Source organism: Lepisosteus platostomus, chromosome 5 (genome assembly GCF_059453375.1).
Source record: "Lepisosteus platostomus isolate fLepPlt1 chromosome 5, fLepPlt1.hap1, whole genome shotgun sequence".
NCBI lineage: Eukaryota > Metazoa > Chordata > Actinopteri > Semionotiformes > Lepisosteidae > Lepisosteus > Lepisosteus platostomus.
Genome location: NC_142615.1, coordinates 61,877,887 through 61,988,097, shown reverse-complemented (window position 1 = coordinate 61,988,097; position 110,211 = coordinate 61,877,887). Strand labels below are relative to the sequence as shown.

Sequence of the window (110,211 nt, the reverse complement as noted above, 5' to 3'; positions counted from 1 at the left end):
CAAAACTCCCTAACTTTCAGGTTTCCTTGAACCTGTGATAAAAAAGGGGTCTGAAACTTCCATTCTGTTATGTAACTGTCTCTAAAGTCGGACGTGGTGTTTCACGGATGTGCAGTGTGCCTTTTCTCTTGTCGTGTTCAAGATGATTCGCTCCTGACTGCATGTTCTGTACTGCTCTGTTATTTAGTTCAGATTACCTATGTGGTGTACAGATAAAACTCAACGGCCTGGTGTATTTTCCTGGTTCAGCACCAACAGAACCAGAAAACACATCAGGTGACTTTGACAGGATTTGAACATACAACCTTCTGAAGGGGAGTCAGAGACATTACCATTGTGCCACAAGGTCACTCCTGCTGAGTGATTTTAATTCCCCCAAGGAGAAAAATCCGCATCCCTGAATTTTTTTTTATTCTCTCCTGTGAGGAGCAGCGCTCTTCCGAAGGGGTTCTCTTCTTCCCAGATCACAGATTATTCTTCCTGCACATCTCTTACACATAGACCAGACACACCATCTCCACTAACATCTTCACTATATCTATAGATCTGACCCGCTACAGCCCCGATATTCCTGGACAGGATATTTACCACCAGCCTCATGAAATTTCCTTACGAGGATATGGACATAAGAATATTTGTGTTTGGTTAAAAAAATGGTGTAAATGGCTGTGAAAACATTCACAGTGTATTTTATACACTAAGTGTTTTCGTAACTGTAAGATGTTTCGTGAAAATGTTACTGGCATGCCAAAATCGTTTTCAAACTTCAAGCTAACTTCACCGCGGTGTAGGGCAATTGGTCAGTGTGTGGCGCTTATACAGCAGTGTACTGGAGAGGTTGTGAGTTTGATCATCACCTGGAGCAGTCTCCGTTATCAGCTGCAGAAACTTAATGTTGAATTTAAGTTGGTTCTTGTATTACTTTTTCCGCTCGATGGAGCTGTATTAATGCAGGCACACCTGCTTCCACGTCAAGTTATTTTATCGTTGCTCACAAACCAACACACTGCAGACATCTCTGATATTATCACTGCTTTTGGGCCACATGTTCCTGCTGTCAGCCTACCATGATCATACACCTATAGAAATATTACTGCTGTAGTATAGGAGCAAACGAACGAAACGAAAGCACACCAAGTTTAAAAAGGTCTTCATGAAATTCCTCGTATTTGAGCCAGCACTAAAATATTTCATTCGGGTTCGCCCAATACATCATGGAAACAGTATTTGCAGGGGAATGCTGTCACACACGAAATCTTATTCGGTTCTGAAGTTTGAGAGGTATATTACAAAACGAGTGGGTGAATAGAAAATGAAACAGTTGTCACTTCGTAGACTTCGTAGAAATCCAAGCAGCATAAAAACCTGTGAATTTTAACAATGTAGAACACTCAAAAATTGCTTTGTGCTGCACCTTTCTGCTGCTGCTTTTATAATTCAGTCTTTCACATTTTAATGCCCATCTTACCGAACATCTTTTCTCAATTACAGAAAGCCCAAATAGTTCTTAAGGCAGAAATCGAAGGCTGTCTAATTTTTCCTTTCTGCTAAAGACAGAGTTTTTGGGAAGCATTTTTCTGTCCATTATGTTCTTGCTAAGCAATTTCTCCGTTTTCCTCTTATTGTTCTTATTTTCCTCTTATCAGGGCTCAATACTGGGCCCCTTGCTCTTCAGCATTTACATGTTCCCACTTGGTCAGCTTTTAAGATCACATGGCCTCAGCTTTCATTTTTACGCTGACGATACTCAAATATACATCCATACCAAACCCGACACTGATGTGGCTGTCTCTATTCTATCTAATTGCATCTCTGACATAAAAAATTTGGATGACTCAAAACTTCCTTCATCTTAACTGTGACAAGACTGAAGTCATGCTTATTGGTACCCCCCATCAACTTCGTAAAGCCAGTCCTGTAACCCTGTCTGTAGATGGCTCTGTACTTGAGCTCCAATCAAAATTGAAAAACCTTGGGGTTATATTCGATTCTGGCTTAACATTCGACCCACATGTACAGCATACTGTCAAAACATCTTTTTTTCACCTTAGAAATATCGCAAGACTACGCCCTATGCTATCATTAACTGTGGCTGAAAAGCTGATCAACATATTTGTATTCTCTCGAATTGACTACTGCAATGCTCTGCTCCCTGGGGTATCTAAATCTACTCTGAACAAGCTGCAGTATGTCCAAAATTCAGCAGCCAGAATCCTGACCAGATCTAGTGCAAGTGTTCACATTACTCCTATCCTGGAGTCCTTGCACTGGCTTCTGGTCAAATTCCGCGTAGACTTTAAAATCCTCATGCTCACCTACAAGGCTTTACTTGGCTTGGCACCTCAATACCTGTCTGAACTTTTATCGCCCTACTCCCCACCTCGCAACCTCCGCTCTTCAAATTCTGCCCTCCTTACTGTCCCCCAAGCCCGTCTACATTGTATGGGCGACAGGGCCTTCTCCTGCTATGCCCCCAAGCTCTGGAACTCCTTGCCCAAGGATATTAGAGAGTCACCTTCTCTAAACTCCTTCAAATCCAGACTCAAAACCCTCCTTTTCAGAAAAGCCTTTACTTAACTGGTTCCATTCTTCACCCCTCTGCTCTTCTTAATACCATCTTCCACGGTCTCCTCTATTGTTATTGTTGTATTGTTATAATTATAATTGTGTCCTGTCTTGTGAAATTTTCTTATTTATTGTTGTAGTCTTCTTATTTATTGTTATTGTCATCCTGTAAAGCGCTTTGAGAAGCCACCTTTAAAGGCGCTATATAAAATAAAGTTTATTATTATTATTATTATTATTATTGTGATTGTCAGTGGGTACTGGAATAATGCTAGACAGGAAAAGCTTAGCTATTGGGAGTGACCGACGCCTCCGCTCAAAGACCAGAGCACATAAGCAACATGAAAAGACAAGAGTCCTTGTGGCTGGCACCTAAGACCACCCAGCCATCCTGACAAGCAACAGAGGTTGGTGTTTTGAATGCACCCGTTGCTTTGTCAACTCAAAATCAGGGCAGATTATGCTAGAACAACAGAAGGATTATTTACCACTACCGATAATTCTTTTCCTCTTATTACAGAGATTTCTACATTACAAGACAATCGATGACTTAGATAAAGGAATGTCATAGTAAACACAACAGGCAAGGAGAGGGTTCAAACCCGCACTCTTCACTTTACAAGAGCAACATCTTACTGCTTGGACACCACACTCCATGTTATTTCCCATCAAGGCTATCACGTTTTTAAAATAAAAGAAAATAAATCTGTGTGTACAAATTGTAATGAGGGAATAAAACAAATATAATTATTATATGATTGTTTAAATTAATTCTACTGAAAGTTTAATAAATCGCATGGAAGCAACAAAAACAATACCGTGATTCTTAACAAGGAGATTTGGGGCAGCAGTGGGATTCCAGCTCACGCCCATGAAGAGACTGGAGCTTTAATCCAGCCAATTACCAGTTACCATTCATAGCGGCTTTTCAGCACTCATAGTCTGACTCTGTGGTGCTATGACGCTTCAACCTCCTTTTTCAGAGATGCTTCCTCTCACTTGGTGCAATATTCACTTCTTTGGCCCTCTGAATACAATTCTTCTGCGGAACAGGCTCAAGATTCTGCTTATAGTGCTCGTGTAGATATTTTATTTTTACAGGAAGACGCATTTCGAAACCTCTCCTGTTTTGGAAAAGTTTGAACAGCATATTTTATACAACGCACAAACAGTATTCTAATTGCAGACTGCAGATCTGTGCAGCAATCAGACTAGATTTCACTGTGATTCTGAAATATTTTTAGCAAAGATATATAGGTTTCCTTGAACCTTTAATGGAAAACAACCTTGCTTCCAATCTCTGATGTCATTGTTAACCTGTTAGTACCAGTGACATATTTAGCCAATGTCCGCCTGGAATTTCCCCCCCTTAAACATTTGTTATATCTCTGCAGCAGAACATAGCAGGAGCCTGGTTCAGGTCTTAAAATTGAAGCTAACCCCCTTGGCTTTAAGTTTCTTATATTTCTTAATGTGTCCACTCAGCAGACAAACATGAATAAAACCCAAAAAAACAGCTGGCGAACATTTTTTTTGGTCTTCAGAGGTCAGATTTTTCAACTATATGCATGTCAAGGGCCTGGGAATGATTTGAAAACCTTGTTCTAGGTGGCTACTAGCTTGGATAAAAATTTGGGACAAATTGATCAATTAGAAAAAATTCTACATCATGTTTTGTGAAGACTGGACCTGGAATGAAATTTCACGCCTATAATAAAAAAAATCATAAAAATATTGAAAATAATAAGAATTAAAACCATTGCAATTGCTATAAAAACCTTAAGACACTGCTAGAGAGCCTTTATCTGCTGTTATGCAATGAAAAAAAACCTAAAAAAAACTAAAACATAGTTGCCTTCTGGTGTGAAAAAAAGGAGCACTGATAAGAAACTGATAAAAAACTGATTGATTATCCCTTCTGAGTCAATGATTGACAGCTAAAAATGCAGCCTGAAGCTTCTAGAGGAAGTCTCACCTCCTAAGGGCTCTGAATGGCTGAAAATACAAAGAATGACAGCGGTTTTTACCAATCAAATCGCCTTATTTCTGGCACTCGTTCCTCAAACATTTACTATGTAATCAGTAACGTTTACTAGTCTCTAGCTCTTGAGATAAAATAGTCTGGGTTATTTTGGATATATATCATGCTCCAGAATAAGGTAAAAATGGGATATATATATATATATTTGCTGGTTTTTGCTTTTGCGGTTTTGTTGGTAAAAATGTATGATATTGACATGCTGTGCTTGACGGGTTGCCGTGTGTTTTTATTGGGATTCTGCTAGTTAATTAATTTATTGGTTTATTGCATAATAGTGTCATGTCAGTGGAAACAAACTTTATAGTTTTGTTGTGGTGATATTTGAGAATACATGCATGTGAAAAAATTTGTGGAGCGGTTTCAAACAAACGTTGTTTATCTCGCGTTTATCTTAAAAATAAAAAGTGTCATCTGGGGAGACAAGAGTGGTCCTCGGTGACCGCGATCCGGACTAAGTTAACAAGTGTGTAATTTAAAAAAAATAAAACAAGTTAAAAATAAATGCTAAATGGGTTTAACATTCAGGAATGTAATTGGTCAGATGCTTACGATAAGTGATGCTGGTGTTTCGTGTGATTTAGCGAATTCAAAAAAATATTCATTTTAAAAACGGCAAGAGCTCGTATGAAAAAAAAGTTCGTAAGTATCTTTGTTACAACAGCCGCGCCAGAACTATTCAGAAGCTGTACATCAGAAAAGTACCTGAACTTGACTGGTTTATATTCAGTTATGTGCATTGGGAACGAAAGGGAAACTTAGATGGATTTTATTAGGGTTTTAGGAATCAGAAAATCTATTTTTACACGTTTATGCCTACGAGCAGAAATAACTTTCTGCTTTCAGCACTTTTTTTGTTTCTGCTTGTAACCTCAAACAGAGAAACCCAGTACTGACTCACAGAAACACCCCGGAGTTTCTGTGTTTCTGGGATTTAAGAGGGATGTACAGTATGCAGCAGTGTTACGAGTCTGGAAGGAGGAGACGTGCATTCCGCACGGGGAGCGTAGAGCAATGAGCCGCACCTGCTGCGCGCTGAGTCCTGTCCTATATAACCACTGAGCACGGACACAGAGCCTCCAGCCAGTGTTGGAGATTTATGATTTCAATGTTTTTTTTTTCCTTTTGAGCAGAAGCTGGGTTTCTTCCTCTAGTTAAAGTTATTGGAGTTGTGGTTACTGTGCTAGACTGTCGGGAATAGCGCTTTTATTTATTTTTTTTGTCAAGCAGTCTGCTGTATACTGTACGTGAAATAAAGATAAGAGTGCTTTCTTGATATTTCACAAGAGTATACATAATTTTTGAGCTGTTTTAAAAAAATGAACTGGAAGAAAAGCAATAGGGCTGGAGTTTATAGACTGTGATGCAAATACGAGAGTAGGAGAGGAGGGGACTAGTTCAGGAGCACAACCGGCCCTCTCCTGCCCATTCTCCCACCAGGGTCTGTTGTAACCCAGTGTGAAATTCAGCTCCTTGCAGTTCAGCTTTCGATCACTCAGCTGCTTTGCCCTGGGAATATAGGGCAAATAAACAAGATAGCAACCAGACTAGAGGGAGAGTTTTCATTCCTAAGGGATGACTTGTTTTACAACAGCAGACAACTTAAAGAAACAAAAACCTCTGTTCTGCTGCTCCAGGTTGGTTCCACTGGGAACAAGTGTGGCCAGGAGCTCATGAACAGTAATTAGGGGTTGTTTCCACAAGGGGGGCTGGAGTAAGTTAGATGTCAAGGGCAATAAAACTCATTAGACCTAATTGACCAGTTAAAGTGAGTTGTTCTGCTTTCTGCACAGAAACCAGTGCTCTCTTCTCAATGTGTGGGTGAGTCTGTCAGTGATATAACAGCTAGGCAGGACTGCCACTGTGGTCTATTTCATCACCTGTGACCCCATCTTCCAAACACAACAGTCCAATCTAGCATAGAGTGTCCCGGACTGCTCCGTCAGTGACAGTGGGAGGTTTATCTTGTCTCTTGTTCCGCCAGAATGTAACAAATAGTGACCCCTTAATGGAGGAAACTTTAGCTTTTGTAGGTAATTATACCACTTGACAATGTTACAGGTGTTGGGGGGGGGGGGGAACCCCTAGTGATCCCACAGTCTCACATAGACAATGGCCAGTCTACAAAAACCTCCAGTCAACACAGCCCTGACCCCTGTTATGTCACCCAGGTCTTCTCTGTGAGACAATGATTATTTAGGAAAATTGTAAGGAATGCATTCCAAAGCAGTCAATGGAAGTATGGAATTAAAATAGTCAAGTCTTGATAAATAGAGTATATTATCTATTTATTATACCTTTACATTGTGACAAAAACAAATTTCAAGTCCATCATGAGCACACACAGCATATTGAAAACAGGTCTCTGCACTGCAAAGGAATCTGTTCACTTATAAAAACTTTAGCTAATAAACCTGAAATGTCATTTCTTTTACTGCTTGTTCTTTAAGGTACTAACTCATTGACATTATGTACATTAAAATAAGACTATTCACAAAGAAAAAGCATTTATCACAAATGTATCATGCCAAATAAACTCTAGTAATCAAGAGCAATTAAGAAAAGGAAACAAAACCATCTTTTGAGGATGCCAGATAGAAATGTAAACACACTCACACGTGGGGCCAATCTTACCAGAAATCAATTAACCCACCAATAATCTTGGACTGATGTCTGAAAACCAGAGCAAACAGTACAATATTGAGGTACTAAAGCTATTAGTAGAACAGATCTAGCTTCTCAACATAATACTTATGTCTGAACTTCATTGAATAGTGACACTTCAATCTTTCATATTCAATATTTTTCACAAAATCAACAGCTGAGAACAGACCGCCATGTACCTTTATCCAGTGGTTTTCAGAGCAGAGACATCCGTGTGGGCAAGAGTTCTTTCCCTGAGGTCCACTGCACGTCAGCTAGCCACGTTCTGGCTGGTTCGTGTGTACTCCTGGGAACGTCGCCTGTAATGAATATTGGAGACTTTGTACAAATTAATAATGTGAGCATATTAATATGATTTGTGTTGAAGCCAAACAGAGAATCACTGTTAAAACTTGAATTCAACCTCCAGTGTCTGCTTTTGAAGTGCTGATCATCACCCATCTTCTGGCTTCCAGATGCAGGTGTTAATGGATATTTCTTGTCTTCTTTTTTTTCCCCCCATATGCTCTTCTCTGTATCATTAAGTACTTCTGGGTCATTTCATGTACCTCGTGGCATCCTGGCTGGTGGTGAATGGCAGGCGGCTGCTATAAAAATAACATGCCTATTAGTATGATGTTGAAGACAAAACCAAAACAATACAACTTTGTTTTGCACTTTAAAATTTATCACAAGCTTGTCATATTTACAGTCATCAACTGATTTAGGCTGCTGTTCCTGTGAAAAAAGTCCTTTGTTTAAGAAAGATTCAATTTAAAATCTTTAGGTTTTAAATATAAACCACTGGCAATATGGTAATCACTTTTAAAACTTTTAAGAAGTTGCAAGATAGCTCTACAACTATGTTGTCCTTAACCTATTCAGAAACTACCACTAATATTGTAAGAAATTGTTCTCTAGACTCTAGATCTTGTGGGCTCTGTTCTCGATGAATTGGAAAGGTGTTGTTCATGAAGTCCAGTACTCTGTCGATCTCTCTCTTACCAAGAAACTACCCATCTAACGCTGCAGGAAACTCCAGTGCCTGGTCTGGGAATGCTGTGCTATTCAGATTCTGTCAATAAATTTCAAGAATGGTTCACCTTTTTGTTTACACTGTGGCATTTCTTTGCAGTAACAATTGAGTGGGATAGTTATCTGCCTTCTATACTCTCCTGAAAATCATGTATCTTTTTAGCAGTCCCATATCCCTTCCTTATATCCTTGCTGATGAGAATGAGAAATGCTATTTTCAAGACATTAACACGAATATAATTTTTACATTAATTCCAAGGTACAAGAAAATGAATATCTTCAAAATATGCACTTTAATATACTTACTTAGTTTCTTTTTTGGAAATGGTCAGTGAATCAACCACTCCAGAGCTTGTCCTTCACAGAGGAGCTCTTCTCCCCTCAACAATGTCCCTTTTTGTCACAGACAGAATTATGACAGGCTGTTCGTTGATTATAAATGACTTTCTTACAGCCCTTACATTGTCTTTTCTCTTTGATGGATTTATCCATCTTCCGATTTGCCTCCTTATCCAGGAGGCAGGCTCAGTGTTTTTCACGAGCATCAATGCAGTTTTTGTGCAGGTTCATCTGAAAAGAAAAGACATCTCATCTCTCCCTGTGAGCTTCAGCAGTTGTCTTTGTGATGACCTTGCCATTGTTATCACACACCACCTCTCCCTTCTGGAAACACCTGGAAGTCACAAACTTCTTCCCCTTCACAGGATCGTCAGTGATGCTCAGGCCTTCCCAGATTTGATACTTTATCAACTTTTTAATTTGCATGTCATTTGGTGGCAGTCCTGTGTTGGGCTTCCAATTCTCTAGCACTTCGACACTGTTGATACATTGGCTGACCAGTCCATCTTCTTCGTCTCCTTTCACAGCTGCTGACCTGGGCATTACAGCGTAGTTTAGTGAAGTAAAGATGAAACGGCTGATAAAACACAAATAAAATGCAATTAAGGTACATTCCAGATTTTCTTAAATACTGTACATGATTGGAGCTATGCAGGTGGAGGTCTTTTGTTCGGTATTAACATGGATTTTAATTGGCTTCTATGAAAATTGGCCATGGTGTGAGTGAGTCCTGTGATGGACTGGTGTCACATTATGGGTGATACAGTACTTTGCATCCACTGCTTGCCAGGATGGTTCCAGTTCTACCACAACCCTGAATTGAGTGGATGGGTATATCAATGTAGCCATCAACTTGCATGTTCCCCTTCTTCACTAAATGTAAAGGAAGCCAGCTGCTGTTTTAGGTTTTGTGCTCTTTAACAGGAATTATGACCATTTTTGTGCCCACAACACTTTCTTTGCACCCATTTCTCGAACTGTAATAGCGAGAAAATAAAAATGAATACACCAAACTGTAAAAATCCCATATATGTAATTTATTACTTTTGTTGTATGAAAGTATCCTTACTCTCATGTTCTTTACCACCCCTGGGTGCTGCAGGTGCTTCAGGTGGAGAAAGGCCTGCAGGTAATACAGTACAAGAAGCTGCTCAGGCAAGGTGATGTCTTGCCCAGTCTGTGCAACACATCTCTCTTTGCAACCATCAACACCTTCCAGCAATCCTTCGTACTTGGTTCTGGACTCTGCAACTGTCTATATCTGTGGGAGAAATTCGTACTCATCAACTTTTTTTGTATTCAAATTAAAAGTACAACTGAAAGAAGTTTTATAATGAAAATGACCTAATTTTAGTAATCTCTTGGCAACATTCTTACTGTTCTTCTTCTGAATATCCTTTAGGATACTTTGGAAGTTGATGATGAGGTTAGCCAGGCTGGGATCCTCTACTTTCACACTGATATCATTTAGGATGTAGCCCGGAAAATGGTTTATGTTCTTAATATAATTAGCAATGATTTGGTGAGACAGTCCAGTGGTCTTCATTTGGTTACAATAATTGTTGTTTTGGATAGGCCCTTTACAAAGTTTAAGGAAGATGCAGATGGATCCATAAAAACAGGAATCTGGAAACATTTTCTACCTGATAAATGTAGAGTCACTATGTTTATGGCTGAGATTTCACATGGGTGAATTTTAAGCTAAGGAGTAAAAACATGTGCTATGGAAATATCACTGCTCAATTTTAAATGCCTTTAAAAAATAAATACCTCCTGAGAGCAATCTGCCACTCCAAGATCCTTGGTAAGGTCCTGTTTAAACCCAGCCAGGTGAGGAGCATCCAGGGAGTGCGTTCTGTCCAGTCCTGCCTGGGTCACCATCTTCCTGAAAGCCTGCTGATGGCTTTTAAGAACTGGGGGGACAGAAGGAATACAAAATACACATTTAAACATTTTTACTTCTAAGACAAACTAGAATACAAGTATAAAACAAAAGATACATTTGGAAAAAATAGAAAGTTCTCCAGAACTCACATCTTCCCCTTCCTCTTCCACTTCAGTCTCTGGCATCTCTTCCTCCTGGACAGCAGCCTCTTGCTCAGGGCATCTGGACCACTGGTATATCATTTTAACATACCCTTACATAAAGGTAAAGGTTAGAAATGAAACAGAAGAACCCTTATAAATTCTAAATATCTTACCTTGCTGATGTGTCTTCAAGATTCCACATAAAACAGTCCATGGACTCCGCCAGTCTCACATTCTCACCACACATGAGCCCTATGCTCTTGCAATCCCCGACCTGCCGATTCCTCAAGTAATTCAACAAGTCCTTCTTGGCCTGGAGTGAGACCTCACTGATCTCCTCTGCTGAGGCTCATTTCATACACACCCTCTTTAGGTGAAGAGGAAACTGGTCAAATGTCTTCAGGCAGGTCTTGCACACCAGAGGAATCCTCATGGGTCTCTTTTGAAAATAAATAACTTTTGTGTAAAGGAACAAGTCAAGACTGTTTCAGTTTCTTAACCGAGCCTTAATTTTCTCTCCAATAGCTTCACCATATTGTTTATTGTATTTTTATCAGAATTATACCTTGCTCTAAAATAATGACTTTATAAAACAACTTAACTCTTACTTGGTCTTGTTCGCAGTCTTTCCAGTAGAAGTCGTTGTAGAATTTAAAAACTGCTGTGATAATTTGATCTGCCCGAGTGTCCTTCCCTAACCCAGTATTGATAGTTTGTGTACTGTAGGGTCCAAAGGTGGTGTTCTGCAATTTCCTCCCATAATGTTTCTTTGATCAGTTGGAAGCAAGTGTGAAAGCTTCCTCCCAGTGGGGAAGCTCAAGATCCTCTAGTTGTATGACAGATTTTCGTCGTAGTGCTCTTCGAGGATCTGCAGTGTGGTGTGAAGCCAATTTTTGGCATTGCTTACCAGCTTCAGATATGTGAGTTTAGATGGCTTGGCAGGTTTTATGAGTTCCTCGGTCTTCCGTCGTAGGCTGGCGGGTGCTCGGTTCTCCCGTCCAATAAAACTGCTGTGTTTTGTAAATGGTGGACTGTTTGGATCATTTTGTAGATGATCCTGGTTCCTTGGTGGAAGGTATCCTGTCTGACATGTTTGTTGTGTAGGCAGTGTGGAGGGTGACCATACGGTTGCGTGCATTGTCAACTCTGGATTGATCCATACTTACCATTTAAATGCCTAAAGCTTCGTTGACACCGTTAGGTTTCCACTGTTAGGCAGCTTTAACTCTGTAGAATCTGTGGCTCCATAGGAAGACTATCTTGCCTTTCTGTGTGTCGCTATGTTTCTGCCTGGGTCTTCTTCAGGCATTGTTCTGGAACACTGTGTCCATGCTGGCTTGTTTTTATCCTGTTTTGTAAGGGGCAGTGTGTTGTAGTTCCTCCTAGGGGGCTAGTTTGTATCCTATGGTCTGTGTTCCTTCTGTACGTTTCTGTTTGAGTAGGTGCAGTTTCAGTTGGTGAATGGGTTTCTGCTTTCCCTGGTGGGGATTATGCATGGACCATTAACATCTCAATAGGCAATCAGGGTCTTTTGTTTTCCTCCCTAGTAGGACTGTGCAAGCTGTGTGAGTTTCCATAGCTGATTGGTTTCAGTTATTCTTCTGTTTGTTGCGTGTTAGTATGGTGAAGAGTTCCAGTCCCTGTAGGATCTGGCTAGTTAGGAGAGGGGAACAAAGCTCCTTCTCCCAGACTTTATCCGAGAGGGGACCATCTGGGACAAGGAGAGGACTCTCCTTCCAACGACTAAAACCCTCCCGGTTTTTCTGATGTACAGGTCTTGTGTAAAGATAGTATTAAGTCTTTTGATCCACTCCCTTTCCTTTTTCTTTCTTTCTGTCTCTGTCCAGTTGGGGTTGCTTTCCAGTCCCGTGGTTCCTGATGTACCTGTGTTGTGTCAGCTGGGTTCGGATGGAGTTACCCGTTCCCCCCACATAGGTCACCCCGCACTTTTTGCACTGGATGCTGTAGATGGTGTTATTGATGTTTTCTGAGAGTGCCCTTTGCAACTGGAAGATTTCTTTAGTTTCTTTGTTTTGGATAGTTGTTTTCTGTTATGAAATGTTTGGCTCTTGGTGTATATGATCTGTTGTGTACAGGTTTTAGCTTGCTTTGGTCTAATTAATGCTAAAGGTTTTTGTTTTTTTCTGTGTGCAGATATGATTTTGTGCTCCCTCAGTATGTTTGTGTTTTCTAATATCATGGTTTTTGGTTGGTTTTTATGCTGAGTTGAAAATATGATGTGTTGAGGGGTATTTTTCTGTCATCTGGAGTTTTTCTATTTAGAAATGTTTGTGCCACATTTTTGAGGAAACTTTGTGTGTATCTTCTCTGGCATAAAGCTTGGAAGAGTGTTTATTTGGCTTCCTCAAAGTCTTGTTGTTGTGTACAGATTTTGTGGAAGTGTAGGAGTTGTGATTTTACCAGTCCTTTGAAAGTATGTTTTGGGTGGAAGCTATCCTTGTGCAGTAAGCCGTGTGAATGTGTCTTTGAAAAATACCTTGATGTCCAGTTTGTCTGTGTTGTTGAAGGAAGAAACTTTGTATGTGGTGGTGTCTAGGAAGTCTATCAGGCTACCATGCTTGGTGTATTTGAGTTTAATGGACCTGTGGTGTGTGTTGAGGGTGTTAATGATTTCTTGTAAAGCTTGATATGTGCTGCCTATATGTTTATTTTTTATATCTTTGCCCTGTGATGGACTGGTGTCCTTTCCAGGGTGTAGCCTGCCATGTGTCTATTTCTTGCCACATTTTAAAGTGGAGTTATAATCTTACTATTTTTACAGTTTTAAATTGACATTTACAAATGTATATTAAAGCAGCTACCCACCTGAACTAAACTATGTCAGCATGTGTAGTCTGCAAAGGAACAAGTAATAGGTTTATTCCATACTGAAAAGAGAATAGAGAAAACTCAACGTTTCGTCTGTGAAGCCTTCAGGTGTGAGAAAGACAGGGCAGGTTACAAAGATTAAATAGCACAGAAGAACAAAAGCTGGGAGAGGGGAGGAGGCAGGAGCGGCAGAGAGGCCACTCAGGAAGTGCAAAGTGGAGAGAGGTGAAGAAAGGTATGAAGTCAAGACCTGCAAGAGAATAGAGAAGATTACATTAAAATAAGTCAGTCATTGAGAGATCCTGGCCATTTGAGGTGAAAAGAAAAACTATGGGCTTGGAGAAATCTTTAACCTTCCCAGCCCTAATATGTTCTCTGAAGCGTTCTCCTAGACTCCTTTCGGTTTCCCAAATGTAGATAGCTGGGCATTTTTTGCAAGCGATACAGTAAATGAGATACAGGATGTTGTCAGGGTTATCCGGAATTGTCCTGTGATGCCCTGAATGTCGTTAGATATGTATTTGCAAGTGATGCAGCGAGTGCTGTTGCAGGGGAAGGTGCCAAGTGCGAGGGAGCTGTGAACAAGAAGCTTATGTGGTGGTCAGCGATAAGAGATGATTGGGCGGTCGGGAAAAAAGAGTACCGATGGAAGGATCGTCCTGTAAAATGGAGTCATTGTTAATGATGGTCCTGGGGATAAAAATTGGGTTTGGGTGGTAGGAAAGCACCGAGGGAATGCGGTTGTGAGACCAGGAGTTCCAGATTGAGTTGATGAGCCGAGGGCTGTTTTTGGCCTGGGAGTAGAATAAAGTGACACCTTTCGTCAAACTTTTTGACAGGTACCACGCCCCCTTTTTCAGGCAATTGGAGGCCACCATGGGCAGATGTCCTGCCCCCTTTTTGGCTAATGGTGCATCATTACGAGTGGATGTCCCGCCCCCTCCAGAGCCAATGGTGTGTCATTATGAGTGTTGTTGTCCCGCCTTCCACTCCCTGGGCCTCAGGGTCCAAATACCCACCATTGCATCCCCCTCAATTTATAAAGTGTATGAAAGTGTATGAAAGCACGTATTAGCGATGAGGGTTGGAAGGTGATCAAGTCTGCCGTAGGTTTCAGCGCGCTCTATTATAACCCTAAGGAATCGGGGCGTTACGGCGGTGTGTGGGGAGTCTGGTGAGGGCCGCGAGTTCCCGGGGTGTAAGCGGCACCAGCCGCAGCCAGGTGTCAGACTGGTTGACCCTGATAGCATGTCTCAAAAAACATCAAGCGCGCGCGCGCGCACACACACACACACACACACACACACACTGAGTAAAGTGGGCCGCGAGATCCCGGGGTGTGGGCTGTTGCAGCCAGGGTCCGGTGACAGTGTGGTTGACCCTGACAGCAAGTCTCAAAATACAGCAAGGGCGTGTAAACACACACACACACATACACACACAAAGTCTCACGGAAAGAACTCGCAGGACAAATAACATGTGAAATGTGAACCACTTTACTTCATCAGTAGGTTTTCAAACACAGAAACATCAAAGGAAACATCCCAGTATACACTTTTGAACTTTTCACACACGTTACAGACTACTGCTTGCAATCACCAATTAAATGTTGGTGCAGAAAATCAGTTGTAGCTATCACCCCAACATTGTTCAGAAACTCAGCAGCATCTGAAAAAGCATTCATAAGGCCCTTTCCCTCGCCATTTCTATAGCCATGAACACCAAACTGGGCAACTCTGTCTAACAGATCAAATAAATTTGCCTGAGTGATCAGAGGGACGGTGTAACCACAGGTTCTATATAAAATACGTTGTATTTTGGAATACACACCGCTGAATCCGCCAGGCTTCAGTTTCTAATCTGAAAACATCAGAATCACAGTAATTTCACTCATGTTCTTTACATACACATCTATCTCTTTAACAAATTCAAGGACATGAGCATTCTGTTTATTGATTTTAATTTCAAGCTTTGCAGAAAGAAGGGTGTAAAGAACTCTTTGTAAGAATTCTAACGTATATATTCGGAATTCTTCATTCTTTAGACGATGGCTCACCCGTCTCTAAAACACAGCCATGGTTTTACATAGATCTTTTTTTCTCTTGTGTAAAAATAAGTATAATGTTTCTTTTGCAATGCACCAAAAGTCACGTCTAGTATTTTTCCATCTACCTTTTCAAGTAAGGAGCGTACACACCCATATGGCGATCGGTTGTCAATTATGTTTCTCAGCAAGTGTTTTATACTCCGCTCAGTATGATTTGTAATGGTATAGGCACCCAGGCCCCTGGCGATGTACAGAACAGCCGATAAAATTTGGGCTAAACTGAGAGACGTATAAATTTCTAACGCAGCAAACGACACATCTTCGTACCCATCCGCGCACCCGTCAACCAGGCATGTGTGACCCCGTTGACCTGGATGATAAATCAAACAGGCCTCGCATTCATCAATCAGAACCCCCTTTAAACAATGGCTGAAGATGCAACATTCCACCGACTTTACAATCTGATCCATAGCATCAGGCTCATTAGAGCCATCATTAGCTAAACTAAGTTGAACATCATCATTATTAACATTTTGGCGAATACATATGCACAGACACGAAACATTCAAGCTCGATGGTAGTTAGAAGATTGATGCGTCGACCTCTTCGTTATTCTATTAAAGGAAAAAAGAAAAGGAAGGCTTAACAAAATAAATAGGCATGCTTTTTACCTAAACTATTTACCATTTTAATGCCTCTTTTGTGTTAGAGTTTTTCGTTTCCTCCAAACTGCCGCGGTTTAATATTGACTACTTGTAGCGACTCTTTATCATCAGTCGTTGACGGTTCACCAACACCAGATTCCCCGTAAGTGCTCACATGACAGCCACTGTCACACACCACTGAGTGCGGGGTCAGCTTTTGCTAAAAAGAAGACGAAGTGTTGAAAATGATATACGCTAAGCGCAGATTGAAACAACAATTCCATTATCAGAAAAAATATTTTAGCAACTTACCTCTTCAGTTTGCATAGCAGAGGAATCCGATGATTCACTACTCAAAGAAGCCATCTTCGCAGCAGTCAATATCGGGGCCTGACAGCTAAGGTGTCACACTTCAAAACCAGCAAGTCGGCTCATTTAAGCATAAACTCCAAATCCGTAACCATGCCTACATAGCTCAAGACAGTTTTCAAATGGTTGTGATGTTTTAGAATGCCCCACCATATCCCCCTGCCCCAAAATCACACGTGTTTTATCGAGAGCGAAAAGTAATCACGTTGAATTAAAATACGTAAGCTTAATTTTATTGAGAAATTCTCAACAGCTTTACAAAAGTTTGAAATACTTTTCCACATACCGTGAATGTAAAGTCTTTAAACCTTAAAAATATTCACATGCAACCCAAACCTCAAATGATGTGTGTTTGCCTAGAAAAGAAATTACATTGAATCAAAAAATGTAACTTATTTTATTTTTTGAGAAGAGCATTGTGGGGCTGGTCTTTATATTTTAGTGGATAGGTCATAAAAGTGTTAAAATAATTGAATAAGACACATTTAGCAGTGATAACTTTTAAGCACAAGCAAAAAATTGATATTTATAATGCTTATAGATTTTAACAATATAACGGACTTTACTAAAATGTTTACTTTTAAAATAAATCCTCACCCAGGCATCTGCCGTTAAAGGTTATGGGATGTAGACCCACGGTATCCAAAGAGGAACAGCTCTTTCCAGGGCACCCCGTCAAGAACAGCTCCTCGGACAGCGCGAAACAGGCCATCCAGCAGATCCGTCAAGCACGCCCTCAAATCCTTCAATCCATCACAACTGAAAAAAAAGAGGTGCAGCAGCCCCTCCGTCCACTTCCTGCACACAGGGCAGAGGGAGTCCTCCTCAGCATGGAAGCGCTGCAGTACCATCTTGGTGAAAACGCAGTTGTGACGGATGAATTCCAGCTGCTTGCATCTCTAGGGCAGGAAAGGCAGCCTCAGACATAACCAGATTCATGTCGGCTCGAGGTGGCAGAAGATCTTACCACAGAACTCCTCAGAGATTGGCACACTGAACCGTTTCGCCACCATCAGCCTGTAGAATATACTGGTGGTGCACTCCAGGAGGTCCACCCCACGGTCCCCCCATTTCACCCTCAGCTCCGGCCAGGCCGGGCCTGCTGCCCCGTCTTGTGGACGGAGCTTCTCCAGCCAACTGTCCGGGAGACCGAGTTTGAGCTGCTCATAATCCTGATGGATCTTACTGACAGGCAGCTTGTTGTCGACTTCTCGGACAGCGTCGACAATAGCCTGGGTGGGCAGAAAACTGTCCTTTACTTCATAAAGAAGATCCTTGACCTTGGATATGCCAGCCTCGTAGAGCCGCCTGTTCCATCGAGACCCCAGCAGGGGGTTGAGGAACAGAGGCTGCTCCAGAAGCTGGGCCCGGGTCTCCGGCGTGTAGGAGACATGCTGGGACATGAACTCCCCCCACGCCAGCAGGACCTCCCTGTAAAAGGGGGGCAGATGTTTTACCAGCCCCGGAGTCAGCCTCATCAGGAGGGTCTCCTGCCCCAAGCCCCCACAAGTCATCGAGGTAGCGTACCATTAAAAATCTTCCAAATGTCGACATTATCCAGGTCAAGGAATTTCTTCACTACTTTCAGCCTAAAGCTTTTCAGCTTCAGGCCTACATCACACAGCTTCAGCCCACCCCTGGAGATTTCCCCAATGAGGGTGTCATGAGCAACCCGTGGAGGCTTCCCCTCCCACACGAATCCCACCACAAGTTGCCTAATCTCGTTCTCTACCCATTCAGGAAGAGGCATTACAGACACTGGGTACCACAAGAGGCACAGGCACAGTGTGTTAACGAGCAGGACCCTTCCCTTTAGGGTCAGGGACCTGTGTCTCCACTGATTTAGCCTGGCCCTCATCTTAATGAGCTTCTCCTTCCACAGGAGAAGCCCAGTGGCCTGCTCATCAGCGCTAATGTAGACGCCAAGGACCTTCAGGTGACCCGTCTCCACCCTGAAAGGGTAGCCGAGGAGCGGGGCAGGGTCTGCCCTCCCCACTGGCATGACCTCAGACTTCTCCAAGTTTACCTTGGCGCCCGAGGCAGCGCAGGAGGCCTGCACCACCTCCAAAATGGCCGAGATCTCCGCCACCTCTGCCAACGTCAGTGTGGTGTCGTCAGCATATTGGTATATCAACGAGGTGGCGGTGCCCCCAGGCAAGGTGACACCGCACACCCCCTCCTTACTGGGGATCGCCAGACCCAGGGGCTAAGGAGTAGAGCAGAGCTGACAGAGGGCAGCCCTGCTGCACTGACCTGGTCACTGGAAAGAAGCTCGTGAGGGAACCGTTCACCTTGACACAGCTCATGATCCCCTTGTACACGAGCCTCACCCAGGAGATGAAGGCCTCGCCAAAGCCGAAGCTCTTCAAGACCTCAAACAGGAAGGAATGCTCCACACTGTCGAAGGCCATCTCCTGGTCCAGTTTCAGGACGTATCCGCCCTTCGGCTGCTCCCGCTTAAGGTCCACGACATCTCTGATGGAGCACACCGTGTCCGCGATGTCTCTCCCCTTGACGCAGTAGGTCTGCGAAGGCGACAGGATCCTGGGCAGAACCTTCCTGAGCCTGAGGGAGAGAACACGAGTTAGGATCTTATAGTCCGAGTTCAACAGGCTGATCGGGCGAAAGTTTTTCAAAAGGGAGGGATCCCCCTGCTTTTTGTAGACGAGAGATCACCCCCCTTCTCATAGATGGGGTCAGAGCGCCGGTCCTGGCAATCTCCTGGAACACCTCCAGAAGGAGGGGCCCCTGGGACTGCTGAAAGTGTCTGTGGAGCTCGGAGGAGAGCCCGTCCCACCCTGGGCTCTTGTTAGGAGACGAGCCCCGAAGTGCCTCAAGCACTTCCTCCAAGTTCAGCGCATTGTCACAGAGCTCACGATCGCTCTGTGACAGGCGGGTACTCACCCACCCCTTCGGACCAGAACAAGGCGCTATAAAAAGAAAACACCTCATTCCTAATGGCCTCGGGGGCAGAGAGCCGCACACCGTCTTCTCCCACCAGCTCCTCGATGCACCGCGACACGGAGGGCCTCTCCTGCTCCAGGCCGAAGAAGAACCTCGTGCTCTTCTCGCCCTTGGCAAGATACTGGGCTCTGCTGCGCACCCTGGCTCCTCTCCACTCCTCCTCCAGGGCTTGCAGCTCACCCCTCAGCTCCAGCAAGAGTTCGCAGCCCCCGCCGTGATCTGCCAGGAGCCCGAGCTCTGAGGCGATCCGAGCCCGAAGCTCTCTCTCCCGCCTGGCCTTCTCCCGCCCCTGGGACAGGCCATACGAGATACTGAACTCTTTGATGCCGTACTTGAGATTATCCCACCTGACCAGCTTTTCTGACCTTATTAAAGCACCAGAGGCCGGGGCCCCGGTCCTCCTATGCCCCTGCTAGAGAGAAGTGAAGCACAGCATGGTCGCTCAGGGTCGTGAACACATAGTGCATCCGGCTCAGGCACGGGAAGAGACTCATGTGCCCCTGCAACAGGTCGATCCGGCTCTGTCTCAAGACACCTTTGACGACCTGCCGTCTAGAAAAGTCCCTCCGCGCACCATAAGCCTGACGCCACGCATCCACGAACCAGTGAGCTTCCGCACTGCGCTCCAGGAAGCTGCGAGCAGCGCTGCTCTTAAAGGTCATCCCAACCGCGACATCGAGCGCACTCAGTGCACAGTTAAAATCTCCGACGACCAGCCCTGGCTGCTGAAAGCAGCTCGCCTCCAGCTGCTTGAAGAAGGCGAGCCGCTCAGCTTCCCCATTGTGGGCGTAGATGTTGCTCAGCAGCACGGACTGTCCAGGAAACCCAAGACAGACCTGCAGGAGCCGGCCCTCCGTGTCGCGGTGCAGGAGCCTTACGCTCTCGTACACTCCCCTCCTCACCAGCACAGCCACCCCCCTCCTGCACAGGCTGGAGGCGTTGCTGTAAAACAGCTCCCAGTCCCACTGTGCTCGCACCTTCCGGACACACTCCTCGTCCCAGAAGGTCTCCTGGAGGCAGACAACATCCGTCTGCCCCAGCAGAGCTAACACTGCCCCCAGCTTTGCTCAGTCCCTCAGCCCGTTGGCGTTTAAAGAGGCGAAAGTTGCCATCACGCATATTAGAGTGAAATTAATTCTCCGTCCCGCGCGACAGCCCTTTCTGCCACATTCTCATTGCCAACACTTGCCGCTTCCTCCCCACCTCCTGTCTCCGCCACCGCAGAGACATCAGGGATGAGTCTGCGGACAACTCTTGAACTGGGCTTCAGGTTGGGCTGAGGCCTGACGTGGTGCCACTGGATCCCAGCCTTCGAGGGCCCAGGCGGTTGTACCCCGGCTTGCCCACTCCCCTCCCCCTCCTCCCTGTCCTCCCTCTCCACCCCATCCATCTCCACCACCTCCCCTTCCCCCTCCATCTTCATGCCCTGTAATACCCCTCCTCCATCCCTGCCCCATCCATCTCCAGACACCCATCCTCCATTCCTACTTCCACCACTTCCCCTACCTCTCCTCCCACGACCATATCCAACTCCCCTTCCTCAGTCTCTGCCAACGGTGCCTGACCGAGTATTGAAGAGGCTCCCTCACCTGGCAGGCCGGTGTCTTGTGGCCGCTGCAGGGCAACCGGGCGCTTCCCCTCAGGCTCCTCTGGGTCCTCGGGCGTCTTTTCGTCTGGGCCTATGTCCACCTTGCCAGGGTCTTTTCGCCGTTGCCGCTGCCGCTTGGTCACACGCCTCGCAGCAGCGCCTTTGCTGACCCCAGCAGGCTTCTCATGCCTGGACCCAGAAGAGGGCCTTGCTGGCTCACTGGTAAGCTGGGGAACCGCTGACGGTGATGGTGGTGGTGGTGGTGGTGCCGTCGCCTCCTCCCTCTGCCTCTCTCCCTGCACAGGCTGGGGTGTCAAAAGCCCACTGGTACGCTGAGGGGCCGCCTCTGGTGGTGGTGGTGTCCGTAGGATCTCAGCTGCACCACGCTGCACCGCCGCATGTTGTGGAGCAACCTCCCTCTGCTTCTCTTGCGGCACAGAGGTGCCACAGAGGGACGCAGCAGGATTGTTAGGGCAACGGGGCGCCTCTGCTGGTGGAGATGCTGGCTGGTCCCTGGCTCCTTTCTGCTGCGCTGTACCCAGGATTGGAGGGGCCTCCTCTGCCTCTCCCCCATCACCGGCTGGGGCGTTGCTGGCTCACTGGGGTCCTGGGGCGCCGCTGCTGGCAACTCTCCATGCTCAGCTGCAGCGGCCACTCGTAGTCCATCTTCAACCCCCTCAGCGTTGCGGGCAGCTGCTCCTGCGGCGGCTGGATCTTCCGGCTCCGGTTGCAGTTGCAGCTCATGAGCGCATGGAGTCAGTCCGGGCACTTGGCAGCGGTGCAGCACGGTGGCCTGGCTGTCTGCACTCATAGCAGAGGAACTCAGGGCAGTCCTTGGCGATGTGCCTTTGTTGCTGGTCGTGGAGGACCCTGAAGTACTGCTCCCCTTCTGCCGTGGCGAAGCGGGTGCTGTATGGCAACGAGGCTACATGCTCGGGAAAGCGAATCCGAACAAACCTCGTGCCATCAGCAATGGTGGTCCCGGGGTAGTGGCGCATCCTGATGTCCGAAATCACTCTCACCCCCCAGCTACTCAGCTTCTCCTTGATAGTCTCGTCTGAGATATATGCCGGGAGGTGGAGGAAGGACACCACTACCTCCTTCCGCTCCAGCCAGCGGCAGTAGCAGGGTGTGCCCTGCACATCCAGCCCCACAGCCACCGCGTCCGCATGTTCTTTTGAGTCCAGAGTCAGTTCAAACTCTTTTGGTGTTCGGGGGTGGCAGGCAAAAAGAGAGCCCTCCCCACAGACGCCGTGCACAGCTGCGATAATAGCACCCGCAGACGGTTTCTCCACGCCACGGTTTCTCCACACCGCTCACATCCACCACAACAGTATGCGCCCTTGCAAAAACCCGCCGGGGGAGTCGGTCCGAATTCCTCATCCTTCTCTTTCCTACACCACTCTCCTCCTCCACTACAATAACATTCTCTGCCTCCATGTTTTTTCCTTCCATTAAAACACAAACAGGACTCAGAAAGCAACAAAAAAGCAACAAAAAAAAACAAAAAAAACAGAGCTAGGCTGAAGGGGAGGGCTTCAAAAATCAACCAAAAACACCAAAAAACCACAAAAATCAAAGTCTTACTTAAGACAAATCCTCTGTTCCTCTTCTTCTTCTCCTTCTTATAGAGAGGACAGCTCCGTCACCTCTTTTACGACGCTGCTTTTTTCCCTTGCGTTTTTCTCTTCTTCCCACGTTCTCTCTCTTCACTGCCTTCGTCCCCGCTCTATTTCACTTCAGCCTTTCACTCTTGCCTCCTTCCAATGAGGACGGAGCTGCGGGAGAAAGGGCGCTATAGAGGATCGCTGTGGAGAGCTGCTGCTGTGCTTTGACATCTGAGCTCTGTGGAAAACGATCTCAATACAATTCTGAAAAACGCGACTCCCAGAACGCCAGCCGAACAAGTCTCCACAGCCGAAGCACTGTGTCTCTTTTCAGCTGGCGATAAACCTTTCCTCGATCCCTTGCGGACTTGTAAAACTGTTCATGATCAGAATAAAAAAACGCTCACGCTAATACACAAGTACCCGTGTCTCGCCAAAGCTGACAAACAGACGGACAAGCCACACTGCACGTGTGAACAGGGGAATGAGCGAGCGGGGATAGGGCGCCTCCTGCGCTTAAAAGCTTACAGCACCTGGTATTCCCAGGCGGTCTCCCATCCAAGTACTAACCAGGCCCATCCCTGTTTAGCTTCCGAGATCAGACAAGATCAGGCGTGCTCAAGGGGGTGTGGCCGTAAGCAAGAGCAAGGCTCGCTGGCACCCTTCTTATAGAGAGGACAGCTCCGTCACCTCATTTACGACACTGCTTTTTTTCCCTTGCGTTTTTCTCTTCTTCCCACGTCCTCTCTCTTCACTGCCTTCGTCCCCGCTCTATTTCACTTCAGCCTTTCACTCTTGCTTCCTTCCAATGAGGACGGAGCTGCGGGAGAAAGGGCGCTATAGAGGATCGCTGTGGAGAGCTGCTGCTGTGCTTTGACATCTGAGCTCTGTGGAAAACGATCTCAATACAATTCTGAAAAACGCGACTCCCCGAACGCCAGCCGAACAAGTCTTGAAGTGGAAATCTAATAAGTAAATTGATTCTTAAAATGTAGAGAGCTTTGCAAAAAAATATATTGGGGCTTTTAGATAATATATTTCAAGGATGTAATTGCTGTGCTACAGTACGTGCAGAATTTTAGAAAACAGTGCGTCAACAAAGTACACTGTTTAGGTTACTTTAGAAGAGAATGTACCAAAACAATATATGCTGTCTGGGTCGTTAGAATTAGCTGAAAGTAACTGATAAGCTTTGAATAACATATCTAGTGCTTCTTCTTTCGCTTTTTGATGTAATCTGTTTTCTCTTAGGGAAAGGGGAAGTTTTAGAAGGGACAAAGCGCTGAGCTTTTTTACAGCGCAACGTCTAATAAAAACCCTGTACTGCTTGTAACAAATTGATATATATAGTATATAATAAAACTATATAATATAGTTTATGGTGGTGTATCGTGGTTGTAGAGGTTTGATGGGTTTACTGTGACAATTATTAATTGTAGCAGTAATCACGAGGTTGTTCGCTGTGGCTTTTAGAAAATCAATCGTCAGATCAACTAACAACGCACACACACGGGTTCAATACACGAGATACATTTATTCATATAAATTGTGCACCAAACATATACTAGTCTGCCTGGATACGAGCGGCAGACCTTACTGTGAGGGTTATCAATATACAAGGTATATAATCTCGAAGAGATGCCAACACAAAGAGATACACAACAGAGAATATATGTCAATATATATCGTTCGTTTACCAAATCGCTAATCAGTGTTATTACCCACTGTTACTCTAAACTCGGAAGTAAATACATTACTCATGAATTAAATTGATAACAACTTGTGTTGAGGTACAATTGAATTCTCGAGACACAATGTAGAACATGGGGTTTACTTATCCACTGTGTATGGATTTGGAATCTCCCGGCACGAACACCAAGTCACTCTTTTGCCTGGGAAGAAGCTGGTTCGTTCCTGGTCCAGCGCTGCTTCTGAATAAGCTATTCAGGTTGTCGACGAGGGTCCAACTGTAGGCTGCCGTTGATCAAGCGGAGCATTCACGTTGGTAGAATTCTGAGTACGTACGGGATCCTCGGCCTTGCGCTTAGAACAAAGTCCAAGTCCCTTTGCAGACAACAGCAGTTGTCACATGATTGTCTCTGAGGATGCGCGAAAATGGCCAAGGAGAGCCCCGATCTGAGCTTGCGCTCCCTTTTTGACCAAGACACAGATGTGTGCTGATTGGTTGAGAGTTTGGCGGGAATTGGAGACCCACGTGGTATTACCACGCCCTGCCAGTCCCTGATTGGTTGATCAAGGTGAGATATGAGTCACTTACTCTTGACACTTAGGAATGCAGTCCAGATGTCCATTTGGCACTCCCTAGACAGATAGGCGCCAATGGATGACCATTGATCATGATAGCCAGGCTTAGCTAAGTGCATCCCCATCTGGGAGCTGTCCCTTATCAAAAGAAAACATCTTAAATCAGCCTGCATGAATACTTTCTCTGTGGCTGCACCACAAAGATGGAGGGTGAGATGGGGCCTCATTTAGGACAGAATACCACCGCCTAATTCTGTCTTATTAACAAGCATTGCCGCTACAACGGCATCTCTCCTGTCAAACTTCCTCATGACGTGTTTGACAGGATCTGGGCCGTGGTGAACAGTGGGAAAGACGCCCTGTGGAGAGTGAGGAACATGGGGCTGTTCAAAGGCATCGAGGTCCCAGTCAAGGCAGCAGGTAGCCTGGCCCTGTTCATCACCCAAGAGAACTATTACCTCAGAGATCTGTGGAGAGAAAGGAGGGAGGAAGCAGAAAATCTGTGGGAAATAGAGAGCATAGGTCAATATCTCAAGAAACTGTGAAAAACATTATCATGTTTAAGTAAAGAATGTGATTTACACGAGAAAAAAAGAAATTGTTGCTATGTAACTGGTACCGTGTCAAAATGTAATGAGATGTGATCATATATACTGTTTTAAGTATGTATATTAATGTAAAGCTTTCTAATTTGTGATGTCCTGTATTTTTTTGTGAAAAGAAAATAAAGTTCTTAAAAAATCGATTCACCCAGGGCGAGGCTCGGCCATTGCACTCTGGCTGTGCTGACCCCTGCGAATTCCCCAAATGTGGGAATCTCGACTGCATAATTTCTGGTAGTGGGGGACTGCGTTCGCGCTCTCCCCTGATGTGCTTGGTCCAATATCGGATACGGAAGAGTTACGACACCACGAGCTGCGATAGGATCCCAGTTCGAAAGCCACTGCTGGGTCCCGGTTTCTTTTAGTTAGAGGTCCGGAGAAGCATTTCAAGCTGGTTACACTACTCCTTCCGGACATTCATTCCCTTTTCAAAGTCAGTCGTTTTGCTGTAGTCTGCATTATTAAAGCCAATTTATTTGGCCATGGGGGCCTCGGTACTGTATGCTAATTCTCAAGACAGTTTCACCCGTTTTCTGATTGCTAGGTTCTGTACCAGTGCAGACATGTCAAACAGTGAATGGCTGTACCTCTATTGTATCTGTGCTCAATGAATGAAATCAGTAATAAATTAATATATGTATAGTTATACGAAAAACAAGTGGTTTATCGACTCATCTTCATTTGCAGATTTAGAGGCAGCTTCGATATTCGTTTTACAAACTGTTTTTTTTTTCATATGGGTCACACACATGCCATAGCAACAAAACATCTCTAGAGATGAGGCTATAGATCACCTTTCCATCCTCCAGGTTTTCCTCCAAAAGCCTAAGGCACCAACGGTGACCCCTGCTGGCCGAGAGAGCAAAAGCTTGCAGCACCTGGTATTCCCAGGAAGTCTCCCATCCAAGTACTAACCAGGCCCAACCCTGCTTAGCGTCTAAGATCAGACGAGATCGGCCACATTCAGGGAGGTGTGGCCGCAAGCGAAAGCCATGGCGCCTAACTCGCTACTTGAAGCTGTGTATGGCTGGGGCTCTGTGCCACCCAAGCGGGACTGAAGGATCGTTCGTGTGCAACTCTTTGGAAAGGAGCCTCTTTCCAAATCGCATTGCATACCTGGATGTTGGCGAATGTGCTCCCTTGTGTTGGCTTGTCCCGCACTGGAGGAGAACAAACAAACTGCACGGAGGAGCACAAGGCAAGTCTTCACAAGACAAAAACCTTCAGTGCACAGCACTCTGAAAAAATTTCTGGGCTGTCGCGTGTTTATTTCAGCACATAAAGCGCACCAGTCCAACACGTCGGCCGGGCGCGCGGCGCCTCCACCCTCTTGTGGCCTTGCCGCATCAGAGCAAGAGGCTCCTTCTCGCTGCCTTTCCGCTGTGTTGCAGAGCCCTGAGAGGGAACCTGGAGCGCACACTTTGTGGGGGGCGGGGGACCGCGTTCGCGCTCTGCCCCCGGTCTCTTGCGCGAGTACTAAATTTCACAGCGCCAGCCAGCGGCCAGGAGACAAGTACAATATCGCGGGACAGGGGGGCCTCGTCATTGATTGTTACATAAGAGACGGGGATTAGGAGGAGACCCCGACTGATTGGTAAAGGGGAACACTAACACCAGAGTGACACCCGCGGCGTCTCTTTTTGAGAGACGCCCTGGGATTTCTTAATGGCCAAGGAGGGTCGGGACCTCGGTTTTATGCCTCCCCCGAAGGACGGCGCCTGTTTGTGCAGCAGAGTGTCGCCATCAGGATGCTGGGGCATAAGAAAGCCACACAGACCGCAGGGTGAGCACTCCCTACTGGTCCCAGTCACACCTCTTGCAGGAGCAGCAGCAACCTGAGCTTTTCCAGGGGGAATCTCCCATCCAGGTGCCGGCTAGGCTCACACCTGCCGGGCTGCCATGGGTGAGCCCAGTCGAGAGTCGCAGGGTGAGATCTAGTCACCGGGGAGAAACGATACAAGCGAAGGATTACTCGGCTCCCAGCACTTGAGAAGACCGACAAATGACTCGTTCCCGCAGGAGCTGAATGTACCTGCATGTGTCGTGTTGTCTTCTTCCCCCGCCCCGCTGTGTTTGCTGTATTGTCTTTGAAGCCGGCCCCCGAGACGAGACGGGCTGTTCCTGTGCCCCAATTAACACTTTACAGGTGCCATTTCCCGGCATTGTGGCCATTGTCGGTGGTCACACGCGATAAGATAAGGTGGAGGAGAGCGGGGCATGCCCAGCACCAGACATTCAAGGAGGGGGCTGTGCGAGGTGAAGTGAGGTGCGACACACCGGAGCCCCGACGCTGCTAATGCGGAGCACTTGTTGAACTGGCATTGAAAGGACGTGTGCACACGGAGCGAGCCTTCCCTGCGGCGGAGCGTGGAAACTTTCTCCCCGCGCTGCAGGAGTTGTGTGCGCTGCAGCGGTGCCGAGAGAACAGCACAAAAGGCAGCAGGCTCTGGAGAGCGGGTAAGAGACGGAGCCTTGTTGGCAGGCGAGCAGGCCCGTTTTTTGGAAATTGCTGAAAAGGCTCCGGTGTTTGTTCGGTGTGTGGCAGGTGCACGACACGAGCTTGCGTAGCGATCTGCCGGTCTGGTGTTATGCAAATGAGGCCGAATTGCATCCCGGGACATGCTGCGAATGCGCAATGGCGACTGCAGATGTGTAGGAAACGGCGCGCTCGTTTTCTCGTTTTGCCCACCCTTTTGAGTGTTAGTGTGGCGTGTGAGTGTGCGAAAGAGTGGGCCCAGCAGGAGGCGGTGGTGTGCGGGGCGAGGAGCTGGCATAGGCTGCGCGATTTGTGCTGTGATTTGTGCCCCTGTCGGCTCAACATCGGAGTCGACAGGGGGTACCTTCACTACCCCAGGATAGGCCACAAGGAGAACACGTGTGACATTGTCAGATGACACAACTGTAACAAAGAGGGGCACCTGGCAAAAACCTGCCGGGCAGCCAAAAAGTGCAATGGATGCTGCGCCGAGGGACACCTCCTTCACTAATGCAAGGTAAGCAAACCTTCATCTGCGCAGGTGGTGGAAGCCGGCCGGCAGAAACCGGTCTCAAGACAAAGGGAGAGAGGTGAGAACAAAGAACCAGCACCTCCCCCGCAGAGAACCGAAACTGCCGAGGCCACACCCCCAGCTGCACCAGTGCCACAAGATGGCCGCCAGGACAACGGACAAAATGGCTGACCGGAGGAAGGGCCCTGGATAAAATCCCAGCAAGAAGGGAAAGAGGATCCACTTTCAGAAGGACAAAAGAAAAGAGTGGTAAGGGAGAATCATTTCCTCGTCCTAGAGGAAACGGAACTTTCTTCCCCCGAGGCCCAGGAACAACCGGAGGAGGCAGCCCAGGAAATGAAAACCCTCCCCCCTGAGGCCCAAAGATGACAGGAAGTGACAGCCCAGTAAACGGAACCCCCCTCCCCCGAGTCCCACGGACAACAGGAGGAGGCAGCCCAGGAAGAGGTTACCCCCTCCCCCGAGGCCCAGGGGCAACAGGAAGAGGCAGCCCAGGAAGTCGGAACCCCCTCCCCTGAGGCCCAGGAACAACAGGAAGAAGCAGCCCAGGAAGTGGAGCCCCCCTCCCCCAAGGCCCAGGAGCAAATGGAGGTCCCCAAAACTCCTGGAGAAAGGGAAGAAAAAAGCCTTCCCGAAGCGGTGGCGGAGAGTATCCTCGAGGAAGACGAGGATTACTTTGAAGCTGCCCTGGAGCCGGGACTGATGGTAGGGCTGGACCTGTCCAGCATGTTTACCTTTCAGTCCCCAGCAAGACCTGGAGGGAGCCCAGCATATTCCCCCCAGGACCCAAACGAGAGGAGTTACATCTAGGCTAAACAGTGCGCAGATGTAGACTCCCAAGTTTTCCACTGTAAGCACAAAGAGAGGAGGTTCAACTTTCACTTGTTTAATCATGACTGTGAAACTTATCTTTCTAACAACTAACGTGAGAGGGCTAAGAGACCCGGTGAAAAGACGGCGAGTCTTTCATGATCTGGCCTCAAAGTCTTTCTCAGTTTGTTTCTTACAGGAGGTCCACCTGAAGGATGAACGCGACAAGCTGACATTCACCAGGGAATGGACGAAGGGAGAATCATGCTGGAGCGTAGGAGGGGTCCACACTTCCGGAGTGGGAATCCTCCTCGGACGACTTCAAGGCACTGTTCCGTAAAGACTACGCGAGCTGGGTCGATCCGAGAGACGGCTACAGCTCCATGGTGGAATGGTGGGAGTCGGTGAAGGACAGGACCCGAACCCTGGTGCAGATGTACTGCAGACGGAATGCGGCCAGGAAGAGGAAGGAAGCTGCATGACTCCAGAGACAACTAGAGGAGGAGTACAGCTCGGCTAACGGGGGAGGAGCCTTCAATTCAGCCCGGGTACGGGACCTGAAGGAGAGGCTCCGCAAACTCAATCAGGTCCGAGGAGCCCAGAAAAAGAGGTTGATCCACGGCCTGAGACGGGGAGATGGAGAGGAACTGCTGGGCGAGAGCGACAAGGTAGAAGCGGCCACCGCTTTCTACATGGAGCTCTTTTCAGAAAAGCAGACGGAGGTGGAGGCAGGCGATGCTTTTCTGGAGGAGCTGAAGGCACGAGTACCGGAGGAGCTGAAGGCGGCGCTCTTGTCCATGGAGAATGGCAAGGTGCCGGGGCCGGACGGACTCCCCAAGGAATTCTACACCTGCTTCTGGGACACACTGGCGGCAGATCTGGTGGAAGTGGCGCAGGAGATCTTCTGCCGGGGGAAACTCGGAGACACCATGAGGGAGGGCATCATCTCCCTGCTCTTCAAGAGCCCTTAGCAGAGATGGTGAGATGGGACCCTGTCATCGACGGCCTGGAGATACCGGGAGGCGCGGGGGAAACCCTGAAGATCTCCCAGTACGCCGACGACACAACGCTGTTCCTGAGGTCGGACAGGGGGTTGAGGAGGGCCCTGCAGGTCATGGAGCAATACTCCAGAGCCTCGGGGTCGAAACTCAACCACCGAAAGAGCAAACTGAAGTTCTTCGGGCCCTGGAAGCACAGGACGACGGCGCCGGAGGGTCTCGAGCTCTGCACGGCTTCGGCTTCGTCTGGGGCGGCAAGTACGAGTACATCACGAGAAACTGGATGTGTCAACCGGTCGAGGAAGGGGGTCGAGATGTCCCACATTTTCCCCTGAAACTCAACTGCATCTTCTACTGCAACCTCTGTCGGGCGCTCGGGAGCCCATCGGCCCTCAGGAGGAGGACGAAGCGCCTAGTCGCCAAATGGGGTTTCCCCACAGCGAGGGAGCGCTGGAAAGGACTTTGGGCCCTATACAGGGATTAAAGGACAATAGCGAGTGGTAGGTTTGGAGGGACTCTCTTAATTGCGCAAATCCGCCCCCACTTGCAAAGATTGATAACGGACAATCAATCGCCGTTGTTTTTTATTACATGGAGTGTTAATATGTGTGAGATGTTCCTTTTGAGATGTTTTTTTTTGCGGAATAAAGTATATTTTGTAGAACAAAAAAAATCTTATGACAAGGTTTACAAGTTATCTGTTGAACTACATTCTAATAGGTATGGTCACAGTCCAGGTCATTTGTTTACGTTTTTGTTTCTGGAGCAACTGTTAGATGAAATGTGCTAATATGTAACCTAACTCCAGTGTGAATAACTAGAAGAGGGGAGCAGCTCCATTCCAGACCAAGGGAGCTTTGAGATTGGCTGGGCCAGATCTCTCATTTGCATATCTGATTTGGAAATACAACACTAAACCCCCTTCTTGCATGGATTTAACTTGCAACCAAGAGTCCCCTACTGTGTATTGCTACTTATTTTTTTATGATAAGTTGTGATTAGCAGTTGACAGGTTTTATTTGTTGAATTATAAATGGTTCTGTATTATCACCCTGAATGGCCTGTACTCAAGGTTTGGTAGGGTATGTGTTTTCATTTCATTTACCAAATGGAATTTTTGCTCTTTTAGTATTTGTCTAGAAGGCTTTCTGAAGTCAGGAAGCCCATTTATTTGGTGAAAAAAGATTCTGTATTAATATTAATATTTCTCATACAACATAAATAGGGTCTTTTAGGAATAAAATGATCTTGCACTTGGAAATCTTAATAAAGCTCTGTGCTTCCATACACTCGAGCAGTTTTGATTCGTAATATTTGACCTTAGGTGTGGGAACGGGTCTTTTTTGCCATTTGATTTCCAATTGATCAGCACAGTATAGAAAATAGACCCATAAAGCAACCTCAGCAGTGACAAATGTGCAAAAAGTGATCACTTGTTTTCGCCCGCTTTCAAACTGAAACCCTTTGGTGTGTTAAGAGAATATGATAACCACTACACTGCGCAAGGTGGGAATGGGTGACTTGCAGAGAGTGTTGAAATTCGAGAAAGGACTTCTCTCAGGAATATATTTCCACATTCTGAAGAGGAGATTTACTCCATTTCTGTAGTCTGACTTCCTCTTTTGCTAGAGAGCTGTAGAATGTGGAGTCACCTATCCAGCTCTGGGAGCAGTGTGTAGATAACAGGTTTGTTACAGCCAGATGAGCACAGTAAATTAATACAGCAGAATAAACACACTGAGTATTTGAAGGGAATTAACAATCTTTTACGTCTCGCCATGTTCAATGCTGCTGTCATTTCTGTAATATTGTGATTATCACGTTCATCACACATGCGCAAGATCCCCTGTTTGAAATTGGGCAGAAACAGGTGTCTTTTTATCTTCTCACATTTTGCACTCCTGCCAGTGTTTTATGGATCTTGTTTTGTCTTATTGCAAGAATTCGAATTTCCTGTGTCATTCATCACATCACATCAAACAGCCAGCAGATCATGTCACCTTTCAGATAGTCATTCTTCTGCTTCCTAAATTTCCTAGAGACGGGTCTTTTCAGCAGAACTGACAAACGTGGCAAAGCAACCTGATAAGACCAGGTCCTAGAAGTCACTACTCAGTCAGTTACTACTGCCGAAATGCAAGCCCTTCCTCCAGCCTGAAGAAGTTGATCCTACATTACTCAGGAAGAAGATGTATCTACCAAACCTCAGAGAGCTGAGTTGGATCACTCCCCTTCTGAATGACGTAACACTCTACCACTCCTCTTCATGCACTCATGCTGGAACTTTGGGAGGCTACTGCAGACAGCAGAGGTTGGATCATACACAGAGGTTGAAATAGCTCAGCTGAGAAAGCCTTAGGATGATGCTCTAAAGGTCCCTGGTTCAATCTGGGGTTTTGGCATTTTGTTTCGTTGCGCCATTTGTTCCTCTCTGCAATGCCCTGTGTCCAAAGTCACACTTCCCTTTCTCAGCCTGAATCCCAAACTAGAGTCTTTGTGTCCTTGAGTCCCTCTTTTACCGACACTGATGAAGTACAGAAATAACTTAACATGTTTTGCACTCCTTATGGTGTTTTATGGTGGGACCTGTATTTCTCTATGAATTTCCTTAGTGACAGCCCATTTGTTTTCAATATATTTCTGGTGAAGTTATTACATCGGTCTCCCCTGGTGGCTTGTTTTCATATCCCACTTCTGACAATGACTTTTCTTATGTCACTTTGATGGGAGTACAATTGGAAAAAAAAACTAAAATGTGTGTAGTTGTTTCCATATCAAACCTGTCTTCCATTTTATACAGTATTCCACAGGAGTGAATCAATTCCTTGTTTAATTTTGCAAATGATCCTGCTGTCAAAAAAACTAAATTCCCATGTAGCCAAGGAGTTGCTGAAAAGCAACTTCACTTTGATGTTTTGTGTTGTTATAACTAATTCATCTCCTTTTTAAAAAATAGATTTCTGTAGAAGAAAGGTGTCTCACACTACAGTTTAAATTGTAAACAGGTCATAGAAAAAGCTCCTTAGCTCCCTGTCAGGAATCAAACCCCACTCTCCTGTATGACAGGCAGGGATTCTCACCATGGTTAAATTGCAACCGTAATAATATTGACAACATTAATAAATGCATATATAATTGAAATTGAAAACACATCTAACACAGCATCTTTTCTGGTTATATACCACAATGCATTGCTGATATTTGTTGTTTGCCATTTAGGTTAAATACTGTCATGTTTTTCTCAGCAATCGTCTTTTGATGCGTAAGTATAAATAATGATAATACTATTTGAATACATACAGGTCTTAATATTATTTTGATTAAAAATAGTACGTTAATAAGCAATAAATGGCATATAAAATAGTGTGAAGGTGAAGATCACACAAAATCAACTACAAATGTGGGAATTTTACATTTTTAGGATTATAAATTGCATGTAGCACATTAGCAACACTACAGTAATGCTAATATAACAATAGTGTAAAAAAAATCCTGACCTAATTCCTTACAAATGCTGATACAAAATGTGAATGATTTCAGAGTTTCGGGGATTGGGTCTCCTGATAGAGATCAGAGATGAACTGAGGCATGTGGGAAAGTGTACAGAACTGGTGAACTCACAATTCTACTTCAAGAAGCTGAGCACAATGGAAGAGTCCTGTACACACAAGTGAGTCCTTGACAACATGGACAATCAAAACCTACTGGTATGATATTATATTCTCTCTGTGGTGTGGAAAATATTCACTACTAGCATTCTAGGTTACAGATAGGTCATTATATGACAGCTTACATCTGATTAATAGGATCCATCTCTGGCATACATTCTTATTTTTAGTTTATAATGTATAATCTTGCTAATGTTTTAATGCCAAAATAAAGTGTTTTATAAAAAGCTTCATGTTCTAAGAAATTACTACAACTTTTGAACTTTTAAATATTGCCACTTTGTATTCTAGGACTTAGCAAATACTGCAGAAAAGTGGAGTTAAAATGTGAAAATGTGTAATGGGTATGTCTGATTAGTTGATTAGTGAAGATCCAGTAGTAAAAATAGCTTCTAATATTATTTCTAATATAGTATTATTTCCAGATCAACCAACTTTGGAGAGTAGGCAACAGTGATTTCAAAGAAAGTGTGTTCACAGTGTTGTTAAGGTATTGCTTATAGATTTTTTAAATGTTTTTACATTACATTTTTACTTTGATCAAGTTAAAATATCCACAAAATTTAGCTTAAAGATACCTTGGTAACCACTGAATTTGCAAGGTGTAAAACTGCTAAATTGTCTTTTAAAATATAAGGATTACAGTAGTACATTTGATACTAAATATTTGAGTAAATAAACATTGAGTGAAAACTCGCTTGAGAAATGTCTAAGCTCAGGCATAATTTGGTTTTCAGACTTAAGACAAATTAACTGATGATGGAATTCAACTTCGCTGGCACAAACCAGAAAGATCAAAGACAAAAGAGGTGCCTGGGAGACACAAATCTTTTTAGAGCAATTAAAGTTAAGAACTTTAATTAAGAACTCTTATTCTATGTTGTACTTTCAAACTTTGGGTACTCTTTAATTAGGACAGACTTTATTGCTCAATTACTATGATGCAAGCTAAACTTAATACACTGATTAAGCTTTGATCTTAGTAAACCTTAATGGTTCTTTTTGAGATTATATTCAAGAAGAGATTAATCATCATTTGTCGATCATTTGTTCATTTGTTGGAGAACTTGACAATCTTTGACAATTATTATTAAATGAGCATTATACAAATGTGCGTTGATATTTTTAATATGTACCTTAATTGTAATATATATAAACACAATTGGTTTGATATGGATGTTCATTTGAAGGATTTGAGGAAACTATCAAGGATCGCAGAACAACCAAAGATACATTTGGGTCTCTGCTATTGGTAAAGATGAAAGAGTACCGTAAGTGTGAAGCTTGCATACACACGAGAGAAAAAACAGTTTTAATGCACTTCATTAAACTGATGGTGTGCTTATCAATCGTGCATAAAAAAATACATAGCAGAGGATGGTTTCGCTCCATCGACCTCTGGGTTATGGGCCCAGCACGCTTCCGCTGCGCCACTCTGCTGACAGCTGTCACAGTGTGACTCAACACAACTGCTCTATCTTTGCTTTCTAAAAGTGCGCCCGAGATGAAAAGTTTCAACGGCAAACGCAGACGTCACTTTGAGCACTTGGTCTTTTATAGTACAAATATCACACGCTGCACTACATGGGCGTGTCTTCAAGATCGTTGAGAACCAAACCTTCTGCTTTCCGAGGGAACTGATTCTTTCCTTGTTAATTCACAAATCTTCAATGAGAATCAGTGAAACGAAAACCAAACACATGTACACACTCGCGTCTTAGCCTGAAAGAAAAATGATGGAAGCATTTGAGGAATAACAAGAGTAGTCTGAACAGCTCCAGTCTTATCAACTGCTCTACAAAGTGATCGCTACTTCCACACCCAGTTTATAACACTGAAAATGATTCAGGAAGCACAGCACAGTTCTAAAAGCAGTGGTTACAAAGCGTCTAGATACATAAAATGACAATTTCTCAAAAGTAAAATCTCCAGCTTTTAAATATTGTCATCCATATATTTTCGTTTTTCTCTTTTTTACATAACACGCTTTCGAGAAATAGACTGTCTTGTAATGAAGGCTGCATTAGAACGTGTATCTACATTAAAATCGGGTTTATGACTTTTGCGTTATTCAGCTTTCTTAGCGCTTGGGTCTCGATTCAGATATCGCAATAAAAGCAACAGGGGAGTAAGTTTTCCTTTTCTAAATCAAAGGTGATCTGCTCACAAGGAAGTATAAAAACTTCAGCGTTTACTTTTTGAAGACCGCAAATTGTCGAAACACTATTGCTTCATAAGCTAATAAGTAAGGTTTCTGAGCACGCATTGTATTACTAATGCTGTTATTAATTAAAAAAAGCTTAAATTCACATAATGGAATTTGGACGGCTCAAAGTAGTCTATTCTTTGGACAACTTTACTTGCCCGCTGAGTAGAGTTTAAAGCAACGACAGCAGTAGCAGTAGCAGTAATAGCAACAACGTGGTTAGAGTGTCACAATACACTCTATGAAATTATTGCGGCTTCAGATCGTTTTGTTCTGTTGAAGCTGCCTACAGGCTCTGAATTGCTGACATTGGCTGTGATCTTTTTTCAGGTTTCATGAAATTCTTCACATATTTGAAATTTTTAATTCGGGTTCGCCTAATACACGGTACCTGCAGCAGAATGCTGTGGCACATGAAGCCGTTTTGTTTATCGGTTGTAAGGATTTAGGAGCGTACTACAAATCGAGCAAGCGAAAAGAAAATTTAACAGGAGTCACTTTTTGGATTGCTAATTCATTGTGCTCTGCTCGTCTAGGTTCAAATCCCATCCTTGTCATGGTTAAGGCCTGAGACGTGTGTGTTTTTTCTTAACGGTGTTTGCATTTGTTTCCTCTTTTACTCCTGTAAACTCAGGATTTTTTTTCCTTGGTGGCAACAATACGCTTCTGCAATACAGTAAATGGTAGACTCTGCTTTCAAATTAGCTGCACCGGGATTTAAAATTCAGGAATATGAATGGCCAATTGCTTACAGCTAGGGTTTTTACGTTTTCTTATTTAGCGATTTGTGTATCAATCTTTTAACAATTCATTAAAATGCTAACAATATGTAAAATCAAAACAACAGCACCGTTAAATGCTGGGGAGACAGGTAGTTGTTTTTTTCATCAGATGCCAATCTCTAATGCTGTGTGTGAGAGCTTACGTACCTTTCCTTTTCTCACATTTTCTGACAACTATTCCAAAGGGGCACCCTGTCAGCTCCTAATACTTTTTAAAAGTCTGCCTGCATGTTTGATTATTGTCGTTTTATTTAGATAGAGTTCAATATTGATCATAACTAAAGAAAATTAGGATCACGAATAAAAAAAGGGCTGAAGATGCGAGTCGCTCTTGAATCAGAGCTGGGCGACACGGGCTTCTGTTCTGATATGATTGTACGAGAAGCAGGAGGAATCTCTTCTCTCCTATGGAGCATGAGCTGAATCAGGAGTGAGACATTTCGTATGCTCGTGCATATGTTAACACATGACCTACATCGTAAAACTAAATTAAAAACTAACATTAAGTTGTCAAAGACATTCATTTATATACAAACAAGAGACAGACATAGTAATGATTCTACATTAACTTGTTCTGCACTGATCAGACTAATTGAAATGTATGAAAGCCCGTTTCCGCCAGTGAGTTACAAAAAAACGAGCTATGGTATCGCAGAATTCCGGCTAAGTAACTCAGAATTGCGACTTAGTAACTCACAAGATGTTGGATGTGAACAATTTTAATAGGGTGGAGAAAACCATCTTAAATTTAGGAAAGAGTATAAATAATTACAGATGAAGATCTGAAGAAATTTGCTGATGTATGTGATTATAAAATTTACTGTATACAGATGCAGCCATTCAAAACGAGCAGGCGATACCTCATTATTTTGCGGTGCACTTGACGCAGCCTACCACGAGTTACCATAAATTCTCGTATAGTACCTCATAATACCACGTGGTACCTTAAGTAAAATAATAGTATCCGGAATTTCCGCAAGGTGGAGCTAATAAAGCTCAACCTCTCATGTTTGAGTTGTCGCCATCAAAGTCTTGATCTTAATCTTGTGTTCATCTGTACAGAGACTAGAAACTGGGGATTTTACCACCAAGGAAAACAAATCCTGAGTTTACAGGAGTAAAAGAGGAAACAAATGCAAACACCGTTTAGAAAAAACACACACGTCTCAGGCCTTAACCATGACAAGGATGGGATTTGAACCTAGACGAGCAGAGCACAATGAATTAGCAATCCAAAAAGTGACTCCTGTTTAATTTTCTTTTCGCTTGCTCGATTTGTAGTACGCTCCTAAATCCTTACAACCGATAAACAAAACGGCTTCATGTGCCACAGCATTCTGCTGCAGGTACCGTGTATTAGGCGAACCCGAATTAAATATTTCAAATATGTGAAGAATTTCATGAAACCTGAAAAAAGATCACAGCCAATGTCAGCAATTCAGAGCCTGTAGGCAGCTTCAACAGAACAAAACGATCTGAAGCCGCAATAATTTCATGGAGTGTATTGTGACACTCTAACCACGTTGTTGCTATTACTGTTACTTCTGCTGCCGTTGCTTTAAACTCTACTCAGCGGGCAAGTAAAGTTGTCCAAAGAATAGACTACTTTGAGCCGTCCAAATTCCATTATGTGAATTTAAGCTTTTTGTTTATTAATAACAGCATTAGTAAAACAATGCGTGCTCAGAAACCTTACTTATTAGCTCATGAAGCAATAGTGTTTCAACAATTTGAGGTCTTCAAAAAGTAAACGCTGAAGTTTTTATACTTCATTATACTTCATTATACATTATATACTTTTTTATACTTCACCTGAAGAAGGCTCCACGGCCGAAACGTTGTGTTCTCTTTCTTCTTTTTTTCAGCATGGAATAAACCTATTACTTGTTCCTTTGAAGTTTTTATACTTCCTTGTGAGCAGATCACCTTTGATTTAGAAAAGGAAAACTTACTCCCCTGTTGCTTTTATTGCGATATCTGAATCGAGACCCAAGCGCTAAGAAAGCTGAATAACGCAAAAGTCATAAACCCGATTTTAATGTAGATACACGTTCTAATGCAGCCTTCATTACAAGACAGTCTATTTCTCGAAAGCGTGTTATGTAAAAAAGAGAAAAACGAAAATATATGGATGACAATATTTAAAAGCTGGAAATTTTACTTTTGAGAAAGTGTCATTTTATGTATCTAGACGCTTTGTAACCACTGCTTTTAGAACTGTGCTGTGCTTCCTGAATCATTTTCAGTGTTATAAACTGGGTGTGGAAGTAGCGATCACTTTGTAGAGCAGTTGATAGACTGGAGCTGTTCAGACTACTCTTGTTATTCCTCAAATGCTTCCATCATTTTTCTTTCAGGCTAAGACGCGAGTGTGTACATGTGTTTGGTTTTCGTTTCACTGATTCTCATTGAAGATTTGTGAATTAACAAGGAAAGAATCAGTTGCCTCGGAAAGCAGAAGGTTTGGTTCTCACTGATCTTGAAGACACACCCATGTAGAGCAGCGTGTGATGATTCGTACTATAAAAGACCAAGTGCTCAAAGTGACGTCTGCGTTTGCCATTGAAACTTTTCATCTCGGGCGCACTTTTAGAAAGCAAAGATACAGATGCAGCCATTCAAAATGCGCGGTAAAAACCCGCGGTACGGTAACCTACCCACAAGCCACCGCGGGGCACCGGAGCATACCGCAGGGCAAGTGATTGGCTGGCCAAAATGACCGACAGGGGCACTCGTGGTGCATTGGTTGGTAGTGCAAAGATTGAATCATTTAATGTCTTTACTGTGCACATTTTAATCCGCTTAGTTTTGAATATTTATATGGATTTTACCACTAAAGGGAAATTTTAGTAGCTGAGCATAAAAAGAAGAGGAGCATAACGCATCTGAAGGTCATAAACGATATTCATTTAAAACATTACTGTATGTATGTAAACTGTACTGTGTATGGCTGGTCTTGGTAGTTTAAAGAAAAAATACACACCAGTCTTCCATTTCTCCCTAAACATTTTAAGCATGAAAGTTTTATGAAACGGTACCCAAATATGCGATTGCTGTATAGAATGAATTTTAATTAAAAAAAAATATTTAACACGAACATTAAGCTGTTTACATCTTCCGCCTGAGAACAGTCACCCGTTGCTACCCAACGCAGAATGGTGATTGGCTGACACCATCTGACACCCCTCTGATTGGAGAAAAAAGACGTGCTGGTTTGCTATACCAGGAAGAGAATTTCTTTCAATTCTAAACGTGTATTTTAAAAGTTTAAGAAGTAAAAACCTTACAGCGTACACAGATTTCTAAACTGATCAGGATCGTTATCTTTGTCTTATGCATAATAATGTTCACCGCTCTGTCCAGCAAATTAATAATAAACTTTATTTTATATAGCGTTTTAAACGAATAAGTAATTAGATTGCTCATAAACCTAATCACTTGCTTTTTCTTTTTATTTAGGCTCAGATTACAACTATAGATCGAATTATTAATAACCATAATAACAACCAACCAACAAAAACAACCATATAAACATAATGGTGGTGCTGGACCTTCCAGTTTTATTTATTTCTTTTTTAATCGCGTAACATAAACATATTACCGTATGCAAACTGTACTGTATACAATATGTACATGTATATTTAATGTCTTAACTGTGCCCGTTTAAGTATTGAATATTCATATCTAATTTTACCACTGAAGGGAAATCTTAACATAAACATACAGTATATGGCTGGTCTCGGTACTTTAAAGAAAAAAATACACACCGGTATTCCATTTCTCCCTAAACATTGTAAGCTTCGAAGTCTTTAACTAACGTGATACCGGAGTCAACAAGCATACTTTTAGAATTTGATTAAAAGGGAATATAATATGGAATCGCGTATCTCAAGAAATTAATAACGATATAATTATATTCATGTTGCAAAAGAACTGCAACGGACATAAAAACTCCCTTGCATGGTTTCATTACGACCAGAATCGGTCTTGAGATATTTTTAACTTGATTTACAGTATTTGAGAGGTATGTCTTAACACCGATACTACAGTGCTTAAGTACTGCTCACGTATATGTTTCTAGGTTTATATTATGCATTTCATACGGTCAAATTACTTTTGAGCAATAAGAAGCGAGAAACGGTATGCGTTTTACTTTCGTTTTGTGCTGGGACCCGTGGATTGATTAGAGATATCAAGTACATACAAGTCATTTTTTAAATGTAGTTCGTCTTGAAAAAATGTTACGAGTACATCATCTATCAACAATTACACAGGTTCTGTTTCCATATTGCGGATTTTGGTTACGTAATATTATTTTCTAGATTTCACGTTGTGAATATGATGGGATGTCTGATGGGATGTTTCTAAAAATCCACCCTCTGTAAAACGTCTTCTCTAGTTGTCCTGCATATGTATTCGCTAATGAAGCTGTGTGTTCTGAGCCTAGATCTCTACATTTCTGTATGAACCAGCTTAGAGGGCTAAAGACAGCTTGTGTTTAAATTGAGTGTAAGGCAATTTATGCTTCTAAAGTCATGGTCAGCATTTATCTTTGTACTGTGTTGTAAACTTGTTCTGTGCCAAGTCACATTATTTTATAGCGTTTTTAAAGCGTTATCAAATACGGTGTTACTGTAGTTTACTGAGTCCCATGTCACATGGTCTGTGATTGAAACCTGTAAAACCGGTTTAATTCGTCACAGCCAGCACTCTTCAGGTGTGAGGGTCTTCTGCTCAGAATGAAACGCTAAAATGTTTGTGTATATTCTAATGGTAGTGGGGGCGGGGTGTGTGGGAATAAGTTTGGTTGAAACATTTTCTCTGAAAGCATTTTCTTCTTGTAACCGATCTTGTTACAGCATGTTACAGTTTACTATTATTAACCATATTAATTTTAAGTGCTTAATGTAAAATCTTGTAAAAATATATTTTCATTGTTCAAATATACATTAAGTCTGACTATCATATAATAAGTTAAATACAAAACTAAAGAAAAAATAGGGTTAAATATAATTCAAAATATTTTGCTAACAATGTTAACTGTTTATGAATAATAAAATGTATTAACTAAGGAGTAGGATGGCACAGTTGTTAGTATGTTTTTTTTTTTTTTTTAACCCAATCTCCGGGAAACCATTAGTACGATGGTGAATCGGAGATTCTCAACCCTTGCTGCGTACGACTGGAAAAGAATTCGTGATCGGATCAACGAAATGCTTCGTAGGAGGAGGCAGTCTTTTCCTCTTGTCTAACAGTCTGTCCACAAACAAAACATTCCTGTTAGACAAGAGGAATTGAAAAAAAAACAATGTTGTCAATGAAAACCGGTGTGTGTGTCTCTCCCTGCTGGATGTCCCTCTCACAAACTGCTGAATGAATAAAATAATTTTATTGAAAACGAGTTTGCGATTGTCTGGTCTTTAAATTCTGTAGATACGCGATTCCATATTATATTCCCTTTTAATCAAATTCTAAAAGTATGCTTGTTGACTCCGGTATCGCGTTAGTTAAAGACTTCGATGCTTAAAATGTTTAGGGAGGAATGGAATACTGGTGTGTATGTTTTCTTTAAAGTACCGAGACCAGCCATATACTGTATGTTTAAGTTCCAAAATTAATATCGTTTATGGGCTTCACACGCGTTGCAGTATGCTCAGGCACTAAGTAAAAGGAGATGCTTCGTATTGCTTGACTAATTTTAAAAACTAAGTTATAAATATAAAAATTGCAGGCGCTGCTCTGGTGCGTCGGCTCCTACACAGTGCCTGTCTGCCGTAAGCGTTACAATATACATACAGTACCCAACACTGCTTGTACCCATCTGTCATGTAAATAAAACACCTTGAATTGAATTGAATTGAGGGGAGAAGGGGGGGATACTAAAGCCAATACTGGCTCAATGGGCTTTGACGTGCTAATGCGTTAACGGTCCGGGTGTGGCAGGCTTCCAATGTCAACTCGACTCGATTAGAAGACAATGAACGTATTTTAGCCCTAAATGAATTAATAGCAAACATGGTTTACATAAAATACATTTTTCCAAGAAAGTTTATAATAATACGATCTATAGTTGAAATCTGAGCCTACTTTAAAAATAAAGGAAAAGCATTTTCAGAGAGCAATCACGCTGTGTTTATGAAGAAAAAGTGATTAGGTTTATGAGCAATCTAATTACCTATTCGCTTAAAATGCTATATAAAATAAAGTTTATTTAGAGATGAATGATCAGTGTCGCAGTTTAAATAATGTGAGTCAGGAAACTAACACAGCGCCACCGGATTTAATAACGCAATAAAAACGCTATAAAATAATGTGACACAGTACAGCACAGTACAACAATACTGACCATGACTTTAGAAGCATAAATTACCTTACACTCAATTTAAACACAAGCTGTCTTTCTGTATGAACCTCTAAGCTGGTTCATACAGAAAATGTAGAAATGCATTAGCCTGATCATGATTAAAAAACACATAATTAAACACGCGTTTGCGATTTAAATCAGAACACGATTTAAATCAATATAAATGTTTATATTGTAACGCATACTGTCCCGCCTCCATTTCTCTATAAAAATTTACTGTTGCACACACACACACAATAGAAGCAGGAACCACTGTCAGAAGGGAAGATATATTCAAAATATCGCAAATATCGATCATGTTGCGATATTTTGAAATATAAAAGTCAATTGATTGTCCATAATATCGCTTACCTATTTTTTCGAAGAAATGTTTGTTAAAATAAAAGTCCAGCACCAGCTGGATTCGAACACACAACCTACCAGTTGGAAGTCACGCACCTAGACCAGTAGGCTACAAGACAGCTCGCATGTTCAGGTAGGCGAAACAGCCTTACACAGTCCTGCCGCAGTACACGGATATAATCATACCGTTATTAAATTCTTTAGATACGCGATTCCATATTATATTCCCTTTTAATCAAATTCTAAAAGTATGCTTGTTGACTCCGGTATCACGTTAGTTAAAGACTTCGAAGCTTACAATGTTTAGGGAGAAATGGAATACCGGTGTGTATTTTTCCTTGTGATATTTTAAGCTCTAGTTGAATGATAGGTGTCGCATTTTAAATCATTTTCGTAGCTAGAAATTATGAAACGCCCTGTTAAAAGCAAGGAAGTTTTTATGCCCCGTTGAAGTAAAACAAAATGCCTGACAAAGTATGGCTTGGACAGATTCCAAGTGCTTGTACAAATGTGCTAAAGAAATTATACTTTGAGTATACAGCTTGTCCAAAGTCATCCATTATTAATACTATTAGTAATATCTTCAGTAAAGGCTTTGATGCATAAATATTTCTGATAAAGGTAGGTTGTGTACTTCTGTCCAACTGAGCAATCTTGCTTTCATAATATATACCAACATTTTAATGACTGATGATTAACATGCTGTAATACACAGTTCAAAATTAAAGGCTCAAATGCTGTACATGAGAGGTTAAGCTCCCCCTGGCGGTTTTACAAGGCGACGCCGGATAGTTAGTCACGTGACACACGTGAAATGCGTGATACCGCGTGATACTGTGACACGCCCACCGGGGTATGCCGCGAAATACCTCACCCATTTTGAATGGCTGCATCTGTAGAGCAGTTGTGTTGAATCACACTATGACAGCTGTCAGCAGAGTGGCGCAGCGGAAGCGTGCTGGGCCCATAACCCAGAGGTCGATGGATCGAAACCATCCTCTGCTATGTATTTTTTTATGCACACCATCAGTTTAATGAAGTGCATTAAAACTGATTTTTCTCTCGTGTGTATGCAAGCTTCACACTTACGGTACTCTTTCATCTTTACCAATAGCAGAGACCCAAATGTATCTTTGGTTGTTCTGCGATCCTTGATATCCTCAAATCCTTCAAATGAACATCCATATCAAACCAATTGTGTTTATATATATTACAATTAAGGTACATGTTAAAAATATCAACGCACATTTGTATAATGCTCATTTAATAATTGTCAAAGATTGTCAAGTTCTCCAACAAATGAACAAATGATCGACAAATGATGATTAATAATCTCAAAAAAGAACCATTAAGGTTTACTAAGATCAAAACTTAATCAGTGTATTAAGTTTAGCTTGCATCATAGTAATTGAGCAATAAAGTCTGTCCTAATTAAAGAGTACCCAAAGTTTGAAAGTACAACATAGAATAAAAGTACCTTTAATTGCTCTAAAAAGATTTGTGTCTCCCAGGCACCTCTTTTGTCTTTGATCTTTCTGGTTTGTGCCAGCAAAGTTGAATTCCATCATCAGTTAATTTGTCTTAAGTCTGAAAACCAAATTATGACTGAGCTTAGACATTTCTCAAGCGAGTTTTCACTCAACGTTTATTTACTCAAATATTTAGTATCAAATGTACTACTGTAATCCTTAGATTTTAAAAGACAATTTAGCAGTTTTACACCTTGCAAATTCAGTGGTTAACAAGGTATCTTTAAGCTAAATTTTGTGGATATTTTAACTTGATCAAAGTAAAAATGTAATGTAAAAACATTAAAAAAATCTATAAGCAATACCTTAACAACACTGTGAACACACTTTCTTTGAAATCACTGTTGCCTACTCTCCAAAGTTGGTTTATCTGGAAATAATATTATATTAGAAATAATATTAGAAGCTATTTTTACTACTGGATCTTCACTAATCAACTAATCAGACATACCCATTACACAATTTTTCACATTTTAACTCCACTTTTCTGCAGTATTTGCTAAGTCCTAGAATACAAAGTGGCAATATTTCAAAGTTCAAAAGTTGTAGTAATTTCTTAGAACATGAAGCTTTTTATAAAACACTTTATTTTGGCATTAAGAAATTAGCAAGATTATACATTATAAACTAAAAATAAGAATGTATGCCAGAGATGGATCCTATTAATCAGATGTAAGCTGTCATATAATGACCTATCTGTAACCTAGAATACTAGTAGTGAATATTTTCTACACCACAGAGAGAATATAATATCATACCAGTAGGTTTTGATTGTCCATGTTGTCAAGGACTCACTTGTGTGTACAGGACTCTTCCATTGTGCTCAGCCTCTTGATGTGGAATTGGGAGTTCACCAGTTCTGTACACTTTCCCACATGCCTCAGTTCATCTCTGATCTCTATCCAGAGACCCAATACCCGAAACTCTGAAATCATTCCCATTTTGTATCAGCATTTGTAAGGAATTAGGTCAGGATTTTTTTTACACTATTGTTATATTAGCATTACTGTAGTGTTGCTAATGTGCTACATGCAATTTATAATCCTAAAAATGTAAAATTCCCACATTTGTAGTTGATTTTGTGTGATCTTCACCTTCACACTATTTTATATGCCATTTATTGCTTATTAACGTACTATTTTTAATCAAAATAATATTAAGACCTGTATGTATTCAAATAGTATTATCATTATTTATACTTACGCATCAAAAGACGATTGCTGAGAAAAACATGACAGTATTTAACCTAAATGGCAAACAACAAATATCAGCAATGCATTGTGGTATATAACCAGAAAAGATGCTGTGTTAGATATGTTTTCAATTTCAATTATATATGCATTTATTAATGTTGTCAATATTATTACGGTTGCAATTTAACCATGGTGAGAATCCCTGCCTGTCATACAGGAGAGTGGGTTTGATTCCTGACAGGGAGCTAAGGAGCTTTTTCTATGACCTGTTTACAATTTAAACTGTAGTGTGAGACACCTTTCTTCTACAGAAATCTATTTTTTTAAAAAGGAGATGAATTAGTTATAACAACACAAAATATCAAAGTGAAGTTGCTTTTCAGCAACTCCTTGGCTACATGGGAATTTAGTTTTTTTGACAGCAGGGTCATTTGCAAAATTAAACAAGGAATTGATTCACTCCTGTGGAATACTGTATAAAATGGAAGACAGGTTTGATATGGAAACAACTACACACATTTTAGTTTTTTTTTTCCAATTGTACTCCCATCAAAGTGACATAAGAAAAGTCATTGTCAGAAGTGGGATATGAAAACAAGCCACCAGGGGAGACCGATGTAATAACTTCACCAGAAATATATTGAAAACAAATGGGCTATGTTAAGTTTCTGTACTTCATCAGTGTCGGTAAAAGAGGGACTCAAGGACACAAAGACTCTAGTTTGGGATTCAGGCTGAGAAAGGGAAGTGTGACTTTGGACACAGGGCATTGCATAGAGGAACAAATGGCGCAACGAAACAAAATGCCAAAACCCCAGATTGAACCAGGGACCTTTAGAGCATCAGTATAAAGCTTTCTCAGCTGAGGTATTTCAACCTCTGTGTACGATCTAACCTCTGCTGTCTGCAGTAGCCTCCCAAAGTTCGAGCATGAGTGCACGAAGAGGAGTGGTAGAGTGTTACGTCATTCAGAAGGGGAGTAATCCAGCTCAGCTCTCTGAGGTTTGGTAGATACATCTTCTTCCTGAGTAATGTAGGATCAACTTCTTCAGGCTGGAGGAAGGGCTTGCATTTCGGCAGTAGTAACTGACTGAGTAGTGACTTCTAGGACCTGGTCTTATCAGGTTGCTTTGCCACGTTTGTCAGTTCTGCTGAAAAGACCCGTCTCTAGGAAATTTAGGAAGCAGAAGAATGACTATCTGAAAGGTGACATGATCTGCTGGCTGTTTGATGTGATGTGATGAATGACACAGGAAATTCGAATTCTTGCAATAAGACAAAACAAGATCCATAAAACACTGGCAGGAGTGCAAAATATGAGAAGATAAAAAGACACCTGTTTCTGCCCAATTTCAAACAGGGGATCTTGCGCATGTGTGATGAACGTGATAATCACAATATTACAGAAATGACAGCAGCATTGAACATGGCGAGACGTAAAAGATTGTTAATTCCCTTCAAATACTCGCAGTGTGTTTATTCTGCTGTATTAATTTACTGTGCTCATCTGGCAGTAACAAACCTATCTAGACACTGCTCCCAGAGCTGGATAGGTGACTCCACATTCTACAGCTCTCTAGCAAAAGAGGAAGTCAGACTACAGAAATGGAGAAAATCTCCTCTTCAGAATGTGGAAATATATTCCTGAGAGAAGTCCTTTCTCAAAGTTCAACACTCTCTGCAAGTCACCCATTCCCACCTTGCGCAGTGTAGTGGTTATCACATTCTCTTAACACACCAAAGGGTTTCAGTTTGAAAGCGGGCGAAAACAAGTGATCACTTTTTGCACATTTGTCACTGCTGATGTTGCTTTATGGGTCTATTTTCTATACTGTGCTGATCAATTGGAAATCAAATGGCAAAAAAGACCCGTTCCTACACCTAAGGTCAAATATTAGGAATCAAAACTGCTCGAGTGTATGGAAGCACAGAGCTTTATTAAGATTTCCAAGTGCAAGATCTTTTTATTCATAAAAGACCCTATTTATGTTGTATGAGAAATATTAATATTAATACAGAGTCTTTTTTCAACAAATAAATGGGCTTCCTGACTTCAGAAAGCCTTCTAGAACAATACTAAAAGAGCAAAAATTCTATTTGGTAAATGAAATGAAAACACATTCCCTACCAAACCTTGAGTACAGGCCATTCAGGGTGATAATACAGAACCATTTATAATTCAACAAATAAAACCTGTCAACTGCTAATCACAACTTATCATATAAAAATAAGTAGCAATACACAGTAGGGGTCTCTTGGGTGCAAGTTAAATCCATGCAAGAAGGGGGTTTAGTGTTGTATTTCCAAATCAGATATGCAAATGAGAGATCTGGCCCAGCCAATCTCAAAGCTCCCTTGGTCTGGAATGGAGCTGCTCCCCTCTTCTAGTTATTCACACTGGAGTTAGGTTACATATTAGCACATTTCATCTAACAGTTGCTCCAGAAACAAAAACGTAAACAAATGACCTGGAATGTGACCACACCTATTAGAATGTAGTTCAACAGATAACTTGTAAACCTTGTCATAAGATTTTTTTTGTTCTACAAAATATACTTTATTCCACAAAAAAAAACATCTCAAAAGGAACATCTCACACATATTAACACTCCATGTAATAAAAAACAATGGCGGAACGGAGATTGATCAATCTTTGCAAGTGGGGGCGGATTTGCGCAATTAAGATAGTCCCTCCAAACCTACCACTTGCTATTGTCCTTTAATCCCTGTATAGGGTCCAAAGTCCATTCCAGCACTCCCTCGCCGTGGGGAAACCCCATTTGGCGACGTGGTGCTTCGTCCTCCTCCTGAGGTCCGCCAGGATCCTCTCCTCCAGCTCCCTCGCCCCCCACTTTATGTTGTGCCGGATGAGAGTGTTCCTCGCCTTCCACAGTCCTTGTTTTGTGAGGGACAGCAGCAGCCCCCGCAGGTCCTGTGTCCCCTTGTCCAGTCTGGTGGGTGCCAGCCCCCAGCAGAATGTACTGGTAACTGAGCACCACACCCGTTCCCAGGAGTTGCATAATGTTGTCCATTCTGCCCCACACCGCCTTGGCGAAGGGGCAGCTCCAGAACACGTGCTCCTGAGTCTCCTCGACAAAACACGTGTCCCGGGGGCAATGCGGATTCCTGGAGATCGAGTGTCTGTAGAGGACCTTTCTGGTAGCCAGTCTCTTGTGTACAGCCATCCAGTTGAGGTCCTTCAGTTGGTTGTCAAGTTCTTTGGGCTGTGTCCTTTCCCAGACTTGTCTGGGAACCTGCAGCCTTTCGTCAGTGACCAAATGCCCCCTCACCTCTTTGTACAGGGCTCTGTGGTTGGTGCAGAGCTCTGGCTGTCTCGTGGCCTCGTACCTCCTGCTCCACTTGACAGCATGAATGTAGAACTCCGGTTGCATCTCTGCCTTGGGCCCAGTGTTTGACCACTGGACCAAGTGCCTCATCGGGACGGAGAGCCACAGCCTGACAAAGTACTGGTACTTGTGGCCAATGGGCTCCCGCAGCGCCCGACAGACCTTGCAGTAGATGATGCAGTCGAGTTTCAGGGGGAAATGTGGGACCCCCTTCCTCGACCGGCTGACACAACCGGTTTCTCATGATGTACTCGTACTTGCCACCCCAGACGAAGCCGAAGATCATCCCTTGCAGCGCTCGTCTGAGTCTGGCCGGCAGCGGGTACACCACCACCAGGTAAACCAAAGCCAGCAGGATGTCTGCTTTCAACACCATCACTTTCCCTGCGTAGGACAGCGACAGTGTTTTCCACAGACCCAGCATCGCATTCACCTTGGCGATCCTCTCGGTCCAGTTGATGGTCTCATTTTCCTGGCTCTGGAAGGAAACCCCCAGTATTTTGAGAGGCTCTGTGCAGAGCTCGAGACCCTCCGGCTCCGTCGTCCTGTGCGTCCAGGGCCCGAAGAACTTCAGTTTGCTCTTTCGGCGGTTGAGTTTCGACCCCGAGGCTCTGGAGTATTGCTCCATGACCTGCAGGGCCCTCCTCAGCCCCCTGTCCGACCTCAGGAACAGCGTTGTGTCGTCAGCGTACTGGGAGATCTTCAGGGTTTCCCCCGCGCCTCCCGGTATCTCCAGGTGGTTGATGACAGGGTCCCGTCTCACCGCCTCTGCTAGGGGCTCTGTGAAAAGAACATAGAGAAGGGGTGAAAGGGGGCAGCCTTGTCATACTCCGGATTCCTGGGGAATGAAATCCCCCAGGTTTCCGTTTACGATGACTCTGCTGCCTATGTCAGAGTACAGTATCTTAATCCAGAGGCTGAAACTCTCTCCGAAACCGAAGCGTTCCAGCACCCTGAACAGATAGCTATGGTTCACTCTGTCGAAGGCTTTCTCCTGGTCCAGGCTGACCACCATCATGTGCATATTCCGGTCCTTGCCCCAGGCGCTGGTGTCTCTGGTCAGCTGGAGGGTCCAGCTGACGGATCGCCCTTCCACCCCACACGTCTGGTCGCTGTGGATGATGTGGGGAAGGGCGGTTCTCAGTCTGGCGGTCAGAAGCTTGGACAGGATCTTTACGTCCATGCAGAGCATCGTGATCGGCCTCCAGTTTTTGAGGTCGTCGGCATCTCCTCCCTTGAAGAGCAGGGAGATGACACCCTTCCTCATGGTGTTTCCGAGTTTCCCCCGCGGAAGATCTCCTGGACCACTTTCACCAGATCTGCCGCCAGGGTGTCCCAGAAGCAGGTGTAGAATTCCTTGGGGAGTCCATCCGGCCCTGGCACCTTGCCATTCTCCATGGACAAGAGCGCAGCCTTCAGCTCCTCGGCCGTGATCGGACCCTCCAAGTCCTCCCTCACCTCCTCTGGTACTCGTGCCTTCAGCCCCTCCAGAAAAGCATCACCTGCCTCCACCTCTGTCTGCTTTTCTGAAAAGAGCTCCTTGTAGAAAGTGGTGGTCGCTTCTATCTTGTCGCTCTCGTCCAGCACTTCCTCTCCATCTCCCCGTCTCAGGCTGTAGATCACCCTCTTTTTCTGAGCTTCTCGGACCTGATTGAAGAAATAAGAGGAACAGGTTTCATTATTTTCATAATGCTCCCTTTGTGCCTTGACCAGGAAAGCCTTGGCTTTCTCGGTGTGCAGCTTGCGGAGCCTTTCCTTCAGGTCCCATGCCCAGGCTGATTTGAAGGCTCCTCCCCTGTTAGCCGAGCTGTACTCCTCCTCTAGTTGTCTCTGGAGTCGTGCAGCTTCCTTCTTCTCCCTGGCCGCCTTCCGTCTGCAGTACATCTGCGCCAGGGTTCGGGTCCTGTCTTTCACCGACTCCCACCATTCCACCATGGAGCTGTAGCCGTCTCTCAGATCGACCCAGCTCGCGTAGTCTTTACGGAACAGTGCCTTGAAGTCGTCTTCCTCCAGTATCTCCCGGTTCAGCTTCCAGTACCCACGACCGAATGCCGGCAGGTTGGTGTTAGCCACCACCGTCAAGCGCTCGTGGCTGGAATACCACTCCGGGGACACCGTCGCCGACTCCAGGGAGCAGGTCGTGTGCAGAAAGATGTAGTCCAGGCGGCTGCACACTCCCCGGGAGTTTCTCCACTTCGTTCCGGCATCGTTTGGGCGGCACCGTCTGAAGCCGTCCACCAGGGAGAACTGCTTGAGTAGTTCCCCTTCTCCCAGTCGACGCTGAAGTCCCCGCCGAGTACCACCTGTCTGTTGGTGGTGCAGCAGCTGGCCAGGTCAGCAAACACTTCCTTCCGGATAGAGGGTTCCGTCGGAGCATAGACGTTAATTGCTCTCAACTTCTGCCCCCTCCAGTCGATGTCTGCGACCAGGATCCGACCCTGCACCACCGAGAAGGAGGAAACCAGCGTCATTTCTGTGTTTCCGAGGAGGATTCCCACTCCGGAAGAGTGGACCCCTCCTACGCTCCAGCATGATTCTCCCTTCGTCCATTCCCTGGTGAATGTCAGCTTGTTGCTTTCATCCTTCAGGTGGACCCCCTGTAAGAAACAAACTGAGAAAGACTTTGAGGTCAGATCTTAAAAGTCTCCCTGTCTTTTCACGGGGTCTCTCACATTTGATGTCAGAAAGGTAAGTTTCACAGTCATGATTAAGCAAATGAAAGTTTAACTTCCTCTCTGTGTACTTACAGTGGAAACTGGGGAGTCTACATCTGGGCACTGTTTAGCCTAGATGTAACTCCTCTCATTCGGGTCCTGGGGGGAATATGCTGGGCTCCCTCCAGGTCTTGTTGGGGACTGAAAATTATAGATGCTGGAAAGGTCCAGCCCTACCATCAGAACCTGGCTCCAGGGCGGCTTCAAAGTAATCCTCGTCTTCCTCGAGGGAACTCTCCTCCACCGCTTCGGGAAGGCTCTTTTCTTCCCTTTCTCCAGTTGTTTCGGGGACCTCCAGTTGCTCCTGGACCTCAGGGGAGGGGGTCCCCACTTCCTGGGCTGCCTCCTCCTGTTGCCCTTGGGCCTCTGTGGAGGGGGGTTCTGCTTCCTGGGCTGCCTCCTCCTGTTGCCCTTGGGCTTCGGGGGGGAGGGTTTCCATTTCCTGGGCTGCCTTCTCTGGTTGTTCCTGGGCCTCTGGGGAGGGATGTTCCATGTTCCGTTGGCACATAGGGATTGTATGTGTGGACTGTGATGGTCATCTGGTTTATCCTCCTCATCGGCTCCGGCCTGATATCAGAGAAACCAGTGTGCTTACCTTTCTCTGTGATTAGTTTTGTTGCCTTCTCGTATGAGGAGTCCGTGGCCATATAGGCCTCCATGTATTTCTCTGCCTTGTTGTCTTGAAGGCAGTAGAGATCTCCAGCCACCAATTGCAGGATCCCTCTCAGGAAGGTCATGAAGAAGGTTTTTGCAGTTGGCATCGTCTCTCCTTTTCTGGTCCAGTGGAACCAGATCAGTTTCCTCTTGTCTGCCATCTTCTCTTTTTCCTGGAACAAAGAAGAAGGGAAAAAGGGAGAGAAAGAGAGAAAGCAAAGGCCCTGTGGGGAGCAGCCAGGGATCCCTGGCCTTTGTCCTTGTGGGCAAAGCCCAGCTAGGTGCAGGCATAGGAGGAGGCCTTCGCTGGTCTCGAGGAGGGAGACAGGTTGTTGTGGTGAGCCACACGTACTCGGTCCCTGCTGAGAGGCAGGAGAGGCAGAGAGAGAGGAGAGCTGAAAGTGCTCTCGAGGGTCTCGAGGAGAGAGTGAGTTCCGCGGGCAGGCCACGTCATCATCCAGGTGGGGCTGCACACTGGTGGGGCTGGCGGGGATCCCCATTAACCTGTAAAGCGCTTTGAGTGGAGTGTCCAGGAAAGCCCTATAAAAATGTAAGGGATTATTATTAATTATTATTATTAAGCAGTAAAACATGGCAACACACTTCAGGCATGCGGAACATGAATGCTGGCCATGAATATTAATAAGCTCTGCATTCAATGACAACACCACAGAGCAAGAACACGTTTGAGCTGAAAGATTTATGTTTCACATTGAAACTGCAGGAAGTCTGATTACAGTGTAATTATGTGGTGAATGTTTTTACTACCAGGGGGGTTGTTAAAATGTTTTTTAAAACTCTGTTCACTTTTGGACATCCACATTGTAGGAAGTGATTTAGCTCCAGTTTGCCTTTTATTTTATTTTTGAGTAAATAAACATAGAAATTGGCCTGTCTCATTATTATCCAGTGCTTCAGATTAAGGAGCTAGAATTGTGTTAAGGAGCCTCTGAGATTCCTTATTTGATATATATGGAGCATTTGGGTGACAGCTCTATGGATCAGTGGTTTTGCTTGGCTGCCTCATACTGCAGGTGCCCCTGGTTCAAGTCCAGACCCAGAGTGGTGTCGGTATGGAGTTTGCATGTTCTTCTGTGTACGTGTGTCGCTTATTGGACTAGCAAGGTACGCCACTATCCATCCTGGATGCATGCATATGACCTAGCAAAAGACTTGAACCTTGTGCTTCCATAGGATAACAGAGTAGCTACGAACACAATGATACACAGTACCTAGTTTGGGCGATGTCTTACACCCATGAAAGTCCCCTGCAGTTCCATCCTCAGATATTGACCAGATATATTCCAGATTTATTCAACCCTGACAGCCTCGATCCTTTCTTGACAGCCTTGTTAGGAGCAAAGCCAATTACTGCTGCGTTTAATTACTCTGGTGACCGACACCAAGCTGCATGGTCACTATAATCCAGTATTTATTCCCTACATGCCAGCGTGATTAAGTAGCACTATAACCCTGAGTATGCACAGATATATACAGTATGTCTCCTTCAAGAAGTTTCTTGAAGTATGTTCCTTTTAAATCATTAATACTACGCGTTTTTATATAGATAAAATTAAATGGTCTGAGACCCATGTTTAAAAGTTTAAAACAGACGTTATCTACAATACAGTATTTCTAAATGTAAGAATGTGAAAGCTGTGTGGACCTGATCTTTTTTTACCTTGTTTAGTCTTTTTTTTTGTCAAGTGCAACTGTATTACAGATTGTAGCCCCTGAATGTGTTATTGGTGTTATATGTTATATGTATTATTGTTTGTACTGTATGAATTATTGTTGTTGCAATTAAAAAAACGAAAGTCGTGCATAGCAACGGTCACTAAGGAAGTGCGGCTTAACCCGGAATTCCAGTGTCCATGCAGTCCCGTCTGCTCTCACAGTGGATCAGCTGTCACCCTGCTCACAGACTCCACAGCGCCAGCAGTACCGCCTGCAGCCACAAGAGGGAGACACTCTCACAGTGGATCAGCTGTCACACTGCTCACATGGGGGTGAAGGGGATCCCCATTAACATGTTAAGAGCTTTGAGTGGAGAGTCCACAAAAGCGCTATATAAGTGTAAGCAATTATTATTATTTATAACAAATCAAATTACTTAAGAACATATGAAAAGGTAATGATACCAATAGACAATTCAGCTTATTAGAGCTCTGTGTTTGTCCTATACACATGTACTTACAATACATGGAATAATTTACAAAGATCCCACTGTGTCCCCCCGTGTAGAATAGATGTTCATAATCTGTTTAGTCTATTCTTAGTCTCTAAGCCGTCAACATTGAAAATCTGACGTTTAATCATATTCCACTTACTGTAAGTCCACCTGTTCTGATCTGTGGCTTCAATGTCATCCACCATCAACCGACCAACCATTTTCATTCTCTTTAAAACTTTGAAACCCAACTTTTCAGCAGCTGGTCAGAAAGTCAAGTTGTCCAGTAAGGTTTATCAAATGTTCCCTTCCAAACATACGCAAGAGAAAAAAACACCAAAGCAAACAATTCTCAAATAGTATTTCCTTGGACTTTAATAATACTACTACATTTAAATGTGATAATATATATATATACATTCATTAAACAACTCTCAATGAATTTTCACTGTACTGAGACCAGACCTTCATGTTTAAGAATCACTTATAAAGAAAATATTAAAATACATATCCATATATATTGAACCTTAATATAAATGCTACGGTATTTGAAGTTTGATGTCGGTCTGTCGCCAGTGGCGTTTTGTGTAGACCAGTGTTTCACACTGCCCAGAGGAATCCTGTGCAGACTGATCTTCTGACACTCAGTCTCCCATGGGGTGGCACTGCCCTGCGGAGCAAACGCATCACTGATGAACTACCCAGCTTTCAGAACGCACGACGGCAAGGCTGTGCTGCTTAAGCATCTCACCGTCTTCCTCCTCTTTCGAGAACACCACGCCGTTGTCCTCCTGGTGCCAGCGCAGGCTGGTGTTTCTCAGCTCGGTGTGCTTGGACAGCTCTCTCGTCAGCTGCGGAGGGAACAGCACCACAGCGCCCGGGTCAGAAATCGGGCTCGGTATGCCTTCCTGAATGAGAGCTGCAGTCTTTTTGCGGTGGGGAGGAAGCAATCGCTGGGCGAAACAGGGAAGCAGCAGCAGACAGCGCCTGTGGTGGGTGATAGTGGTCTGTAGTGGGAGGTGGCAGCTGGAGTGAGCGCTCTGGAAAACGTGGGACGTAGTGGGATTCAAAGTCGCAGAACGAAGCAGGGAGGCAGCCAGAGCGGTGACGTCGAAAGCAAGCAAAGCCCGGAGCCGATAGATACCCAAGCGAAGCAGCTAAGAGACGAGGTCGAGGCGAGAAATCTTCGACGCCAAGGAGCAAACACAAGGGCAACCCAAGAGCAAGGTTGAGGGAAACGGGGTCAAAGCATCAAGGAAAACTTGACTAAGGAACACCAAGGCTCAAGCCTGAACTCCTTAACAGTGAGCTAGTGGGGGGCTGATTGTCAATTCCCTTGGATAAGGAGGCAGGTGGTGGCTAACTGTGAGCAGGTGGAACTGATCTTCCACCCGATTGAACTGTCATGGCAACCAGGTGACTGACAGGTGGCCACGTCGGTTGCTGTGGTTACTCGGAAGGGTCTTCGAGCAATCCAACGTGAGCAGGCATGATACAATAAACAAAGCCAGCAAGGGAAAGGTCAGCGCTTCGATATAACCGCAACTATGATCTCCAGTATTCTCTCTCTTATATTCTAGTTTAAAGCCCTTATTAACTCTATTACTCTACCCTGAACTTTTGGGCCTATTCATATGTTCCCTTAATTCAAATAGCCAAAAGGAAGATAATAGTAATTTCTTCTGTTTGTTTTGTATTGTGTTTATTAATCACTTCCACACCCCAGTTTATAAATACTCCCAGTCTGTCCACAGCTCTGCGCTCATCTTCTCTTGCTCCCCTCCCTCCATCCCAACTTGACCCTTGCGTCTGCCTCCCTGGCTCATTCTTCACAAATGATTTCCCCAGCCAGGTGAGGTAACACTACAATAATAAGTACACTATCCCTTTATATTCATCTGATTGTTTCCTGAATTCCTAAAATGCTGCTTTTTAACCAAAGAAAATCCCCAATAATGATTCATATTGGTAGGAACCCACTGCGTGTAATGTGTGACAAACATTTTGATTGAGTGCATTTCTGATTTCTGTATAACGTAGCAATGTGTGGCTCATTATGCATAGCATTGACTGGATGATCTTTTTTGTCTACTGCAGCTCCAACAGTATGATTTGCTTAGTTTCTTCTTTACGAGGAGCCTGGAATATCGCAACCTACCTATGCACACTGACACAGTCTAGTAGTCGATTTCCTATACCTGGACCAGAAGCCACTCTTTAACATCTGGGTCATTAGGATTCAATTCCGAGTCCATTAATATCCTCACTCTCAGCACCACTCTCTTCCCTGTGGAGGAAAGGATGAAAACAGCGTAGAAGACAATAAAAGAGGCAAACCCCATTCTGAAGGAGCATTCTGAAGTGATTCAACCTGCCTGGTCTGAGGGACAGTTATATGGTCAAGGACGTCAAGACATCACTTACAATATTACAAAAGACTGGTGCTCCGGAGGTGGCTCCAGAGTCTATCCCAGCAAGCAAAGTGTGCAAGGCAGGGTTAACCCTGGCAGTAATGCCAGTCCATCACAGGGCACACACCACAGCTCATTTTCCCAGGAGCCCATTCAAAACCTACCAGCATGTCTTTGGACTGCAGGAGGCAACCCACGCAAAAACAAGGAGAACATTCAAACTCCATGCAGACTGAACCCAGAGCTCAGGCAATACGAGGCAGCAATGCTAACCACTGCACCCAGTGCACCCTGGGACCGACTCTGGGCCACCACAAGTGCGAACTGGACAAGCGGTCGTGGAATAGCAAAGTGAAGGCGACGTTCCCCGCAAGGTTACCCCCATAAGGCTGTCGAAGTGGCCCCGCAATAACTTACCACTGTAGCAGAAGAACGCGTAGGTGGTATTGCAATAATAGTCATTCCAGGAGCCTCTCGCGCTCCCCTGCAGATTCACAGCGCCACAGCTCTCAATGCCGCCATAATTGTTCGGCTCCCCCTCGTACCAGGGGCGGAAAGTGGAGACGTCCCCATCGGACCACTTCCAGGGCTCGGTGAACAGCCCGATCCAGACCTCCCTGCCTCCGGCCGTGACTCTTACTAACTCATTCTCGCTCTGGCTCCTCACCCGGGTCAGGTCGGTGTAATGTTCTCTGCAAAACGTCAGGGCTTCTGTCCAGTTCTTGGCCTCAGCCACCAGGAAGTATTGATCGGCTGTGCCTTCCCCCCCTGAAGAAGTGAACCCCAGTCAGTAGTCTGGTTGAGGGTCACGGAGCAGCCTCAGCAAGCAACAGGCAGGATACCACCTGGATGGGACGCCAGTCCACCGCACGCAGACACAAGCCCTAGGGTCAGACATTCCCAGCAGCCAATTCACCCACCAGAGCGTCGGACTGTGGGGGACACTGGAGCACCTGGAGGAAACCCCCGCGAACATGGTGCCGCGAGGAAGTGACGCTAACCGCTCCTTATATAGCGCTTATCTAAACTCCACTCAATGCGCTTTAGCGGTAATGGGGACTCCCCTCCACCAACACCAATGTGCAGCCTCACCTGGATGATGCGACGGCAGCCATAGTTTGCCATAACGCTCCACACACATCAGCTCTCAGTGGGGAGGAGAGCAGAGCAATGAAGCCAATTCATAGATGGGGAGAATTAGGAGGCCATGATTGGTAAGAGCTAATGGGAAATTTGGCCAGGACGCTGGGGTTACAAACCTACTCTTTTCAAGAAATGCCCAGGGATTTTTAATGACCACAGAGAGTCAGGACCTCCGTTTTACATCTCATCTGAAGGACGGTGCCTGTTTACAGTATAGTGTCCCCGTCACTAAACTGGGGCATCAGGACCCACATGGACCGCAGGGTGAGCGCCCCCTGCTGGCTCCACTAACACCTCTTCCAGCAGCAGCCTTAGTTTTTCCCAGGAGGTCATCCAGGTACTGACCAGACTCACACCTGTTTAGCTTCAGTGGGTTGCCAGTTGTGAGTTGCAGGGTGATATGGCTACACATTCAGTATTCGTGCGAGAAAGACCGTAAAAGACTCATGGGACATTTACCTTGATAGCAAACGGAATAACTCGTGAAAGTGCAAGAGTGATCAGCCCACAACCCGCTGCTGATCATCGCCACGCAGTTCTCCTTGCCGCCGTAGTTGTTCGGTTCTCCTGCGTACCAGCTGGTGAAAGCAGACCTCCCCGCGCCATAGAGGTAGCCCCCCCCAAGAGACCACTGCCACAGGTCCCAGACGTAGTACAAGCCGATCCAGGCGAAGCCGGTGGCCGGCTCGGTGGTGGAGAGGAGCTGCTCCAGGTCGGCTGGCCTGCTCACGGTAGCCATGTCCGTGTACTGGCCCCTGCAGTACGCCCGAGCCCCCACCCACGTCCTGCGCTTGCTCACAAAGTGGTAGCGGTGAGGTGAGGCCAACGCCAAGAGGCCTGAAACGCGGGAGGCAGGGTTGAGGCTTAGGAGCAGGGGGTGATCAGCTCGCGATGCCTGGCTAAGCCAGCCCACGATGGGCCAACACATTGGAGAAGCAAATCTGGTCAGGGATTGGCCCGGCACTTCTCAACCCGACATTTGTGGCTGTCGTTTTGAGTGGTTTCCTCTTCCCTGGGGGAGGATTTCAAATGGGTCTGCCCATGCACTGTGAAGTGGCACAGGGGCTAGAGCACTGCAGTTTTTCAGCACTGGGACGCTGGGTTCAGCTCTGCTTCTGGTCTGGTTTGTATATTCGACACTGTGCTCACACTGGGTTTCCTCTGGGTGCTCCAGTCTCCTCCCCAGTTGAAAGGCATGCTGGTATATTCACTGACGTCTGGGAGAGTTAGTGTGGGTGTGAGTCTGTGTGCCCTGTGATGGAGTACCACTCCTTGTGCCTGCTGTTTACTGGAATAAGCTCTGGCTGTGCCACCACCCTGAACTGGATGAGGTGGAACAGGTGGGAGGATGGAATATCATATAATCAAGAGCAACTCTGATATAAATGTCGGATGGAACGATAAATTGACACAAAGCAACGGCATCAACAAGACCAGATGATAATCGGTCTAAGGAGGTACAACCTCCAAGTTGATAGGCTGGTGGCCACAGGTTTCTTGATGAGCAATCGGCCCCTCGGTTATTTCTGTACTTCGCTCAGGTCCAGATGAGCGGACCAGTCCAGACCGCAGATGATTGCAGGCGATACAGAGGGATTAGCAGAGGCCAAGAAGCAGGCAGCAAATGAAATTCAAATGATTTAAACCAGAAACACCTGACAGATGACGTCTAACTGCAGGGTTCTGGCGTGCAGGCAGGGAAAACAAACTTCTGATGCAAAACTCAGGGAGGCGAGTCAGGGAAAAGACTGAGGTGTTTATGCTGATGAGTCGTTTGCATCCTCAAAACAATGTGGGCGAGCCTTAAGCAACAGGCACAAGGCAGGACAGATGAATGACTACGTTAACACAGGGACACCAGCCCATTGCAGGGCACAGATACGCCCACACTCACATCAGGGCCAATTTTCCCAGAAGCCAATTGACCCTCCAGCATGTCTCTGGACTGTGGGAGGAAACTGGGGCAAACCTATAAGAAACACACATGAACTGGAGGGACATACCACCTCCAGACAGCAGACAGCCGAACTGAACCCAGGGTTCAACCACTCCAGTCATTATACATCGAATGAAACCCAGTTAACTGACTGAAATGGATCTATCCAGGTGAGCCAAGTGCTTATGAAAGGTTAGCCATCTTGATCCTGCAGAAAGAGACTGTACCCCCAACAGAAAAAGTCTTGAACAGGTGTGCATGTGCAAAACTCTTTGCAGAAACTCCAAACTCTCCTCGCAAAGCATATAATCAAAGGACATATCGATGTCCTTTCCTGGACTCTTATTGGCTTGAATACACTCTTCATGTAATTAGACTCGATTGGCGCTGTTACAAGGCTCTCACTCATATAATTTTACCTGTCATGCTCCAGGACCAGGAGTAAATCACAGTGCTTTGATCAATTAATAAAGGCCTGGATCACCTTGACTACGAGCAATAAAACAGGTGAACTGTTGAATTAAGTAACTGAGGAATCATTGGGAACAAACATAAATAAAACCGGTGATTCAGGGTGACCTATAAGATTCACTAGACCTGAGCTCTCCCTGGGTCAGGATCAGAGAGCCTTGTACTGACTGGACCAGAGTCACAGACCCCTGGACTAACTGTACCAGAGTCACAGACCCCTGGACTGACTGGACCGAGGCACTGGCCCTTTCAACACCGAAGTTCAGAGGTCTGAATAAACCTCTTTTTATCTTCCATCTCCGCCGGTCCAAATTGGAAAGGAGAGAAAAAGCCCACATGAGGAGATTACAATACATGTACTGTATATAATCAATTTTTTTAAAACCAGCCATAAATTAACTTTGGCAAACTGTCTACAACCGTTCACCGTTTTTTTTCCCTACGACACTATATAAATTTGTGACCAATTCTAAATAAAATAAACAAGTAGCCAGGAGCTAACGGTGTATTTGAATGAAGCTGCACACATATTTCTTTGCCTCTTTACTGGAGAACTCCAAAAAGGTGCTCCAGGAAATCCTTACAGGCCATCATGGACATCTCCCATCTCCCCACTATAACACGCTTGTGAGAATGAAGAGCACGTTCAGCAACAGGCTGATCCAACCGCGGTGCGACAGGGGGCGCTACAGGAGGTCATTCGTGCCTTCTGCCACCAGACTGTACCACTCATCCACTGTGTGCCTGGGATGGAGTCACTGACTCTGACCTGGTTTTGGACTAAACAGTAAACACTGAACAGTAAACTCTCTGCTTCCATCAGGTTTTTTCCCCGTTTACAATTGTTTTTTGTGCAATACATGCCAGGGACTTTTGCAATATATTTATATTGTGCAATACAACTTTTTTGTGTACTGTTCTGGCTTGCTCTTTGTATATTCTGGACTGTGAGCGACTCTTCTTAGTGCACTTCTCACTGACTGTACTGATTGGATTGTGTTGTTGTATTGTTGTATCATTTCGTTACACTGTCGCTGTGTTGACAGTGCTGCTGTCGCACTGCAATTTCCCCTCACGGGATCAATAAAGTATCTGTCGATAAGTAACCGTTGTTGTGTTTCAGATAGTTACAGAGAGCTGGTGACACAGTTCTGTTCACATACTGGAGTTGCCCTCCCATCTATACAGGACATTTATGACAGACGGTGCTTGAGGAAAGCTCTAAGCATCATCAAAGACCCCACACACCCCAGCTACAAACTGTATGACCCTCTACCATCTGGAAAACGGTACCGGAGCATTCGGGCCCGGGCTACCAGACTCAGAGACAGTTTTTACCCCCGCATATCAAACTATTAAACTCCCAGCCTCTCTCATTCTCACCTCACCTCTCACCTATGATCTGAACCTCACAGTGCCTTCTTTCCTACCAAAACCTCAAACACACATTGAAATCTACCTCTACCTTACATGTCAAAAAGCTCACTCCCCATAATTTCTATCCTTTTATTTCATTCTGTTGATGCATGTCTTAACACATCTGACGTTGTTTTGCACATTACCTGTTACCTTTTGTTGTTTTGCACATTGCCTGTTGTTGTTTTTGCACACTGCCTGTTGTCTCTTTATTATACAATTATATTGTTGTTTTTTTTGTATTACTTATCGTCTGAGAGCTAGCTTAATAGCTTTTCGTTCTACCATATACCTGTATATGAGTATTATGACAATGAACTTGAACTTGAATACTGTGCAGTAATGCAACATCATCCATCCAAACAGAGGTTCAGGGTTAGTAAACACAAGTGAAAAAAGGACACACTAACCTGAGACGATCAAGGTGAGGCATGCCTTCTTAGCCATCACTGCGGGTCGGCGAGCTGCAATCAGAGAAACACTTAAGAGCTCCTTTCAGATTTCTCCGATTTTCATTTAGATGTAGTTTCCAATCAGCTTTCGGCCCTTAGTGGCCCAGATGGGAACTTGGCTTTGTTGGACAGACATAATAAAGACATAATACGTGATCAATTTACCAAGACCTGTGATAAAGTGGCGTCCTGTCCAGGATGTAGCCTGCCTAGTGCCCTTTGCTTGCCAGAATAGGTCCTGTGGCCCTGAAATGATAAGATCAGATCACTTTTATTGGCCATATTCAATTTCTTGCATGAGGAATTTTTCTTTTCGCAGACCCCAGTTTGCTCTCCATGAGACACACAGACAGGGAAAGAGAAGCTGGGGGTCAGAGCGCAGGGTCGGCCATTTATACGGCACCCCTGGAGCAGCTGGGGTTCAGGGCCTTGCTCAGGGGCCCAAATGAGTAGGATACCTCTGCAGGCTGCGGGACTTGAACAGACAAACCCTTCCAGCCCCAGGCGCAGAGCCTGAGCCACAGAGACACTGATTTTGTTTTCACTGGATAAGCAGTGACTTAAAGCAAGGTGTTGTAATGTAAATAAAGGAGAAGCTGATCATTTATCATCTTTCTCATCAGGTTCTCCCTGGGTCAACATCGCTTGACCGGTACACTTTCACTTAAGGCAGAGCCTGGCTTTGGAGTCGCCAATTACTCAAATAAAGCAACTGACCACTCCCTCTTCAAAACAGGTCGCACTGCGGGCTACAGTGAAATAAACACTCTTTTTGAGCCCTGTCGGTACGCTGGGTACCCTACCCGCTAAAACGTTCCCAGACTCTCAAATGAACAAGGCTTACATTTCTCGCAGGTTTGGACATTTACAATCTTTAAAATGTCCTGAAACTTCCCTATAACCGTTAAAAGCTCCCTCCACACCCTGAAACAATAACATCGGGATTTCCTAACAGGTCACTCATTCTTACACAGTGTTTCTGAAACTTTGCACTTCTGTAATTCTTTGTCGATTTGCGTTGCTCCCCGACATTTTTTTTCCCCTCTAGTTTAGTCACCACTCACCGTTCTTCTCCCCTCTGGATGCGGGGTTGTCTCCGACCCGCCCGGGACGCTGGGTAGACGCGGACTGTTTCCAGGCCTGTACAGCCCTCGGTCTCTCCTCGGATCACCTAGCTGCGGTCCCCATGGAAACCATTCGGGCTTAGCGAGGCCCAATCTAATTGGTTCTCTGCAAGGACAATATTCAAATCGGACTCCCCCCATCCCGTGCCAGGTGCCTAGGCAAATCAGTCTCTCTGCTTTGCTTTGGGATCATTTTAATTTTAATCCCTGGCAAATCAATTTCATCTGCTGCCTGAGGTTTGGATTTCTATCCACTGGGGGGGGGGTAAATGTGTTTTCTTACGGTCAGGGACCAGCAAAACCAATACGACAAAGACAAAACATTGTCAACAAAGAAGGTTTTGCAACAAAGTTTCAGCCGATTATTTCAGAAAATTAGTTTACACTGTTTAGAAGTCAGACGGTGGCACGGTTCTGGTACAGTGGTTAGTACCCTTTGATGGCCTGGTACCCCGTCCATCAAAGGTACACTGACAGGCTGAAAGTACTCTTTAGTCTGAAGGAACTGAGTCTCTTCAGTCTGAAGGGAGTGTCTCACACTGACAGATTGAAGAAACTGAGTCTCTTTCGTCTGAAGGGAGTGTCTCACACTGACAGATTGAAGAAACTGAGTCTCTTTCGTCTGAAGGGAGTGAACCCAGGTGCCCTGTGCTGAGCCAGGATCAGGGTGGAGAGGCGATTGCCATGATCCGGCGAGCACAAAGCTTCATCAGCTGCCCTTTGCCACAGGAGGTAAGAGGATGTACAGTGATGACGCATTTCCCTGTCCGTCGTGGCAGTTAACAGGTACTGGTTACAGGATCTCTAAAAAAGGAAATAAAGACTGAAATCAGATCCGACCGACCATGCTGCCACGGTGACGGTGCACTGCCCAGTGAAAGTGGCAGCCTGTCCCTGGACTGTGGGTGGAAACTGGAGCACCAGAACTGTGAAGCATGCCCAACGATGCGGAAGGGCTTTTACAAATGAGTGTGTAACTCACACTGGTGCCCAGGATGGCCTGCTACCGGAACGCAACCTAATTTTCTTAATGCAGTTTGTTCGAAGTGGTTCGCAGGAGCTGGAGGTGAGGACTGAGCTGGGGTCCAGGGTGCGAGAGTGACTGCTGATGTCGTGTGTGTGTGTGTGTGTGTGTGTGTGTGTGTGTGTCTGGATCATTGTGAGCGCCGTCAGGTTTGTGTATTTGTTTAAACAAGAGGACGTGTCTGTGCGGGTCTGACTCTGTGTGAGGGTGCAGCTCTAACTGTGCGCGCGCTGGCCTGTCTATCTCTCTACACTGCATGAAGGGCTAAATCTGCCTCCGAGAACCCGACTTTTCAGAAGAAAAGTCTATGAAAAGGCACGGCCTGGCCCTCTTCTCTTGCTCTCGACGTACAACACACTGGATGATGAAGCTGGTGTCTTCAGCTGTAACCTTAGCTATTTATGCAAACAGCTCTTTTATGAAAAGCTCTTTTATGAAAAGCAGCTCTAGGCCTAGACAAGAGGAACAGATAAAACAAATCTTAGATTTATGGCTTATTCAAAGCAGACTGAGCGCTGCTATACTGTATGTAGGAGCCAGAGATGAAGAATGAGCTATTTAAGGAAATCAGGAGTGTGAGAGAGGGAGTGTGTGTTTTTCCTCCCAATAGAGAAGGCTTGTGGTTCTTTATGCTTTTCTGCAGAGGCTGCCAACGTGAGTACGTGTTGGGTTCTTGGTTTGAATGCTCGAGTTGTCAGGCTGGCGTTTTTTGTTCCTGTTGGAGCCCATAATTGTGAACAAGGCGCTTGAGGACGTCTCTGTGCGGGTGTGCGTTTGTAATGACGTGTGTGTGCCTCTCTGTTTCAGTATAAAAAATGCATTTAAGACATTCAGGCTTTTCATGTTCCTAATATTCTTTCCTTCTCGACAATAATAACTAAGGTGGCTGCTGGAAGAGGTGTTAATGGGGCCAGCAGGGGGTGCTCACCCTGCGGTCTGTGTGGGTCCTAATGCCCCAGTATAGTGATGGGGACACTGGACTGTAAACTGGCGCCGTCCTTCGGATGAGACGTAAAACTGAGGTCCTGACTCTCTGTGGTCATTAAAAATCCCAGGGTGTTTCTCGAAAAGAGTAGGGGTTTTACCCCAGTGTCCTGGCCAAATTTCCCATTGACCCTTACCAATCATGGCCTCCTAATAACCCCCATTTATGAATTGGCTTCATTACTCTGCTCTCCTCCCCACTGATAGCTGGTGTGTGGGGAGCGTTCTGGCGCACTATGGCTGCCGTCGCATCATCCAGGTGGATGCTGCACATTGGTGGTGGTGGAGGGGAGTCCCCATGTCCTGCAAAGCGTTTTGAGTGGAGTGTCCAGAAAAGCACTATATAAGTGTAAGCAATTATTATTCATTATAATGTAATAAGTCCATTATTTCTCACCCCTCCATTGCAAGGCATACACAACACAAACACCAGGAACAATTTTCTCAGAAGCCAGTTAACCTCCCAGAAGAAATAAAAGGTGTTAAAAGTAAGTATCTCCTTTAGGTGAGGACAGACTGGATCAAACAAAAACAACATTTGAAGTGAATTGCAAATGTATTGAGTTGTGATGCAACTGTAACTTGAACCTAACATGACTGGGGCGTGCATTTTTGAAATTGCATTTTCACAGCTGAAATACAAAATGAAGCTGATCGCAGTCCAAACTCAAGGTATTGTTGTAAAACTAAATATTCAACATGTTTCTACCTGTCCCTTTTCAGCTCACTCAGAAGTCCATAGCCTGCAGCCTGGTGCCTCTCTGTCTCTCTCCCTCCACACTGCTGGTCCAGTGGAGGTGCTGTTTGATCCTGCAGGATCTGTCCAGTCTCGTATAGTCTTACTGAGCAGTGCAGGGCTCCCTGGCCCCAGGTACGAACAGTGAGTGTCAGTGCAGAACAGCTCTCTGACACTCCGCTCCCTCACTCCAGCTGATCAGGGCAACTACACAGTGAGGGACCTTAAGGGAAGCAGTATCAGCACTGTGATCGTCACTGTGGGTGGTAAGCAGGTCTACAGTAGGGTCACTAGAGGGCTCTATATTCTTGACAGAGTGTGTTCTTATATCATCCTCTGTCCTGATTGTCTTTTAGCTCACAGAGACACTGTCACCCTGCAGCCTGAAGCCTCTCTGTCTGTCCCTCTGTTCACTGGAGAGCCAGTGGAGGTGCTGTTTGATCCTGCAGGAGGTGGAAACTGGACCTCAGTGTGTTCTGTCCAGAACAGCACAGCCAGCTGTGTCCCCCAGTACAGTTTTTTTTAATTTTTGATGATTAGCCATATGTTGATTACAATATTGTACATAATGTATAATTTGAACTCGATATTTTTCAGGACTGAATGATTGTATATTTTCAGAATAAATTTCGAAACCAAATTATTGTCCCTCGATCTCTGTCTCTCTCTCACCCTGCTGTCTGTCTGTCCCTGCCTCTCTGTCTCTCTCTTTCAGCCCCGTCTGTCAGTCTGTCTGTCCCTCGATCTCTGTCTCTCTCTCTCTCCTTCCTCTCTCTCTCTCGGTTTGTTTGTCCCTCAATCTCAATCTTTCTCTTTGCCCGCTGTCTTTCTGTGCCTTCATCTTTGTCTCTCTCTCTCCTTCCTTTCTGTCTGTCACTCTGTCTGTCCTGCGTTGTCCCAGCTGGGCCTGTGTCCCCGGCTCTCTGCCTTCAACTCTGTTCGCCGATGTCCCACCAGCCCGTCTCTCTCTCAGCCTGTCTCTTGACTTGCAGGAGGAAGAGGAGGTGGAGACAGCTCCTCTGGCAGGAGAGAGGAAGGAGGTCAGTGCTGGTCCCACCCTGCCTCCTGTCCTGTCTGTGGTGGAGTTTCGCCGTCTTGTCTGTCCCTCGATCTCTGTCTCTCTCTCTCTCTTTCCTCTCTCTCTCGGTTTGTTTGTCCCTCAATCTCAATCTTTCTCTTTGCCTGCTGTCTTTCTGTGCCTTCATCTTTGTCTCTCTCTCTACTTCCTTTCTGTCTCTCTCTGTCTTGTGGTGTCCAGTCAGTGTGTCTCTCTCTTCCTCCTCTCTGTCGTGTGGTGTCCAGTCAGTGTCTCTCTCCTCCTCCTCTCTGTCCTGTGGTGTCCAGTCAGTGTGTCTCTCTCCTCCTCCTCCTCCTCTCTGTCCTGTGGTGTCCAGTGGGTCAGTATTAGTGGGCTACACCCAGGTCACTCACTGCGAGTGTGATCCCAGCAGAGTCTCTGTGCTCTTGGGACACTTTACTCACCTGTCTCTCTCTTTCTCTCCCTGTGCTGTCCCTCTCCTGCCCCCTCTCTCCCTCCTCGGACTCCAGCTGGAGGAGGTCCAATCACCACCTCCTGTGAGACAGAAGAAAAAGAAGGTGGGTAATGCTCTGATCCTCTCTTTACTCCTGTCCAGTGTCCAGTCAGTGTCCAGTCAGGGTGTCTGTATGAACCCCTCTCTCTCTCAGTGCAGTGTTCATGTCCTGGAGTGTCTAGTCAGTGTGTCTGTATGAACCCCTCTCTCTCTCAGTGCAGTGTTCATGTCCTGGAGTGTCCAGTCCGACTCTTAAAGTGACTCTCCTGTCTCTGCTTCAGAAGCGCTGTTGCGTCTTTTTGAAGTCCCTGAGCTGTGTGTCAGTGGAGACAGAAGATCAGGACGAGCCGATGGAGGCGGCGGAGACCGTAGCTCAGGAGAGGAAGAGCGAGGGAGAGGAGGAGCAGGCTGCCGGGAAGGACAAGAAGAGGAAGAGGAGGTGCAGGTGAGCAGACAGGGGGGCGCCGCCCGGTCATGTCTGTGATTCAAGGAGGAGTCTCCTCTTGCTGTTTGATGTCATGGTGATGTCTGTGTCTGTGTCCCTCACACCTGCAATAACAATATTCTTTCCAGGTTCCTTTCCTGGTTCTGTGCCTGCTAAGATCTGGACTGGACTGGACTGGACTGCACTGGACTGGACCGGAGCTGAGAGACACCAGACGACGGGACTGGAGCCTAGGGACAATAGGCTGGACTTGACCGGAGCTGAGAGACACCAGACTGGACTGGACAGGAGCTGAGGGACCCCAGACTGTGCTGGACCGAAGCTGAGGGACCCCAGTCTGGACTGAAGCTGAGGGACCCCAGTCTGTGCTGGACCGAAGCTGAGGGACTCCAGTCTGTGCTGGGCCGAAGCTGAGGGACAACAGACTGTGCTGGACCAAAGCTGAGGGACCCCAGTCTGTGCTGGACTGAAGCTGAGGGACCCCAGACTGTGCTGGACCGAAGCTGAGGGACCCCAGACTGTGCGGGACTGAAGCTGAGGGACCCCAGACTGGACTGGACCGAAGCTGAGGGACACCAGACTGGACTGGACTGGAGCTGAGGTGCCCCAGACTGGACTGGACTGAAGCTGAGGGACCCCAGACTGTGCTGGACCGAAGCTGAGGGACCCCAGTCTGGACTGCACTGGAGCTGAGGGGCCCCAGACTGGACTGGACTGGAGCTGAGGGACACCAGACTGGATTGGACTGGAGCTGAGGGACACCAGACTGGACTGGAGCTGAGGGACACCAGACTGGACTGGACTGGAGCTGAGGGACACCAGACTGGACTGGACTGGAGCTGAGGGGCCCCAGACTGGACTGGACTGGAGCTGAGGGACACCAAACTGGATTGGACTGGAGCTGAGGGACACCAGACTGGACTGGACTTTTGTAAAGCATCAATAAAATTTTTTTTAAAAAAATCTGTTTAGCTTTTGGTTTTTTCCCTCCCCCCCCCCCCCAGGGTTGCTGCTGGGAGAGGTGTGAGTGGGGCCAGCAGGGGGCGCTCTCACCCTGCGGTCTGTGTGGGTCCTGATGCCCCAGTATAGTGAAGGGGGATACTGGACTGGACTGGACTGTCGGATGAGACGTCAAACCGAGGTCCTGATTCTCTGTGCTCATTAACAATCCCGGGGTGTTTCTGGAGAAGAGTAGGGGTGTTACCCCAGTGTCCTGGCCTGATTCCCCCCCTGGTCTTGACCCATCATGGCCTCCTTATCACCCCCCCTCTCTGAACTGGCTCCATCCCTCTGCTCTCCTTCCCACTGAGAGCTGCTGTGTGCTGAGCGGACTGGAGCATCATCCAGGTGGGGGCTGCACACTGGGGGGGCTGGAGGGGATCCCCCTGACCTGGGAAGAGCTCTGAGGGGAGGGTCCAGACTTATTAATTATTATTATTATTCGTGCTGCACTGGGCTCCTGTCCTGGCAGTGAGAGGGGGACTCTGTGATCAGTACAGATACTTATGACTGTATAATAATACACGATAGAAATGGAAAACAGGGTAGCGCTGTAGTCTCTTCGAACGTTTTGAACTGCCTGAAGAAGTTTTCACAACCCGGACTCGTGAAGGTACAGGTCTTCTCCCTTCATCCGGAGCAAGGTGAGAGGCCACCCCCTCGGGGTGCAGTATCCCCGATGCACCCCCCCCACCACCCAAAACGACACACACTTCTGTGACGATTGGGAGACCCCGGTTTGACCAGCCCCTGCGGTGGAGGAAACGACCCGCTGGAGAGAACACGCAGACTCCACACAGAAGGGTCACCTCGGCATTTATTCCAACAGCAAAACAACACCAGAGAGAAACGGTCTCCGAAAGAGAAGCGCACACCGGGAAAAACACGACGGGGTCATTACAAATGGGAATAGGAGTTCTTTTTTTCTTTTCCGGACGTCAGTTGGATCGTGTCCTGGTGATTTCTCCCATTTCGAACGGAGTTTAATGTCGCGTTTCTACTTTATTAGAGAGAGGCACTGAACTTTGGGGAACATGACATCCACCCAGTATTACTAATAGGTTGATAAATATAAATGTTCTTTTTCCCCCCGTATGATACCTCGCGAAATATAACGATGGCCAACTCCTTAAGTCGGAATTTAAACCCTTCTCACGCTACAAGACAGTCCGTCAGCATCGCCGCGGCCCGAAGCGCGACCTTCGGTATGACGTTGGCCGAAGGGGGTGGGGTAAGTACGTCACAGCCGGGGGAAGCCCCTATCACGTGAGAGGGGTGCGGCGGGCGACGAGCCCCCGGGGGCGAAGAGAAGTTGATTTGCGTGGGGTGTGGAAACACTACACGACCGGGCAAGCGAGCCGTTTTTGTTTTGTTTTGTTTTGTTTTTTCCAGAACATCAGAACAACCGCAGAGATGACCATCGATCCACCTCCAGACATTTCCTTTTTTGTCCTCTTTGGCCTCCAAAATAAAAAAAAAACTGGGATCCATCGTGGCGTTGCCAAATTAAAACGTCAACCACTTTTCGGGCTTTCGTGCTGTCCATGATGAAACCGTCATGGTTGTGTAAGCATACGTTACGTCACAGACCGGCGGCGCTCGGACATGAGGAGTGTCGTTACGTTTTTGAAACGGGCGCGTCAGACAAGATCTCTGACAAGATCTCCGAAAAACCCAAACCTGTAAGATTCAATTTCAATTCAGTTTTTTTATATAGCGCCTTTCACAACAAGAATGCCCCAAGGCCCCGAACAAAGGAGTTGTTCCACACCCCCGCCACCCTCTGTGTACAGTAGAGCCTCCTGTCCTGACTGGAGGAGCTCACCCAGCTGTGTCTGGAGAGAAGCCGGGGTATCGGCTTCAACCACAGGGCTGGGCAGCTTGTTCCCCACCCCCACCCCCCTCTGTGTACAGTAGAGCCTCCTGTCCTGACTGGAGGAGCTCACCCAGCTGTGTCTGGAGAGAAGCCGGGGTATCGGCTTCAACCACAGGGCTGGGCAGCTTGTTCCCCACCCCCACCCCCCTCTGTGTACAGTAGAGCCTCCTGTCCTGACTGGAGGAGCTCACCCAGCTGTGTCTGGAGAGGAGCCAGGGTATCGGCTTCAACCACACGGACTGGGCGGCTTGTTCCCCACCCCCACCCCCCTCTGCGTAAAGTATTGTTTGCAATGCAGTTTCCTTTGCGGACTCCCGGCGCTCCCTGCGTCCTACCACAGGGATGGCCGTCCAGAGTCACCAGTGGAACTGATGGAGGGCCTGCGGCCTTGCAGCGGGTTCGAAGTCCTCTCTTCAGCTCTGAGGCCTTATCATCACTCAGGCTGCTGCGACAGCGGTGACTGCGGTTTCCTGAGTTTATCTCCGAGTCTCACTGGGAGAGAACTGTTTGTCCCTCTGCACACAGACACACTGACCGCTACGTGCTTCTTTCTGCACCGCTTTCATCTCAAGTCTGAATTGCTTCGAGGGGACAGCGACGACAACACTGGCCTCACTGGCCCAACGCTGACGACGGCTCCCTGTATGTACAGCCGGCAGCCATCTCACCCTGCAGCTCCCAGCTGGCAGCCCCCCCACTGGAGCTCAGCAGGAGTGAGCCTGGCCAGTACCTGGAGGGGAGACTCCTGGGAAAAACTAAGGCTGCTGCTGGAAGAGGTGTTAGTGGGGCCAGCAGGGGGCGCTCTCACCCTGCAGTCTGTGTGGGTCCTGATGCCCCAGTATAGTGACGGGGGACACTGGACTGTAAAGAGGCGCCGTCCTTCGGATGAGACGTAAAACCGAGGTCCTGACTCTCTGTGGTCATTAACAATCCTGGGGTGTTTCTCGAAAAGAGTAGGGGTGTTACCCCGGCGTCCTAGCCAAATTTCCCGTTGGCCCTTACCAATCATGGCCTCCTAATAAACCCCCTCTCTGAACTGGCTTCATCCCTCTGCTCTCCTCCCCACTGAGAGCTGGTGTGTGGGGAGTGTTCTGGTGCACTATGGCTGCCGTCGCATCATCCAGGTGGGGGCTGTACATTGGTGGCGGTAGAGGGATTCCCCATTCCCTGTGCAGCGCTTTGAGTGGAGTGTCCAGAAAAGCGCTATATAAGTGTAAGCAATTATTATTATTTGCAAATCACTACTTATGTACTTTCTCTGTTTTTTTCTTAAGAAATGTGTTATGCACTTCAACAGGTCCTCAGGCGTGTTCTTTCCGTGTCGTGTTTCTCTGGAAATGAGAATCCGGCCTCTTCAGACCAGCTCATCCGCTTGAACAGGTCCTACAGTTGTGAAAATCTGCTCGGTGCTGCTCTGCTTTTGTTTTCTGTGGGTGTGGCTTCAGTGCAGCCGCTACAGGTGTAGACACAGACACACACTCACACACCCTGGACAGAACACCAGTCCATCACAGGACACACACACACCCTGGACAGGACACCAGTCCATCACAGGACACACACACACACACACACACACACACTCACACCATGGACAGGACACCAGACCATCACAGGACACACACACACCCTGGACAGGACACCAGTCCATCACAGGACACACACACTGTGAGCAGTGTGACAGCTGATCCGCTTTGATGGCTGGTGGCTGCGGGCGGTACTGCTGGCGCTGTGGAGTCTGCACCAGTAACCCCCCCTGGGAGACGCACAGAGATCATTCTGCACCAGCAGCCCGACCTGGGAGACGCACAGTGATCATTCTGCACCAGTAACCCCACCTGGGAGACACACAGTGATCATTCTGCACCAGTTACCCCACCTGGGAGACTCATAGTGATCGTTCTACACCAGCAACACACCACAAACACCCAGATCACACTGTAGAATACACACAATGCACAAAAAACACATCAGGAGGTGTCACACTGTCCCCCCAGTCTGTGGAGGAAATGCAGAGGGCAAACAGAGGTTGTGACCTCTGACCTGAGTGACTCTCCCAGGGCGCTTGGTGCTGCTGCAGGATTCATCTCTGGGGGAGACACTGGGCTGCGTGTCAGTTCACAACACCGCAGAGCCATTAACCCTGCTGGAGAACAACCTTCAGCTGAACACACCCCAACACTCACGTTTCCACAGATGCAAACTCGAGTGGAATGGCATCCAGACACTTCACTGCTGGACTTTTAACAAGCTTCAAGTCAGAAAACCACCCAGAACGTCCTCTCGCTCAGTGTGACAGGCGCTTTTGAACTTGAACTTGAACTTGAACTTGAACTTTATTGCCATATGTAACCGGTACTGGTACAATGGAATTCTTACTTACAGAAAGTCTCTCGATTGTAAAACAAGTGTAAAAACAAAACAAAGTGCAAACAGTGCATCAAGACAATGTGCAAACAATAGACAATGTGCAAGTAAACATGCAGGCAGTTTGAATGTAAACAATACAGACATGTAAACAATGACTGGAGACGTACAATAAATAAATTACAATGAGGTAGATGGTGATGGTGTGGGTGTGGTCCGAGGGGGATGGCTAAATGTGTTCGCCAGTCTCACTGCTTGTGGATAGAAGCTATTGAAGAATCTAGTGGTAAGTGTCCGTATGCTCTTATATCTCTTGCCTGAGGGCAGTGGGGTGAAGAGCTCATGCCCGGGGTGGTGACTGTCCTCTGTGATGGCCAGAATTCTACCACGGCAGCGGTCCTCATAGAGCTGTTTAATCTCGGTGAGACCGCAGCCAATGATCTTCTGGGCCATATTGACCATTCTCTGCAGTGCCTTTCTTTCTCGCGAAGAGGTGTTGCCATACCACACGGTGATCCCGTTGGTGAGGACGCTCTCGATAGTGCAGCGGTAGAAGTTCACCAACACATGTGTTGGCATCCCCCATCGCTTGAGGCACCTTAAGAAATAAAGGCGCTGCTGAGCCTTCTTCATGATAGAGTCAGTGTTCACAGTCTGTGAACAGTTCTGTTTCCGGCGCCGGAAAGATGGCGACGGTTTACAGAAAGCTCTCTCGTTGTTTGTCTGTTTTAATGTTTATTTATACGTTAATACTCTTGTTTTGTGTTGGACGCTCAATGTCTGTCATTACTTATGATAGACAAACGCTTTTAAACCTGAGGATAGACTCCTTAATGTCATCAAACAACTTTTTTCACGTACCGGACCCCAGCTGCTGGATCGGTCAAAGATGCGGCGAACAACAACAACAGGTGGGCAGCAGACGCCGGGGAAGACGAGGCGGCGTACTAGCGCGACTACGAAGGCGTCCGCACAGACCACCGCTGCCGTCTATTTTGTTAGCTAATGTTCAGTCACTGGACAACAAGATAGATGAGCTACATTGTCGGATCAACGCGGAAAGGGACCTGAGGGATTGCTGTGTTTATGCCTTCACTGAAACCTGGCTGAATGCATGCGTCCCGGACACCGCCATCCAGCCAAAGGGGTTCACCGTTTACCGCATGGACAGAAACCACCAAGCAACCGGCAAACACAAAGGCGGAGGCGTTTGCTTCCTGGTCAACAGCAAGTGGTGCACCGACGTGAAGGTAATCTCTAAATCCTGCTCGCCGAATCTAGAACACCTGACCATAAAATGTCGACCCTTTTATTTGCCGAGGGAGTTTTCCGCCACTATTATCACAATCGTTTACATTCAACCTCAAGCCTGCGTGGAAGCAGCACACAGCGAACTCCACTACATTATCAACAAGCACGAAAACTCCCACCCAGAAGCCGTCTCAATTGTAGTTGGGGACTTCAACCACTGCAATCTGAGGAAAGTTCTGCAAAAATACATTCAGCATGTCACTGTACCGACAAGAGGAGGAAATATTTTAGACCACTGCTACACAACAATAAAAGGGGCATACAAAGCGCTTCCCAAACCGAGTTTCGGTAAGTCGGACCACATCGCTCTCCTGTTGCTTCCTGAGTACAAACAGAAGCTGAAGACCTCCCCCACTGCGAACAGGTCAGTGCGTTGTTGGTCTGAGGAGGCGGAAAGCAAGTTAAAAGACTGCTTTGATAGTACAGACTGGGACGCATTCAGAGCTCCCGACACAGATTTAAATGACTATACGGACGCGGTCACCAGCTATATTAAATACTGCACCGACGCTTGTGTACCAGAAATGAAAATTAGGTCATTTCCCAATCAGAAACCGTGGTTCAACCACGACATTCGCAATAAAATAAAAGATAGATCCACCGCGTTCAAATCGGGGGACAAAGAGCTGTACAAGAAATCACGGTATGCATTAGAAGAAGCCATAAAACGCTACAGAGAGCGGCTCGAAATGCAGTGCGCTGACACCCGGAGGCTGTGGCAGGGATTACAGTCAATCACAGGCTACAGGGGCTGCAGCCAGGAGATTGACACGAACAACGCATCCCTGCCTGACGAGCTGAACCACTTCTATGCACGCTTTGATGCTCTGAACACGGGCACTGCTGAGAAGACCCCAAGTGTGCAGGGCGAGTTTGTTCTGAAACTCTCAGAGCAGGACGTGCAGAAGACTCTGAGCAGGGTGAAAACCCGTAAGGCTGCAGGGCCTGATGGGATACCACCTCGCGTCCTGAGGACATGTGCAGCCCAGCTGACCACAGTGTTTACAAACATCTTTAACTCCTCCCTGTCACAGTCCATGGTCCCCACTTGCTTTAAAATAACCACTATTGTTCCAACCCCCAAAAAGACAAAAGTGACATGCCTGAATGATTACCGCCCAGTAGCATTAACATCTGAGGTGATGAAATGCCTGGAGAAGCTGGTGTTGTCACACATCAACTCCTCCATCACAGAGTCCCTGGACCCCCTGCAGTTCGCCTACCAGAACAACAGATCAGTGGATGATGCTGTCTCCCTGGCTCTGCATACAGCCTTGGAACACCTGGACACTAAGAACTCGTATGTGAGAATGCTGTTTGTGGACTACAGTTCAGCATTCAATTCCATCATACCCAGTCAACTGGTGACAAAGCTCAGGGGATTAGGTCTGTGCAACTCTGTCTGCAACTGGCTGCTGGACTTTCTTATCGAGAGACCACAGGTGGTGCGGATAGGCAATAAAACATCAACACCACTCACCCTGAGCACTGGAACCCCACAAGGCTGCTGTCTGAGTCCAAGGTTGTACTCCCTATTTACTCACGACTGCACAGCAAGACACAGCAATAACCGCATCATCAAGTTTGCCGATGACACCACTATAATAGGACTGATCAGTGATGATGACGAGTCCACTTACAGGGATGAAGTTGTACAGCTGCTTAGGTGGTGTCATAGCAATAACCTGGACTTGAACATAAAGAAAACGAAAGAGCTAATAGTGGACTTTCGGAGACACAGGCCACACACTCACAGCCCACTCAGTATTCCCTTCTTTCTTTTATTAGAAAGAAGGGAACCTGACATCTTTTTAACTTGACGTCTTTTTACCTTGACATCTTTTTATAAGCGCAGTGAATTCTGTGCCGTACAGAAGTACAGAATGTGAGTCAGTTCAACAGCAGTTTTATCAGGATGTTGATGAAATAACATGTTCATGCTGCTGAACTTCTGTAGTTTCTCTAAATGCAGTATAATGAAAGCAAATGAGATCTAAAAGAAAGACCATGTTTGACAGGTGCAGTATCACTCGAAGCCCACAGAGTTGTGTGAAGAAGGCTAGAGTCTCCGAGCAGTCCCACACTGCCTGGACTGGACACTTTGCTGTCAGACTGGCTCCGAGTCTAAACTGGACACACACTGGTCTGTGGACAAAACACACGACAGCAGAGTTAGACACTCAGAGCAGAGATAGAGCTGGACATCACCCACACCCACACACACACACTGGACTGACAGAGCTGGACACCACACACACACACATACACTGTAGTGACACCACACGCACACTGTACTGACAGAGCTGGACATCACACACACACACACGCACACTGTACTGACGGAGCTGGACACCACACACACTATATAGGCCACAGGGGTCTGTGCAGGAGCTCATGGCAGCGACAACAGGTCCTGTCAGAAGCAGCAGATCACGTCTCAGGCAGCGAGTCCTGTCTTGGGCAGGAGGGTCCTGTCTCGGGCAGCGGGTCCTGTCTCGGGCGGGAGGGTCCTGTCTCGGGCGGGAGGGTCTCAGACTCACCTCCTCCCACTTCTGCCGGGCAGAAAACCCGTCCGTCCGGCTGCTCCCTCCAGCGCAGGGTGTGGTTCCCCAGGAGACCCTGCTGGGCCAACAGGTCATCCATCTGCAGACACAGACGGACTGAGCTGTGTGCAGTGACTCAACACTCAGGCATGCGGCACTGTAGGACAGCTCACACAGCGGCAGCGTGCGCCTCAGACACAGCGCTAACACCCCTGGATTCGAGCAACACGGGTTCGAGCTGTGAAACATCGTGTCGCAGAGCAGATCTGCTCCGTCTCTCCTGCTGAGCCCTTGATCTGAATCCCTGAGGATCAGGGACAGGAAGGTTCCCTTTATAGCCCACCTGTCGACATCTGGAACAGTCTGGCTCGTCGCGGACGCCCTCCTCGGAGTCTGAAACGCTCCCTTCCTGGGGGAACCCCAGTCACACACCAGACACACTCAGCTCCCAGAAGGGGCTCCCGCCTACCTGCTCCAGGAGTCTGTGTTTCGTCTCGGCGTCGTTCTGAATCTGCTGTCTGCTCCCGGCGATCTTCAGCCTCAGGATGGTCCTCTTCCCCGTCCTCCTCTGTGGATCTGGGGCGACAGGCGTTGCAGGACAGAGAGACACCCGAGAGAGAGGGAGACAGAGAATGAGCGCTGTTGCCCCAGTTTGAAAATTGAATCAACGTTTGCCACCACATTTGACTTGCAGTCCAGAGCGGTCCCTCAACACTGGTATTCACCAGCCGTGCCCACTGGTTCACCCCTGATGCAGGTGTGAGAGGGGGAGAGGAGGGGGGCCGGCCTGCAGTCGGGGGGTGTGGGGTCACTAACAAGGCCGACAGTCTCCTGGTTCTACACTGGAGTGTGAGATCGAGCGCAGATCTCTCCTCGCTCAGCGGTCAAGCGAGAGGCCTGGTCTGAGAGCAGACGGCTCTGCTGTCGCCACCTGCTGGTCAAACACGTGCAGAACAGGGAGTCGCCCTCCGTACCTCTGGAGCAGAGGAAACTCAGCTGCTCCTCACAGCTGCGGTTAGTCCAGAGCCCCCTCTGTCTCTGTCCAGGGCTCCACAGGGGATGGAAGCAGGCCGGCCCGGGGCTCCCCCTGCGCCCCAATTCTGATAGACCAGGGGAGCCTCGTTCGCCCAGAACCAGGACCCCGAGACTCGGTTCTGCCTCAGGCCCAGCAAGACCAGAGTGGACTCAGCAGACTGGGCCTCTTCAGCAGCGTAGCTCTGCTCCTGGTGTGACTGGATATATGCCAGGCCAGTGTGGTGAGTCTGACAGTGATCCAGGGCCTCAGCCCAGGACTTCTCCTCTCTCACCAGGACGAGCTCTCTGCTGTCTGGAAGAGAGAGATACAAATTCTGAATCTGTGTCTCTGTAGGGTCCCCAGACGCCCCTTCCGGACACGAACCCAAGTGGAAAACGGAGCCGTCCTCACCCCAGTGACAGAAGAAGGGTCTGATCTCACTGCAGTCTGTCTCTGTCCATCTGCCTCTCGGGCTGCCCTGCAGGTCCACCTGCGCACATCTCTGTCCATCTGCTGACCCAGGCTGCCCTCCTGCCCAGTTCCTGAAGCTGGACGCCCCCTGGTCTGAACACTTCCAGGGCTCGTTGTACAGGCCTATCCACACCCTGTGACCCCGCGCTGACCTCCAAACCTCCTCATTCTCACTCTGGCTCCTCACACTGACCAGCTCTGTGTGCTTCTGTCTGCAGAGACTCTGGGCTTCAGTCCAGGTCTGGTTGAGTTCAATCAGGGTGACGTCACTGCGCTCTGAGCAGACAAGAAAATGTATCAGTGAGTCAAAATGTCAGTGAGATACTGGTGTGATGGACTGTCCTCTTACCTGTGTTGAGTGACACTGGTGAAGTGTGTCTCTGATTCAGAGCAGAGAGACGTCAGTGAGATACTGGTGTGATGGACTGTCCTCTTACCTGTGTCGAGTGACAGTGGTGAAGCGTGTCTCTGATTCAGAGCAGAGAGACGTCAGTGAGACACTGGAGTGATGGACTGTCCTCTTACCTGTGTTGTTGAGACACATGAAGTAGTTTCTCTCCTGACAGTCTCTTCCCATCCTCCCTCAGAGTCCATCAGCACACCGACGTGCCCCTGGGTTTGAGTGTAGGGGCTCCCTGCAGCTCCCCCAGACCCTGGGTCACTCTGTGTGCTGTTATACAGACCAATCCAGGCTCCGTCTGCTTCACCAGTGTTTGTGAGGCTGAGAAGTTGCCTCTGCTGCTCCTCAGTGAACACAGTGACCAGGTCTGTGTGATTGTACCAGCAGTATTCCTGAGCTCGAACCCATGTCAGTTTATAGCGTATGAAGTGGTACTGCTCAGAGGAGTCTGTAGCTGTAAATAAAATACATATAGAAATAAGATTTCTGTACATTCTGAAATTGTCGTTTACTTGATGTTCTGTCTCCAAATTCATTATTGGCTCCTGATGTAGTTCTATGCTGCTGCTGGGAGACCAAGGTCAGACGAGGGAGATACAGCTCTCTGCTGCTGTTCTCTCAAGCTGGATTCTCCTGAGACAAACTCAGCCCCCTGAGCTACTGCCTGGGGCTCTGGGACAGTCTGTCAGGGCTGGACTCACCAGTGTAGCAGAAGAAGGGGCTGGGATATGTTCCACCTGCATCGTTCCAGCCACCTCTTTTATTATTATTTTTATTTACGTTATCTTTTAAATAGATCTCCATGTACAAGGCTCCTCCTCCATTGTGCTGCCAAGGACTCCAGTTGCGAAACCCAGAGCGCCTCCCGTCAGACCACTCCCAGCCGTCCTGGAGCAGAGCAATCCAGACAGCGTGTCCCTGCGCCGTCGTCCTGATCTGTTTAGACTCTCCCACACTGTCCACCAGGGGCAGGTCGGAGCAGCTCTCTCTGCTGTGCCTCTGGGCTGCAGCGAAGGTCTTGTTTTCCCTGATCAGGCTGTACTGCTGGGCCCCACCTGCGAAGACAAAGATCAGGTGTAACGGTGTGTACAGCTGTGAGACTACAAATCCCATAGTGCTTTGCACACCACCATTTCCTGTTTCCTGTTCATTCCGGTGTATAGTTAAATAGGTAGAGGTTTATTCCTGAAAAGAGAAGACAAGAAACACGTTTCAGCTGTGATGCCTTCAGCTGTGTGTACCAGCAGAATTCCTGAGCTCGAACCCATGACAGTTCATCATGTATAAAGTGATACCAGTCAGATGAATTTGTAGCTTGAATTTTGTTTTTATTTCAAACTACTCTTTATCGCATGCCTTTGTTTGTTTCAGGACAATAACATTCTCTGTGATTTGGAGAGATCTTTGTGGTGAGTTTATGTTTTCTGATGCTGTATGATGTTTGTGATCACTGCTCTATCACGCCAAGAGGCGTTAGTAGTGACAGCTTACTGTAATAAAGAAAATAAGATTAATAGATACATTCCAAGAAAAGGGGCCTGGATAGGTCTTTTCCCATGACGTGATGATCCCAGGGAAAAGGTAGTGTTGAAGTCCGTGCATTTTGACTTTGGCGTGTATGTGAGTGTATATAATTTAGGACTACGTTTCCCAAGATACAATGCTCATCGCATAATGACTGCAAAGTGAGATGAGACTACAGGTACCAGAATGCCCATGCAACCCAGCTCTTCCTGCTTCCTGTTCTTTTCTGTCTATACCTAAAGACAGATCTCAGATTGAGCCCTGCGTGCAGTGTCATCTCACCTTGACTCTCACATATGAAGTAGACCTCCTCGCTGCAGTCTCTCTCCTCCCAGAATCCCGCTGCGTTGAGAACAGCACAGGGGAGCTGACTCCTCCAGTGGGTGAAGGTCACGACCTCTCCGCCAGACCACCGCCAGCTCTCTCTGCAGTCTCGGTACAGGCCTATCCAGGCTGTGCCACTGGGCAGGTTAGTGGTGTTGAGGACTGTGTCCATGTCTGCTGTGCTGTTGACGGAGGCCAGGTCAGGGGTGAGTCCACAAAGTAGAACTTCCTGATGAGACCGGATCCAGGAGAACAGAGCACTGGGAACACAGAATTATGGGTTGTGTAAGTTTCTCAAATCCATCTGTATTGCAGTTCAAAGGGTCTGTACGCTCCAGAGTCAGGTTGTTTAAATCTATTGTGAGACACAGTAGCACCACAGTCCTGCTGTCCTCCACCCGAAACTCACTCGTCACCCCGCCGGTGAGACAGGTGACCCCCCCTATCTGTAACGGACAAGTCTGTGGGTGACGGAGTCCTCTCTGTGGTGATGTGAACCAGCTCTGGCAGTGTGGTCAGCCCATCCATTATCTAATGTGCTTTGGCAACACTGATTCTACCCATCGGTCATGCTAATAAAGCACCTCGAATTGAATTGAATAGAACGTCGCTTTATCAACCCTTTACAATTTCTTGCATTAGGAATTTATCTTTTCATGAATAGTGAGCTGAATCTGCAGTCACTGGGGAAGAGTGCAGGTGAGAGAACACAGCCCTTTGGCAGTAGCAGCAGTAGAAGGAATAATGCTTCCTTACAGTTCTAGAGCTCTTTCCTGGACTCTCCCCTCAGAGCTCTTCCCAGGTCAGGGGGATCCCCTCCAGCCCCCCCCCCCAGTGTGCAGCCCCCACCTGGATGATGCTCCAGTCCGCTCAGCACACGGCAGCTCTCAGTGGGGAGGAGAGCAGAGGGATGGAGCTAGTTCAGAGAGGGGGGTGATTAGGAGGCCATGATGGGTAAAGACCAGGGAGGGAATCAGGCCAGGACACTGGGGTAACACCCCTACTCTTCTCCAGAAACACCCCGGGATTGTTAATGAGCACAGAGAGTCAGGACCTCGGTTTTACGTCTCATCCCAAGGACGGCGCCTGTTTACAGTCTAGTGTCCCCGTCACTATACTGGGGCTTCAGGACCCACACAGACCTGCTGCAGGTTCTCTGACCTGGGAGCAGAGTCACAGGCCCACCTGTCAGGAAGAGAAGCACCAGCCCCTTCCTCTCCATCCTGGCAGATCCGCTCAGAGGCGAAGGCGCGGCGTGGCTCCTGGCTCCGGGTTCGAATCCTCCTGCACGTCTAACACAGCTCCTACAGGTCTCTGGCGGAGCTCTGGTCTCGCTCATGGGCTCAGTGAGATCTGAATTAACTCAGCCCTGCTGGGCTGCTACCGATCCCCCTGGCTGGTGTGGATCGGTCACCAGTGGAGACTGGGGGAGACGCAGGAATCTGGAGAGGGGCAGGACCCCCCTCTCCCACTCAGAAACATGGGATCCGGACTGCTGGGAGAGATTCCCGACTGGATCCATCAGTCTCCTCCTGCTGTCCTGCTCTCCCTGCTGATAGCATCAAGGAAACGCTGCTGCTGTCTGTGGCTCTTCCTCTCCTTCTCCCTTCTCTACATTCTCTCCACTCTCCTTTCTCCTCTCCTTCTCCCATTCACAGTTTCTCTCCTCTCTCTTGTGCCTCCTCTCTCTGCTGATAGCATCAAGGAAACACTCCTGCTGTCTGTGGCTCTTCCTCTCCTTCTCCTCTCTCTACTCTCTCCACTCTCCTTTCTCCTCTCCTTCTCCCATTCACAGTTTCTCTCCTCTCTCTTGTGTCTCCTCTCTATGCTCTCTCCTCTCCACTCTCTCTACCCTCTCCCCTCTCTCTCTCCTCTCTCTGTGATCCACAGTATCTGTCCTGTCTCCTCTCTCCTCTCTCTGCTCTCTCTCCTCTCCACTCTCTCCCCTCTCTCCTTTCTCCTCTCTCTATGATCCAGTTTCTCTCCTCTCTCTTGTGCCTCCTCTCTCTGCTGATAGCATCACGGAAACACTCCTGTTGTCTGTGGCTGTGTCTGTCTGTGGGAGTGAATGGAGCCATTGATGCAGGAGTGGAGGGGTCAGGCCTGGGTCATGTAGGGGAAAATCAAACAGCCACCGTCTGACGCCATGAGAGACAGAATATTTTTAATTTCCTGTTTGTCTCCCTCTCGCTCAGTATCCCCCTCTCTGTCTCATACCACTGTCTCCCGTCTCTATCTCCCTGTCTCTCCCCTCTCCCGATCCCTCCCCTCTCTCCTCTCTCTGACTCTCCTGCCTTCTCTCCTCTCTCTCCCCCATCTCTAACCTGCCTCTCTCTCCTCTCTCACCCCCATCTCTAACCTGTCTCTCTCTCCTTTCACCCCCATTCCTAACCTGTCTCTCTCTCACCCCCATTTCTAACCTGTCTCTCTCTCTCCTCTCTCCCTAACTTTCTCTAACTGCAGAGGGATGCACCTTGAACTGAAACCGCAGTGAGGAATAACCAGCTTCCTAAGTAAACAACTTTCCTACGAGACTCAGACTTAGCAGAACTAAGGACAAGGAACACGGATCTTCTTCTGCGTTGCTGGGTAGATAAAAACACGCAGGTTGCTACAGAAATGAGAGCAGCCTGTGGACCTGCTCTCCAGACAGTATCTGTTGATCCCGTTAGAGACACCTGTACTCGTTTAAATCTCTTGCAGGGCAGCAGGCAGCTACTGTCTCAATAACAGGAGGTCCTACAGGGGTCACTGTGCCCTGAGACTTACCTGCTCAGCGCTGTGTGTCGGTGGGTCAGGACGTCTCTCCAGGTGAGCTGTCTGTGCGATGTGTCTGTCTGTCTGTGTTCTTTATTCCTGACTCTCTCTCCTCCTCTCCTCTCGGACACAAACACAGACGCAGCCGGGATGCAAATCAGGGGGTTTCAGTGGGAACAGTGCAGGAAGCACAAACCAGGCTGGAGGATGGACACACACACACTCACTCACATACTCTCACACTCTCACACTCTCACACACACTCACACTCACACACAGCGCTGTGTTCTTTTCTCTTTCAAACACCGGAAATCTTGATCAAGGAGCTCCCTTCAGACTAAAGAGACTCAGTTCCTCCCGCCTGTCAGTGTGGGACACTCCCTTCAGACTAAAGAGACTCAGTTCCTCCAGCCTGTCAGTGCGGGACGCTCCCTACAGACTAAAGAGGCTCAGTTCCTCCGGCCTGTCAGTGCGAGACGCTCCCTTCAGACTGAAGAGACTCAGTTCCTCCAGCCTGTCAGTGCGGGATGCTCCCTACAGACTAAAGAGGCTCAGTTCCTCCGGCCTGTCAGTGCGAGACGCTCCCTTCAGACTGAAGAGACTCAGTTCCTCCAGCCTGTCAGTGCGGGACGCTCCCTTCAGACTAAAGAGACTCAGTTCCTCCAGCCTGTCAGTGCGGGACGCTCCCTACAGACTAAAGAGGCTCAGTTCCTCCGGCCTGTCAGTGCGAGACGCTCCCTTCAGACTGAAGAGACTCAGTTCCTCCAGCCTGTTAGTGCGGGACGCTCCCTTCAGACTGAAGAGACTCAGTTCCTCCAGCCTGTCAGTGCGGGACGCTCCCTTCAGACTGAAGAGACTCAGTTCCTCCAGCCTGTCAGTGTGGGACACCCCCCTTCAGACTAAAGAGACTCAGTTCCTGTCGGTCCTCAAGCCCTCTACACTAGGGGAGACGGGGTCTCCTGCTGCTGCTGCGCCCCAGAGCGCTGGAACCCTCTCCCCGTGGAACTCGGAGAGTCGCCCTCCCTGAGCTCGACGCCTGCGTCTTCAGAAACGCTCTCCGTTGGTTGTCTGCTCCCTTCCAACCCTCTACTACACTTCCAGTCCCTTGAATTTAATTGTACTACATCTGGTTTTTCCCATCCTTTGACATTGCTTTCCTCCTGAGGCTCACTTTGAGAAGCCACTTTCAGAGGTGTTCCAGTATTATTATCCAATTCAACTTGATTGTCATTATACTCACACAGGCACGTAGTTGAGTGAAAAGTGTTTCTCCTGAGTCACTCAGGTGCAGTAAGTAAATAGGACAGCAGATAAGACAATAGACAGTAACACAATAGCAATAACAGTAACATGTAATAACATAATAATATCATAATATAATTATATATTATTATTATATATAATAATAATTATTATAATTATTATTATTGGGATGAGACTGGGCAGTGGCTAACAGTGGCTCCACCCTGGCAGAAACACCCCCTGCTTTACAAGTTTACAATCCAACAGAACTTCAGCCGGAGCTCTTCCAGATCCTCTCTCTGGTTCCCTTCTCCTTGTGTCCCTTCGGAAGAGGGCAACAGAGGGGCTACAACTTCCTTTGCCTCGCCTGCAGACGACGGGAACGTGCCGCCACCACACAGCATGAGTGACAGTACGGGCACGGAGGGCCTGTTTCCCCACCCAGAGGGAGCGTCACACCCCCCCTTCTCTGGCTGCAGATGTGGGGGTGCACGGGGGTCTCCCCCAGAGCTCACAGCCGGTGCCCTCTGGCCGCCCTCTGGTGTCTTTCAGGACACACTGCGGTCCGAACCTTTGAGCGCAGCTTGTCTGAAAGGTGTTCACACCCGGTCTGGCTCCCAGGAAAGACTCTGATCTGGGCTTGAGTGATCTTTTGTAGAAAGATCGATACTTTATTGATCCCGTGAGGGGAAATTGCAGTGCGACAGCAGCTTAACACAGACAACACAGCCACAGTGTGCCGAATGATACAATAATAATAATAATACAATACAATACAATCAGTTCAGTGAGGGGTGCACTAAAAGAGTTTCTCACAGTCCAGGACACACAAAGAACAAACTAGAACAGCACAGCACGCAGACAAATCGTATCACACACATGAATATAAATAGAGATGTAAATATAGATATAGATATAAATATAAATGTAAATGTATTTTTGTGTTGACAGCACAAAGACTGTCGAAGAATGTTTTGACTGAGAATTTAGGAGATCGTTCCTTTTGTCTATTTGCGTATTTGCTCCACTGTTATCTTCCTGTTTTTTTTAATTATTTGCTATATTTTCTCCTGTGATTCCTCCTATCGTTACCTTATATTGGGTCATTAAGCTACGGTGTTTCTTACCCATTCAGCCCTGTTTGCTGGGTTGTTAGATGGTCTGATTCCCAGTTTCGTCTCCTTTGTGTTTGATCGCAGCTCGTCTGGAAAGGGTCTTGACACCCTGTATCGTTCACACCACGCCGTGTCGCAGACAGTGGCTGCCGTCACCCACTTCATCTGTCTCTGGAGCTGTCATCGAGAGCACACGGAATTTGACCGGAAGCCAGTGCGGGGACTCCAGGATAGGAGTAACGTGAACACTTGCACTAGACCTGGTCAAATGACTTTATGTCATTGTCCAAAAATCATACATTCTGCACAACAAGCTAGGAAAAATGCCACTGGTGGGATGCGGACCCAGGATCTCCTGTTTACTAAACAGGCACTTTAGCCAACTAAGCTATGGCACCGCTTAGAGACATCTGTGCTCAGTGCGTGCTGAACCTGCTCAAAGAGCAAGTTGCCTCCTTTACATGCAATGGCAGCTCCGACACTAAGTGAAACGAAGAGAAATGGCTTTTATCTGGCACTTTTCATGTCCAATGCGCTTGACATCTCCCAAGGGCAACACAGTTCTTTTGTGAATTTTGGACCTACTGCAGCTTTCATGCAACCTTATCCTTCAGGTTGATTCATATAAGTACTCAGACCGTAAACCTGTGCTGGTCTACTCATGTTAAGACTGTTTGCTCCAAAGGTCAGCAGCGCTAATATTTCCTGCGAAGACTACGAGTGTCTGGGGTTCGACAGGAAGTGATGCTTCTCTTCTGCCGCGCTGTAATCGAGAGCATGATCAGATACGGGATTTCAGTGTGGTTCGGTCATCTAGCAGTTCATTTTACATGGCAAATGACCCGACTCATCCAGACAGCTCTGAAGGTCAAGGGAGTGAGACAGCAGCCCCTCCCTGCTGACAATCTTTGAAAAATCAGCCAGGAAAAATGATATCAGGTCCTTCCCACATCCTCAGCCCTGACTACCAACTTCCTCCTTCTGGCCAACGTTTCAGGGCTCCCAAATGTAAGTCAAACAGATACAGACCGTTCCTTTGTTGCACTATGCGTGACGGCTGTCGCTGCAAATGTCCGGGATAAACACACTTTTGCCTCTTACAGCCCACTTGAGTGCGATATGTTTTGTCATGATGTGTCAGAAACGTCCCATGTTGTTATGTGTCCTACTGTACGTGTGCAATAGAGTGATGTGCGATGTTTTTCGGATTTTTTTGCGACAGTAAAATGTGCAACAATGTTCTTTTTTGCATGCTATTGAAGTGTACAGGAGTGCTTGGTGTCCATACAGACATTCCCTCGATGGGGACAGTAAAAGTCTTCTCTCTTTGCTGGACATTTTTTTTTTCCCATCGGTTGAGAAAGTTGACATGTGAAAGAGTGTGGAGTGTTAAAGTAGTTTATTTTATTGCTGTTGCTTTGTGTGAATGTACTGTGATCTGTTGGGGGAATTTAAAGATGATCTCATCTGTGCCAGTGTGGGCATGACTCTGTAAATGGCTGGCTTAGCTTGTAACTCATAACTGCACACCAAGATAACGAGAAGCAGCAGACAAATGTCTCTTGTGATCTCTGTGATGGACTTGTCTCCTATCCAGGGTGTGTGAGTGTGTGTGTGTGTGTCCTGTGATGGACTGGTGTCCTGTCCAGGGTCTGTGAGTGTGTGTGTGTGTCCTGTGATGGACTCGTGTCCTGTCCAGGGTGTGTGAGTGTGTGTGTGTGTCCTGTGATGGACTGGTGTCCTGTCCAGGGTGTGTGAGTGTGTGTGTGTGTCCTGTGATGGACTGGTGTCCTGTCCAGGGTGTGTTAATGTGTGTGTGTCCTGTGATGGACTGGTGTCCTGTCCAGGGTCTGTGAGTGTGTGTGTCCTGTGATGGACTCGTGTTCTGTCCAGGGTGTGTGAGTGTGGGTGTGTGTCCTGTGATGGACTGGTGTCCTGTCCAGGGTGTGTGAGTGTGTGTATGTGTGTCCTGTGATGGACTGGTGTCCTGTCCAGGGTGTGTGAGTGTGTGTGTGTGTCCTGTGATGGACTGGTGTCCTGTCCAGGGTGTGTGTGTGTGTGTGTCCTGTGATGGACTTTATCCTGTCCAGGGTGTGTGTGTGTGTCCTGTGATGGACTGTTGTCCTGTCCAGGGTGTGTGTGAGTGTGTCCTGTGATGGACTGGTGTCCTGTCCAGGGTGTGTGAGTGTGTGTCCTGTGATGGACTGGTGTCCTGTCCAGGGTGTGTGTGTGTGTGTCCTGTGATGGACTGATGTCCTGGGTGTGTGTCCGTTTCTGCTTTTCTGCGTGGAATGAACCCGCGCCGCGCTCTTCCACGGAGCAGGGCTGTGGGTGTGTCGGGGTTCCTCTCCCACTCAGAAAAGTTCGGATCTGCGTCAGTGGTGGGTTTTTTTGTTTTAACGACCGATGCGTGACGCAATCAGGATAAAAAGAGACACGCGCGTGGCTTTCTTGCGGGTTCCCCCGTCTCGCGTGAAGAGCACGAAAAAATGTCACTCGGTAAGAATTTGGACCTTCACTCCCACGATCCCCAGCAAACGCGGTAGAGGCAGCAGCTATAAGAGAAGATCAATTCACTTTATGATCGCCAGCGGGGGGCGCTCGTCCATGTGGGTCCTAATGCCCCAGTATAGTGACGGGGACACTATACTGTAAACAGGCGCCGTCCTTCGGATGAGACGTAAAACCGAGGTCCTGACTCTCTGTGGTCATTAAAAATCCCAGGGCGCTTCTCGAAAAGAGTAGGGGTGTAACCCCGGTGTCCTGGCCAAATTTCCAATTGGCCCTTACTAATCATGGCCTCCTAATAATCCCCCTCTATGAATTGGCTACATTACTCTGCTCTCCTCCCCACTGATAGCTAATGTGTGGTGAGCGTTCTGGCGCACTATGGCTGCCGTCGCATCATCCAGGTGGATGCTGCACATTGGTGGTGGTGGAGGGCAGTCCCCATTACCTGTAAAGCGCTTTGAGTGGAGTGTCCAGAAAAGCGCTATATAAGTGTAAGCAATTATTATTATTATTATTACTTATGAGGAATTGGTCTTGTCGCAGAGCCCAGCTGGCTCTCCAGGAGACACACAGACAGGGAGAGAGAGAAGCTGGGGGTCAGAGCGCAGGGTCGGCCATTGTACAGCTCCACCTGGAGCAGCTGGGGTTCAGGGCCTCGCTCAGGGGCCCCAACGGAGTAGGATTCCTCTGCGGGCCGCGGGATTCGACCCGGCAAACTCCTTCCAGCCCCAGGCGCTGATCCTGAGCTACAGAGCCACCACTCCTTTGTATATAAGGAATTAATTCAACACACCAGCAACCCCGGAGCTGCCCCTATAATGAAGGATGCTGGAAAAAGTTTCCTCTTACACAAAAGGCAGCTCATATTATTCAACCCCCCCCCGCCCCCCTGTACACCTATATAGCGCCTCTTCCGGACTCTCCAGCTCTCTCCGGGTCACGGGGATCCCCTCCACCGCAGCCCGGCCTGGATGACGTTTAGGGTATTGTTTTAAAAAAACAACAACAACAACAACAACAACAACATTTTGACTCCCCCGTCTCTTTCTTTTCCAGAAGTAGAGAAGATCAGCGACCGAAAATGGTCGGAGAACACGGGTAGGTGTGTTGGGAACCCCGAGGTCGAGAGGGACGCGCACAAGGCGGCTTAAAAGATCAGGCGCTGTTAAACGAAGGGAACTTCTCATCCCGTTATATTAGAAGGACGGAAGTCTGAGAAAATCGAGGATATTCTTGAGCAGGAGCAGCGTTAAGTGAAATCTCATTTATAGACTTGAAACTTAATGCCCCCCCCCCAAACAGCCACGGGTGGGTATATTATCCTCGGGAATCTCTTCCCTCTGTCCAAATCGCTTCAACTGTGGGAACGCGTAGACCTGACGGAAGTCTGATAGGACTTTGGGCGCCCTCTGGCGGAAAAGGGCCGCATTACCAGCCGCCCGGCTGTTCAGCCATGAGGCGTCCTCAAACAACTAGTCAAAAAAAAAGTGTGTCCTCGTTACTGCTGAAGTTACGGCTCAAAGACCCGCTTATTAGATGTCAACTACCACCGTGTCCTCATCGATGTTCTAGCGAATTCATTTTTATTTCGGGATTTAAGCGAAAACGGCGCTGGGGTTCTCCTCCCGGGAAACCGCGCAAACTCCCGGCTCTCTCCTCCCTGTTGCCGGGACAAGCTTTTCCCGCAGCGGCCGAAGCAGCTGTATTTGAACACTCTCCCTCTCTCTCTCTCAATTCAATTCAAGGTGCTTTATTAGCATGACCGATGGGTACAATCAGTGTTGCCAAAGCAAATAAAAATAATAAAATTAACATGGAACAAAACAAAAAATAGAAGTAAAATAAAATCTACAGACATGTTACAGACATTTACAACAAAGACATATTATAAAATATTGACATATACTGTAGGCGGCTGGAGCATTATTGGGAGACAGACTCACTGTTCCTCAGGCTGTGACAGGAGATCACATACTGGGCTGCCAGATCAACTGAGTTCCCTCCTCCCTCTCCCAGTAGGATTGGGACCCGTTGTGATTCTGGCAGGTGTGGGATTAGATTTCTGAATTTCGGGAAGAATGTTTCTCTAATCCCAGAGTATCTGTCACAGTGCAGTAGGAAGTGCACCTCTGTCTCTATTTCTCCCCGCTGGCAGTGGGAGCACAGCCTGTCCTCTCTGGGCAGCCAGGTCTGCGTGTGTCGCCCAGTTTCTATGGCCAGGTTGTGGTCACTGAGCCTGTACTTCGTCAGGGTCTGTTTCTGTTTGTTATTTTTTATTTTGGTCAAATAATCAGGTAGTGTGTATTGTCTGTTTAGGGTTCTGTAGCATTCCAGTTGATGTTGTGTTTGTGTGTGTGTGTCCCAGTGTGTGAGATATTGCTGTTTGATCTGTGCTGTGATGTGGTTGAGTCTGGGTTGTGGTGCTCTAGCAGTGCTGTCCTGAGGCTGGTTAGGGTTGGTGTGGCTCAGGTCGGTGAGCCTCAGGACCAGCTGGCTCAGGGGGCTCTGTTTTGGGTTTAGCTCTTGGCTCAGCAGGGCTTTGTGGTGGTAGGAATTGTGGTCGCTGTTTTTTAGGTGTAGCCAATACTTTAATATTCTTTTCTGTATGTTAATCAATAGTGGGTACTGGCCTAATTCGGCCCTGCACCCGTTGTTAGGTGTTTTTCTCTGCACACGGAGTATGTTTCTACAAATCTCCACGTGCAGAGTTTCTGTGGGGTGTTTGTCCCATTGAGTGTAATCCTGGTCTGTGAGGGGACCCCACACTTCACTGCCATATAGGGCAAGGGGTTGGATTACACTTTCAAATATTTGGAGCCAGATTCTTGTTGGTGGGTTGATGTTGAAGAGCCTCCTTCTTATTGCGTAGAAAGCCCTGAGTGCCTTCTCCCTCAGTGCCTTCACTGTCAGGTCAAAACTCCCGGAAGAGCTGATGGTGAGACTGAGATATGTGTAGCTGGATGTGTGCTCCAATGTGTTGTTGTTCAGTGTGAATTTGTACCTGTTTCCCTGAGGTCTGGCTTTCTTCTGGAAAACCATAACTCTGGTCTTGTCCAGATTGACTGTCAGCACCCAGGTCTGACAGTCCTGCTCCAGCAGTGCCAGGTTCTGCTGTTCTGGGTCCAGATGGGCTGTCAGTGCCCAGGTCTGACAGTCCTGCTGCAGCAGTGCCAGGTTCTGCTGTTCTGTGTCCAGATGGGCTGTCAGTGCCCAGGTCTGACAGTGCTGCTCCAGCAGTGCCAGGTTCTGCTGTTCTGGGTCCAGATTGACAGTCAGCGCCCAGGTCTGAGAGTACTGCTCCAGCAGTGCCAGGTTCTGCTGCTCTGGGTCCAGATTGACAGTCAGCGCCCAGGTCTGAGAGTACTGCTCCAGCAGTGCCAGGTTCTGCTGCTCTGGGTCCAGATTGACAGTCAGCGCCCAGGTCTGAGAGTACTGCTCCAGCAGTGCCAGGTTCTGCTGCTCTGGGTCCAGATTGACAGCCAGATTGACTGCAGCCCCTGTTCTGTGGGCGACAGCAGGACCAGGTCATCTGCGTAGAGCAGGAACTTGATTTCTGTGTGGTGTAGTGTGAGACCAGGAGGTGCAGACTGCTCCAACATTCCTGCTAATTCGTTGATATAGATATTGAACAGTGTTGGGCCTCTCTCTCCCCTTTCCCCTTACTATCTCCTCTCTCTCCCCCTCATTCTCTCTCCTCTCTCTTTCTCCCCTCACTCTCTCCCCTCTCTCTCCCCTCTCTCTCCCCTCTCTCTCCCCTCTCTCTCCTTACTCTCTCCCCTCTCTCCTTTCTCTAACAGGGACTGGAGGAGAGGCAGCAGCAGAGGGAGACAGAGCTGAGGCAGCAGCAGAGGGAGACAGAGCTGAGGCAGGAGCAGGAGGAGAGACAGAGACAGCAGCAGAGGGAGGCAGAGCTGAGGCAGGAGCTGGAGGAGAGGCAGAGGCAGCAGCAGAGGGAGGCAGAGCTGAGGCAGGAGCTGGAGGAGATACAGAGGCAGCAGCAGAGGGTGGCAGAGCTGAGGCAGGAGCTGGAGGAGATACAGAGGCAGCAGCAGAGGGAGTCAGAGCTGAGGCAGGAGCTGGAGGAGATACAGAGGCAGCAGCAGAGGGAGACAGAGCTGAGGCAGGAGCTGGAGGAGATACAGAGGCAGCAGCAGAGGAAGTCAGAGCTGAGGCAGGAGCTGGAGGAGATACAGAGGCAGCAGCAGAGGGAGACAGAGCTGAGGCAGGAGCTGGAGGAGAAGCAGCAGCAGAGGGAGGCAGAGCTGAAGCAGGAGCTGGAGGAGAAGCAGCAGCAGAGGGAGGCAGAGCTGAGGCAGGAGCTGGAGGAGAGGCAGCAGCAGAGGGAGGCAGAGCTTAGGCAGGAGCTGGAGGAGATACAGCAGTGGAGGCAGAAGAAATGGGCCCGGCCGAGGCAGAGGAGAGAGGAAGGCGCGCCGGACTCCGCCCAGCTCGGCCCGAAGCTGAGAATCCAGTACAAGCCTCCGCGCCGTGTTTCCCGCCGTAAGTACGCCTCCCGCTGGCACAGCCCTGCCACGACCAGAGCCTCGCGCCCTCAGTGCCTTCCTAACACTTCTGTATAGCGCCTTGCTGGACCCTCCCCTCAGAGCTCTTCCCAGGTCACGGGGAATCCCACTACCACCACCAGTGTGCAGCCCCCACCTGGAGGATGCTCCAGTCCGCTCCGCCCACAGCTGCTCTCTGGGGGGGAGGAGAGCAGAGGGATGCTCATCACCCGCTGTGCTGCTCCCGTATTCCAGCCACGTTTTCCCTGTGTTTTCCAGGATCCGGGACCGAAGGGACCGGGCCGGACTCGGGACACGTCCCGAGTGCAGCAGCCGGACAGCAGAGAAGCATCGCGCTGCAGCCTGCAGTAGCGTCGACAGCCAGCGACACACCCCACACAGAGACCCTCATCCAGGCAACTTAATCCACACAGAGACCTCATCCAGGCAACTTAATCCACACAGAGACCTCATCCAGCCAATTTAATCCGGACAGAGACCCACATCCACGCAACTTAATCCAGACAGAGACCTCAACCAGGCAATTTACTCGAGACAGAGACCCTCATCCAGGCAATTTAATCCACACAGACCCTCATCCAGGCAATTTAATCGAGACAGAGACCTCAACCAGGCAATTTAATCGAGACAGAGACCCTCATCCAGGCAATTTAATCGAGACAGCACCCTGATCAAGACAGCAGTTAAATCCAGACAGCAATCTCATCCGTGTTATTTCATCTCTGCCAGTGTGACTTTTGCAACTCCTGCTCTTAAAAAAGATGTATTCGGATTCTGAAGATTCTGATTTTGTAATGACAATAATAACTGTGATCATAAGAATATGAAAAGCATAATAAAGACTGAAATGTTGGCTGTGCCCTCTTGAAATCTCTCTCCCAGAGCTTGTCAGGTGCGGAAGGAAGAACGGGCGGTAAGGTTTTGGGAGAGCAGATCCCATTTTCCGGTGGAATCTTCCGAGCCAAAACGTAACCTAGCATCTCTTTAAATAAAAAAAATCAACAGACAGACGCACTTTAATTCTATAAACAACCTTTACTTCCTTTAAATTCAATACAATCATAAGAAACAAATCAGATCATCAAAACCAAATAAGCGTTTGGCGCCTACAGCCCTGAATTGGAAAAAATGCTTCGAAAACAGATGGATGAACTATAAAAGTTACAACTGAGCAGTAATTCACACAACAGCATCAAATAGCAAACTGCAGGCATCAGATAGCATGGAAAATAACTCAGTCATCTATTATAAAGCTAGTCTTAAGGCTAAAGAATTGCTCTGAGTAAACATGCAGCAGTATATAAAATATCATTGGATTATAGAGCCTTGTAACTAAGATATGCTATTAAAGAATTGTTAAGATCTGTTTTGAAAATGGAGAAATAAACTTCATGCAAAATGCGAGTTAATCTCTGATGTTGCTTAAATACCCAATTTCTATGGAATTGGTCCATTTTTCAGTACAATGTACCATCGATGTCCCCTGGCTGTAGTTTGGTGTCCCACTGTTTCCCTCCTCTTCTGTCTCTGGAGTGAAGCACTGCCGGGTTTATGAGGCCCACGTCATGTGATCCAAGTCCACCAATCGCAACCAGACACCGGGCCATGAGGCTTTAAGACAGGTGTGCTTCAGCACAGGAAGTGACATCGACACTGTGTGTTGTGCACCCACCCAATCTGACTGGAGACAGAATAACTGGAAAACAGACAAAAAAATCTAACAACCCAGTGAATATGGCTTAATACCTAAGAAACATTCAGAAATGAAATGAGAAATTATATAACAAACAAATAATCTTAGAGAAAATCTGATGAAGCAGTATAAAAATGGATGAAAATAAACAAAACACAAGGTCACAATTGTCTTAAAATACCCAAGGTTTAAAACGGCAAAATATGGGATTGAAAGTTTGACCATGGGTTCTCCGACAATCTTACACAATAACTGTTATCTCTAGCATGTCACGTTTCTTATACCAATCTTTCACTTTTTTTGTAATTGCATTACAGAATCAATTTTTGACTTCCTCAGGCTTGTGTTGCACCCATGAATACCAGTGTTCACCAAAAGAGGACCAGCTCCGTGAAGCATTACTCTATTTGTTCTTAAACATGAACTTATGCACTGGCCTGATTTGCTGCGTTTTTCGAGGTCTTGTGGATGGACATGCTTCTTTTCACTGTCCAGAGAGCTCCACAATTTCACCGGTGCATCTATCTCCGCGTGGTCATACGTGTTAAATGTCTTCAGTTCTTCTATTGCGGATTTCTTGTCAATAGTTTTCCAGTATTCTGGTATCTCTCCTTTACCTTGAAAGGTCTTGCTATAACGCTTCTCCAGCTTGTCTTTAAAGGCACAGATGAACCACTTCCAATACATCTGTGCAGAGTTATCTGGGGTGATGTGCCATCTATTGAAGGGTGGACCTGCTTCTCTTTATCTCCTCCACGGAGTTTCTCTTGATTCGTCGTTATTGGGCAGGAAAGTCCCATCACTGCAGACGGAGGTGGTACAGATCTCTATGGAGAAGTTCTGAGTGCCGTGGTGAAACCAGCCATTCACAGCCCTGGGGCGATGAAATTGGACACAGTGATCTGTAGAGTGGTCAGGGATACTGTTGGTACAAACAGCGCAACAGAGAGGGCACTGCTCCCAGCACCCACTGAGCTGCTTCGACAGAATGTAATCGGGGCTTTCCCAGAACTTGTTGATGTCTACTCCACCTTTGGTTTCTTCTGATAAAGTGTGATGCATCGCTATGATGGATTCATATACCTTTTCTTTCAGACACTGCAGGTCAATGTCCTCTTTCTCAATAGTCCTAAAGTAATTCCGTGGAATGTCCATGTCACTCCCCAGTTCTGAACAAAATTCATCCAGCCACATGGAGACATTGCCCTGCTTATCTTCAACAAGCCCTGTTACTTTACAAACTGTGAATATAATGCGGTCTATCAGATATGTGAGATTATCGGTCAAGATCTCAGTAATTCTCTCCCTCCCACTGTGTTTACAGTATTTTTCAACACAGTCTGTTATATACCTGTCAAAACAATCCTTTGGTGCAACAAAGTATTCTTCATACAAATCAAATCTCTCCTTCTCAGCCAGGTATATCAGTAGGTGATTTTCCAGGTTGGATCTATTACTGTTGAAAGCTGGATGGGTCGACCTCATCTTGCCTGCAATTCTGATGCCAATTTTTTCATACACTGCCTGCTGGACAGCGGTTTTCAGTTTTCCATGAAGGAAATCAACAAGAATGTTGAGGGCTGTGCTTTGTTGGCAGAAACTCTTAAAGATTTGTAGATATTCCTCTCTCTTGCTTTTGAAGTACAGCATTGGGTCGTTTGCCTTCTTGAATGCTTCCTGCTTTACCTTGAACTGTTCTGCTGCAAACACACAAAGATGGGCAGATAACTCGATTCTGTAGTTATCTGTTAATGCAAAGTGTTTTGTATGTTCTTCAAAGTCTTTGATCCCTGATTGTATTAGATTTAGTATTGCATTGATGTAGCCCTCATCAAAGTCCAGTATCGCATCCTGCAGATCATCAATGTATTGTTTAATTGTTTTCGATATACTTGCTGAAAGATGGATTACACTTTCTTCATCTGTTGGAGTAAAAGAGTGTGTAAAAATTCCATATTTGGATTTTTTATGAATGTGTTTTTTCTCATCAAACTGAAAGGTTTGGGGACGCTCAGTAATTACTTGTCTGGAATTTGCTTTTGTTTTAAATGTTTCACAAAAGATTTTTTCCACTGCTGCATCGATGTTGACGTCTTTCTCTGCAGGGGTCTTTGAGGCAACTCTGGTCATCAGTTCCACCCAGAGTTTCTCAAACTCTTTATCCATTGTCTCATCACACTCGCTAATTAGATTAGAAGCCAGACATCTGCTTTTTGCGAGCAGCTCTGCCAGGTACTGGGATTTCTTTTGATCCAGTCCTGATCTAGACTTACGTTGTGCAATCCATTTTTTACATCTCCTCTGGGTGTCCTCGATGAGCTCCTCTTTCACTGTCTGTAATCTGAAATCAATGTTATTTTTCCACTGATTCAATATATGTGGATATTTCTCCTTTTTAAAGTACTCTTCAGTTTCTTCTGAAATGGCTTTTGCCTGCTGCTCAAACGACTTTTTAATGCTTGAGCTGTCTACTGCTTGCACTTGATCACTCATGATTTGGTGCCGCAGTGTCCTTTGCAGGTCAAGACCACATTTTCTCAGCTGCCATGTCCAATTACCACAATTTACTTCTAACCTCTTATAAACCATGACTTCCAAACTGTTTCGAAAGCTGAAAACAAAGTTTTCCCCTAGCAGTGCATTCCACATGGCCACTATCCGCAATTTCATTTCTGAGATAGAAGCAAATCTACAGTCCGACTTCCATTCTCTTATTCCGAGTATTGTGCTCTTCAGTTCTTGGACGTTTTCGCTGTAGCTTGGGTTGGGAGGTGCTGTTGATGGGTTTCCTTCAAAAAGATTTTTGAAAAAGTAAACGTGCTTTGTTATGTCAAATTGAATGATGTCATTAAAACTTGTAGCATCAAACCCTTCTTCACTGGCTGCAATGCGAGCCATTTCATCCAGTGTCTCCTGTAGGTCTCCTTCCTGTCATATTGTCTTCACTGGCAGATGGTTCTGCAACATTTTGATGCACAAAAAGGCAGCTTGGAGTGATACTGACTCTCTTCATCCTCATAAAAGCCTGGACACAAATCTGAAGAATATCTTGCATATCCAGTAACCTCTCTCCCATGATGTTAATTAGGGTTGCATCAGCTATTCCAACGATAAATGTAGCGAGTTCATTGTCATGGGCCAGTGCAGTTGCATTATTAATCTCCGGTGATCGAAGGCCTTCTGTGTCCACTATAAGGACAAAGTCATACTGCAACTCATCTCTGATCTTTTGATCCACTGTCACTTACTGCATGAATGCTCCTCTTGTGCATCTTCCTGCACTCACTGGAAAGTGAAGACCAAACATAGTGTTCAGTAATGTGGACTTGCCAGAGCTTTGAACACCAAGAATGGACAGAACAAATATCTGTTTGTCACCAACTTTATGGATCAGTTTGTCCAGCACTGCTTCGATCCATCCAAGAGGGACGTAGGAAGCATCCCCATCCATCAGTTCAAGAGGATATCCTGCGATCAACATTTCAGCCCCTATCCCTGGAAGAGCAGTAAGATACTGTTTTTCATCTGCCATATCTGGTGACATTTTCAAAGCTTCATAGATCTGACTGACTTCTCGCAACAAATGCTGAAGGCCAAAGTTTGAAGCATCGAGTTCCCGAGATATATTCTCCGCTGTCTTTTGCAATTGACTTTCATCGCCTCCGTTTGAGGTGCGCTGCGATTTCATGTCCACCCATGTTGAGTGGTAGAGCGCTGAAGTTTAGTGAGTGAATCTGTGGTAAGATCATCCAGGAGTGTTCCTAACCACTGCAGCATGTACAGTTTAGTGTCCGGAGAAAGTGAAGAGGAGCCGAGACACTCCAGGAAGGATCTCATGAGGTTGTTGAGAGGGAAAGCTTTGCCCAGCTGTTCTTTGCGTAAGTCTTCTTTCTTAGCTTGGATTTTACTCTTTTGCTGCTCAATACTGGTAAAGGCACTAGACTGTAGTCGATAAGACTCTTTATCTTTCCTGCGCCATTCATACCAGAGATCACCTTGTAATGGTAGAAATGTCCTTTTCACATTGGCCAGGTCTTCTTTCTTTATTAGATCCATAAGTCTCTGGGCAATTTCATGACCTTCTCTGCATTTCTCATTGACTTCATCTGTTACAATGCTATGTCGTCTGGCTACTTCTATGCAGGCTTTTAAAGAGCACTTTTTATCCTTAGTACCTAGAAAATGTTTGATGTGAGAAATGATTTCATCTGTTAACTGGGCTTCATTCTTATTGTGAACTGCAAGTTTCACCTTAGTTGGATTAGGTCTGTGAGCAACCTTTTCTTTTTCTGCAAAGAGACAGATGACCGGTGTGGAGCTCTTGAGGAGAGAAGAGAGGGTCTCTTTTCTGGTGTCATTCAAAGAGGATTCCGAAACCAGAACCACGATAACAGCACTGACTTCCTGCAGAAACGCGATCTGCTCCTTGTGGTTGCTGGCGTCGCCGTGCAGATTAGTGAACGCCACGCAGCTGTTAAGAACGTCGTCTTCCATTCCACCTGGCCAGTACCACGCAATCTCCACCAGCCCATCCGTGAGAAGGCATTCCCTCGTACTGCCTTTGCAGTGCCGGTGGAAGAAAACATTGTGCTTCTGTCTGTTGATTACGCTGTTCAGGATTTTCGATTTAGATGTTGGGCATATTCCAAACCTAATGAAAGACACTATCGGTACAGATGCCTGGAACAAAAGTCCGCTTTTGACACTGTCTTTATTGGCACCTTTACTTTTCCAGCTCTTCTTAACCTGCTGAAATGCCCACATGGGAAATTCGGTCGTATCGTTTCGTGGGTCAGGTACTAGCAGAGGCAGGGCATATTGGCACTTGGTCAGTTTCATACACATCCACTGCCTCAGGAAATCGCTAGCACAAAGGAACACAGCCATCTGAATATCCATGGGATGGATCTGCAATTCTTCCTCTGTGTCATCATCACACACATTTGTATCACCCAGGAAATCATCGACATCACAGCTGACCTCTGCACTCTTGTGATGTGGCTGCCCTTTTTCCTTGACGCACAGCACACTCCTGGCTCGGTAGTCCAGCATCATGAGCTTGTACAGGTAATAAAAAGACAGCTCCTCTTCTGCGGTTGGCTGAGTGTTATTCAATGATAACTTGTTTACAGTTAGTACATCTGGCTTTGTCAATTTTTGCAGAATAGAACTTCTGGAGTCCGAGTCTTTCCAGTAGTTTCATAAAAATATGTGCTTTCTCCTCTGCTCCTGACGGCTGGGTTCCAATGCTCTCCTCTTTGTTTCTCGTGCCCAAGACGCTCGGCTTGTCCTCTTGTTCCCCCACCTGCAGCTGCCGCTTGCCTTCTTGTGAGGATTCGGAGAAGCGGATCTCTGTACACAGGAATACTTTGTCCAGCTGTTGTATCTCATTTTTCTCCGTCCCCAAGACGATGGAGTGTAGCTCTTTTTCAATTCTCTCCCAGTCTTGACGTGGACTGTCACAGTCCAGTATTGCAGAAAGGTCACTGGGAGAGGTCTCTCTGAAGTGTGCTTTAAAGAACTCCAGTCGTCTCCCCTTCTCTTCATAAGAAACTTTTCCTCCGTCAGAGGATATTGAAAGGGCTAAATGCCACAAGAAAGCCAGGGCTCTATCTGCACTCTTAGCACTCAGCTGGATGTACTGGGTATGTTTACTGAGCAGTGTTTCCTCAATGAAGTCAATTTCCGCCCACCCAAGAAGGTGAGAAAATATACCATCTTTTGCACTATATCCCAAAATGTTGACGATGGAAAGGATTAGCATCTCTTCCCTGTATTGATTGGTCTCACTTTGCGTTCTCAGCAATGAGTTCAATGAGAGCAAGACTGTAAGTGTTGCTTTGATTTTTGCTTCCTGAACACTTTCCAGGTCACAGTGTGAAAATCTTTCACCTCTGGTCTCTTCTTTAGCTGTCTTGAGAATTTCTATGAAATGTGACAAATCAGCAACAACAACATCTTTGTGGATCTTCTCAGCGGACTGATGAGCCCATTTCAGTATTTGGGCCTTACTTGGGAAGCTTTTCACCTGAAACGAATAAGGCTCAATTAAATCACACATCAGTGCCCTGAGAGTTGTGGTTTCTGCAGGAGCAAGATGCTCGTTTTCTTGAGTCACTTGAAGTAAAAAATCTTGAAAGACATTATCAGAAAGACATGATTCTACCCAAATAGCATGGCTTCCCGTTTTTTCATACAACTTAATCTTGAATTCGAGTAATTCTTTCAGGCGCGCTTCACTGTCTGACGTCTGCCTGCCCCTCATGGAACTGAGAAGATTTTTAACGTCTGTGACTGCAGAGAGCACATTCTCACCCCATAGTGTCTCGGGGCTCAAGTTTGTGATCGACATGTACGCTTCCCTGAGAATGTTGCTCAGCATTGTGACGTCTTTAAAATCCTTTCTGTGAGCGGAGAGGATGATTTCCCAAACAGGCATGAGAGTTACTCCTCTGTCGATGACACACCAGGTTCTGTTACTGGATACAAGAGCAGATCTCCACTGTAGGTAGTTATCTGTTTCAGCTGGACCCCCAGTTTTACTCACAGAGAGCTGGATTTTGTTCAGAAGAGCTTCACTGTGCCCTCCAGAAAGGAATTCCTTCAGTTCAGATGAAAGGAACCCCGCATTGACCTCAGCGGTCAACAAGGAAGCTACACTGCACCGAAAGCCAATGTAGGCGGACAGGACCTGAGACATGACTCCCTCCACCTCTGTGAGCTCGTTGTTCATGATGCCCTCAGCAGCTGCCTTCCAGCAGAACCTCCCGCCAAAGTGAAAAGGACCCTGGTTCACATGGGACCCAAACCTTTCAAAATACTGGCGAACTTCGGCAGTGAATTCAGAAGTTTTCTGAGCTTTGTTAATATTCAGCAGAATTTTTTCCAGGTTCTGCAGCTCACGCAAAGCTGCAGTTGATAGTTTCACCTGTTCCTTAGCAATAAAGGCAGAAGCCAGGGGTATGTACTTGTACACTGTAGTGCACTTGTAGGAGACCTCACAAGAAGACGCGCGTTTCTCTCCGAATTCTTCTGAATTGCGTTTTTCTCTTGTGCCCGCTAGGCTGACACCGCGGACACCAGTAGATACCGCGCAGTTGCTGCTGAAGCCGAGCCTTTCCACAATCTTCACGAAAAGCGTCTGAGATTCAAGGGTTGAAAAGTCTCTCTGTGCATAAAAGGAGCTCTGCTCCGGACCCTTCAGGCAGAACAGTTTCGGGACCTGAATGAGCTGCTGTCTTTTCTCCAGCATGTCCTCCAGTTTCCCAGTTTTAAATACCCCCTCCAGAGCCAGGCCACCAGACGCATGCAGCAACACCTCCTCGCTGGAGACACGTTCTGGAGGATTACGGGGAGTGATGTCTAGAACAGCGAGCTGCTGCAAGATGCTTTCTAGTTCCTTCCGAGGCTGTCGAGACTGCCCCCAGCTCTCTACAGGGAGCCCTAGAGATGAGCATAGCTCCTTCGCTCTTGCTTCAAGATCTGTGTGGCCGTGTTCTTTTTCCGTTCTGATCAGTTCAGTGAGAGCCCGTTTTGTTTTCTCTAGTTTCTCCTGCAGTCTCTCCATTTGCTCTTCCGCCAGGTCTCTAGATTTCACATTTGGATCGGGAGTTCTGACAAGTTTGTGAAGAGCACTTTTCTCCCACACTTCTCGCACGTGCAGTTCTAACTTTGCGTACTCCTCCTCCGTGACAAACTGTAAAGAGTTTGTGTTTGTAAGATGGAGACTATGTAGCTTTGGTAGCCAGTACTCTGCTTCGGTTTCAAGCTCTTTGGAAAGTTCCGCCTGTTTTTGGTCCATCGATCTTTTCAAATCTTCACTTTCCATACTTATCTGAAAAAAACAGAGACATTTGTCCATCAACAAGGTGACCAAATTCCCCAAAACGCGTCCCATTTCTCTTGTCTGCTCCTTTCCCCCATTTCAAATAGCCATCTTAGATCGCACAATTATTTGGTCAAAATGTAAATGATTTTTTGTAGACTCACTGCATCAATACAGTAACAGACAATCGAATTATGGTGTCATAATGACACCGATAATGATAAATATTTAGTCAATGACAAATATTTAGTGAAAAGCAGTATCAGGTAAAATAAAGTAGAAATTCCCTATATCATGAAAATATACTTTTTTCCAGTATTCGCTCTAAACACTACTTAACTATCTATTGTCAAAATGATCATTAGAGATGTTTTTACTGTTTAAGAAGTATAACTACGTATAACACTAGGTGACCGCCAAATCTGCTGTACTGACAGGCCTCCCGGGTACGAACCGCAGAGAGTTATCTTTTGTCCACAAAAACACCTTGTCTACATATCTGGAAATAAATGGGTTTTTTTTTCTCTCCAATTAGGAACATAATTCATCACTTGAAGACCCTTCGTAAGGTAAAACTGAATAAACCCAAAAACGAAAATCCCTTCACCTGTAAAATCTTCCTGTTCATTCACAGAATTCATTCCCAGATCAATATTTATCCTGACAGAACACTGAATCATCCATGTAGGAGTGGCAATAGCTCATCTCCAATTTACCCTGCTATAGTAGCTATCTTGCCGTAAACGTTTAACTTTTGTGGGAGGCTGTAAAGTCACATTACCTCACTAGGTGTCTTAAAATCACTGTGTGGGTAAAGGACCTATCTCCGTTCAAATGCACCTACCCACGTGTAACTGGAATTAACTGCCTGCTGAAAAAACACAGGGCTGTAAAACCTTCTACCAGCATGTCTTATATCCAGCAGCCATCTCACCCTGCAGCTCCCAGCTGGCAGCCCCCTCCTCACTGGAGCCCAGCAGGTGGGAGCCCGGCCAGTACCTGGAGGGGAGACTCCTGGGAAAAACTAAGGTTGCTGCTGGGAGAGGTGTTAGTGGGGCCAGCAGGGGGTGCTCTCACCCTGCGTTCTGTGTGGGTCCTGATGCCCCAGTATAGTGACGGGGGACACTGGGCTGTAAACAAGCGCCGTCCTTCGGATGAGACGTCAAACAGAGGTCCTGACTCTCTGTGGTCATTAACAATCCCGGGGTGTTTCTGGAGAAGAGTAGGGGTGTTACCCCAGTGTCCTGGCTTGATTCCCTCCCTGGTCTTGACCCATCATGGCCTCCTAATCACCCCCCTCTCTGACCCACGGAGAGCTGGTGTGTGGGGAGCGTTCTGGCGCACTATGGCTGCCGTCGCACCATCCAGGTGGGGCTGCACACTGGTGTTGGTAGTGGGATTCCCCATGACCTGTCAAGCGCTTTGAGTGGAGTGTCCAGAAAAGCGCTATATAAGTGTAAGCAATTATTATTATTATGTCTTGTAAACCAGCTCCTTATTGGACGAAGTGTATTACCAGTCAGCAGTGAATCAACTGATGCAGAAGTCGTGGTAGGTAATCTTTTGCTTAAAAATCACATGGTTTGCAAGAATGTGACAAGCTTTTGTTTTTTAATTTTAAATTACTATGGAATACTTTCATGGGTATACAGTTTATCAGAATATGTAGCACCTCTTCAATATATGTCATGTCTAGGAGTTGATACCTCCTTGTGATTATTATTTTCTATACACCCGTCTCCCCACTGCTCTCTCCAGTCCAGGGTCACAGACTGGGGGAGCTGGAGTCTGTCCCAGCAAGCAACAGGCACAAGGCAGGGAACACACTGGACAGAACAGCAGTCCATCACAGGACACACACACACACACACACACACACACCCTGGACAGGACACCAGTCCATCACAGGACACATACTCACACACCCTGGAGAGGACAGCAGTCTATCACAGGACACACACACACACACACACACACACAAACACACACACACACACACACACACACACACACACTCACACTCAGTTCAGGAAGTGTGTGGGTTTCCTCAAGGTGTGTGTGTGTGTGTGTGTGTGTGTGTGTCCTGTGATAGACAGTTGTCCTGTCCAGGGTGTGTGTGTGTGTGTGTGTGTGTGTGTGTGTGTGTGTGTGTGTGTGTGTGTGTGTGTGTGTGTTGGACAGGACACCAGTCCATCACAGGACACACACACTCACACACCCTGGACAGGACACCAGTCCATCACAGGACACACACACACTTACACACCCTGGACAGGACACCAGTCCATCACAGGACACACACACACACCCTGGACGGGACACACACTCACACCAGGGCCAGTTTTCCCAGAAGCGAATTCACCCAACAGCCTGTCATTGGACTGTGGGAGGAACCAGAGTCCCCGGAGCAAACCCACATGAACATGCAAACTCCACACAGACAGCACCACAGGTTTAGAATCGATACCGTGCTGCCCCTACAGAAAGACCCCCCTTCTTAATATCCCCTCCCTGTGTAAAATATATACAGTGCCTTGCGAAAGTATTCGGCCCCCTTGAACTTTTCAACCTTTTGCCACATTTCAGGCTTCAAACATAAAGATATAAATTTTTTATTTTATGTGAAGAATCACCAACAAGTGGGACACAATTGTGAAGTGGAACGAAATCTATTGGATTTTTTAAACTTTTTTAACTAATAAAAAAATGAAAAGTGGGGCGTGCAAAATTATTCGGCCCCTTTACTTTCAGTGCAGCAAACTCACTCCAGAAGTTCAGCGAGGATCTCTGAATGATCCAATGTTGTCCTAAATGACTGATGGTGATAAATAGAATCCACCTGTGTGTAATCAAGTCTCTGTATAAATGCACCTGCTCTGTGATAGTCTCAAGGTTCTGTTGAAAGCGCAGAGAGCATCATGAAGACCAAGGAACACACCAGGCAGGTCCGTAATACTGTTGTGGAGAAGTTTAAAGCCGGATTTGGATACAAAAAGATTTCCCAAGCTTCAAACATCCCAAGGAGCACTGTGCAAGCGATCATCTTGAAATGGAAGGAGTATCAGACCACTGCAAATCTACCAAGACCTGGCCATCCCTCTAAACTTTCAGCTCAGACAAGGAGAAGACTGATCAGAGATGCAGCCAAGAGGCCCATGATCACTCTGGATGAACTGCAGAGAACTACAGCTGAGGTGGGAGAGTCTGTCCATAGGACAACAATCAGTCTTACACTGCACAAATCTGGCCTTTATGGAAGAGTGGCAAGAAGAAAGCCATTTCTCAAAGATATCCATAAAAAGTCTCGTCTAAAGTTTGCCACAAGCCACCTGGGAGACACCCCAAACATGTGGAAGAAGGTGCTCTGGTCAGATGAAACCAAAATCGAACTTTTTGGCCACAATGCAAAACGATATGTTTGGCGTAAAAGCAACACAGCTCATCACCCTCAACACACCATCCCCACTGTCAAACATGGTGGTGGCAGCATCATGGTTTGGGCCTGCTTTTCTTCAGCAGGGACAGGGAAGATGGTTAAAATTGAGGGGAAGATGGATGCAGCCAAATACAGGACCATTCTGGATGAAAACCTGTTGGAGTCTGCAAAAGACCTGAAACTGGGACGGAGATTTATCTTCCAACAAGACAATGATCCCAAACATACAGCAAAATCTACAAAGGAATGGTTCACAAATAAACGTATCCAGGTGTTTGAATGGCCAAGTCAAAGTCCAGACCTGAATCCAATCGAGAATCTGTGGAAAGAGCTGAAAACTGCTGTTCACAAACGCTCTCCATCCAACCTCACTGAGCTCGAGCTGTTTTGCAAGGAAGAATGGGCAAGAATTTCAGTCTCTCGATGTGCAAAACTGATAGAGACATACCCCAAGCGACTTGCAGCTGTAATCGCAGCAAAAGGTGGCTCTACAAAGTATTAACGCAAGGGGGCCGAATAATTTTGCACGCCCCACTTTTCATTTTTTTATTAGTTAAAAAAGTTTCAAAAATCCAATAGATTTCGTTCCACTTCACAATTGTGTCCCACTTGTTGGTGATTCTTCACATAAAATAAAAAATTTATATCTTTATGTTTGAAGCCTGAAATGTGGCAAAAGGTTGAAAAGTTCAAGGGGGCCGAATACTTTCGCAAGGCACTGTATATCCCTGCCTTGACAGCATGTTCGCGATTAATTTCATTAACATCGTTTCCGGTCTTGAGGATAGCAGTTTGCGTCTGCGGTTCGAATATTTCGATCTTCATTGGCTTACATCTCAGGAATCTTCCGAATTCGAAAGCAAGAGCAGGGCGGATGTGTCTTTTCTTTTTCAAGAACAGAGAAAAAATGACGGTGAACATTATTTTGCTACTCAACAGAAGCAGAACTCTGATTGACGCCGGCAGTTTAGCATTCTGAACTGTGTTTCGTCATGAAATGCGTTCACACCAACATCAGTGCTTAAGAACGAGTGCGAAAGTGTATTAATTTTAACCCAGAAGGTGTACTGTATAGCGTCCAGAGCACGATACTGTTGTGAAACACCCCGTCCCCGCCTCCAAAATACAGCTTTTGTTCGAGAGCTTGATTTCAAGAGTTTATACACCGGAAGCTTTCGTTTTCATTCCTCATAGCTCGTCACGACGCCATTTCCCCCAACATTACCTGTACAGGGGAAGCCGCTCGCTGGAGACTTGGATCTTGTGTTTGTGCTGGAAACTGATCTCACGTGAACTGTACCTGACGGCAGTTTGAAATGGTGCAGGTCGCTGTTTCCGCATTTAACTCTGGACAAGGCTCTTAAAACAAAAGTATAAAGTAGAACTTGCAGTTCAGGAAGTGTGTGTGTGTGTGTGTGTGTGTGTGACTGTCCTGTGATGGACGGGTGTCCTGTCCAGGGTGTGTGTGTGTGTGTGTGACTGTCCTGTGATGGACGGGTGTCCTGTCCAGGGTGTGTGAGTGTGTGTGTGTCCTGTGATGGACGGGTGTCCTGTCCAGGGTGTGTGTGTGTGTGTGTCCTGTGATGGAATGGTGTCCTGTCCAGGGTGTGTGTGTGTGTCCTGTGATGGACTGGTGTCCTGTCCAGGGTGTGTGTGTGTGTCCTGTGATGGACTGTTGTCCTGTCCAGGGTGTGTGTGAGTGTGTCCTGTGATGGACACACTGGACAGAACAGCAGTCCATCACAGGACACACACACACACACACACACACACACCCTGGACAGGACACCAGTCCATCACAGGACACATACTCACACACCCTGGAGAGGACAGCAGTCTATCACAGGACACACACACACACACACACACACACACACACACACACACACACACACACACACACACACACACACACACACACACCCCTGGACAGGACACCAGTCCATCACAGGACACACACACTCACACACCCTGGACAGGACACCAGTCCATCACAGGACACACACACACACACACCCTGGACAGGACACCAGTCCATCACAGGACACACACACACTTACACACCCTGGACAGGACACCAGTCCATCACAGGACACACACACACACCCTGGACGGGACACACACTCACACCAGGGCCAGTTTTCCCAGAAGGTGTACTGTATAGCGTCCAGAGCACGATACTGTTGTGAAACACCCCGTCCCCGCCTCCAAAATACAGCTTTTGTTCGAGAGCTTGATTTCAAGAGTTTATACACCGGAAGCTTTCGTTTTCATTCCTCATAGCTCGTCACGACGCCATTTCCCCCAACATTACCTGTACAGGCGAAGCCGCTCGCCGGAGACTTGGATCTTGTGTTTGTGCTGGAAACTGATCTCACGTGAACTGTACCTGACGGCAGTTTGAAATGGTGCAGGTCGCTGTTTCCGCATTTAACTCTGGACAAGGCTCTTAAAACGAAAGTATAAAGTAGAACTCGCAGTTCAGGAAGTGTGTGGGTTTCCTCAAGATGTGCGTGTGCGTGTGCGTGTGCGTGTGCGTGTGTGTGTGTCCTGTGATGGACAGTTGTCCTGTCCAGGGTGTGTGTGTGTGTGACTGTCCTGTGATGGACGGGTGTCCTGTCCAGGGTGTGTGAGTGTGTGTGTGTCCTGTGATGGACTGCTGTCCTGTCCAGTGTGTACCCTGCCTTGTGCCTGTTGCTTGCTGGGACAGACTCCAGCTCCCCCAGTCTGTGACCCTGGACTGGAGAGAGCAGTGGGGAGACGGGTGGATAGAAAATAATAATCACAAGGAGGTATCAACTCCTAGACATGACATATATTGAAGAGGTGCTACATATTCTTATAAAGTGGACGGACGAGGGGACAGACAAGAGGACAGACAAGTGGACGGATGAGTGGAAAGACGAGTGGACGGACGAGGGGACGAGGGGACAAGTGGACGGACAAGTGGACTAGGGGACAGATGAGTGGATGGACAAGTGGATGGATGAGTGGACAGACGAGGGGACGGATGAGGGGACAGACGAGGGGACAGACAAGTGTACAGTCGAGGGGACAGACGAGGGGACGGAAGAGGGGGCGGACGAGAGGATAGACAAGTTGACGAGGGGACAGACAAGTGGATGGACGAGGGGACAGACGAGGGGACAAGTGGACAGGTGAGGGGACAGACGAGGGGACAGGCGAGAGGATAGGCGAGGGGACAGGCGAGGGGATAGGTGAGGGGACGAGGGGACGAGGGGTCTGTCCCCTCGTCC

General features: G+C 46.6%; 5 protein-coding genes, 4 non-coding genes and 3 pseudogenes across 9 annotated transcripts; 4 read left to right on the top strand and 8 right to left on the bottom strand.

The window, feature by feature from the left end:
- Window positions 1-21,829: 21,829 nt before the first annotated feature.
- Window positions 21,830-63,172, bottom strand: LOC148670744 (uncharacterized). Its single transcript, XM_088631031.1, has 11 exons — window positions 63,136-63,172; window positions 59,362-59,739; window positions 58,177-58,527; window positions 57,547-57,635; window positions 56,050-56,199; window positions 55,124-55,126; window positions 53,120-53,351; window positions 52,817-52,941; window positions 50,820-50,981; window positions 50,190-50,288; window positions 21,830-22,141 (listed from the first exon to the last, which is right to left on the bottom strand). Exons 1-11 carry the CDS (start codon window positions 63,170-63,172, stop codon window positions 21,830-21,832), a joined length of 1,938 nt encoding a protein of 645 aa, XP_088487157.1.
- Window positions 23,218-23,336, bottom strand: LOC148670750 (5S ribosomal RNA; annotated as a pseudogene).
- LOC148670749 (U1 spliceosomal RNA) lies at window positions 25,665-25,829 on the top strand. The gene has a single exon (XR_015937297.1). It is a non-coding gene; the product is annotated as a U1 spliceosomal RNA (small nuclear RNA).
- On the bottom strand, window positions 26,430-26,548 carry LOC148670748 (5S ribosomal RNA; annotated as a pseudogene).
- LOC148670747 (U7 small nuclear RNA) lies at window positions 31,489-31,546 on the top strand. Its single transcript, XR_015938922.1, has one exon. It is a non-coding gene; the product is annotated as a U7 small nuclear RNA (small nuclear RNA).
- Window positions 44,675-44,746, top strand: trnam-cau (transfer RNA methionine (anticodon CAU)). Its single transcript has one exon. It is a non-coding gene; the product is annotated as a tRNA-Met (tRNA).
- On the bottom strand, window positions 48,502-48,559 carry LOC148670745 (U7 small nuclear RNA). The gene has a single exon (XR_015939010.1). It is a non-coding gene; the product is annotated as a U7 small nuclear RNA (small nuclear RNA).
- Window positions 63,173-65,146: 1,974 nt separating the features above from the next.
- LOC148670743 (uncharacterized) lies at window positions 65,147-69,026 on the top strand. Its single transcript, XM_088631029.1, has 4 exons — window positions 65,147-65,157; window positions 67,947-68,085; window positions 68,594-68,641; window positions 68,859-69,026. The coding sequence occupies exons 1-4, from the start codon at window positions 65,147-65,149 to the stop codon at window positions 69,024-69,026; spliced, it is 366 nt and encodes a 121-aa protein (XP_088487155.1).
- Window positions 69,027-79,106: 10,080 nt separating this feature from the next.
- LOC148670742 (macrophage mannose receptor 1-like) lies at window positions 79,107-80,169 on the bottom strand. Its single transcript, XM_088632599.1, has 3 exons — window positions 80,130-80,169; window positions 79,545-79,880; window positions 79,107-79,445 (listed from the first exon to the last, which is right to left on the bottom strand). The coding sequence occupies exons 1-3, from the start codon at window positions 80,146-80,148 to the stop codon at window positions 79,111-79,113; spliced, it is 690 nt and encodes a 229-aa protein (XP_088488725.1). The 5' UTR covers window positions 80,149-80,169; the 3' UTR covers window positions 79,107-79,110.
- Window positions 80,170-80,171: 2 nt separating this feature from the next.
- On the bottom strand, window positions 80,172-82,053 carry LOC148670741 (macrophage mannose receptor 1-like; the record flags this gene model as incomplete). The annotated part of the gene is made up of 3 exons (XM_088631028.1): window positions 81,811-82,053; window positions 80,706-81,059; window positions 80,172-80,458 (listed from the first exon to the last, which is right to left on the bottom strand). Coding segments are annotated over exons 1-3 (855 nt in total), but the record flags the coding sequence as incomplete, so codon positions are not given.
- A 13,785-nt stretch (window positions 82,054-95,838) lies between these two features.
- On the bottom strand, window positions 95,839-100,793 carry LOC148670740 (interferon-induced very large GTPase 1-like; annotated as a pseudogene).
- A 908-nt stretch (window positions 100,794-101,701) lies between these two features.
- On the bottom strand, window positions 101,702-109,438 carry LOC148670739 (interferon-induced very large GTPase 1-like). Its single transcript, XM_088632974.1, has 3 exons — window positions 109,269-109,438; window positions 101,850-103,527; window positions 101,702-101,721 (listed from the first exon to the last, which is right to left on the bottom strand). The coding sequence occupies exons 2-3, from the start codon at window positions 103,519-103,521 to the stop codon at window positions 101,702-101,704; spliced, it is 1,692 nt and encodes a 563-aa protein (XP_088489100.1). The 5' UTR covers window positions 103,522-103,527; window positions 109,269-109,438.
- Between the last annotated feature and the right edge of the window lie 773 nt (window positions 109,439-110,211).

Coding starts and splice junctions, on each gene's coding strand:
- LOC148670739 (XM_088632974.1), bottom strand. CDS start 103,521: ATGGAAAGTGAAGATTTGAAAAGATCGATGGACCAAAAACAGGCGGAA. Junction 101,722..101,849: donor TGCTATTTGGGTAGAATCAT/GTCTTTCTGATA, acceptor TATTCGTTTCAG/GTGAAAAGCTTCCCAAGTAA.
- LOC148670743 (XM_088631029.1), top strand. Junction 68,086..68,593: donor TGGCAGGAGAGAGGAAGGAG/GTCAGTGCTGGT, acceptor CTCGGACTCCAG/CTGGAGGAGGTCCAATCACC. Junction 68,642..68,858: donor TGAGACAGAAGAAAAAGAAG/GTGGGTAATGCT, acceptor TCTCTGCTTCAG/AAGCGCTGTTGCGTCTTTTT.
- LOC148670742 (XM_088632599.1), bottom strand. Junction 79,446..79,544: donor ACCCTTCTTCTGTCACTGGG/GTGAGGACGGCT, acceptor TCTCTCTTCCAG/ACAGCAGAGAGCTCGTCCTG.
- LOC148670744 (XM_088631031.1), bottom strand. CDS start 63,172: ATGGCTAAGAAGGCATGCCTCACCTTGATCGTCTCAG. Junction 52,942..53,119: donor AAAACTAATCACAGAGAAAG/GTAAGCACACTG, acceptor TCCCCCCCGAAG/CCCAAGGGCAACAGGAGGAG. Junction 22,142..50,189: donor CGCTGTCCTACGCAGGGAAA/GTGATGGTGTTG, acceptor ATCTCAGACGAG/ACTATCAAGGAGAAGCTGAG.